This window comes from Aotus nancymaae, unplaced genomic scaffold (genome assembly GCF_030222135.1).
Source record: "Aotus nancymaae isolate 86718 unplaced genomic scaffold, 86718_ANA_hifiasm-v0.15.2.pri h1tg000019l, whole genome shotgun sequence".
NCBI lineage: Eukaryota > Metazoa > Chordata > Mammalia > Primates > Aotidae > Aotus > Aotus nancymaae.
In genome coordinates this window covers 1,528,031-1,672,209 of record NW_026988431.1, presented here as the reverse complement: position 1 = coordinate 1,672,209, position 144,179 = coordinate 1,528,031, and the positions used below count along the sequence as shown (strand labels likewise).

Genomic DNA, 144,179 nt, shown 5'->3' with positions numbered 1-144,179 from the left:
AACAAAGGCACACAATTAATAATTGTAGAACCTAGCTACTTAGCCCTAAAGGAAAAAATAATAATAATAATTGTAGAACCAATAAGTAACACTCAAAAGTGAGAAATCAGGCCAGGTGCGATTGCTCACGCCTATAATCCCAGCACTTTGGGAGGCCAAGGCAGGCGGATCACAAGGTCAGGTGTTCGAGACCAGCCTGACCAACATGGTGAAACCCCGTCTATATTAAAAATACAAAAATTACAGTGGCCCACGCCTGTAATCCCAGCTACTCGGGAAGCTGAGGCAGGAGAATCGTTTGAACCTGGGAGGCAGAAGATCGCACCACTGTACTCCAGCCTGGGAGACAGCGAGACTCCATCTCAAAAAAAAAAAAAAGTGGGTGGGGGCAGAAATCAGAAGTGGCAAAATCCTAGGCTTTTTAAGTCTAATGTGAATTACATTAAACCACCAATAACTAGAAGCTATTGACAGTGTTTGTCACTCTCATTCTAATCTCACTTTCCCTCTCTATCATCCCCTTGGTAGGAAAAAGAGGTGCTTAGAAGCAAAGCAAGTTGGAACAAGGGATACTATCTTTTCATGTTGCTGAGTTTGAAAACATTACTGCTTTGAACAATAAAACTATGCCAGATTACAAAATAGCTATGCTCTTAATATAGGAATGATATTTTCCCATGCTTACCGATGCTTTTACTTTTGTGGTATCAACCATATCATAAATGGGAGTGCAATAAACGATCAGTATGAGGAGACTCAGAAGGAAGGCACTGCAGCTTACAAACTCAAAAAAATAAAGTCCTCCACACAAAGTACATTGTGATACAACTTCTTCACAGATGAAGGCCAGCAGAGACAGCAACTACAAATGAAGAAAAACATTTCACTTAAGGGTTTTTCAGAGAAACTACAGTATTTAGAAAGCTGTTTCTGAATACCATCTGTTTACCCAAATATTTACAACGTGGAGACTATGGCAAACAAGATTAGTCAATAAACCCCATCTACACAGAACTTACAGTTTGGCTGCCTTGAAGGAAATACAGGTACATAAATAATTAATTAACCCATCGTGTACTAATGCCAGAACAGGAGAAATATATATCGTTATAAAAGCACATAGGAAAGACGCTCAACTTCAGGGTCAGGAAAGGCTTCCTGAAGGAGAAAGCTGAGACCTGAACAACAGAGTCACTTTTGGGAATTAAAGATTAAAGAAAGAAATTCCCAGCAGAGAAGAAGTACATAGAAAGGCCCAGAAATGAGAGAGCATGGCATCTGCCCCCATGACCCAACATATAGACACATACCCCGACCTCCAACTGAACTGTCAAAGTGAGTCAAATCAACATGGCTCAAGTATAGTTTGAGGGAAGAGAATGGCAGCATACAAATTATTATATGAGACTAGAGAGGCAAGCTGAGGCCAGATCTAAAAGTCCTCATTAATTAAAGAGTCTGGATCTTAAGGGTTTTAAAGTAAAGGTTGATAATGATCAGGTTTATGCTTTCAATAGTTCTTACTGGCTACAATATGGAGAAAGGACCAGAGGTAAGGCAAACCTTTTGGGGCAGACATCCAACTGGGAAGCTGATGTAGGAAATCAGGGCAAATGATAGTGATTAGCAGCAATGGAGAAGAGTGGCAATCACTGAGAGAGGCAGCAGAAGCTCTTATCAGACAGGATGCAAAAGCTCTTATCAGACAAGATGCCTATAAATAATGTGGAACACGAGAAACACGTGTACCTTAAACACTTTAACTTAAAAAGACACATTTATGACCAGCCTGGCCAACATGGCAAAATCCTGTCTCTACTAAAAATACAAAAATTAGCTAGGCATGATGGCAGGTGCCTATAATCCCAGCTACGCAGGAGGCTGAGGCAGAAGAACTGCTTGAACCTGGGAGGCGGACGTTGCAGTGAGTCAAGTCGCACCACTGCACTCCAGTCTGGATGACAGAGTGAGACTCTGCCTCAAAAAAAAAAAAAAAGGCACATTTATTCTTCATCTTTTGAAGTGAGTCTTTTCTTTACAGATCTACTGACTGGAATTCCACGTTTTCTGCACTAATCACTTTCTCATCTATGGACTACCACTTCAGACTGATGTTATTTGAAGTGAAGTGAGATCTTAAACACTTGAGAAACAGAGTTCAGAATCTTTCTAGAGTCAAACTAGTTTTACCAGCCTTTTTCAGTTGCCTCGCTCTTTCTTAATTCCATGGCAGATAAATATTTTAGTAACTTATCTTTCAGTCTTTCCAAAGCATTCAGTTTAGTTTAAAAAAAAAACTCCTTTTCACACTCAGTTTCAGCTTTGTAATATTTAACAGTTTGGCCATAAAAGTATAGTTAGCATAAAGCAGTATGAGAACACAACTCGACTGATGACAGAAGCAAGAGTTTTGGAGTGCTAATGAGATGGCTACTGGCCATGGCAGGCTGTGGGTGACTGGTATGGGGTCAGGATGCTTGGTGTGGTGAGTGGAGAATGTTAACTCTAGTTAACTTGGCAACCCAATTATATGCAAGTGGTTTTTAACTACTTCCAACTGCTGTATATGTGATACTAACAATACTGGTCCTCATTGAAGAAAGAGTCAGGATTTTTTCTTTTTAAAAGGCAAAGGTGCTGGGGAAAAGAATAAATTCCATTTTAAATGTGCTGTGATTGAGGGGTCTGTGAAAGAGTTAGGTGGAGATGTAGTTGGAAAGCAAATGAACATATGGATCTGGAGTTGAAAGGAGAGGTCTGAGATGCAGATGAAGACGTGTAAGGCGGCAGAGTGGGAGGGTGAGATGACCCAAATGGGTAAAGATAGCCTTATGTGGAAATCTGAAGAACTGAAGATTTATGGGATATGCAGAGGGGAAGAAACCAGCAAATGACAACTAAGAGCAGCAATCAAAAGGGTAGTAAACAAGAAAAAAGTATTTACACACTTACACACACACACGTAATCAAGAATGCTCAGTGCTACTTAGAGGTCAAGTCAGAACAACACTGAAACACATACCTCAGACTGAGCTATCAGAAGGTTGCCAGTGACACCAGCAAGACAAGTTTCAGGGTAGTCAGGTAGAGAAGCTCGATTACAATACCATATATTGGGAAGTAAGGCGAGGGTAAGGCAGAGAAATGAGAGACAGCATAGTCAACAAGTGTGGCTGGGAAGGAATGGCCAGGTAGGGCAGTAGTGGATGAGGTCAAACAGAAGGGAATTTCAATATGGGAGAGAAGTGAGCATGTTTAAATGCTTAGGCAGAAACCAGTAAGATGGGTGGGTCTAAAGACAGAGGTAGAAAAATGACTCTCTAAAGACAGGATTCAGGGCTCAGGTTTGGGGCTAACTCTTCTCTAGAAACAGAAGGAAAGACAGAGAAGAAGAGTGCTCTGCTTGGGCAGTTTGTGTGGGTTTTGAGGAAGCTGAGGGCGTTTCCTTCTGAGGGCCGAAGCCATCAAAATGACTGATGACCCAAGTCAGAGGCTAAAGGGAATTACCTTCTCACCCCAGTCAGGCCAGCAGAAGCAACCAGACAGGTTAATGGCAACAGGATTGCTACCAAAATCAACAGATACATTTCATAGCAACAGTAAACATCTTATCCTACAAAACATTTTCATTCAAAAGAGTCAGTGGTACAGCCATCCTGAAAAACAGTTCAGCAGTTTCTTTCAAAACTAAGCATGTATCTACCATACGACCCAGTAACAGAACGTTTGGGCATCTATCTCAAAGAAATGAAAACTTTATGTTTGTACAAAAACTGGTACATGTTTATTACAATTTTATCCATAATAGCCCCAAACTAGAAACATTCCAGATGCAATGGTTAAAACAAACTGTGATATATCCATACTATGGAATATTAGCAATAAAAAGGAGCAAACTTGATATATGTAATGTCTTAGATGAATCTCCAGAGAATTTTTCAAAGAAAAAAAATCCAATCTCAAAAGGTTACATATTGTATGATTCCATTCACAGCCCATTCTTAGAATAAAAATAATAATGATGGCTAACAAATTAGTCGCAGCCAAGAAAAAGGGGAAGGGTGTGGCTACAAAGGGGTAGCACAGGGAAGCCCTATGCTGACGGCACAGTTCAGTACCTTGATTGTGGTAGTGATTATAGAAAGCAATACATGTGGTAAAATTACACAGAATTACACACACATGCACACACAAATGAGTGCATGGGACCTCCCTGTACACTTTTTTTTTTTTTTTTGCAATTTCCTGTGAATCTATAATTATTTCAAAATAAAAAGTTAAAAAAAAAGTTCAAATCTATACTGCTATCCAAACCTTTAAGGGATTTCCTTTCCCTCCTACTGGCTACACAAAATGTATATATCCCCACAACTGAAAATAATTTATATAAAAGAAAAAACATAGGTACTATCCCTCTGATTTTCTGTAAGTTAGTGAAGCATGAAATAGCCCAGCATGTCCCAAACAACCTCCTTCAGACAGATGTTAGGTAAGGCACTCCCAATCACTACACCACAGAATATAAGGTGACAACACAAAGACAAATCCCAGAAGGCTACTGTGTAAAGGTATTTCCTTGGTCTCCTGCAGTCATAGTTACAGGATGAGTTTTTATATGACTATAGCCTAATAAAATACAAAATATCTAACATTTCACTTGCCCTTTTCTTGCCTCTATGTTATATCTTGTTCAAGTTTTAAAAGTTTCTCTATGAGAAATTTGCAAAATATGCCTCAGGTGTATAAAAGTCAATTAACTGAGAGAAGATACCAGCCTAAAATTCTAGGGTTTGGGAATAAACCATTCATGTTACAATTAGACTATGAGGCACACTCATGTGTGAAGGTTATATGGCAATAAAATATTATCTGTAGGATAGACATAGGCTGCTTGTCTAATCTCAGTTAAAAAGGACAGGATCCAGCTTGTCCAGAAGCAGTCAGTCTCAAGTCATTACAAGTCCTATTCCAAATGTATTAATAGGGGTCATTCTTATTGACCTTCAGCCTCAGAGCAATAGTAAGAGGCAGGTTCTGCCTGGATATCTTAAGAGAATGAAGGAGTAAGTTTGGACATCTGGCAGAGCACAGTGGCTCACACCTGTAATCCCAGCACTTTGGGAGGCCAAGGCGGGCAGATCACTTGAGGCCAGAAGTTCAAGACCAGCCTAGCCAATATGGGAAAACCCCGTCTCTACTAAAAATATATAAATTAGCTGTGCATGGCAGCGCATGCCTGTAATCCCAGCTACTCGGATAGCTGAAGCTTGAGGATTCCTTGAACCCAGGAGGTGGAGGTTACAGTGAGCCAAGATTTCGCTACTGCACTCCAGCGTGGGTGACAGAGCAAGACTATCTCAAAAAAAAAAAAAAGTTTAGACATTTGCTAGTTCCCATCTCAAGTTAAAAGCCAAGAAATTGGCCTGTAATCCCAGCACTTTGGGAGGCTGAGGCGGGAGGATTGCTTGGGCTCAGGAGTTTGAGACCAGCCTAGGCAACATGGTGAAACCCCGTCTCTACCAAAAAAAGAAAAAAAAATTACCTGCCTACCCATCTGTGAGGCTACTAACCTTCCTTTTTAAGTTCCCACAGCATGACACAATTGCTAGTTCAAAGTGTACTTGAGTATACTGTTCTATGTACAGGAAGATGTAATGATGGAGTAATAAGCTCAATGTACAAGAAACAACAATAATAAAATATATTTTATACCACATTAACTGCATTCATTATATACTATAAGTAGGTTAGAAAATCTCAAGAAAATGTTCTGAGGAGCTAGAAAAGGATGAGTGGAAAAGCAGGACTCAAACCAGGCAGAGACACACACAGAACCTGGATAGACAGATGACATTCTATGTGGAGGATGAAAAAGAACACATTCGTAATGGCAAGAATTTGCATAGTAAATCCAAAAATGATAATAAGGCAACTGACCTAACTGGATGGGGATGATGAAAAACATGGTTTAGGAGTTGGGTGAGGTTGTGTGATGATCACGCAAGGGAATAGGATGTCTAGATGAAGGCAGCAGGGAACGCCTGCCCAGTTTAGAAGGTTAGAAAACAGGAGGACAGGCCGGGCGCGGTGGCTCAAGCCTGTAATCCCAGCACTTTGGGAGGCCGAGACGGGTGGATCACGAGGTCAAGAGATCGAGACCATCCTGGTCAACATGGTGAAACCCCGTCTCTACTAATACAAAAAATTAGCTGGGCACGGTGGCGCGTGCCTGTAATCCCAGCTACTCAGGAGGCTGAGGCAGGAGAATTGCCTGAACCCAGGAGGCGGAGGTTGCGGTGAGCCGAGATCGCGCCATTGCACTCCAGCCTGGGTATCAAGAGCGAAACTCCGTCTCAAAAAAAAAAAAAAAAAAAAAAAAAAAAAAAAAAAAAAAAAGAAAACAGGAGGACAGAGGATTGGGTGGAGGCTGAAGGAATTCTACAGTTCAAGAGGAGGAGGGAAAAGAGCAAGTAGCAGAGGACAAGCAAGCCAAAGGAAGTGTTTTTACAAAAAAGAAAACTTCTTAAAAAGCAGCAAGTAAACATACTCCAAACTGTTAAACAGTGACACCTGGCAGCATGAGGGGTGGGAAAGTGGTTTTATTTTAATATTTTCAGTTGATTTTTTTTTTAGTAAGCAGACGTTTTTTTGTAATAAAAGAAAAAAAGTGTAAAAGTTGAAGGAAGAATTTCGAGAAATGAGCAGTCACCAGCATTAAATGCCAAAGTGGTCAAGAATAGGAAGAGAGAAAAATGTCACTGAATTAGGTAAGAAGTTAATGGTAAATGTAACCCATAAGTAAAAAAGCTCGATTACTATTTTTGGGTAAAGTTTTGTTCTCAATAGCATGAAGTCATCATACTAAATACTGCTTACTGAATATTAAGCTAAGTACCTAACAACTGTATACCCAACATAACTCCTTCTAATGACAGAAAATTTTACCCAAATATAATTAAAGGAATGATCAAGCTTTTAATGTCAGAAGGGCCCTTAGAGAGCATATAGTCTCCTGCCCTCATGTTTACAAAGATGGAATTAATCTACTGACAGGTTAAGCCTCAAGTTAGTTTGGCACAGACAACCCAAGTCTCTGACTCCCACTCTGTATTTCCTTCCCCCATGAAACACTGTTAAATTCCTTTTACAACTACGTATGTTTGTGTAGGTATTCCCCGTAAGACTGGGTTTCTGAAGTTAAAACCACAGTTCTGTGTATTTCCCTTAATGTATTAAATCATACATTAAAAACAATTTGCTGACATCAACAGATTCGGGAAGTCTCAGTGACTAAAAGGTGATCTTACTCACAGCTCTGGTGATTTAAACACTGGATAATTACTACCCTGCATCTATCTCTCCATTTCAGTTTCACTACCTTTTCTGAAATTTTAAGTATTCCTTAAAACTGTCACTATATTAAATACGAATTCTCCATTAATTTAATAGCACTACCTATATTTCATAAAAAGAATTTTTAAAGGTTTGCCATTAATTATAAGGCTCCACCTACAAAATTATATGAATTATAAATTAATGAACTTTACTACTAAAAACCTTATAGTTATAAGTAAAATTCAAATTAAACAATCCATTGGTCTAAAGAAACAGGCCACTCCTCCCACGCCTTAGGCAAATATTTGCTCTTACAAAGGTTCAAAGGCGTAATTTGATGACATTATGGATCTTCCTCAAGGTAAAAATGGAACATTTCAATTTATTATACATCAGTTTTCATATATAAATAATGAAAAGAGCAGCAATATGAGAAATTCTAAGTAATTTGTTTCTTGGTACTTATAGAGTAACATTATTTGTAATGTAATAAATTGAAAAATCGCTGGTGAATTCTAAAACTGCTTGCCAGATGAGTGACTAGAATCCCAGCACTGTGCAGCTATCAGGACAGTCAACTGATAGCATGGACACAATGTGGAGCTTGTTGCACAGAAAATTACACATATTTAGGTCACTGCACCAGCGTACCAGCAAGCAATTAGGCTACCAAACATCAATTCTCCCCTTAAAACAAAACTCCCTCAAAAGAACTCACAAAATAAAACATGAACATACGGACAAATCTAAGGATAGTATAAACTGAAAAACTGCATAAAGTTAGGACTCCAGTAACTCCTTGTACTGAATTCTCAACTGAGTATTTCTTCTTAAGCTCTGGAAAGGTGGATGGTAGTTGGGGGTCGCTAAGGTTTTTGACAAAATTCAGGTCATATCTGAATGGCAGACATAGCTATGTAACTTCAAGAGACAGAAAAGCTATGTTTTTTATCTCTAATCTCCTGTGTGTGTACAGGCTCCACTCTCTATCCTTCAATGTTCAGTTCTGTAACAGCAAACCCCATGGAGCCTCAGAGGTTTGAAAAAACAAATCTTAAGAGTGGAAAGAACCTCAGAGGTAATTCAATTCAACCTCCTAAGACTCTAAAATTTAAGAATTTCATAAGTATATACACAGTGTCTAGTTTCTAAGTTTTAGAGCAGGCTTCCTTTGTCTTGTAGGATCTTTGAGACTCTGCTAAGATTTATGGATCCAGAATAATGTACTCAAACACAAAAGTGTACAATATTTTGAACATAATTTCAAAGGGTTTGCAGGTCCCTTGTTAAAACACCTCACCTTATGATTATGAGTTTCTCCCTTACAGTTGTTTCCTTACTGGAGCTTGGCAATTATGTTTAGGTTTTTGAAAAATTAAACATCTAAAGTAAAACAACCAATCTATCAGAGTTTAAGTTAAGGCAAAGACCCTGCCTATAGCCCCAGACTGGAAGACAACTTTTACTGACTTCATATGTAACTCTCTTAGGACTTTCTAGGTAATTCCCATAATACACTGTTCCTGTGAAGAGATAAGACATTATCAAAACAGACAAAGCAAGAACAAAAAGACAACCATCAAAGTGAAAAGCAATAATGAAAAAATACTTTTAAATCTCCATATTAAAGAAGGCATTCTTGAGCGAGGAGGGGAGGCGGGGCAGGCCGGCCCAAGGCCCGAAGCCCACCGAAGCCCACCCACCCGCGCCTGTAGCAGCCGCTCTTGTCCTCTGGGTACAGCGCGCGGGAGTGTTGGTTACCATGGTGAAGCTGGCAGCCAAATGCATCCTGGCAGGAGACCCAGCAGTGGGCAAGACCGCCCTGGCTCAGATCTTCCGCAGTGATGGAGCCCATTTCCAGAAGAGCTATACACTGACAAATTTGGTGGTGAAGACAGTGCCAGTTCCTGACACGGAAGACAGTGTGGAACTCTTCATTTTTGATTCTGCCGGCAAGGAGCTGTTTTCGGAAATGCTAGATAAACTGTGGGAGAGTCCCAACGTCTTATGTCTCGTCTATGATGTGACCAATGAACAGTCCTTCAACAACTGCAGCAAGTGGCTGGAGAAGGCTCGGTCACAGGCTCCAGGGATCTGTCTCCCAGGTGCTTTAGTTGGGAACAAGATAGACCTGGCCGGCAGACGAGCAGTGGACTCCGCTGAGGCCCGGGCGTGGGCGCTGGGCCAGGGCCTGGAATGTTTTGAAACATCCATGAAGGAGATGGAAAACTCTGAAGCCCCTTTCCACTGCCTGGCCAAGCAGTTCCACCAGCTGTACCGGAAGACGACGGAGGTTTTCCGGGCACTGGCGTAAAGACTAGAGCGGATCGTGCCGTGCGACCAGAGAAGATAGAATTACCTCTGCATTGTTAATATATAATGATGGCTTTAAATAAAATTAGAGAAAATGTAAAAAAAAAAAAAAAAAAAAAAAAAAACAAGAAGGCATTCTTGTAACATAAATAAATGGATTTCATAAAGAGATATTCGTTTTTATCCTTTCCCCATTTCTTCTTATGAATGATGGAGAGCAAGTAAGAATAGTCTAACGATCTTTTTTTTTTTTTTTGGAGACGGAGTCTTACTCCGTCGCACAGGCTAGAGTGCAGTAATGCAATCTTCGCTCACTGTAACCTCCGCCTCCTGAGTTGGAGCGATTCTCCCGCCTCAGCCTCCTGTGTAGCTGGGCTTACAGGGGTGCGCCACCACGCCAGGCTAATTTTTGTATTTTTAGTAGAGACAGGGTTTCCATGTTAGCCAGGCTGGTTTTGAACTCCTGATTCAGGTGATACGCCCACCTCAGCCTCTGAAAGTGCTGGGATTATAGGCGTGAGCCACCGCTCCCGGCCTAGTCTAACGATCTTTTAAGGCAAATTCATCTTCTCTGTGTCCAAATATAACATTTACCACAATAATTTCTGGTTGTGTTCCATATTTTCTTCTATAATAGCAATAAGGAAGGAAACTGGTTAAGTTCTATTGCAAAGACATAAAACTACAGTTTACTAAACTATAATAAGGTACTGAGAAATTTTACTTTAGCTTTGCCACTTTTTATTAGAAAGAAAAAACAAACGCAACTGAAAACAGGAGATTTTATGGGCAACAAACGGATACACATGATTTTTTTAAGCAGCAAGAATGCTTCAGATGGGCTGGACACAGTGGCTTACACCTATAATCCTAGCGCTTTGGGAGGTCTGGGGGCGAATCAGCCTGGTCAACATGGCAAAACCCTGTCTCTATAAAAAATACAAAAAAGGCGGGGAGCGGTGGCTCACGCCTGTAATCCCAGCACTTTGGGAGGATGAGGAAGGCAAATCAATAGGTCAGGAGTTCAAGACCAGTCTGGCCAACATAGTGAAACCCCATCTCTACTAAAAATACAAAAAATTAGCCGGGTATGGTGGTGTGCGCCTGTAACCCCAGCTACTTAGGAGGCTGAGGCAGGAGAATTGCGTGAATCCGGGAGGTGGAGGTTGCAGTGAGCCAAGATCGTGCTATTGCACTTCAGCCCTGGCAACAGTGTGAGACTCCGTCTTAAAAAAAAACAAAAAAACCGCACACATACACACAAAATTAGCCAGGCACAGAGGTACCTGCCTGTAGTCCCAACTACTTGGGAGGCGGAGGCAGGAGAATTGTTTAAATCTGGGAGACGGAGGTTGCAGTGAGCCAAGATCACACCACTGCACTCCAGCCTGGCGACAGAGCAAAACTCAAAAAAAAAAAAGCTTCAGATAAATATTCTTTTCTGTTCCAAAGAGTTCTACTATTCATGCAGAAAATTTTAGCTTTACTGAAGAGAAATACAGAAGGAAGACGGTAGAAGGAACAGGTTATGCAAAGGAACAGTGGTAGGAAGGAGCCCCTGATGCCTCGTAATAAATTAAAGGTGGCCGGTGTGGACCCCACTAAAGAGAGAATGGAGAGAAAGATAAGGCCCGATCCTGCTGGGTTCCATAGGCCACATTACCACTTGCTTTCAAACGATTTCCCAGTCATCATCAGATACGATCATTTTGATCACTCAACAGCAGTGCCGATTTTCCGACTTGTTTTTCTATTCAATAAAAGTAGGTCATCTGAGTTCTAAGAATTTAACTTCTAGTCATTTGAGTGGTAAGAATTTAAGTTCTTTCCAAGGAAGCCAATGAGCTACCTTTTACTTAGAATGGCTAAAAAACAAAGCAAAGAAAGACAAAACAAAGCCCATAAACATTCTAATCATTCGGATTTTTCCTACACTGGTTCTACTGCAGAAAATGTTCCTCATCTGTGGCTGAAACAGGACACAGGAGCTCAATACCACTGTAAAGTGAATTATAATTTAAATCTCAAAAGATGCTGTGATTTTTTTCACTAATAGATTTATGGTACTTTAACTGCTTAAAAGAAACTCAATGAAATGGAAAGCTGCATACCATGTCCTAGTTCTGCTACCCGCTCATACAAAAAGCTGCCCTTTGACTTTCCACTTCGAACCCATATTGCTCAATTCTGAAATAATTCTTTTCCAGTCAATATCAAACTTTTAGAAGACAATTTACCGGACACACACACACACAGACACACACACCTCAATGCCATGCTTGGTATCGAGGACTTTGTTCAGCAGGTTAAACTGCCCCCAAGGGTTCTCTACAGGAAAACCGCAAAAGCCAGAAAAGATAAACAGAAAGCGCTTCTCAGTCTAATTACAGGCACTGTGGACGATAATGCAGAGTAGAGCCGGGAGAAGGGAGGAAAGCCGCTACAGAGGCTGAGTGGAAGAGGTTGAAGTGGCTGCCCTGGGTCTCCGACGCATTTCCTGGGCCCGCTTAACAGGCTGGGTGGCCCCAGGTCATGGGATCCCGATGCGGGGAGCCGTGGGGCCGAGGAGCCGCCCGGCGGAAGGGCGGAGGGTAACGCCCCCTTCCCCAGGCGGAGAGGGAAGGAACTAGAGGTGTAGAAACCTCCTCGTACTGAACAACCAAGCCGAAGAGAAGCAGCTCCGCGGCCTCCCAAGCCCGGGCCAGACCCCGCTCCCCAGCCCAGGCTCGCCTCACCCCCGCGGCCAAGGACTCACCAGCTGCAAGCCCTTGAGAACGCGCCGGAGCCAGGGGAGTCGGCCCAGGAAGAAGTAGGCAGCGAGGCCGCTCCGGGGCCCTGTGGCGGGGCCCGGGTCCTCCTCCGTAGTGGGGCTGTACACCGCTCCGTTCTCCATCGCCTAGGGCCGGGAAGCGCGGCAGCCACAGCAACCGCGCCGCCGACTTCGCAGACTCCAGAAGTCCCCGGGAGCGCGGAGGGGCCGTCACTTCCTGGCCCTCCTCCCCGGCTTCCGTCCGACTCCGCCCCGCTCCGCCCCCTCCCTCAGCTGACTGGCCTGTTAGCTCTTGGGCTTCTTCCGACTTTCGTCCAAGAATTGAGTTCATTCTGTGAGCCTTTGATGGATTTCTCACCTCCCTCCGTATTTCATCTCCCTGACATTCATTCATTCATTCACTCAATGTTTTTTAGTACTTTCAGCGTGCAGGGAACCCCGTTCTAGGTGCTAGGGTGACAGTAACGTACCACCCAAAATCACAGGATCCCTAGAAACAGACGATAAACAAGAAAACAGATTAATAACAATTTCAGATATTGATAAGTGACGTGAAAATAGCGTGATGTGAAAATATGACATGAAAATAGTGGATTCAGCACTTCTGGTGGCTTGGTAAATATATTTTTTTAAAAAAAGGAAGAAGAAAGAAAAGGATGGATAGTTGAGTGCTCTACTTAAATGGCCACTACTAGGTATCAGCTGTATTTCTCTGCAGTAAAGCTAAAATTTTCTACATGAATAGAACTCTTTTTTTTTTTTTTTTTTTTTTTTTTAAGACGGGGGTTTCACCATGTTGGTCAGGCTGGTCTTGAACTCCCGACCTCAGGTGATCTGCCCACCTTGGCCTCCAAAGTGCTTGGATTACAGGCATGAGCCACCACGCCCGGCCTGGTAGAACTCTTTAGAACAGAAAAGAATATTCAGGCTGGGCGTGGTGGTTTACACCTGTAATCCCAGCACTTTGGGAGGCCGAGGCGGGTGGATCATCTGAGGTCGGGAGTTCGAGACCAGCCTGACCAAAATGAAGAAACCCTATCTCTATAAAAAATAAAAATAAAAGAATATTCATCTGAAGTATTTTTTTTTTTTTTTTAGTCTTACTCTGTTGCCCAGGCTGGAGTGCAGTGGTCAGGAAAGGCCTCTCTGAGGACCATGATCTTTGAGTTGAATGAGACGCAAAGTAGGAGAAGCCAGGCTTGGAAAGATCTGGGGAGAGCCTTTCATGCAAGTGCAAATGTTCGGAGGACCAAATGAGTTTGGCTGAATCTGAAGCCCAAAGGCTTGTGTGGCTAGGAATAAGTACGGGAGGAAAGGAGATAAGGTTAGAGATGTAGGCAAAGGCCAGATAATGTGGAGGCCTTACAGACAAGGGACGAATTCAGATTTCAATTACAATGAGTTGTCTATAAGGACTTCCAGGATTGCTACCTCCCACGTCTCTCCAAATTCCATTTAGTCTCATTTTTCTGTTGGGTACCAGCCCCAACCCTGTATGTGGGTGCCCTTAGTCCCGGAGGTGATGAGGGATTGAGAAAAGGAAACAAAGACAGAGATACGAGAGTAGAATTTACAGCATTGGTCCGGAGCTCTGGGCTCCAAACACTTTTATTATGTGCATAATCTCATTGATCTTATAGATATGGAAGGGAGGGTAAAGGGGTAGGTAAAATAGTGGGAGAGAGCACTTGTGATCCTTCTAAGACATGCTAAACTAGTGCTCTGAGCATTTAACAGGACTCGAGATCCTTCTAAGACATGCTAAACTAGTACTCTGAGTTTATCACCGATTGCTATTGGGTTGCTGTGGCATCAGAAGTATACCAGATGGGGAGCCACTGGGTCTGACCACACCCAATGCATCAGAGGCTTTTATCTCCCTTGCACTAAGAACATAGAGCAATTAAAATCACTCCATAATCCGAGAACCTGAGACAGAGCCTGAGGCGTTCCGTGATCTCTGCCCTGCAAGGCTTTTCTCCTCCTTGCCAGCTCCCATCTGCAAAGACCCTCCTGGATCTTGTGAGCAGAAGTCGACTCCCTTCTCAGAGATCTTTGCACAAGCCCTCTTTACAAGATGCTCATGCAGTCTCCATGTTGAGAAGGCATTCGTGGGACCAGAGCAGTATTGCCTGCTCTGCAAACACCCCGAGGTGTTCCCCGGTGTTACTGCGCTCTCTGACAGTCTTTACCTTAGGCCTCCTGTTGCTGCTTGATTTCTAATTAACTGCACCAGTAATATAGTTTAGTTCTGTGTATAAACTTCAGTGTACTCTGAGCCAAGCAAGCTTATAATTATTTAGCTAGAATTAACATAGGTCTCCCCCTGGCCATGTTGGCCCACACTTTTCAAAATCATTTTGTCTGTCTCTTTCTTGATCACCAACTGCTACAGTCACATGTTAATTTTGTGTGAACTTGTCAAGGAATTCAATTATATTTTAACAACTGAAGTTGATTGAATCTTCACTTTCAAATGAGACAATTGAGGCCAAGAGGCTGAAATCATATGCAAGGTCAAACAGCCAAGAAAAGCTGGAATGCAGGCCTAGGCAGTCTGACTCGAAACTTAACCCCTAACTACTAACCCAGCCACCGTCAGCCTCTAACTCCTCTCCACTGGAGTCTCAAAACCCATGGAAAGCCGGGCACGGTGGGTCATGCCTGTAATCCCAGCACTTTGGGACGCTGAGGCAGGCAGATCACGAGGTCAAGAGATGGAGACCACTTGGCCAACATGGTGAAACCCTGTCTTTACTAAAAATACAAAAATTAGCAGGGCGTGGTGGTGCGCACCTGTAGTCCCAGCTACTCGGGACGCTGAGGCAGGACAATTGCTTGAATCTGGGAGATGGAGGTTGCAGTGAGCTAAGTTCGCACCACTGTACTCCAGCCTGGTGACAGAGCGAGACTATGTCTCAAAAAAAGAAAAAGAAAAACCCATGGAAGAGAGAAGAGGTTTCTCCTGCCATCAGCTGCCACATTTATCGTATCTTCTCCTTGACCCCAAACCTCCCTTTCTTCTTTCAGTAACAAACAAAAGCTCCCATTCAAATGAACTTGTGTCTACAAGTAGATACTGCCTTGCCGGGGCCATCTACAACCAGCTAGAACCATCCTTCTCTCTTTGATTACATGCATTCTGAATGTCCTCCTGAGGCCAAGATGCCACCAATTCTGTCCAACAAAAGAAGTCCACTGTATTTTCACCAGGGCTACAAGGATTCATTGCCTCATTATTCTTCAAGTCACTATCATCCTAAATTGAACACTACTGATGTCTAAAATTTCCTTTGAAATTCATCCAAAATTAAGATGAGTTGATGATTAGAGAGATGAATAAAAGATTTGTGATGGGCTGGGCGTGGTGGCTCATGCCTGTAATCCCAGCACTTTGGGAGGCTGAGGTGGATGGATCACCTAAGGTCAGGAGTTCGAGACCAGCCTGACCAACAAGGTGAAACCCCGTCTCTACTAAAAATACAAAAATTACCCAGGTGTGGTGGCACGCACCTGTCATCCCAGCTACTCGAGAGGATGAGGCAGGAGAATCGCTTGAATGTGGGAGGTGGAGATTGCAGTGAGCCAAGATCGTGCCACTGCACTCTAGCCTGGGCAACAGAGCAAGACTTCGTCTCAAAAAAAAAAAACAAAAAACATTTGTGATAAAGCAACTGCTGTAACATATTAATGGTGATATCTAGGTGAAGTATATGGGTGTCCACACTGTACAATTATTTCAACATTTCTGTATGTTTGAACATTTTCACAATAAAGTATTGAGGGCAGGTTACAAACAAACAAGGATACTTTGAGACGGGAGAGATGAACAGACTTCGTCAACCCTCTTGGTTTGTTTAGTGCACACTTATGCACTTCTCTAGGGGTCTCTGCTTCTCTTTGCAATTTTAGAAGAAAAGAATTTAACCTGTGATTCATAAACTCCAAGATGGCAAAGAATAATCTGTGAGGTTACTTAAAAAATAAAGATTCGGGCGGGGCGCGGTGGCTCACGCCTGTAATCCCAGCACTTTGGGAGCCCGAGGCGGGCGGATCACGAGGTCAAGAGATTGAGACCATCCTGGCCAACATGGTGAAACCCTATCTCTACTAAAAATACAAAAAAATTATCTGGGTGTGGTGGCGCGTGCCTGTAGTCCCAGCTACTAGGGAGGCTGAGGCAGGAGAATTGCTTGAACCCGGGAGGTGGAGGTTGCAGTGAGCTGAGGTCACGCCACTGCACTCCAGCCTGGCGCCTGGTGACGGAGTGAGACTCTTGTGCTATAGCTGGCCTGGAGCCAGAACCTGAGCAATGCCATTTTATATGACAAAGATGAATCTCCAAAAATGAGTTATAATAACTGCCCCATTCTCTTTGCAATAACTGCTGACTTGGTTTCTGTAAATAAGACTGCTAGTCTGCTCTGGATAATGTCCACCAGGTGAAGTTGTTTACCTTTCTCATCAGTAACTGACAGAATTGCTGGCCTTTGCTCATCAGAATGCGCAGCCCAAGCTAATCTCATCTTGGCCCCTGTGAACTAAGATCTGTAAATTCCACTGCTACCCAGATAATGTGCAAACTAATGTTTGTCTTGACTTTTGTGAATCATTTATGTAGCAATTAGAGTGACAATAAGCCCCCCGAGCCCTCGGAATGTCCGGAGGCCCCCACCCCCGTCCCTGCCCAGGAGATGATTTACAGAACCCACCAGCCCTCGGAATGTCTGGAGCCCACTGATCCCCCTCCCCGCTCCTCAACCCCACTTCCAAGGTGGTCTTTCGGGTATAAAAAGCCTTGACACTCTCCCCTCAGGGCCGCGGGTTAGAGAGACGTGAGTCCTCCGCGGTCGCCGGCAATAAAGACCCTGCAATTTGGCATACTTTTGTCTTGGTGAGTTATTTTAATCTCGCATCCCAATACTACATTATTCTGGGGGCTCGTCCGGGATATTCTCTCATCACCAGACAAAAGCCATCTCAGAATCTCGTCCGGGTGGCCGCTTCCGCCTCGGGGGTCTCTAGGGGAGGCGCCCCCTGAGCTATCTCAGGGCCCCGGAGCGCCACCGAGGAGGCAAAGCGACTGCACGGCCGACATTCACCCAAAATTCCACAGGGTCCTAAAAACCTCCGGAGGTGAGTTTGATCTGGGAACTAGTTCAGAGGAAGGGCCTGAGTCGGGGGACTGACGAGTCATTGCAACTCTGACCTGGCAAGCCTCACCGAGACGTCGCTTGAGGCTTTTGGTGGCTGGCACAGTGGGTGTCAGCCTTCTGGTGGCTGTCATAGTGGGTGGCAGCCGTCTGGTGGCTGGTGCAGGGGGCATCAGCCTTTTGGTAGCTGGCGCAGTGGGCGTCAGCCTTCGTGTGGCTGGTGCAGGGGGCATCAGCCTTTTGGTAGCTGGCGCAGTGGGCGTCAGCCTTCGTGTGGCTGGTGCAGGGGGCATCAGCCTTTTGGTAGCTGGCGCAGTGGGCGTCAGCCTTCGTGTGGCTGGTGCAGGGGGCATCAGCCTTTTGGTAGCTGGCGCAGTGGGCGTCAGCCTTCGTGTAGCTGGTGCAGGGGGTACCAGCCTTCTGGTAGCTGATATAGTGGGTATCAGCATTCGATTGTTTTCCGTAACCTCTGTGTGAGTGAGAGAGTGAGTGTGTATATATGTAGTCCCACGGCTGAAAAGCTACGGGGCTTGTGTGGGCCTTCACCCGCGGTTCCACGGGGGCGTCATATGGCATAACGGTGATTCACCTCAGAGCTGTCCTATCCGGACTTCCATCCTGAGGTGACCTGGCCTGGGGCTTATACAGGTACATCTTTCGCTAAGACGCCCCTGAAATATTCCTCCGGGAACGTGGCCGGGCAGGCATCTGACTGGTCTCCCATCTGGGGGGCACCCACCCTTTGTCTGTCACTCTTGTATGTGGTCCTGTCCTGTTTGTAAGTTTGTCAGTTTTATTAGACTCCTGCTAGCAGACATACACTGGTTCAGGCCATCTTCCCTTGAGGTAGAGGATGTTTTACAGTGGTTGATGGACCTCTGGATGCAGGGAACTTTTATTGATTACACCCCAGCAGAAATTACTCTTTTTTCTTTCCTCCTCATCTTCTTCTTCTATCACTGAGGCCTCACTCTTTCTTCTTTCGCCATGTGGCAGATAGTCTTAACTGTAGTTGTCTTTATTCTCTTCCTTGTTATAATCATTGTGGCCTGTAAATTCTCCCAGCCACCTCCCCCGGGAAAAGAGTATCTTTGCCTGTGCTGAGTCTGATTCCATGTCGGGGAGGCAGTTGTGCCCTCAGCACCTCAGAAGTAGTTTCTTTGGGGCCGTAGGGAACAAAGCCCTAGATCAGAGTCTACGAGTGTTCTTTCTCAGGCTGGGGTGGAAAAACTGGTAACTGCCTATTCTGCCAGAAAAGTGTCCAATGTTGTTATGGGCAGTGCCCAACGGTACATCCCAGAGAGAGAGAGAGAGAGAGGAGAGAGGAGAGGAGAGAAGAAAAGAGACAGAGAGGAGAGAGGGAGAGAGAGAGGAGAGAGGAGAGGAGAGAGACAGGAGACAGAGAGAGAGAGGGAGAGAGAGAGGAGAGGAGAGGAGACAGGAGACAGAGAGGGGGGGAGAGAGAGGAGAGAGGAGAGGAGAGGAGAAAGGAGATAGAGAGGAGAGGAGAGAGACAGAGAGAGAGGAGGGAAAAGAGGGATTTGATGTTTTTTTAGGGTCCCTGTGTGAAGGCGATCAAAAAGCCACAGGGGCGGGAATCTCGCAGCTGGCCTAGCGGCTGCAAGCTCCGTTTTAAACTGACACAAAAAGCATTTTTTTTTTCTCTTTCTCTCCTGTCAGCCAGAAGCCCCCCCCTGGGTGTGAGGCAGGCCACACCGCCTCAGGGTGCAGCATTTGCATCCCGAATCTGGCTTTAAAAAGCTTTCTAACCCTTTATAATGCAAGTGACTTGTTAGTGCAGTTAAAATTGGCTCTCTGCAACAGAACTTTTCCATTTGAGTTGGCTTAAAACAAACAAAGAAAAAAAGAATAGCTAATACAGGTTCCAGGACCCCAAGAGAGAAAAGAAAGAGAAAAACAACAACAACAACAACAACAACTAAATAGGCTCGTCACAGTCCCGACCATGCACCCCCCTCCAGTGCATGATGGCAAATTTTAAAACAGGGTTCTCTGGCCAGTATGGGGTTAAACTAACCCTACAGATGCTTCGGACTCTCTGTGAGTTGGAGTGGCCAGCCTTTGGGGTAGGCTGGCCAGATACCGGGACATATGACCCCAAGATAACTCAGGCTGTCTGGGACATTGTGACAGGGTACCCGGGCCACCCTGATTAATTTCTATACATTAATCAATGGCTAGAATTAGTCCAACACCCTCCTCCTTGGCTTAAAAGAATGTACAAAATGGGCCGGACTTCAGGTTATGTTAGCAAGCCCACAGAAGAGCCCCTCGGCACCGGCTATTCTTCCAGCCCCTGCTGAGAACCAAGAGATGCCTCCACCATATTCTCGACCCTTGGGGACAGGGTCCCGACACCCCTCTCCGGACAGTACTAATGATCGGCTCTTGTCTCCTCTCCACACTTAAAGCGGGGCCCCATACCCGCCAAAACTACTGCCCCTCCGGGAAGCACCTCCCGCAAATGGCAGCAGCTGGGGCAGCCCCTTCTTTGTTCATATCCCTTTTTCCTCTAGTGAGTTGTATAACTGGAAAGTGATAGAAATCAAAGAAAGGGCCAAACACTAAGTGCTGGCACAAGCTTTATTAAGAGTAAGGGAAAAGCTGCCAGGATGCACCCAAAATTGGTGCGCAGCACCTGTGGTGTGGCAAAGGGGATTTTTATGGCCTGCGAGCCAGGAGATGCCTCCAGTGTAAGAGGCTGTGTGGTGGGGGGAGGTGCTGGGGAACTGCTGAGTTTAGTAGTTCCTGGGAAGTGTTCGTGCTGGGGAACTGCTAAGGTGGCAAGAGGAGAAGGGTTAGAAACCTACTCAGATGACATGTTCCCTGGGAGGGGGTCGTGCTAGGAGGCTGGGGAACTTAAGGCGGTGGCAGGGTTTTACAATAGATAAGTTCCGTCAGAAGGCTCAACATTCCCCATTCTCTAAGAAACCCTAGGCTTTAACAGGGCTCTTAGAATCTGTACTCTAGACTCGTCGCCCCACTTAAGATGACTGCCAACAATTATTACTAATTCTGTTCACCACAGAGAAGAGAAGTAAAATTAGACAAGAAGCCCATAAAGCAATACTTGGGACGGGGAAAGGGTCAGTAGAAGACCGCCAGGAGCAAATTAATGAAATTTTCCCTTCCACCAGGCCCGAATGGGACCCAAACACCTCAGCGGGCCTGCAGGCTTTGAACATTTTTCACCGGTACTTACTAGAGGGGGTTGGGGGGCAGCCCAAAAACCTACCAATTTCTCCAGGGTAGGGAATGTGACCCAAGGTCCACCGGAGTCCCCAGTCACTTTCCTAGAGCACCTACAGGATGCCTACTGTACCTACACCCCCATAGACCCTAAGGCCCCAGAAAATCAGCGGGCCATCAACCTGGCTTTTGTTTCCCAATCTGCCCCAGATATAAAAGAAAATTGCAAAAATTAGAGGAGTTACAGGGAAGGAATTTAACTCAGTTGTTAAAGATTGCCCAAAAAGTCTTTAACAATAGAGACACCTTAGAGGCTAAACAAAATAAGGGAGTTACTAAGGCAGTGATAGCAGCACTCCCGGAGACCCGAGTTATCTCACGAGGACCAGGAGACCAGCAGAGAGGCCTCGGGGAACAAAGGCCCAAATTAAGGCACAACCAATGTGCACTCTGCCGGTGAGAGGGACAGTAAAAAACGAATGTACTTAATCCAGTAGCCTCCGGATGGCCAGTGTGCCAGACAGCAGTGGCAGCCACAGCCCTATTAGTCAAAGCTAACTTTGGGACAGGGGTTATACTTAGTGGCACCCCACGCGGTGGAGTCACTACTCCGTGGAGCTCCAGGAAAATGGATGTCAAATGCCCGCGTAGTCCAATACCAAGCCTTACTTTTGGACCAGCCCCGCATAAAATTTTCAAAAACCAGTTTTAACCCCCGCCACATTGCTACCTGACAGCGAGCCAGAGGAGCCCATACATAACTGCCAACAGACAATAGATGTCCTCCACACTGCGCGGCCGGATCTCACCGACGTCCCCCTGCAGAACCCAGAGGAGGTACTGTATACAGATGGCAGCAGTTTCATGGTCGACGGAGTCAGGTACGCCGGGGCAGCTGTGGTCACCCTAGACCGGGTTATTTGGGCTCAGGCTCTTCCACACGGAACCTCAGCTCAAAAGGCAGAACTCATAGCTCTGATAAAGGCCTTGAGCTGGGCAGAGGGAAGAACTGTCAACATATATACAGATAGCTGATATGCCTTTGCTACTGCCCATGTACATGGAGCCATTTGTAGAGAAAGAGGGTTGCTTACCTCAAAAGGAAAAATTATCAAAAACAGAGAAGAAATCCTTGCTCTACTAGAAGCTGTATGGAAGCCCAAAGCAGTGGCAGTAATACACTGCACAGGACATCAGAAAGGAGATTCACCAGAGGCAAGGGGAAATAGGGCAGCGGACCTACAAGCCAGACAGGCAGCCTTGGGACCGGTGAAACCTCTAACTCTTCTCGTGACCCTGCCGGCCCCAACCCTGCCCTCTACCCCTATATACTCACCTGATAAAACTTTGCTAAAGAACAGGGGGGACGACAAGATTCCACAGGATGGTGGATTCTACCGGACTCAAAGATTGTGCTCCCTGAGGCTCTAGGATGGACTCTAGTTAAGGACACACACCAGGCCACTCACTTAGGGCAAACAAAACTAACTGAGCTGCTAAGGGCCAAATACTACATTCCACATTTATACGAGATTGTTAAGGAAACTACTACTCGTTGTGATATATGTGCCCAGGTAAATCCAGGAGGCAGTAGGTTTAGTCAGGCAGGGATAAGGCTTAGGGGAGCTAGCCCAGGGGAACACTGGGAGGTAGATTTCACTGAAATAAAGCCCCCAGCATGTGGCTACAAATACCTCCTTGTGTTCGTAGACACTTTCTTGGGATGGGGCGAGGCTTTTCCCACTAGGTCAGAAACTGCACTGGTAGTAAAAAATTGTTACGGGACCTGGTTCCTCAATTTGGCTTGCCCTTGACACTGGGATCAGATAATGGCCCTGCATTTCCAGCATAGGTTTCTCAGGGTCTGGCCAAGGCCCTGGGCATAACCTGGAAACTACACTGTGCCTATTGCCCCCAGAGTTCAGGGCGGGTTGAAAGGATGAACCGGACCATAAAGGAAACTTTAACAAAATTTATTCTAGAGACCGGTGAGAACTGGGTCAACCTGCTTCCTTTTGTTCTCCTCCGTACCCGATGTACTCCCTATAAAAAAAAGGCTTCACTCTTTTTGTAATTATGTTTGGGAGGTCCCCTCCCTTACTCCCCAAACTTGCGAACGCCATACATGCTGAAGTCCATAACCATAAACTCATTAAGTCCTTGCAGGCACTCCAGTCTGTTCAGTCCCAGGTGCACTCGCTCATCAGGGAGACTCAGCCTACCCCAGCGGACCTCACTGACCAGCCAGTACACCCCTTCCAGCCTGGGGACGAAGTCCTGGTAAAGAGATTCACTGCCTCCAGCCTAACTCCTCGCTGGAAAGGACCCTACACCGTGATCCTGGTCACCCCCACAGCAGTCAAGGTGGACGGACTGACTGCCTGGATTCACCACTCACACGTCAAGACTGCCCCCCCAGATGCAAGATGGGAAGCGGCTCCATCCTCAATGGACCCCCTAAAGCTAAGACTATTGCGCCGTTCTCGGTCATCATCCTAATTTACTCTGTCACACCAAATAGATGACTCTTTGGCTGAAATAGTGTTACAAAATAGGAGGGGATTAGACCTGTTGTTCTTAAAGGAAGGAGGGCTGTGCACAGCTCTCAGTGAGCAATGCTGCTTCTATGCAAACAATTCTGGAATCATTAGAGACAGTCTTGCAATGGTTAAAAAAAATGTAGAAACCAGAAAGCGCCTTAGAGAAACTTCAGAGAGTTGGTACCAAAAACTGTTCTCTTAGTCCCCCTGGCTAACATCCCTGCTCACTGGGTTAGCAGGACCCTTGATCCTAATAGTCCTAGGGTTAACATTTGGGCCATGCCTCTTGAACATTCTCCTCAAGTTTATCCAGGAAAGAATAGATTCGGTAAAGTTAATGGTCCTAAGATCCAACTATGGGCCCTTATGTCAAGAAGAGGAAACCTATTAAAGATTTAATACGTGTTAAAAGAACAGGGGGGAATGTGCTATAGCTGGCCTGGAGCCAGAACCTGAGCAATGCCATTTTATATGACAAAGATGAATCTCCAAAAATGAGTTATAATAACTGCCCCATTCTCTTTGCAATAACTGCTGACTTGGTTTCTGTAAATAAGACTGCTAGTCTGCTCTGGATAATGTCCACCAGGTGAAGTTGTTTACCTTTCTCATCAGTAACTGACAGAATTGCTGGCCTTTGCTCATCAGAATGCGCAGCCCAAGCTAATCTCATCTTGGCCCCTGTGAACTAAGATCTGTAAATTCCACTGCTACCCAGATAATGTGCAAACTAATGTTTGTCTTGACTTTTGTGAATCATTTATGTAGCAATTAGAGTGACAATAAGCCCCCCGAGCCCTCGGAATGTCCGGAGGCCCCCACCCCCGTCCCTGCCCAGGAGATGATTTACAGAACCCACCAGCCCTCGGAATGTCTGGAGCCCACTGATCCCCCTCCCCGCTCCTCAACCCCACTTCCAAGGTGGTCTTTCGGGTATAAAAAGCCTTGACACTCTCCCCTCAGGGCCGCGGGTTAGAGAGACGTGAGTCCTCCGCGGTCGCCGGCAATAAAGACCCTGCAATTTGGCATACTTTTGTCTTGGTGAGTTATTTTAATCTCGCATCCCAATACTACACTCTGTCTCAAAAAAAAAACCAAAAAATAAAAACAATAAAGATTCTTGGAGATCTAGCACCAAAGATTCTGAATGTGGACGGGTTTTGGGAATATTCTTCTGTAACAAGCCCTTCATGTGCATCTGGGAAGAAATCCGTCCACATAGAGAAACACTGTTTTATAGTGTGATAAAAGTGAAAGCCTCTGTAGTAGACAGTAGACATGCCATATTTTCTTTGCTCTGATTGGTTTGGGGTGCCCGGGACTTAGAGACTAATATTTCACCCAGGTAAAGAAGTGGGCATTCCTTATGTTTTCTTCATAAATTGAAAGGCCAAATAAAAATGTTAGTGCTTCATGAGCAAACACTTGTATAGGAAACTCTTTTGATGAGCATATTCACACAGAAAACTGTCACCCTCATTAATGAATAAACAGCTTGGAATAGACAATGTGGGATGATGTTGAAATGAGAAATCTTATTTATGGTGAAAAATACAACAAAAAGAAGAAAGGAAGATACGCTAAATTTAGGTTTTAAAGAATATTCACTGTTCTTTAATATTAGATATTTAATTTTTAAAATATATATTTTATTGCATTTTAGGTTTTAGGGTACGTATGAAGAACATGCAAGATTGTTGCATAGCCACCAATCTTGCATGATCTTCACACGTACCCCAAAACCTAAAATGCAATAAAATAGGGGTGTGTTTTTGCTATTATAATGAGCAAAGGGTCAGTTTGAGGACAGGTAAAATCAAAGTGCTCATGCTTTTTACAGGAGAAATTCCCTGCTGAAGATAGCTTTGCTTGATTGTTCAACCACAATTCAAATGCTGAGGCTTATTGTGTTGACTCTTCAGGTCACCACGGTTGCTGCGTCTTGAGGACACGGCACTTCCTTGACTACCTATCCTGCCTCAGTACTACTTTTTCAGTTGAGAGTTTAATTTTTCAGCAGCTCCTGCTAAAAAATTTTTTACTGGCTCTCTTATTGGTATGAGCACAGTTAGGTAATAATGTGGATACAAAGTTAGATTATGGATGCTGTCCTTCAATGATATCACAGTAATGTCCACAAAGGACTATGTTACAAAATAGAAAGAGTTATACATAAAAAAGATACAAATTAAATATGTTGCTAATTCAGAGCAGAGGGAAATGACTTTCAGTTAAAAGGATCACTACAGTGGAGCTTCAAGTCAGGATTAAATTATACTTGAGTTTGGACACATAGATACAGAGCAGAATGTATTCAGGCAGTAGGACGGTATGAAGGAAGGCAAAGTGTGCAAAGGCACAATGAATGAGGGAGCAGGGAAGGACAGAGCAGTTAAGGAATATAAGCTCAAGATCAAATTTTGGAGGGCTTTAAAAATCAGGGTAACTACCAGGGGCAGTGGCTCATGCCTGAAATCCCAGCACTTTTGGGAGACTGAGGCAGGTGGATCACCTGAGGTCAGGAGTTCGAGACCAGCTTGACCACCATGGAAAAACCCCATCTCTACTAAAAAAAAAATAAAATTCTCCAGGCATGATGGAGCATGCCTGTAATTCCTGCTACTCGAGAGGCTGAGGCAGGAGAATTGCTTGAACCCAGGAGGCAGAGGTTGCAGTGAGCCGAGATCACGCCATTGCACTCCGGCCTAGACAACAACAGTAAAACTCCATCTCAAAAAAAAAAAATCATGCTAAGGAACTGGGCCTTTCCATCATTGTTGGGTAATGAAGAACTCCCAAAGAGTTTTAGAAAGGGGAGTAAAATGATCCCAGCTTTTCCTTGTGGATATTTTTCTAGCAGCCTTGAGCACACTGGTTGCAGCGATCCAGGTAAGGGTTGTTGTGAAAGTTCGGGAGATAGGGAATAGAAGCTTAAACTCTGACAGTAGTCATGGGGATGGCACCAGGAAAACCTTGAAGGTAAAACCAATGATATTTGAAGACTGATTTGTTTAGAGAATAAGAAAGGAATTGGAGCAGGTGCCAATATTTTAAGTCTGGGTAACGAGGCGATTGAGGAAGATAGTAACGGAGAGAGGGAATATAGGAGGCAGTAACTTTTGTTGGTGTCAAAGTGCAAATTTCAAAAAATTAAGAAGATAACTTTTTTGTTTTTTTGAGACAGAGTCTCACTCCATCACTAGGCGCCAGGCTGGTGTGCAGTGGCGTGACCTCAGCTCACTGTGACCTCTGCCTCCCGGGTTCAAGCAATTCTCCTGCCTCAGCCTCCCTAGTAGCTGGGACTACAGGCGGGTGCCACCACACCCAGCTAATTTTTTTGTATTTTTAGTAGAGACGGGGTTTCACCATGTTGGCCAGGATGGTCTCGATCTCTTGACCTCGTGATCCGCCCGCCTCGGCCTCCCAAAGTGCTGGGATTACAGGCGTGAGCCACCGCGCCCGGCCCAAGAAGATAACTTTCATACGAGCATGTAGTAAGAATGCTTCAAAGATTTGTCTAACTAATAGGCCAGGCTCATGCCTGTAACCCCAGCACTTTGCAAGGCCAATGCAGGAGGATTCCTTGTGTCCAGGAGTTTGAGACCAGACTGGACCCCATCTCTAAAAAAAAAAAAATGCAAAATTAGCTGAGTGTGGAGGCCTATGCCTATAATCCCAGCTACTCAGGAGGTTAAGGTAGAAGGATTGCTTGAGCCCAGGAGGCTGAGGCTACAGTGAGCCTTGATTGTGCCATTGTGCCACTGCACTTCAGCCTGAGTGACAGAGTGAGACCATGTCTTTAAAAAAAAAATTGCCTTTCCAACTTGAACCTGGCAGAATGGCTTCTGCAAAGAAGGACGGCGAGAAGAAAAAGGGCCGTTCTGCCATCAACGAGGTGGTGACCTGAGAATACACCATCAGCATTCACAACCGCATCCATGGAGTGGGCTTCAAGAAGTGTGCCCCTTGGCCATTTAAAGAGATTCGGAAATTTGCCATAAAGGAGATGGGAACTCCAGATGTGCGCATTGATACCAGGCTCCACAAAGCTGTCTGGGCCAAAGGAATAAGGAATGTCCCACACCGAATCCGTGTGTAGTTCTTCAGAAAACGTAATGAGGATGAAGATTCACCAAATAAGCTGTATACTTTGGTTACCAATGTACCTGTTACCACTTTCAAAAATCTACAGTCAATGTGGATGAGCTAATCACTGATCGTCAAATTCATCAAATAAAGTTATAAAATTGCAAAAAAAATTTTACCTAACTTATTAGTGATCAGAAGAATGTAAAACTGGTTTAGAGGAGGATATGAGAGACGTGTGTGTGTGTGTGTGTGTGTGTGTGTGTGTGTGTGTTCAGTGAAAGAAAAAAATAATGCTAGAATAAGATTGCTAGGTTAAATTCCAAACTGTTCATGGTCTATGGGACAATAAAATTGTTAACTTTGTGACGAACGCTAACATGGAGAAATCATTTTTATCTTTAACAAAAATCACTTGCAATTTACCAATTTTCTATAATGCAAATTTCTATTAATACCTCAATAACAGAATCTGGGCCCAACTCAATAATAAATAGTAACTCAAAGAAAATTGTCTTTCCCTAGACTATCAGGTGACTCTTAGGAGAGCTTTGTAAATAATGCTCTAGTCTAGGGATTGGCAAACTTTACTTTTTTTTTTTTGAGATGGAGTCTCACTCTGTCGCCCAGGCTGGAGTGTAATGGCGCAACCTCCGCCTCCCGGGTTCAAGCGATTCTCGTGGCTCAGCCTCCCGAGTAGCTGGGATTACAGGCATGTGCCTCCACGCTCAGCTAATTTTTTGTGTTTTTAGTAGATACAGGGTTTCACCATGTTGGCCAGGATGGTCTCAATCTCTTGACCTCGTGATCCACCCGCCTCGGCCTCCCAAAGTGCTGGGATTACAGGCGTGAGACACCGCGCCTGGCCCATAATCGTTCTTTTTTTTTTTTTTTTTTTTTTTTTTTTCCGAAACGGAGTTTCACTCTTCTTACCCAGGCTGGAGTACAATGGCGCGATCTCGGCTCACCGCAACCTCCGCTTTCTGAGTTCAGTCAATTCTCCTGCCTCAGCTTCCTGAGTAGCTGGGATTACAGGCACGCGCCACCATGCCCAGCTAATTTTTTGTATTAGTATAGACGAGGTTTCACCATGTTGACCAGGATGGTCTAGCTCTGTTGACCTCGTGATCCACCTGCCTCGGCCTCCCAAAGTGCTGGGATTACAGGCGTGAGCCACCGCGCCCGGCCCATAATCATTCTTAGGAGAGCGAAAGGCTGTGCGAGCCAGTCGCGCGGCACCGCCTGGAGCGCTAGCGCGTCCGTTGGAGGCAGCGGCGGCAGCTGTTGCCTCGCGATCAGAAGGAGCCAGAGGAGCCAGAGGAGCCGGTGGCGCCGGAGGAGCCGGAGGAGCGGAGCCGGAGGAGCCGGAGGAGCGGAGCCGGAGGAGCCAGAGGTGCGGAGCCGGAGGAGCCGAGCCAGAGGAGCCGGTGGCGCCGGAGGAGCCGGAGGAGCGGAGCCGGAGGAGCCAGAGGTGCGGAGCCGGAGGAGCCGAGCCAGAGGAGCCGGTGACGCCGGAGGAGCCGGAGGCGCCGGCCGGCAGGTCCGCGGCTGCCGGGGGACGATTTGTGCGGGAAGATCTGATCACCTGGAATTATGGTTGGTAGAGAAACAAAATTTTGCAAAAATCTGCCTGCTTGGGGATATCTCCTTCTGAGAAGATGGGATAGACATGGATCAATCAATGTAATCTACTGTATTAAAACATTAACAAGAAAAATCACTTGATTGTGATTTTTCACTGAATAAATTTCGTGGGAAAAACTTTCAGAAAAACAGCAATAGAGGAAAACTTCCTCAAGTTGATAAAGAACACCTACAAAATACCTGCAGCTCATATTATACTTCAGGGATAAGGTAAGGATGTCTACTCTCCCACTGTTTTTCAACAATTGTTAGTTCTGGAAGTTCTAGGCTGTGCACTAAGGATAGAAAAGGAAATAAAAAGCATAGAGAGCAGAAAGGAAAAAATAAAACTTTCTTTGCCTATAGATGACATAATTTTCTATTTATAAAATCCGAGAACCTACCAAAAAATGACTAGAAATCGTAAACTCAGTAAGGTCACAGGATACAAGAGATAAACACACAATAATTGTATTTGCCTATACTAATAATGAAGAGTACCATTAATTGTTTAAGAAAAAAACTAAACTAAACTAAATGCTGTTGGACTTTTTCCTTAGGGTACTTGTCACATAAGCAGGAAAGATTAGAGTTGCAGACACTTTGAAGGATGAGAAAAATGGGATTTATTGGGCAAAAAGGAAAGAAAAGGAAATGAACTCTCAGCAAAGTAAGAATCCTTCTAGTCATTTCCCACCTCACAGACTGAATCCCAGGTACCACCCTGGAACAGGAGAGGCCAGCCTCCTCCCTGCTGCAAAAGGTGCCAACTTCCCGTGACTCCACCCCATTCTCCCAGTCTGCAGGCAGGTCAAATGTTCTCCAGGGACCCTTTGATACTTGCTGTTTCAATACTGAAGTATAACTCTAGCAAAACTTGTATAGAACTTTTATATGAAACTAGCCAACACTGAAGAAAGAAAAACAACATCTAAATAAACAAAGAGGCATACTGTGTTCATGGATTGGAAGACTCAACATGGTAAAGATATCAATTCTCCCCAAATTTATTTGTAGGTTTAATGTGATTTCTACCAAAATTCCAACTGCATTCATTATATAAACAGGATTACTTTAAATTTTAAGTGAAAAATACAAAGAAACACAGATGACTAAAACAATTTTGAAAAAGAAGACTAACATGATATGAGTCACTTTATAGCCACACTAATCAAGGCTATATAGTTTTGGCAGAGTCATCAGCACACGTAGATCATTGTGCTAGAATACCTCATCCACAAATAAAACCATGCAAATATGTCTGACTAATTTTACACACAAGTGTCAAAATAACTCAAAATAATAAAGAGAGCATTTTCAACAAAAGGTCCTGTAAGTATCAGACATACATAGGCCAGAAAAGAACCTTGAACTAAATCTCATACATAACATAAAATTAACTTAAAATGAATCTAAGACTTAAATTATAAAACGTAAAACTATGAAATCATTCCAAAAATAGTAGGAGAAAATCCTTAAGATCTGTGGCTGGGCAAGGAGTTCCTAAAGTTAAAACCGAAAGAATGATCCATAAAAGAAAAAAATTGATAAATTGGAGTTCATCAAAATTAAAAACTGTACTCTGCCATAGATCTTGTTAGAGAGGATGAAAAGCAAGCTACAAGTAGGAGGAAATATTTAAAAACCACATATTCAACCAAAGATTAGTATTTCGAATGCATAAAAACTCTCAAAACTCAAAGGTAAAAAATGCAAACATTACATTTTGGGCAAATGATAAACAGACATTTTACTGAGGAGCATACACAGATGACAAATAAGCCTGCTAAACAAATAGCATCATCACCTATTAAGGAAATTAAAACCACAAAGAAGTGTTATTACATACCTATCAGAATGGCTAAAATAAGATGTAGTGGCAACACCAAATGCTGACAAAGGTGTAGAGAAACTGGATCTTTCACACATTGCTGGTAGGAATGTAAACAAGTCTAGCCACACTGAAAACTAATTTGACATTTTCTTTTAAAACTAAGAATACATTACCATGTGACCCAGAAACTTTACGCCTGGGTGTCTGTCCCAGAGAAATAAAACTTATTGCCACACAAAAACCTGCATATGAATGTTCAAAGCAGTTTTATGTCTTATAGCTCAAAACTGGAAAGAACCCAGATGTCCTTCAATAGGTGAATGATTTAAAAACTGTGAAATATTCATACCATGGAATATTACTCAGCAATAAAAAGAACTATTGATACACATAACAACCTAACTGAATCTCCAGATAATTATGCTGAGTGAGAAAAACCAATCTCAAAATGTTACACATTGTATGATTCCATTTATATATCATCCTAGTAATGACAAACTTATAGAAATGGAGTACATAGTACTGGTTGCCAGGTGTCAAGGACTGGGGACAGGAAGAAAGGTGTGGCTATAAAAGTTTAACATGGTCTAGGCTCTGTGGCTCATGTTTGTAGTCCTTGCACTTTGGGAGGCCAAAGTGGATGGATTACCTGAGGTCAGGAGTTCAAGATCAGCCTGGCCAACATGGCAAAACCCTGTCTCTTCTAAAAATACAAAAAAGTAGACAGGTGTGGTGGTGGACACCTATAATCCCAGCTACTGGGGAGGCTAAGGCAGAAGAATCACTTGAACCCAGGAATGGAGGTTGCAGTGAGCAGAGATTGCACCACTTCACTCCAGCCTGGGTGAAAGAGCAAAACTCTGTCTAAAAAAAAAAAAAAAAAGAAAGAAAGAAAGAAAAGAAAAAGAAAAAGGAAACAAAGAGGTTAACATGAAGGACCCTGTGGTGATGCAAATATTCTGTATTTGACTGTTTCCATGTCAGTATCCTAATTGTGATATTGTACTATTGATTGGCAAGATGTCAGCATTAAAGAAAATTGGTTAAAGAGTATGCAGGATCTCTCTGTAATATTTCTTACAACTGTGCATAAATATACAATTATTTTTAAATATAAAGTTCAATTTGAAAATTCTGTTCCATGAATTTTTATATTGTTATTTGTACACAGGATGATGTTTCTTTCTTTTCTCTTTAATTCCAAATTTGGAGTTTTTCATGCTATTGCATTTTTCTCTTAAGTATGTTAGTGGCTTAGCAGTTTTTCCCTGTACGATTGAGTCTTAAAACTAGTTCTTCCAGTTTCTATTTTTTTATTTATTTTTTCGTATTTCCCTCTTGGAAAGATTTTTTTTCTCCTTTTCTAACTTTGGTTAATTTATTTATTTTGTTTTTTAAGTTTTAGCTCAGAATTTTCATATGCAGAATTTTTACCACCATTGTCTTCTAAATATTCTGCAATTTAATATTTTGTTTCTTCTTTGGCACAAAAATTATTTGGCAGTTTTTTAACGTGCATGGAATTATCGTTATTTTGCTTTTTTTATTATCAATTCTGGATTACTAAATTGTGTACAGGGATTATTGTTTGTATGTTTTTAATGTATTTTGGAATTTAATTTTTTGGTTTTTGTCCCAATATAGGGTACATTTTATGAAAGGTGAAGGAACACTTGAAAATAAAGTGTATTCTCTTTTATCAAGTATGGATTTTATGTGTTTATTATTTTATCCATCTTATTAATTGTGTTATTTGGGTCACTATTACTTTATTTATTTGAGCAAGTCAGTAGTCAACTGACAATGACTTCTTGATCTCTTGTTAATATTGTTATTTTTTTCTACTATTTTTGCCTTATTGATTTTAATGCCATATTGTTTGGTGTATAATGATTTATAGGACCAGGCATACAAATGTTTGTTGTTCCTAAATCCTGCTTTTTGTTTCTTTAACAGTTTTTGAGTTGAATTCAAACTTGTAAAATAAGATTATCAAGATTTCAAGTTATCATCATCTGCACTTCTCTTCTTCCTCCATCTCTATTTTTTCTTTTTCATTTTTATTTTTTTTAGAATTTGTCTGGAATGCTGTTTTACACACTTAGATTCTTCCCACCAGACGAGAAAGAACATCTGGGCTGAAAGGCTCTATTAGAAGATCAATGTGGGATGGTGCTGTGCTGACAGCTGGTGATCCCTGCCCTACATCTTTGAAGAGGACTGGAGCCCAGAGTGGGCCATGGTCAACTTATGTATTGAAGACCTCCTTCTATGTGTGCACGTGCTTATTACAGATATGCCACGATGCTAAGTACCCTAGGACTATGGGAAATTTAAGAATACATGCTGTACCCATGAGGAGGAGGCACACAGCAGCCAGAGTGCCAGCTGTGGAATCGCACAGCCTGGGTTCAAAGCCTGGCTGGGTCATGATCACCTGAATGACCTGAGGAAAGCTCTCAGGCAAATTTGTAAAAAGAAGTGGAGACCCTGCCCACCGGGAAGGGAAGTGGTAAGGGGTGGCAACCAGTCAGGCTGGGGCACGCATCCTCCCCTGAAATCTGCCCGGCGAGGCCAGGACCACAATGGAGAAGGCGGGCCTGGCTCCAGGAGGCAGAGAGGCACTGAGGAGGCCCTAGGGGAACCTGGCAGGATCTGGCTAGTCCTGAGCTCTGCTTCCAGCAGGGTCTGGCCCTGTAACCCAGGGGACAAGGCCAGCCAAGACATGGCCACTGGGTGCCAGCCTGGCATCTGGGCCAGACACCAGGTGGGAAGGGCTCTGGCAGATCAGCCCCACATGCCCCACAGCCCCACAGTGGGGCCCATCCAGGGTCACACACCTGCCCCCAGGAGCAGGACATCCCTGGGGCTAGAGTCCAGCTGGATGGGTGGGGAGCCTCACCCTGTGCCCTTTGACTCCACTTGTAGGTGCCCTTGCTGGGCTCCTGTGCACTGCCCCAAACCCTGCTCTGTCACTAACCCCATTGTGATGTCATAGGAGCCCAGCTGCCCAGTGCCCGCACAGACTAGTGCGGGCACTAGTCTGAGCCACCACAGACTAGTGAGTGACTCTGTATTTGTTGGCGCACAACTTGTGGCTACGGGAAATGTCCTGAGTAAATTGTGTTCCTCGTTTCTCCGCAGGACCCAGCAGCAGCGGCAACCGCAATGGTCTCCTCTTGTCCATGCAGACTTTTCAGCTGGCCGGGTTCACCCCGCAGTTCCTGCGTGTGTGCCTGCCCCAGGAGCCCTATATCCTTGTCGATTCCTGTACCCTCAGTGAGGTATTGGGCCTTGGTTTCTAGTCAGCTGGAATATCCCGAACTCGAGCGCCCAATTGCAGGACCTGCCTCCTCCAGTCTGCAAGCCCGCCTCAAGGAAGAAACCCGTGCTGTCTGTACGCAACTCCATGATGTTCACACGCAGAAGCCCCGTGAGGATCCCTCGTCTAAGACTCAAATTTCCCCTCCAAATTCCTTCCCTACAGGTGCCGGGCCCGACCTTGAGGACAGTGGTGCGGGCAGAAGAAGGCACAACCAATGGAGGTGGACGATCAGGTAGAAACCCAGCGGCAGACCATGATGTTCGCACGCAGAAGCCCCGTGAGGATCCCTCGTCTAAGACTCAAATTTCCCCTCCAAATTCCTTCCCTGCAGGTGCCGGGCCCGACCCCAAAGCCAGTGGTGCGGGCAGAAGAAAAGAAGGCACAAGCAATGGAGGTGGACAATCAGGCAGAAACCCAGCGGCAGAAGGAGAAAGGGGTGCCCAGCGCACACAGCACTGCAGGAGGCGTCCTTCCCTTTGGGAAGCCTGATCCAGCTCCAGCAGTGCTCCCTGGCCCAGTTCCCGGCTGCTCCCATTGGCCAGACAAGGCAGCCTCTCAGGTGCTGAGGAAAGGCCATGTCCGCAGCTCCTCAGGGTCGCCGATGGAGTGGGAGGCGACCCACTGCAAGGATCCTGCAGCTCTTGGAGTAAGCAGCTCTTTCCCACCTGGAGCTGCCAGCCACCATTCCCAACAACAAAAACGGTCAAGGCAACCCCAGCAGCTGCCACTGGTCCCTCCCCAGCAACGGGCATGGGGGAGAGATAACGGTCCCCCAACCACTAAAGGTCCCCGCCTATCCCTGCAAGGATTCACGGACAACACGGGCGGGTTAAGTGGACCACCATCCAAGAGACTGAAAAAGTGACGTGGCTGCAGTGCCAGCCAGCCACGTTTAATTTTTTTCATTAAATATTATATATTTTAATTATATGTAACCTTAAAACTAGATATAAAGAATGTATGCATGTAGATATCTTGCAACAGTAAAACGTGAAGAAAGTTGCAGATTAACAAATGTAAGGACCTCATAAAATTCAAATGAGGATTTTAATATAATGGAACAAAGGCAGAACAATCACTCCCCTCCCTCCACCGTGAGAAAGTGGCGCTCCCTGCCCACGTGCAGATTCTCCTGAGATCCGTGGCGGCATGCTTTGCAGTAACTGGATGCTTCCACCACTCACCCCTAAAGTTACACAGAGGCTCTTTCTACATCCTTTGGCCTTCACCTGGTGAGAACAGCATATTTCATATTAACTCCTTACCTGGCCAGTGCGGTCATGCGTATCTGCAACCTCATCAGCATGATGCTGCTGCTCTGCCACTGGGATGGCTGCCTGCAGTTCCTGGTGCCCATGCTGCAGGACTTCCCACGCAACTGCTGTGTATCCATCAATGGCATGGTGAACCACTCGTGGAGCGAGCTGTACACCTTTGCACTCTTCAAGGCCATGAGCCACATGCTGTGCATCGGATACGGCTGGCAGGCACCCGAGAGCATGACGGACATCTGGCTGACCATGCTCAGCATGATCGTGGGCGCCACCTGCTACGCCGTGTTCATCGCCCACGCCACCGCCTTCATCCAGTCGCTGGACTCTTCATGGCACCAGTACCAGGAGAAGTACAAGCAGGTGGAGCAGTACGTGTCCTTCCACAAGCTGCCGGCCGACTTCTGCCAGAAGATCCACGATTACTACGAGCACCGCTACCAGGGCAAGATGTTCGACGAGGACAGCATCCTGGGCGAGCTCAATGGGCCCCTGCGGGAGGAGATTGTCAACTTCAACTGCCGGAAGCTGGTGGCCTCCATGCCACTGTTCGCCAACGCCAACCCCAACTTTGTCACGGCCATGCTGACCAAACTCAAGTTCGAGGTCTTCTAGCCGGGTGACTACATCATCCGCGAGGCCATCATCAGGAAGAAGATGTACTTCATCTAGCACGGCGTTGTGAGCGTGCTCACCAAGGGCAACAAGGAGATGAAGCTCTCCGACGGCTCCTACTTCTGGGAGATCTGCCTGCTCATGTGGGGCCGGCATCTACTGCCGCCTCTATTCCCTGAGCATGAACAACTTCAACGAGGTGCTGGAGGAGTACCCCATGATGCGGCGTGCCTTCGAGACGGTGGCCATCGACCGCTGGGACCGCATCGGCAAGAACTCCATCCTCCTGCACAAGGTGCAGCATGACCTCAACTCGGGCGTGTTCAACAACCAGGAGAACGCCATCATCCAGGAGATTGTCAAGTACAACCGGGAGATGGTGCAGCAGGCCGAGCTGGGCCAGCATGTGGACCTCTTCCCACTGCCGCCTCTGCCACAGGTCACCTCTGCCATCGCCACCCTGCAGCAGGCCATGGCCATGAGCTTCTGCCCGCATGAAGCTTCATGGGGCATGGCTGGGCTGTTGGTGGGGCCGCTAGCGCTCGGCTCTCCGCGCCTGGTGCGCAGTCCGCCCCCGGGGCCTGCACCTGCCGCCGCCTCGCCGGGGCCCCCGCCCCTCGTCAGCTCCCCAGGCGCGCCTGCCAGCCCCCGGGCACCGCGGACCTCGCCCTACGGCTGTTCACCCGCAGCCCCCCTCGCCGGGCCCGCCCCGCATGCGAGCGGTCTGAGCCTCGCGTTGCGCCCACTGTCGGCCTCGCAGCCCTCGCTGCCCCACGGAGCGCCCGGCCCTGCGGCCTCTGCGCGCCCGGCCAGCAGCTCCACGCCGCGCCTGGGGCCCACGCCCGCCGCCAGGACCGCTGCACCCAGCCCGGACAGCAGGGACTCGGCCTCGCCCTGCCCCGGAGGTGGCCAGGACCCCCAGGACTCCGCGTGCTCGCGCCTCTAGTCCAACTTGTGACCCTTGCCCACCGTCCCGCGCGCCCAGGCGGGCTGGGGGCGGGGCCGTCATCCAGACCAAAGCCATGCCATTGCACTGTCCCGGCCGCCAGCCTGCCCAGAAGCCATAGACAGACGTAGGTAGCCCTAGTCTGAATTGTTTGCTGCCTTGAATTTCACACTCAAAAAAATAAGGAATCAGGTACACTGAGGAAACTTGACTTGCTCAGAGCTGCACAGCTACAAAAGTTGCAGAGCTGAGGCTGCTGTAGCCCGTGCTTCCTGACCTGTGGGCAGCGCACCCACCACTGGGTTTAAACACAGTGATCACACTTCAGACACTATCCTTGGTCTTTAAGTAACTTCTCTCTTCGGTTTGTTCGAAAGAGTACTGACAAAAGAAATGAGGAAGTTTATCATTTGTAGGTGAAAAGTCACTTTTACATCTGGTTGAATTGGCTAGGGAATACCAGCAGAAGGAAGTTGTTCCTCTGGCTACATCCTGTGTCATTTTGGCAGCTGGATGGATGTGATCAGAGGTGAAAATCACTGAGATAAGCCACTCACCTCCATCATGCCGGTCTATCAAAATTAACTTCCCTTCATAGGACACGATAGATAGGGTTGTTATCTACATATTAAAATAATGAATTTTACCTCAATTTAATGTAATATGTATAAAAGTACACCTGATGCTGTTGGAGGGAGGAGCCCAGTGTGTGCAACACGACTCCAGCTAAGCCCACTCCCACCCTTCCCATGCTCAAAGCCTGTAGAAAATCAAGCTCAGATGGAATATTAAGCCACCAAATGTAATCCACAAAAGGGGTAAGAAAGGGTCTGACATGAGGATTAAGGAGCTGCCACACACAAAGGGGCAGAGCAAAGTGAAAGTCTGAAGAAAGCTGCCAAGTGTGGACAAGATAAAATGAATGAACTAGCAGCTAGGCAAACCTTAAAAAAAAGAGCATGCCAAAGTTAAAAATGAAATCCAGTCTGAAAGAATTTTAAGTGCACAGGCTACAAAATTTGATACGAGCATGAATTCACTTTTTTAAAAAACTCAAGAAACAATTGAATAACCAAGAGAAAATAACTAAAAAGAGAGCAATAGAGGGAACCAGAGATAGGGAAATAATTTGAGGACCAATAATTCTACCTGCAGGTAAGTTAGAAATAACAAGAAATGAAGCAGACCCAGCTGAACACGTAATTACTGAAAAAAAAAAAAAAAGAGAAAGGGAGAGAGGGAAAATCACTGTGAACCAGGGAAAAAAATAGATTACTACAATCAGAGAAAAGATAATAAACAGAGATGACAAAAAATTAATATATTTGAAGAGAAGAACCAAACAAATTAAAAGGTATTTATAATCATGCAATAAAATAATATTTGAATGAAGATCTAAATCTACTAATAAAGAGTGCATTATGCTAAGAAATGAAAGATGGCTGGGTGTAATGGCTCCCCTGTAATCCCATCACTTTGGGAGGCCAAGGTGGGAGGATGACCTGAGGTCAGGAGTTCGAGACTACCCTGGCCAACGTGGTGAAACCCTGTATCTACTAAAAACACAAAAAATTAGCTGAGCGTGGAGGCACATGCCTGTAATCCCAGCTACTCGGGAGGCTGAGCCACGAGAATCGCTTGAACCCGGGAGGCGGAGGTTGCGCCATTACACTCCAGCCTGGGCGACAGAGTGAGACTCCATCTCCCAACCTCAGGTGATCCATCTGCCTTGGCCTCCCAAAGTGCTGGGATTACAGGTGTGAGCCACCGTGCCCAGCCGGCAAACTTTTTCTTTAAAGGGCCAGATAGTAACTATTTTAGGCTACGAGAGCCATATGGTCTCTGTCGCAACTACTCAACTCAATTCTGTTGTTGTAAAACAAAAGCAGCTGTGGGATGATACATTAACAAATAGGCGTGGCTGTGTTCCAACACAGCTTTATAAAAGCAGGCGGTAGGCTGGATTTGGCCCACAAACCATGGTTTGCTAACCCCCGCTCTAGTTCAGTAGTTCTCAAACTTAAGCGATCATCAGAATCCCCTGGAAGGCTTGTTAAACCATGGATTGCTGGGTCCGGCCCCCAGAGTTTCAGACTCAATAGATCTTGGGTGGAACCTGAACATTTGCACTCCTAAGAAGTTCCCAGGTGATAGTGATGCCGCTGGTCCAGGGACCACACTTTGAGAACCACTGTGCTAGTATGGCATTGAAAGGGTACTTGGTAATCCTTATTTCCAGGTTTTGGGTCATTTGTTCCAACAAAAGGAAGATGAAAATCTCAGATTAGGGTACACTGAGATTGAGGTGCCAGAGGGCATCAAGAAGAGTTTCTGGTAAATAGTTTCAAATTTGGATCTGGAGGCTGGGCATGGTGGCTCACGCCTGTAATCCCAGCAGTTTGGGAGGCCGAGGAGGGCAGATCATGAGGTAAAGAGATGGAGACCATCCCAGCCAACATGGTGAATCTGTGTCTCTACTAAAAATACAAAAATTAGCTGGGCATGGTGGTGTGTGCCTGTAGTCCCAGCTACTCTGGAGGCTGAGGCAGGAGAATCACTTGAACCCGGGAGGTGGAGGTTGCAGTGAGGCAAGATCGCACTACTGCACTCTAGCCTGGCTACAGAGTGAGACTCCATCTCAAAAAACAAACAAACAAGGTTGGACGTGGTGGCTCACGCCTGTAATCCAAGCACTTTGGAGGCCAAGGTGGGCGGATCACCTGAGGTCGGGAGTTCAAGACCAGCCTGACCAACATGGTGAAACCCCGTCTTTAAAAAATAGAAACAAACAATCAAACAAACAAACAAACAAGGATCTGGAGCATTGGAGGAAATAAAGCATTTGGGAAATACTCATAGAACTGAATACTTAGAGCCCTAAAAGTGTTAAAGGGATGAACTTACAGGAAGAAGAGGATTTAGGCCAGAACTTTGGAGGGAGTAGGAAAGAAGGTGAAGAGAAGCCAAAGAAATAACGCAGTGGTTAAAGAGCAGGAGGAGACAAGAGCCGTGTTGTGAAAGGCAAAGGAAGAGTCTTAAATTTTATCAATATTTCTAAAGTCCACAAAGTGCCCAAGAATGCCAGATAAGCAAGGAGAAGTTTGGATCAGAGATCTCCTAGGAGAGACAGCTTATCAAAGCTCCTCTCCCAACAAAACTAGAGAATAAGCAAATAACATCCTCAACCTCCACATTTTCTTTACACCAGCAGAGGGCTGCAAAGGCAAAGGAACGCAAAGGCTTCCACACTCACCAGTGCAGCGTTAGTTCTTAAGTTTCATTAGGGGGAAAAGAGTGTGTCACTTAGCCTCTTTGCTTCCATCATTATTTGGGTATTTTCGTCCAGGACAGTTTGACCATGTGAGTGAGGAGTGTGATAAAGAAAGGCAGGAGCTTCTGAGTGCCTGGGGAAGGGAAAGGGTGGGGTCCAATTTGGAATTTGGATTGCAGGGAGACCCTGTCGTCCCCAGCCAGCTGTAACACAAAGTCTAACCTCATACTGAGGGCTATTGCAGGTCATAGAATCTACCTTAGATGTTTTTTCTTCATTATTGATTTTTTTTTTTTATTATTGAGATGGAGTCTTGCTCTGTTGCCCAGGCTAGAGTGCAGTGGCACAATCTCGGCTCACTGCAACCTCTGCCTCCTGGGTTCAAGTGATTCTCCTGCCTCAGCCTCCTGAGTAGCTGGGATTATTTTTGTATTTGTCGTAGAGCTGGGGTTTCACCATCTTGGTCAGGCTAGTCTCAAACTCCTGACCTCATGATCCACCTACCTCGGACTCCCAAGGTGCTGGGATTACAGGCATGAGCCACAGCGCCTGCCCATATTGATTAAATTTTATTTTTTGAAAATATGAAACATTGAAAACATTGATAAAGGTTTCAAAAGTAGAAACATACAAAAAGGTTCACTTAGAGAAATGTTGCTCAGTCTCTTTGCCTTTGTTTGATTCTCACCCACTCCTCCACTGTAAGTAACAAACTTTGTTAGTTTCTAGTTATCTTTCCTATGTTTCTTTAGTGGAAAGGGACAGATACAGATACAGATACAGATGTGTATGTATGACACACATACACACACATATATGTGTTTTTTATTTTCATTTATCAATATGTCCTAGAAGTTACTCTATGTCAGTTCATAGAAATCAATTTCATTTGAAAAAAACTGTGGTTAGTCCATTACATGGCTGTGTCAGTTTGTTTAGCTAGTTTCCTATCATACACATTTAGGTTGTTCCCACTATTTTGCAATTACGAATGTGAGCTACCGCACCAGGCCTGTTCATGTCTTTTGCCTTTTTTTGAGACCGGGTTTTGCTTTCTCACCCAGAGCTGGATGGAGTACAGTGGCTGGATCTCAGCTTACTGCAACCTTCACCACCCGGGCTCAGGCTATCTTCCTGCCTCAGCCTCCTAAGTAACAGGCACGCACACCCAGGTATTTTTTGTAGAACACCAGAGGTTCCATACAGAGGTTCTGTAAGGTATAGACTATTTTCAAAAGACGACTAAGAAGGCCAAGAGCAGTGGCTCACGCCTGTAATCCCAGAACTTTGGGAGGCTGAGGCGGGTGGATCATGAGGTCAAGAGATCGAGACCGTCCTGGCCAACATGGTGAAACCCCATCTCTACTAAAAATACAAAAATTAGCTGAGTGTGGTGGCATGCACCTATAGTCTCAGCTACTTGGGAGGCTGAGGCAGGAGAATTGCTTGAACCTAGGAGGCAGAGGTTGCAGTGAGCCAAGATTGCGCCACTGCACTCCAGCCTGGCGCCTGGCAACAGAGCAAGACTCTGTCTCAAAAAACAAAAAAAGATTACTAAGAAGTCATTTGCCTTTTTCACTGTGAAGACATTTGTTTGCACTGCTGGTGGAGTAAAACTGCCAGCACCATAGCACAAAACAAGGCAGTGGCGCCAAACTATATTTGTAGTCATTGTATTCTTCACCACTACATGGGAAAAAATAAAGCCAGTTTCACTTAAAAAGTCCCTTGATGAAGAAGTAAAGGTTAATTCTGTTAAACTGCAGTCATTTTACAATTCTATGTGATATGATAGAAAGTACACATATAGCATTTCTGCTGCAGGCTGAGTGACAATGGCACTCTAGGAAAAGAACCTGTGCTACTGAGTTGTAAGTAAGCAAAACAAGCCACTTTTTTTTTCAACATCTTACTTAAAAGAACAGGTTTCCAGATTTAGGTATTTTGCAGACATTTTCTCAAAAATGAACAAAGTAAACCTGTCAATACAAGGAATACAACTGACAGTATTTGCTGCCATTCATAACATTTGAAGTTTCCAAAAAAAAAATAGCATTCTGGAACATTTGTATGTACCAATGAGCTCACTGCAACCTCCGCCTCCTGGGTTCAATCAATTCTACTGCCTCAGCCTCCTGAGTAGCTGGAATTACAGGTGCCTGCCACCATGCCCGGCTAATTTTTGTATTTTTAGTAGAGACAGGGTTTCACCATGTTGGTCAGGCTGGTCTCGAACTCCTGACCTCCTGATCCACCCACCTTGGCCTCCCAGAGTGTTAGGATTATAGGCATGAGCCACCGCACCTGGCCCCAACACTTAGACTTTTCTAGTGAGATTAGTAGTAATATTAACAAATGTGACTTTTTTTTTTTTTTTTTTTTTTGAGACAGAGTCTTCCTGTGTTGCCCAGGCTGGTCTCAAATTCCTAGGCTCAAGTGGTCCTCACATTTCAGCCTCCTGAGTGGCTGGGACTACAGGTATGCACACTGTGTCAGGCTAGAGTGTGATTTTTTTGATGAAATATCAATACTTGGAAGGTCCTTGAAAGTCAGTAAACTGATATTTTCTAAAAGACCAATAAAATGAAGTTACAAACTGACATAGGGGTAACAATCTATTCAAAGTGTAGGACAGGACCAGGTGCAGTGGCTGATGCCTGTAATCCCAGCACTTTGTGAGGCCAAGGCAGGTGGATCACTTGAGTCCAGGAGTTCAAGACCAGCCTGGGGAACATTGTGAAACCCCATCTCTACAAAATAATAATGATTAAAAAATTAGCTGGATGAGCTGGGTGTGGTGGTTCACGCCTGTAATCCAAGCATTTTGGAGACCAAGGCAGGCAGATCACCTGAGGTCAGGAGTTCAAGACCAGCCTGACCAACATGGTAAAACCCTGTCTTAAAAAATAAATAAATTAATTAAAAAAAAATTAGCTGGATGTGATGATGCACACCTGAAGTCCCAGAAACTCTGGAAGCTGGGGTGGGAGGATCACTTGAGTCCAGGAGGTGGAGGTTGCAGTGAGCTGGATGGAGCCACTGCACTCCAGACCAGGTGACAGAGCTGTCTCAAAAAAAAAAAAAAAAAAAAAGCATAGGATAGACCAGTGGATTCCACACTGCATTTAATCCTTAAAAAACTAACAATTGTCAAGTTTTAGTCTCAAAAAAGAAAATTCACAATCATTTGGAAAAGCTATTAAAATATTCCTATCTTTTTCCTCCTACTTACCTGTGAAGCTGGATTGTCTTCATTGAATTCAACTGAAACAATGTAACACATCAAATTGAATGCAGCAGATACAGAATCCAGCTGTTCTATCACGTAAGACATTAAAGCGATTGACAAAAATATAAAACAATGACACTATTCTCAATACATTGTTTGTCTGGAGAAAGTTATATTCCATTAAAAATGTTATTTATGTTAACTGTAAAAGATTTGTTATTTATAAATGAATTAATATTTAAAATGCTTTAGGTTTTATTCTAATATGGTAAATATAGGTAAATAGTACAAACATTTTCAAAAGCTCTTTGGGGTCATTAATAAGTAGAAGTGCAAAGAAGTCCTGTGACCAAAAAATTTGAGAATTACTGTATTTAAGTTTTAGAAAATATTCCTAACCCAAGATAAGATGGAAAAGAGTTGTTACCAACTAATTCTAAAAAGACTGTGGTAATATAGTGCTACCAAATGTGTATATGTGTTTATAACTCTCCCTCTCTTTCTCTCTCTCTCTCGCTCTCTGTGTGTGTGTGTATATCTCCAATTTCTCAAAGTATTGTGTGTGTGTGTGTGTACGCATCTGCAATTTCCCAAAGTATGACTATTGCCATTTACTCTCCAATTATCTTCAGCTGATTGAGAAATACTTTAAAAAATTTTAAGTCTAGCCAAGTAAAATAGAAATACCTTTAAAAGTATCTTTAAATTCCAAGCACCTCTTCACATTAATAACCACATATTTTAAATTATACACATAAATTACAATTTGGTAAAAGAGTAAAAATAAAAGCGACTGGTGTTCCCCCTCGTGTCCCTGTTACTTAAGAGAATACAATGTCAGCTCTTCCTGACATTTCCTGGATAAGATGCCTAAGAAATTACCAGGCAATGGACATACACTTTTCCATTTTTCTTTTAAACATTGTTACTGACACAAGAGTTGTCCAAATGTTTTAGATAATTCCTCGTATAAGCCAATTTTGCTACCTGTTGGTTTAAACTATGACAAATGAAGCTTCTCAACATAATAGCCATGATTCCCCTCAACCAAACCAAATGCCTATAATCAGTTAAGAATTATACTTCAGGCTGGGTGCAGTGGCTCATGCCTATAATCCCAGCACTTTGGGAGGCCAAGGCAGGTGGATCACAAAGTCAAGAGATCGAGACCATCCTGGTCAACAAGGTGAAACCCCGTCTCTACTAAAAATACAAAAATTAGCTGGGCATGGTGGTGCGCGCCTGTAATCCCAGCTACTCGGGAGGCTGAGGCAGGAGAATTGCTTGAACCCAGGAGGCGGAGGTTGCAGTGAGCCGAGATCGCGCCATTGCACTCCAGCCTGGGTAACAACAGCGAAACTCCGCCTCAAAAAAAAAAAAAAAAAGAATTATACTTCAGATGTTTCCAAATAAGGTATTCATATGTCTCAGCCATTTTCTAGGCCACATAGCTCATGAAAGAACAGGTGACAATTCTAGCAAATTATCCTGTACTATACATAGCTTTAATTTCTCCCTAGGGTTTATTAAAATTTAACCTATTATCATGAAAAATTCACTCATTTTTTCCTATAATTTTGTAAAATGATCGTGATCACAGGATAAGCCTTGTACATTCAGCAAGAATTTCTTGACATCATTGTCTAAAATCCTAGTTCAGCATGGGGAACATCTATTTAGCAAAAACATTAGTAAGTGTTGCATAAAGGAAGAACTCCCATATTCTGGGATTCTGCCAGTTTAAACAGCTAGCAATTTCGATCTAAATGAAAGCCCCCAGATAAGAAAACTATAATGGATATTACCATTTGGTTCATTATTCAGTTCTATGAGGGGCCTTATAAAGTGACATTTGATCATTCTACAGAAACAAATTTTATAGGTACTATACCAATCTTACATGAACTCTTTACAAAGAACACAAACAGGGAATTGTTTTATGAGGTCAACATAATCTTGATATAAAATATTGACAGCTGGGCATAGTGGGTCACGCCTGTAATTGCAGCACTTTAGGAGGCCGAGGGGGTGGATCACCTGAAGTCAGGAGTTGGAGACCAGGCTGGAGCAAAACCCTGTCTCTACTGAAAATTAAAAACAAAACAAAACAAAAAACACTGACAAAAAAATTAGGAGAAATGAAAATTATAGGTTAGGCTTTTTCAGCACCATAATGCAAAATTTTTAAAAAATTTTTTTAATTTTAATTTTTTTTTAATAGAGATGGGGTTTCACTGTGTTGGCCAGAATGGTCTCGATCTCTTGACCTCGTGATCCACCCGCCTTGGCCTCCCGAAGTGCTGGGATTACAGATGTGAGCCACCACGCCCAGCCCATAATGCAAAATTCTAATGAAATGTTAGCAAATCAAATTCAGTGATACAATAAAATATATCAAGATTAGCATAGAGTTTTTTCTAGCAATACAAAGTTGACTTAATTTTTTTTTTTTTTTTTTTTGCAACAGAGTCTTGCTTTGTCTCCCAGGCTGGAGTGCAATGGCGCAATCTTGGCTCACTTCAACCTCTGCCTCCTGGGTTCAAGTGATTCTCCTGCCACAGCCTCCCAAGTAGCTGGGATTACAGGTGCCCGCCACCATGCCCAGCTAATTTTTGTAGAGACGGGGTTTCACCGTGTTAGCCAGGATGGTCTCAAACTCCTGACCTTGTGATCTATCCACCTCGGCCTCCCAAAGTGCTGGGATTACAGGCGTGAGCCACCATGCCTGGCCTGGCTTAATATTTTTACAAGGTAATGTAACTCATACCATTAATAGAAAAAAAGAAAATAACAATCTCTATAGATGAAGACAGCATTTGATAAAATTTATGATAAAACTCATGACAAAGTGACTAGAGAAAAAGGTGCTTCATTGGGGCTTGGTGGCTCATGCCTGTAATCCCAGAACTTTGGGAGGCCGAGGCAGGTGGATCACAAGGTAAGGAGATAGAGACCATCTGGCTAACATGGTGAAAACCTGTCTCTACTAAAAATACAAAAAATTAGCTGGGTGTGGTGGCACGTGCCTGTAGTCCCAGTTACTTGGGAGGCTGAGGCAGGAGAATCGCCTGCATCCAGGAGGCAGAGGTTGCAGTGAGCCAAGATTGTACCACTGCACTCCAGCCTGGGCAACAGAGTGAGACTCCATCTAGGAAGGAAGGAAGGAAGGAAGGAAGAAAGGAAGGAAGGAAGGAAGGAAGGAAGGAAGGAAGGAAGGAGGGAGGGAGGGAGGGAGGGAGGGACGGAGGGAGGGAAGGACTTCTGTGTGTGTGTGTGTGTGTGTGAAGAACACCTGTAGGTAATAATTGGAAGCCTATTCCTGTGCATCGTCTAGAGATGTTGTAAAGGTAACAGTTATTCCCAAGTTGTTATCCTCAATGCAATCCCAATAAAAATGCCAGGATTTCTGTGGCAAATGACTAGTTGGTTCTATAGCCAAGAAATAGATGATGTGTGTACAAATAAACAGTCAATTTATGACCAACATAGCACTGCAGAGTGGTAAAGAAAGGATCGTTTTTTTCTAATAGTGGTATTGGATTAATTGAACATTTGCATGTTAAAAATGAATCTTGTCCCCTATTTCATACTATGCATAGAAACCAATTCCAGGTGGACTGTAGAAAAGTGAAACAATAAAGCTTATAGAAAAATTAAATCATAGAATATCTTTATGACTTTGGGGCCAGCGAAGATTTTTTTTTTTTTTTTTGAGACAGGCTCTCGCTCTGTTGTCCAGGCTGCAGTGCAGTGGTGTGAACATGGCTCACTGCATCCTCTGCTTCCTGGGCTCAAGTGATCCTCCCTGTAGCCTCCAGAATAGCTGGGACTACAGGCTCATGCCACCATGCCCAGTTAATTTTTAAATTTTTGGTAGAGATGAGGTCTCACTGTATTGCCCAGCCTGGTCTCAAACTCCTTGGCTCAAGGGATCCTCCCTCCTTGGCCTCCTAAAGTCCTGGGATTATGGTGCAAGCCACCATGCCAGCTGGCAAAGACTTCCTATAAACAGGTTATGAAAGCAATAACCATAAAGAAATGCTGATCAATTGATCTATATTAAAATCGGTAACTTGTAATTAGGAAAAGACACCACAGAGTGGAAAAAGATATTTGCAATACATATCTGACTGGAACCAGTATTCTGAATATGTAAAGAATGAGACAAGGCCAGGCATGGTGGCTCACGCCTGTAATTGTCCTTTGGGAGGCCAAAGTGGGCAGATCACCTGAGGTCAGGAGTTTGAGACCAGCCTGGCCAACATGATGAAACCCCATTTCTACTAATAACAAAAAATTAGCCGGGTGTGGTGGTGAGTGCCTGCAATCCCAGCTATTAAGGAGGCTGAGGCGTGAGAAGTGGAGGTTGCAGTGAGCCAAGATCATGCCACTGCACTCCAGCCTGGGCGACAAGAGTGAAACTCCATTTCAAAATAAAAATAAAAATAAAATAAAACAAAAAAATAGATATATAATTCACATAAAATTCACCCTTTTGGAGTGTACAAGTCAGCAGTTTTTAGTATATTCACAAGATTGTGCAACCACCATCACCATATAATCCCAGAATATTTTCCTTACCCCCAAAATAAAACCCTATTAGCAGCCACTCCTCATTTCCTCCTCCCCCTACCTTCTAGCAACTCACTAATCTACTTTCTGTCTCCCAGCTACTCGGGAGGCTGAGGCAGGAGAATTGCTTGAATCCGGGAGTCAGATGTTGCACTGAGCCGAGATCGCACCACTGCACTCCAGTGCACTCCACTGCACTCTGCTTGGCGGCAGAGTGAGACTCCACCTCAAAAAACAAGAAGAAAGGAAGAACCATCAGACTGTTTCCCAAAGCAGGTGTTGCACCACTTCACATTCCCATTAGCAATGCATGGGGGTTCCAGTTTCTCCACATCCTCACCAACACTTACTATTTTAGTCATCCTAGTGGTTGTGAAGTGGTATCTTATTGTGGTTTTGATTTGCATATCCCCAATGACTAAATATGTTAAGTATCTTTTCATATGCTTATTTTACATTTGTATATCTTCTTTGGAGAAATGCCTCTTCAAATCCCTTGGCCATCTTTAAATTGGGCTGTCTTATTGAATTTTCAGTTCTTTATAAATTCTGGATATTGGGCCTTTCTCAGATCTATGACTTGCAAATATTTTCTCCCAAGAATGGGAATTCTCAAAACCACTTTGGAAAGACTTCGGCTTTATCTGCTAAGATTGAAAACATATATAACCTATGGACCCAACAATCCACTATTACATATACACCTAACAGAAATGAAAACATGTTTTCCACCAGACACATTCAACAGTGTTTACAACAGCACTATTCGTAATAACAATTGAAAGACTGAAAACCACCCAAACATCCTGTGGTAGGCTGAGTAACAGTGCCCCAAAAGATGTCCACATTCAAATCGCCGGAGCCTGCCAATGTTACCTGACTTGGCGGAAACTTTGCAACTATGACTGAGGATCTTGAAGGGGGTAAATAAGATTTCCAGTCCAGCATGTAAGTTTTTGTTTGTTGGTTTTGTTTTGTTTTTTGCCCACAGTTTTACCAGTTTGTTGTCAAAAGGAGTTTTGAGGTCATCACTTTGTCCTAACAAGGAGAGCTGTCAGAGAAATGGTCACAGGGCAAACCATTGCCTCCCAAATTGGAGATAGACAGGTGACACAGAATCACAGCTTACCAGAGCAGAAACCACTGGGCATACACCTCTGTAGGAACCAGTTCTGGGACAGAGGAATCTGAACTGTAATTGATGAACTGCCCAGAGGCTCAGTGTGAATTAAGTATGTGAGTTCATAATTCTATGGGGATCCAGTCATGAGGGTCCCCACACTTTTCTGAGTTTTACCTCTAGGAGCTCTCCCAGGTTCTCACCATGAAGATCAGAGTGAAGGTCTCACCATGAAGATCTCTCATGCTTCTGGCAGAGGGAGGGAAAGTAACCATTTTAAAATACGCCAGAGCACTCTGTTTTTAACAAAGCCTGTCCTCAAGAGAAACGATTCTACCACAGCCTTACCTATTGGGGTTTTATCAGAGCCAAACCAACCTAACTCCAGTCCCTTCTAGACATCCTGTCTCACCTAAGGAGGGTAGGGGTACTTAAAAACATTTGCGAAATTTACATCCCAGGGGCACAGGCTTGCTAAAACTGATACCTAATCATAGAAATACAGAATGCTTCCTCTCCCCCACACCACTAAAGGCCTACTTACCAGAGTTCCTTTTACTGTACATCATATCCAGCTGTTAACCAAAATGTGTGAAGCATATAAAAAACACAGTTTGAAAACAGAGCAAGCATCAGAACCAGACTCGGATACAGCAGGGATGTTGGAATTATCAGACCATTAATTTAAAACAACTATGACTAATATGCTAAGGACTCTAATGGAAAAAGTAGACAACATCCTAGAACAGATGGATAATGTAAGCAGAGAGGTGAACATTCTAAGAGCGTATCAAAAATAAATGCTAGAGATTAAGAAAAAACAAAGAATGCCTTTGATAGGCTCACTAGTAGACTGGACTGAGAGAATTGCTGAGCTGAGGAAAGAATTGTTCAGCTGGAGGACATGTCAACATCAACTTTCAAAACTGAAAAGCAAAGAGAAAACAGACACACGTGCACACAAAGGAACAAAATATCCAAGAACTGTGGGGCCACTACAAACGGTGTAACATATAGATAACAGGCATACCAAGAGAAGAAAGGAACAAAATAAATATTTGAAGCAATGACTGAGAATTTCCCCATATTAATGTGACACCAAACTACAGATCCATGAGGTTCAGGAAGCATTAAGAAAGATAAATGGGCCAGGTGTGGTGGCTCACACCTGTAATCCCAACACTTTGGGAGGTGGAGGCAGGAGGATTGCTTGAGCCCAGGAGTTTGAGACCATCCTGGGCAATATAATGAAATCCTGTCTCTAGAAACAATACAAAAATTAGCTGGGCATGGTGACGCGTGCCTGTAGCCCCAGCTACTAGGGAGGCTGAGTTGGGAGGATTGCTTGAGCCTGGGAAGCAGAGGTTGCAGTGAGCTCTGATTGAGTCACTGCACTCCAGCCTGAGCAACAGAGTGGGACCCTGTCTCAAAAAATAAAAGGAAAGGTAAATGAAAACAAACCTATACCTAGGCATATCATATTCAAATTGTAGAAAATTAAAGTCTTTAAATAAGCCAGAGGAAAAAAGCCCCTCTAGAGAGCAAAGATAAGAATTTCATCTGATTCCTTTTCAGAAACAATGCAAGCAAGAGAGTGCAGTGAAATATTTAAAGGGTTGTTAAAGGAGAGTATAGTGAATTATTCAGGGGGGCCCAATTTAATCTCTTCAGTCCTTATAAGAGGGAGGCAGAGCCAGGTGCGGTGGCTCACGCCTGTAATCCTTTGGGAGGCCAAGGCGGGTGGATCTCGAGGTCAAGAGATTGAGATCATCCTAGCCAACATGGTGAAACCTCATCTCTACTGAAAAATACAAAAATTAACTGGGCGTGATGGCATGCGCCTGTAGTCCCAGCTACTAGGGAGGCTGAGGCAGGAGAATTGCTTGAACCCAGGAGGCAGAGATTGCAGTGAGCGGATATTGCGCCACTGCACTCCAGCCTGGCGCCTGGCGACAGAGCAAGACTGTCTCAAAAAAAAAAAAAAGAAAAGAGGAAGGCAGGAAGGTCAGAATGAAAGCGATGTGATGGATGCAGAGTTGAAGATGCTAGGCTGCTGGCTTTGGAGAAAGGGCCAAGAGCCAAGGAATGCAGGCAGCTTCTTGATGCCAGAAAGGAAGACAACAGATACTTCTCCTCCAGAGCCTCAAAAAAAAAAAAAAGCCAGCTCTGCTGACACTTAACTTTAGCCCAGTGAGACTTTATTTTGGACTTCTAACCTCCAGCATGGTAAAATAATAAATTTGTATGGTGTTAAGCCACCAATTTGTGGTAATTTCCTGCAGTAACAGGAAACGAATACATATCCATCTATAGCATTATGAATACTATTGCATATTTGTGTAATAATATGCTACAATAACTATTAATACATGCAACAAAATGGATGAACCACAAACCTGATATTGAAAGATGCCTGGCAGTAAAATATTAACTCTGTAAGATTCAATTTATATAAAGCTTAAAAACAAGCCAAACTTATCTGTGTATTTGTAAGTTAGGCAGTGGTTACTTGGTGGGTGGGGATACTGACTGAGGGGCACACTGGAAGCTTCTGTGGGTGCTGGGTGATTTTCTGTTGCTTATTTTGGTGCTGGTTATATGTGGTCACTCTGTGATACTTCAAACCATACACTTGTACACTTTTCTGTATTGTATACTTCAATTAAAAATTTGCTTAAAAACAAAAAGTTTAAAACAACTTTCCTTGCAAAAAATTGGTTTAAGGTTTAAACAAAAATAGGTTTAATCATGGTCTATGGCAAGTCTTAAGATTGGATAAAACTAAATCCCAGAGTGAACAATTACAGTTAAAGTAACAACTCAATTCCAAGGATTTTCTAGTACATGTACAATGTCACACAGAGTTGGCTTATGCATGCAAATAAGATAGCAGATATATCCAAGTATACACATATTGTCTGCAGTTTTATTTAGTTCTTCTTATTTCATCATGTACTAATTTAGAAAGAATCTACACCACCCTTTCTGCAGAACCCTTTCTGGACTAAAGATTTTATCAGTGGCATTATCTCAAATATTTTATCAGACAAAACATTTTCATAAATTTTTGTATGCCCATGAATACCGTTTTTCCCACATGGAAACCAATTATCCTCTCATATACATACACATATGGGTGTGTGTGTGTGTGTGTGTGTGTGTGTGTGTGTGTGTATTTTTTAAGACAGGGATTCCCCTATCATCCAAACTGCAGTGCAGTGGCACAATCACAGCTTACTGAAGACTCGACTTTCTGGGCTCAAGTGATCCTCCCACCTCAGCCTCCCAAGTAGCTGGGACTACAGGCATGTGCCACCACACCCTGCTAATTTTTTGTAAAGATGGGGTCTCATGTTGCTCAGACTGGTCTCAAACTCCTGGGCTCAAGCGATCCTCCCACCTCAGCCTCTCAAAGTGCTGGGATTTTACGTATGAACCATCCACGCCCAGCGCCTCATGTATTTTTAACATTTATATTAAATATAAGGTGTCAAATATTATTGTAAGACTAAATGGATTTTAAAGTTTTAATGAAGTGATTGTGCGAGATGATTGAGGTATTGACTTCAAACACTTTGTTCAAAAAAACCTTCAGATTACAAAGGAAGACATACATGAGGCCAACAAAATATGAAAAAATGCTCACCATCACTGGTCATTAGAGAAATGCAAATCAAACCACATTGAGATACCATCTCACGCCAGTTAGAATGGCGATCATTAAAAAATCTGGAGACAACAGATGCTGGAGAGGATGTGGAGAAATAGGAACACTTTTACACTGTTGGTAAGAGTGTAAATTAGTTCAACCATTGTGGAAGACAGTGTGGCGATTCCTCAAGGACCTAGAAATAGAAATTCCATTTGACCCAGCAATCCCATTACTGGGTATATATCCAAAGGATAATAAATCGTTCTACTATAAGGACACATGCACACGAATGTTCATTGCAGCACAGTTTACAATAGCAAAGACCTGGAACCAACCTAAATGCCCATCGATGATAGACTAGACAGGGAAAATGTGGCACATATACACCATGGAATACTATGCAGCCATCAAAAACGATGAGTTCGTGTCTTTTGTAGGGACATGGATGAACCTGGAAACCATCATTCTCAGCAAACTGACACAGGAACACAAAATCAAACACTGCATGTTCTCACTCATTGGCAGGTGTTGAACAATGAGAACACATGGACACAGGGAGGGGAGCACTACACACTAGGGTCTTTTGGGGGGCAATAGGGGAGGGACAGCGGTGGGTGGGGAGTTGGGGAGAGAGAGCACAGGGAGAAATGCCAAATATAGGTGAAGGGGAGGAAGGCAGCAAATCACACTGCCATGTGTGTACCTATGCAACAATCTTGCATGTTCTTCACATGTACCCCGAAACCTAAAATGCAATAAAAAAAAATAAAAAATAAAAACAAAACAAAACAAAAAACAAAAAAACCTTCAGAATATCTATTTCAAAGTAGTAACAAAGACCAATTTAAAGGGCAGTAACCATTTTTCCCCCAACTATCTAAATGACTCAGGTCAAACATAGATGTGTTCTTTAGCTGAACTTCAATAAAAAGGTTCATTTGTTCTTAAGTTTCTAAAACAGTCACTGAAAACAGTATTGAAAAGGTGAAATCAGTAACAGGTGTTCTCACCTGTAAGGGAGTGGCTATGTGTTAGGGTACCTGCCAAGCTTTTAAAACTTCTTCCTGTTAAATGATAGAAGGCTATGATTTTTATCTACTAGATGTGCTGACATAAGATTCCACAGTTTGAGGCATGCCCGTTGACCAAGGCAAACTCCCAAATTAAGGAAATTTACAGGATAGGGAATCAAATGTATTCATTTATCTCTCAAAAGGTCAGAATGCTTTTTTATTAATTAGGTCAAACATTTTAAATTAGCCCTCTGTATCCATGGGTTCCAGATCCATGGATTGAACCAATGACAGAAGGAAAATACTTGGAAAAAAAAATTGCATCTAAACAGGCAGATTTTATCTTCCTTTGAACAATACAGTACAAGTATATACATAGCATTTACAATGAATTAGGTATTACCATGTAGAGATGACTTAAAGTATATAGGAGGATGTGAATACTATATGCAAATACTATACCATTTTATATCTCCGACTTAGGCATCTGTGGATTTTGGAACCTGAGGCAGGTCCTGGAACCAATCTGCCTCATGGATACCAAGGGATGACTATACTAATGACTCTCATTTATTAGCTGACACATGTAAATTTAAACATAAGAAAATGCAACAAGTGATTTGAACCTGAATGCAGAGAATAAATACTTTATTAACTGATTACAGTTCAAAGTCACAAACAAAAAAGGGGTATATTAAGGCAAAGCCAAATATATATATATGTATAGACAAATCCAAAGATTGTTACCTCTTTACATTTTAATAACCTCTGCATTTTTCTTTTACACATTTAGGCAGTGTGCTTTCTTTTCTTCTCAGTTAAAGAAACACCTTGACCAATATTTCTAAATCATATTGTGATGACAACTTACAGATAAGTGATTGAGACAATGACTAGTGTATCAAACGCTATCTGATGGTTCTCTCAGCATTTCCGTGTGGTGGTATATTTATGTTGGTGTGCTAAATCTGACGATTTTTTTCCCGTCAGCAAAACTGACAAATTTTTTTAAATGATTTAAATAAGTTATAACTAAAATAAGCTTAGACTTACAAGTCAGTCAAATGCCCAAATTGCATGTTTTCTGCCCTTCTCCTAAACTCTTTTACGTTTTAAATAGCCTTTAGAATATGATCAATCACATGGTTGTATTTCAGATCTGAAAGTTTTGAGATTTTCAAAATCAAAAATTACTTCCTTATGCAAAATGGCAATGCAAATAGCAATCCTACATAATGTAGAATAATTTTTCTTCTATATAGCTCCTTCTAAAAAACGGGCAACCACACACACACACAAGACATACATTTAGTCCATCTGAAGCAGCACTCCAGCTTTCTAATTCCATTTTTGAAGGAAAAGGCAGAGGCATGTTTACATTATCCCAGAAAACTGAATAAATGGCTTTATTTGGTATCTTCAAGAAGCTTCTCCTTCCGTAGGAGATGTAGGTGTTGTGGGAGAAACTGTAACTGGTTTTCGTGTGATTCTGTCTAGTTCTGCATGAACATCTAAGACAGGCTTCTGGCCTACATTGAAGAGAAAGAAAATAAACAAGATTTACATATAAGTGAAAGTATTGTTTTTACCAATATCTCTTCATTTAAAAATTGCTAACACTTTCATTAACTTTAGCACACCAAGTTATATAAATGACCCTTAATTTTAAAATTTTAAGCCAGGCACAGTGGCTCATGCCTATAATCTCAGGACTTTGGGAGGCCGAGGTGGGAGGATCATTTGAAGTCAGGAATTCGAGACCAGCCGGGCCAACAGAGTGAAACCCTGTCTCTACTAAAAATACAAAAATTAGCCGAGTGTGGTGGTGCACACCTGTAATCCCAGCTACTTGGGAGTCTGGGGCAGGAGAACTGCTTGACCCCAGAGGTGGTGGTTACAGTGAGCTGAGATCACACCACTGCATCCCAGCCTAGGCAACAGAGACTCTAAAAAATAAATAAAAATAATTAAAATTTCAAGAAAAAACAAATTTCTTCATTTTAAATTACAGATCTGTTACCAAATGGAGGTAAAACTGGCACCTATCATTTAACCTCACAAAGTTTTTTGTTTTTTTTTTTAAGGCATGGGACAATAAGAACAGTGAAATAGAAAATAGCAACAAAAATTTAGCATTTGGAGAGGTGAATGAGTGGTAACAACAGATGACAACAAAAATGTGGCAAGGATATGGAGAAACTGGAAATCTCCTAACCTGCCAGTGACAATTTAAAATGATACATACAGCATTTGGGAAAACACTTCAGTAGTTCTTCAAAACCTTTGTTTAAACAGAGGTACTACATGACCCAGTAATTCCACTTAGGTATTTACCGAAGAGAATTACAAACTTGTATCCACACAAAATTGGATGTTCAAAGCAGCACTATATTAATAATAGTCAAAAAGTAGACGAAACTCAGATGTCTATCATCGAGTGAATGGATAAATGAAATGTGGTATAGCCATATAATAAAATATTTTTCAGCAATTAAGGAATGTAGGCCGGGCACGGTGGCTCATGCCTGTAGTCCTAGCACTTTGGGAGGCTGCGGTGGGTGGATCACTTGAGGCCAGGAGTTCAAGACCAGCCTGGCCAACATGGTTGAAACACTGTCTCCACTAAAATTACAAAAATTGGCCAGGCATGGTAATGGGTACCTGTAATCCCAGCTACTTGGGAGGCTGAGGCAGGAGACTCACTTGAACCCTGGAGGCGGAGGCTACAGTGGGCTGAGATCACACCACTGCACTCCAGCCTGAGCAACAGAGCCAGACTCTGTCTCAAAATAAATAAATAAATAAAGTATTGATACATATTACAACATGTATGACCCTCAAAAACATTTGTTAAAAGACATACATTGAGCTGGGGATGGTGGCTCACACCTGTAATCCCAGCACTTTGGGAGGCTGAGGCAGGCAGATCACTTGAGGTTGGGAGTTTGAGACCACCCTGACCAACATGGAGAAATCCCGTCATAAAAAAAAAAAAAAAAAAAAAAAAAAAGGCCATACATTGTATAACTCCATTTCCATGAAACGTCCGCTAGGCAAATCTGTAGAGGAAAAAGATAAGGTTCAAGGTTTCTTTTGGGGAGATAAAAATGTTCTAAAATCAGATTATGGTGATGGTCTACCCAACTTTGTAAAGATACTAAAATCACAGAATTATACACTTTACATGAGTGAACTTCATTATATCTCAATAAAACTGTTATTTTTAAAGAGCGACTTGCTCCCGTTAAGTATACCTGACTTTTTGGCGGATGGTGGTAAACCACTGCTTCCACCTCCAGCCGCACCTGCAGGGCTACCACCACTCACACCAGGGCCTCCTGGAGAGCCAGTCTTTTTACTCAATAAACTGTTGAAGAAATTTGCCAGGACACCTTCACTTGTAGCTCCAGCTATAAAAAACAAAAAACAAAATGCTTTAGTCAAAACATAAGACTTTCCCATAAATTATTATTAGAGTAATCACACATAGAAAATGAATAAACTTAAAATTTAAGAGTTTTATATTCCAAATTCAAGTCTAGTTTGATCTTTTGATGCTGAGTAATTTCTCTAATCTACTTATATATAAAACAAAATGAGTAAACTTTAAGAGTGTAAAATATTTAAAAATTAGAATGTTAATTTTAAAAGGCCAGAGGTATTTTAAACAAAAAGATGTTATATACTATTATCTCCCATTTGAAAAGGATTCTTCAAAAATAGAATTGTTGAGAAATTGCCTCAAATATTATGAAGTTACAGAATCCTATGTGAAAACCAGAAGTTCCCAGAAATAAATGGGCAAAAGATAGCAATAAACAACTCACAGAAAAGAAACACAAATAGAAGGAAAATACTAGGGAAAATAACTCTTATTAGGTAGTATTTAAAGCGTATTAATTAGGTTATAGCAAAACTCTAACACTCAATGTTGATGACATGCAAAGTTGAATAATCCATTTGAAAAAAATATTATCAAAGGCATAAAAACATAAACTCTTTGACCTACTAATCCTACTTATGGCAATTATTCCTACAGAAATAACTATTATGCATATAGTTTTTTATGTTAATTGCAGATTACCTATTATAGTAGAAATATGAGTTTCCTCAATGATCTACCAGGAAAGTGATTAAATATAACAAAACTTTTTTCATGGAAATGATAATACATCACAAATACACTGTAAAATGGTTTACAATCTGGTTAACTATGAGATTACATATCCACAGAGACAGAGCCTAGAAGGTATTGCACAAGAATGAAAATAGTTATGGTAAAAGGTGGAATTTTAGATAGATTCTTTCTACTGTAAAATGTATTGTCTGGTTATCTCCTAGAAAGAGATGTACCTTTCATGTTTGGATCAATTTTTTTTGACCCAGCAGGGATGGGTGACACGCTGGCAACATTGGATGACACAGATCTATTTGGTGTTCGAGGGGAGCCTCCTGGGACTCTTGGTGAGGCATCCTATGTAAAAATAGGAAAAGGCAATTATAAAAACCTGAAATTTTCACTGTTCTACTGGTACTTTTACACTGCAAGCCATTGACAAAACTGTTAGCAATCCTGTCCTCATTATTAGAGAATGCCAGACAGAGGCCTATCACATTTTAGAATACTAATTTTTCCTTTCATAGAAAATAAAGAACATATTGAGTGATGATGTACAGTTGTGAGTATAAGCTTGGGAGTCAGATTTAGTTTCCAATCTGGACTTGTGTTCTACTAGCTTTATAATCTCAGGCAAGCCACAATGTCCTCCCTAAGACTCCCATTTCCTCATTTGCAAAATGGGGCTAGTAACAGTCCTGCTTCATAAGACGGTTGTGAGGATTTGTAAAACGACACATAAATGCCTGAGTACTGACACACAACAAACGTTACAAATAGATCTTTACACTTAAAATCTCACAAATTAGAGAAGAATTCTGAATTCAAGTTTATACCAAAGCACACTCATATGAGATATGTATATAATTAAGAAAAAAGAACTAGAACAGTATGTACTGCATTTTAACAATTTTGTTAAAATTTGTAATACTGACCACAGGCCTTCCAGCTGCAGTTGGTGGTTGCTTTGCTAAAAGGGACTGAAAAAAAACCAAAAGAATCCTAGTTTAGACATTCACAGCATATACCAGTGTATTTTAAAAGAAAATGTACATGAGAACAGTTTACTCATTAACCATACTAAGTCTGCTTCTGATATAATTTCATACCTGTAGCTTCATAAGAAACACTTGATCATCTTCTGCCATAATTTCTTTCTCATGTACAAACTGAAATGAGCAATGCATAAGTTTAATATATTATGCTAATGCCACTAATAACTTATTCTCTAGATTAGACTAATTAAAAAACAGTTCAAGAATTTGAACATTTCCTATACTGTATTTATATGCACATGAGTGAGCTGCCCTACCCAAGGCCTCCGGCAGAGCTGTTCAGTAACTAGCTACAATTCTTGAAATGTTCTGTATCTGTGCTGTTCAATACGACAGTCACTAGCCACCAGTGGCTACTGAGTTCTTAAAATGTGGCTAGTGTAACAGAGGAACTGAATTTTTACTTTTATTTAATTTTACATTTAAAAACCACAAAAGGTAAGTGGCTACTGTATTGAACAGCACAATCCTAGAGCCACAAGCGTATTAATCATGCTTATAAATTTGCTAAACAGCAGTTAGGGTGTTTTAAAAGGACCAGTAATATCCTAGTTAAGTGAAATGCAACTTGTCCCTTGCTTCTCTGAAATAAAAATATAATGGCTCTTCTCTAAGCTGAGTAACTAGGAAAAAGAACTGCAAAAGTCTCCTGCTTCTATTCTTGCTGTAAAATACATACCCAATCTATTTTTTCCCCAGGAGCCAGAGTGATTCTTTTAAAAGGTTAAGTCAGATTATATCACTCCTCTGCTCAAACTCTCAATTGCTTTCCATCTAACTCAGAATGAAACCAAAAGTCCTTACTGTAGCCTAATGATAAGAACCCACAATAATTGAACTCTGCCTCTCATCTCCCAGCACTCTATCCTTCCTCACAGCTCTTTCCTGCCTGTCTTCCTCATACATTTCTATCTCAGGGCATGTGCTATACTTTTAGTTCCTTCTGCCTTCAGCATTCTCCCCTCTTATATCAAAGACCTTCCCACATCGTTCATAAACAGCATTCCTCACAGCCCAGTCCTCTCGCTCACTCTCCCTACACCCTGTTTTATTTCTGTAGCACTTATCACTACTTGACAGATGATCTATGTATTGGTTTATTATACATATCACCTCCTTCCCATTTAGCACTTAGAACCTAAATAGGGCCTAAAGTGATGCTCAATAAATATTTGTGGAATAAGTAAAAGAAAAAGACAACTTAAAGAAGCATATCTGTTGGTAAAAGAATGGGAAATATTTTTGTTATTTTATTTTTATGTATGCATTTCTTTTAATAGACATCTAGACCAAATATCACACCAACTGATTTTTCATTTGACCTTTTCTTATTACCAACAGTAACTCACAAACAGAAGATGGATGCTTTATGTTATGAATGTTTAGATTCTTAAAAGTCTTATATGTTAAATCAAAATTATTTTTTCTTGATATATATATCAAGATTAAAGTCAGTCAGTAAGAAGTACTACAGGTTAGGTATCCTTCATCCAAAATACTTGGGACCAGAAGTGCAAGTATTTCAGATTGCTGAATATTTATATTAATACCTATCAGTTCAGCATCCTTAATCTGAAAATCCAAAATGTTTCAATAAGCATTTCCTTCTGAGAGTCATGATGGTGCTCAAAGTGTTTCAGATTTTTGACCATTTTGGATTTTCAAATTAGGGATATTCAATTTATTTATGCAAATACTCATTTTTTTTTTTTTTTTTTTTTTTTTTTGAGACGGAGTTTCGCTCTTGATACCCAGGCTGGAGTGCAATGGCGCGATCTCGGCTCACCGCAACCTCCGCCTCCTGGGTTCAGGCAATTCTCCTGCCTCAGCCTCCTGAGTAGCTGGGATTACAGGCACGTGCCACCGTGCCCAGCTAATTTTTTGTATTAGTAGAGACGGGGTTTCACCATGTTGACCAGGATGGTCTCGATCTCTTGACCTCGTGATCCACCTGCCTCGGCCTCCCAAAGTGCTGGGATTACAGGCTTGAGCCACCGCTCCCGGCCCCGCAAATACTCATTTTTATAGAGCTCTTCAGAAACATCTCTATCTACAGAACACTATACACTGCTTAACATGAAATCAAGATATAGGAAAGCAGTGTATCTACTGGGACCTGATTTAATAGTTTGATATGTTATAGTCAAGACTAAAGCTGAATATAGAAAATTGGAAGTTCCTGGATAGCTGTGAGCTAAAGTGGGTAACTAACTGCAGAGAAGATCCAAGATCTACCCCAATAGATAGAACCATGAGAATTATTCTAGCAATGTTTTTTTGGCTCTCAACCAAGTTCTAGGTTGGAAAGTTCACAGCTTCTACCTATTCAAACTCTCTAAGAGCCACATATTCACTCATGCCAATCCATGATTTCCAAGGCACTATGTACTAACAAGTGCTATTATTAATATGCCAAGGGCTAAGATTTAATTAGCTGAATAGTTGATTTATATTTTGCTAAAACAAATCCTTATGTAAACTGTACATTAGAAACACACCCAAATTATACTTAGAAAATCTCCAGATGGCAAAGGACATCCTTGCCTTCATACCTTCAATCTGAAAGTATAGACTTCCCCTCAGTTTAGTCTAAAGTCTATCTATTGAGATTATTTACTAAAATGGTTACCTTTCGAACAGGTGGTTTAGTTATGATGTCTTCAAAATTATCTTCTGCTTTTAATGTTTGAAAATTTTCATGTAATATTCCTATTTTCTTATCATTATCCCACCCTGCTGGACTAGAAAGGAATACATATGATAAATTCTCAAGCATTTGTACAGCCATTTGTTCGTTCAGTCCAAGATCATGTAAAAGGTACATTTTTATGAAGTCAATCTGAACAATTATGGAAAACTAATTAGCTTTTTATTATGATGTCACGTTTTACTAATTTCTACTTAAAATGAAAGCCTGGGCAACACGACAAAACTCCATCTCTACAAAAAATATAAAAGAAAAAAATTTAGCTGGGTGTGCATGGTGGCGTGCACCCGCAGTCCCAGCTACTTGGGAGGCTGAGACAGGAGAATTGCTTGAGCCTGGGAGGTGGAGGCTAAAGTGAGCTGAGATCAAGTCACTGCGCTGTAGGATGGGTGATGGAAGTGAGACCCTGTCTCAAAAAAAATTACCAATATTCTTATCTTAAAAATGTCATTAGTGTTAACTTGTGAGGCGGGGGGCAGTAACTATTATCTCCCAATTTTATGTAGGTATTTTTTTTTTTTGAGACAGAGTCTTGCTCTGTTGCCCAGGTTGGAGTACAGTGGCTCAACCATGGCTCGTTGCAGCCTTGGTCTCCGGGCTCAAGTGATCCTCCCACCTCAGCCTCCCAAGTAGCTGGAACCACAGGTCCATACCACCATACCTGGCTGATTTTTAAATTTTTGGTAGAGATGAAGTCTCATGATGTTGCTCAGGCTAGTCTTGGGCTCTTGAGCTCAAGCAATCCTTCCACCTCAGCCTCCTAAAGTGCTGGGATTTTAGGCATGAGCCACTGCACGTGGACTATTCAGGTAACTTTTTTTTTTTCTTTTGAAAACAGTGTCTCATTCTGTCACCTAGGCTGGAGTGCAGTGGCGCAATTTCGGCTCACCGCAACCTCTGCCTCCCAGGTTCAAGTAATTCTCGTGCCTCAGCCTCCAGAGTAGCTGGGACCACAGGCGTGCACCACTACACCCAGCTAATTTTTGTATTTTTTAGTAAAGAGGGGGTTTTGCCATGTTGGCCAGGCTGACCTCGAGTTCTTGACCTCAGGTGATCCACTCGCCTTGGCTTCCCAAAATGCTAGGATTACAAGCGTGAGCCACAGTGCCTGGCCAGGCAACTTTTTAAAATCATGTCCAGATCAGAAATTTGGTCATTTATGTATCATAATCAATTAAAGAATAAGTAGATACAATGCACTAATATATGCACCCAGTAGACAGTTTAGCTATAATAGCAAAAACCTTTGAAAAGGGCTCAGGCCAGCAGTAAATCTAAAAGACAATAATAGATAAATCAAGACAGGTTATACATAAAAAACAATCTAGGAACAGATAGATGCTCACTTATTCATCATGGAAAAGTTTATTGTTCCTATCTCAAAACCGAAAATAATGATTCACCATCAAATAGTAGCAATAATACATGATAAAATTATATATTTAAGAGTCCACTTACATAAATACTGCATCCTTTTCCACAACAACAGCAGGAATCTTATAGGGAAATCCATATAGTTTCTGAACGATGTATTTATATACTAAGTCTATATTTTTGTTTTCTTTTACTGAAGTGTAAATAAGTGCTGCACCATCTGAACAATATGGTTAAAGAAAATTCTGGACAAATGTGATGGACAAATATAAAATTCTGATTTCAGCTTAACATTTATATCTATGTGCATTTTACTTTCAGAAATAACTCCAAAGGTATGTTATATGGTAATCAAAAACTTCAAAAGTTACAAGTACCTACCTTTATATAGGCTACAATGAAATAATTTTTACATAATCAATTTAACTTAGGAAGGTAGAAGTCTTATTAAGCCAAGAAGTAAAGGTAAACCTAGAAATACTGACACCACTACTACTTCTACATTTAAAGCACATGAAAGGACAATTTTTATGAGTTTAACTTTCCTAATATTCATGGAGGGGATATTATTTATCAACAACTGTTTTGTTTGCCTTTTCAACAAAAATGGTGTGTAACAGTGTCTCTCTGTAGTTTTTACTAAACCCAGGAATTAAAACTTCAGGGATAAAGCTCAGGAGACTCACTGAAGAGGGCAAAAAAGACCCATTGTTGAGAGATGAGTCTGCAGGTACCAATCAGGAGGCTTTCAGGAATAACCTAAGGCAAAAAAGCACATTTCACGACAAAACTTGAAATAACACAATCTCACATGAAGATGTATTAAAGCAGAGCCTAACACTGATCTTTCATCCAAAAGACACAGTGGAAGAAAATATTAAGACATCCATAGACAATGTAACCACTGACAGATGATGTGTTCAGAGTGGCTATCAGAAATTCTATGACCACCCACATTCTAGCACTGGCCACTGTGTCTCCATGGGAGATGGTGACTTAGGCCAAGGGGAAATGCTGGGAGTATGCCTAACTTCTTAACTGGGATACTCATAGTTTTTGGGACATGACTGAGGTTTATGAACCTAAAAGCAGTATTGCTAAATAAAACACCTTGATATGAAACCTTAACATGGTAAAGACAAACATAAACTTAGGCAAAAGACAAACATAAACTTAAGCAAAAGTTTAACTTTATGAACTCTGCATTAATGATCTTCCCTACAATGCAAATCAAATTATGATAATCTGGAAGATTTCTATAACTGAAAAACTTATATTGCAATTAAAAATTTAATAAAATAAAGGCTGGACACAGTGGCTCACCTGAGGTCAGGAATTCGAGACCAGCCTGGCCAACATGGCAAAACCCCATCTCTACTAAAAATACAAAAACTAGCCAGGCTGCCAGGCACGGTGGCTCACATCTATAATCCGAGTACTTTGGGAGACCAAGACCGGCGGATCACCTGAAATCTGGAGTTCGAGACCAGCTTGACCAACGTGGAGAAACCCTGTCTCTACTAAAAATACAAAAAGAAAAATTAACCTAGCATGGTGGCACATGCCTGTAATCCCAGCAACTCGAGAGGCTGAGACAGAAGAATCACTTGAACCTGGGAGGCAGAGGTTGCGGTGAGCCAAGATCGTGCCACCGCACTCCAGCCTGGGCAACAAGAACAAAACTCTGTCTCAAAAACAACAACAACAAAAACCAAAATGAACTAGCCAGGTGTGGTGGCAGGCACCTGTAATTCCAGCTACTCACTCGGGAGGCTAAGACATGAGAATAGCTTGAACTCGGGAGGCGGAGGTTGCAGTGAGCCAAGATCACGCCATTGCACTCCAGCCTGGGTGACAGAGCGAGACTACTTTTCAAAAACAAAACACAAACAAAAAAAATTTAATAAAATAAAGATGATTTTGAACTCACTGTCGGTCACTGATAAATACATACCTCATTATCTTGAGATAACTTCTCCCATTTTGTATTCTTTTAAAATTAACTGGCTCTAATGGACTCTAATTATTTTAGTAGAAAGCTTCCTTTCTGATTACATTTCTGTATTTACATTTTTAAGTAGATTAAATAAATGATTAAAGAGACTTTTTATTCTCAAATTTTCTAATCTCCAAAGATAACAAAAAAAGGCTACAGATACCTACACTACAATTACTCCCACTTTTTCTTTTTGAAGACATATGTAGACAAGTGCCCTTTAACTCAAACAACTCAGCCATTTGTTGATGTGAGAAGAGAAAGGCCCATAAAAAGAGCTTAAGGAAAAAGGGGAAAGGGAAACTCTCAGTGTCATCTTATTCAGGCTTTCTATAAGTGGTCCTTAAATTAAATGCCCACTAATGAAAACGATTTATAAACTGTAGACATTATAAACATGTGTGTATTACTTATTACTATCTATTCCTAATATCATTTCATTACTTTCCAGACTCAAAAGCTTTGGCTGGATAATGCAGCTGCAAAATATCTGATCCAAGAGGGCTGATAGTTTATGCTTCAGAGTATTCAAGGTGTAACCAAGTTCTCAACAGTAAAGTTTCTAAAAAGCATTCACTTATAACCTTCATTTTCTCCTCTTTTAGCTGTAATTTTTACTCACTGGCTCACCTAATCCTTGCAATCTAGATTAACAAGACTTTCTATGATAGATTTCCCAGGAAGGTTTCTACAGTATAGATTCTCCAGCTTCATTTGGAACATTCTAATCCACTAAGTCTTAGATAGGCAGAGTCAGATTTTGAAACTACTGTTAGGCTGTACGTGGGGAAGATAATACACTAAACAAATTAAACATGAAAACACAAAAACCAAAATACTGATCTTGCCCTACCATCCACAACCAATAAATACAGTTTTTAAATCAGATATGTTCATAACCACAGCTGACTAGACTTTTTGACATATAATTGATAATTATTTTTCTTAAGCATACTTTAAACACAGCAAATCAAAGTAATATACTTCAATATTTGCTTTTCTATCTCAAAACATCCAAATATAAATAACTTGGGAACTAAAATGAAATTTTCAACCAGAGGCAGAAGAAGAAATGTTTACAGAATTTCAAGTCCATCAATTCAATTAACTTTAAAAAAAACCAAAAACAGGTAAGGTTGTACACTGAATCAATAAATGTATTTAAAAGGATACACTGTAAACAAAACTTCCGGATATGTGACTGAATAAAATCAAAATGTTCATCTCTGTAGTCATGTTCTTTCTCCAATACACTAATAGCATCACACTGTTAAGTTAAAATAATTAAAAACAACATATTTAAGATAATCAAAATGAAATATAATAATCTGAACAGTTCAATTTTGGATAGGGGAACATCACAAAAGTACCACTCTGGGAGGGGCGGGGAGGGGCGGAAAAAAAAAAAGTACCACTTTGATAGGGTGAATGAACAGTAGGACCAAGAATATCAAGTATTCTATGAACTTTTAATCGGAAAGACTAACAGATAATTTTATCTTATTAAAAAGCATTAACTTCTATGTTAACATTAAATCTGGTCAGAACACCAAAGAGAAAGTTTTAGTACATAATAGAAGGAAGAACAACAAGCCTAGCTTGTACTAAGAAATCTTACTTACTAACTCAACTACTTATAGCCTAGAACAAAGTTTTTAAAGATATAACATCTATTCTAGTTTTATAAAACACTCCTGCATATCCAGGGAGGCTCTACTTTTCACCATTTCTTTAGTTCTTGTGTTTATCTGGTAATTCAGAAATGACCTTAGTTTTTTTTTCTGGTGCTTTTATTCACTCTTATACAATCTCACCAATTACACAATAAGGAAATTATATACAAGTGATTTTTGAAATGCTGCCTGTACAATCAATGAGACAATTCTAAATTCTGCTTGCTACAGAAAAATGTTAAGAAAAATACAAAGAAGGCATGTTCAAACATCATGACATCCAAATAATTTCACCAAAACCCTTCTGAGTTGCAGGTGTAAAATACAAAAATAAACATTTAATAATGGTCATTACACTCATTACACCTAATATCAGTTTGGGGTCAAATCTGCTATGTAATTTTTTTGTTACATATGTATGTATATATATGTAACATAGGGATTTATATACACACACATATACATATATATCATACACACACACACACACACACACACACACACACACACACATACTTATGGGCAAAAAAAACTTAACAGGGTGCAGTGGTATGCGCCTGTACTACTTTGGAGGGTGAGGCAGGAGGACTGAGCCTAGGAGTTCAAGGCTAGCTGGGCAATATATATACAGAACAGAGTCTCATTGTATAATTATGATGAGCATTTCATCGTCCATTTCATTAAATACTGACAGTAGTTTCAAATGATTAAAAATAATTATTATACTTTGACCTAATGAAACTTTTGGCAAAGCATGGTGGTTTAGTATTAAATAAAAATACTTTAACTGAAATCAAAGGACTTAAGAAAATTAAGTCTCTCTGAAATCTCCATTTCCAGAGTCTTTAAATTGATGCCGTTAAACCACCATACTTCTCTCCCTTGGGAGACACACATTTCCCCATCTCCCTACACATTTTCCAAGTTCATAAACTGAAATATATCTGATGGTGTCTTAGATTTTGTAAAATACAGTAGATGATATCTTCTGGTTTGAAAATGCTATGACTCTATGACTCATTTGATAATGATTCTGGACCCTTTAAGCTTAACATTTTTCTTTTGGAAAATAAGACTGCTTTTCATAACACAAGTAGTGTTTTTATAAAACGGAACCAACTTCCAATAAACAGCTCTTTATCAACCAAAACAAAATAAAAACAAATCACACAGAAGGATTTCAGTGTGAGATTTTAAGATAACGTTTTACAGAAAAGGTGTATGTAACAATGAACTATAACAGAACCACCATTTGAAAGCAGATGGCAGACTGTAACTTAACTTAAATGCTGTCACTCCATTCCTTTGTTATGAATAATTTTTGTAGTAAAGTAAAACCTAAGCTAGGTTTTAAATTTTTTCATCAACTTTACTCCAACAATGAATAAATTCTTTACCCTCCTCTAATTATTATATGTGCAAGTTTTACCGATTATTAAAAAGCATTAGTAATTTCAGGTCTCAAAAGGACTTACATGCTATCATTCTCTTAACTATTCCATGACTTACAAATGGTAAAAACACACTACTTAGGACCAAGTGGGGAGAAGATGAACTTGATCGATTAATTATTTTTAAAGGAAACAATTTTATTGCAAAACATATTCAGTGAAATAATCAATAATATAATTTTGATAATAGTGATCCTACCAGAACCTCTTTAAAAAACAGAAACCCTAAGGCCAGGCACGGTGGCTCAGCCTATAATCCCAGCACTTTGGGAGGCCAAGGCAGGTGGATCACAAGGTCAGGTGTTCGAGACCAGCCTGGCCAATATGGTGAAACCCCATCTCTATTAAAACCACAAAAATTAGCTGGGCTTGGTGGTGGGCGCCTCCCAGCTACTCGGGAGATTGAGGCAAGAGAATCACTTGAACCTGGGAGGCGGAGGTTGAAGTAAGTGGAGATCACGCCACTACACTCCTGCCTCGGCAACAGATCGAGACTCCATCTCAAAACAAAACAAAACAAAACAAAAACCCCACAAAACAAAAAAACAGAAACCCTTGATAACTGCATGTCAACAATGAGTGCTGCTACGTGTTTAAAAGTCTATTTTAAGTACATAATTCTCTGATATTAGAGAGAGTAGAGTAACTATAGAGTTTGTAGAGAGTATACAAAATTGTAACGTTGAGGCTGGGCACTGTGGCTCACGCCTGTAATCCCAGCACTTTGGGAGGCCAAGGCAGGTGGATCACCTGAGGTCAAGAGTTCAAGACCAACCTCGCCAACATGGTAAAACCCCGTCTCTACTAAAAATACAAAAAATTACTCAAGAGCAGTGGTGGGAGCCTGTAATCCCAGCTACTGGGGAGGCTGAGGCAGGAGAATTGCGTGAACCTGGGAGGCAGAGGTTGCAGTGAGCAGAGATGGTGCCATTGCCCAGCCTCAGCAACAAGAGCAAAACTCTACCTCAAAAAAAAATTTAATGTTGAAAAATAATTTTATATAACTCGATCAAGACAGAAAAAAAGAATAATTTTACAAAAACCAATAAACTATCATTTTACCTGTAATTATTTCTACTCAACTGATTAATCACACAATGAAGTTCAACTGGAATCATGAAAATGAAATTCAATCCCAAGTATTTGAAATTACATTTTCTTTCAAAGAAACTATAAGTAACACCACAAAAACAACATGTTAATATCATTCAATACTTTAAATTATTATTTGTTCATTAAAAATTATCTAGGAGAACTAATGTGTTAACTCCAAAAAACCTGGAAAACAAAACAGTTGTTCAACCTCAGTGAACATAAGTAGCAGAATCTCTAGGAAGCAAACTAACCTTTGTGCAAACTACTAGTACTGGAATGCCCAAGTTATGTGTAAGTGTATCTGCACCCAGAGGTAAAACTACACTGTCATCTTTGTCTTCTTGTGATGTAGTATTTCTTCTCTGGGGAGAAGCCGGGAAGTCTTCTCCTGGCTCTACATATTCTTGGAAGTCTCTAATCACTGAAAATCAAAGTAAACACAGATTAGAAATTACTTTATTTCAGCAGGCAACTTTTCTTGCCATAATCTAAAGATAAAATTTACTTGAATTTATAGTTAGTCTTGTATAAGAGAAGGAACAAAAAGGGTTTGAGAAACCTATTTCAAAGAAAATATACAAACACTGGACCCACATTAATAATTAGGAGCAGAATACTACTACTGCAAGGGATGGCTCTACAAAGTAGGATTCTATCTAGACCTGGCTCAATTTATGAAATATATTTTGGTCAAGTCACAATTAGTTTTGTCTCTCTACCTTCTCTAATACACAAATGCTACTGTATGGATAAAAGAAAAATAAATGTGGGAGAAAAAAAAGCCCACAACTTATAAGATAGTCTAGATGATTTTCTAATACCAACTTCCTCTCACTAAACCCTTTACTCAGGTCTCTCCTTTTTTACCTAGGCTCAATCTTGGGCCATACTCATTCAATCTGTAACCCTGGCACAACTTAATGAAATATTACTAATGGTGATTAGTTTCTAGGAGTTTTTGCAAGGTTGTCAAAACTGTCCCTAAAAAATATAAAGTAAATGTGAATGTATCAAGAGATTTGAAAATGTATGCTTTGATTCAGTAATTACTCTCCTAGGAATTCTCAAGGGCACAATCAGTGATGCACACACATAGGGATTTCCATATAACTCTTTTCTTCATGTTTAAAAGCAAAACAAATCTGGAAACAAAAAACTGTCCATAGCACAGGATTAAAATAGTATATGAGGGAAAATTATACACAACCATAAAATGTTAAGTTTTCAAAGAATATTTAATGTTGTAGGAAATAGTAACATTAAAAGAGATATAAATAAAATAAGGCCAAAGCATGATTCCAGCTTAGAAATAAAAAATACTGGGAAAAATACACAAAAGTAGTCTTTCTTTTTTTTGAGACACGGTCTTGCTCTGTCATCCATGCTGGAGTGCAGTGGTGCAATCATGGCTCACTGTAGCCTTGACCTAAGTGATCTCGCTCAGCTTCCTGAGTAGCTACAGGTATGTGTCAACACATCTGGATAATTTTTTATTTTATTTTTGTAGAGATGATGTCTCACTATGTGGCCCAGGTCGGTCTCAAATTCTGGACTCAAGCAATCCTCCCACCTCAGCATCCAAAAGTGTTGGAATTACAGGGGTGAGCCACTGTGACTGGCTATTTTCAAGTTTTTTGTTTTCTGTTTTTGAGACGGAGTCTCACTCTGTCACCCAGGCTGGAATACAGTGGCACAATCTCGGCTCACTGCAACCTCCACCTCCTGGGTTCAAGCGATTCTTCTGCCTCAGCCTGCTGAGTAGCTGGGACTACAGGCGCCCGCCACCATGCCCAGCTAATTTTTGTACTTTTAGTAGAGATGGGGTTTCACCATATTGGTCAGGCTCGTCTTGAACTCCTGACCTTGTGATCTGCCCACCTTGGTCTCCCAAAGTGCTGGGATTACAGGTGTGAGCCACCACACCCAGCCTATTTTCAATTCTTAAAAACAAAGAATGTACATTTATTACTTACTTAGAAGAAAATGGGTGTTTTCTCTTAAAGTAACTATAAGCCAGATCTCTGGATCATGAAGACTAACTCATATGGAGGAAAAGTATTCTAAATATACATGGGGTCAAGGAACAGGGAATCCTGAACAGTTGGGCACAGTTCCTCCAGAAACACAGGGGCCTGTGTGTACACTTAGCAGCCCTGGCGACTACAACCCTTAAGATCAGAGGCTATAATCTAACAGTGCCTTTAAAATTTTATCATGCACCAGAATCACCCAGAGGCTTGTTACATCACAGATTACTGTTTCCACCCTCAAGGGTTTCTAATTCAGTAGTCTGGGATAGGGAGTGAAAACTGTATTTTTGACATGTTCCTGGCTATACTGACACTGGTACTGCTAGTCCAGGGAACCACAGTGAGAACTACTACTCTAGGATAAATCTGGACTTAGGGAAAGAACAACAACAAAAAACTCCACAGGCAATAGTAAACAGAAAAAAAAATTAAAGGCATTTAGATGTCTTTTTCAATAATTTAGTGCATACATTTTAAGTTTTTACTGTTTTCTTACATATAAATTCCAGGAAGCTGTCAATTTCTCTTTAAAAGTTACTGTCAGTGAATAATAACAAAGCAACTGACTATGTATTTTCTTATGCAAAGCATAATACTGGCAAATGAAGAACTCTAAGTGACATTAAAAAATGTTACAGGCAGTCAGGCATGGTGGCTCATGCGTATGTAATCTCAGCATTTTGGGAGGCTGAGGCAGGCAGCTGGCTTGAGCTCAGGAGTTCAAGACCAGCCTGGACAACATGGCAAAACTCCATCTCTACAAAAAATTAAAAAATCAGCCAGGCATGGTGGTGCATGCCTGTAGCCCCAGCTACTCGAGAGGCTGAGGTGGGAGGATGGCTTGAGCCTGGGAGGCAGAGGTTGCAGCGAGCCAAGATTGTGCCACTGCACTTCAGCCTGGGCAACAGTGTGGGACCCTAACTCAAAAATAAAAAAAATTTTTTGAAAAATGTTATTGGCTTACAACCTGTTAGAAATGACCCATATCATTTTCATAATTCCCATTAAAAAATCTCCAATTCACATGGGCATGTACAAAATATGTACTTTGCAAATCATAAAACCATCTTAATATCTTTATATGTATACTGTCAACATATTTCTAGGCACATTTCATTTTGACAAGGTCAGTAATGTTACTAATTAAAAAATGAAACTGCTGAAAATGAGCAGCTGAAGAAAGATTCCATTTTTTCACCCTGCAAAGCTACTTTCCGAAATGAACACACACAGCCTTTTGGCAAGGATAAAAGATATCTCTACTAAACAGTTTACCATTATGTCTTATGTTTCTAATTTGAAACTATATTAAAACCTAGCACACCATCTAAACTGAATTTTTAAAAACAGTGGTTACAGGCTGGGCGCAGTGGTTCACACCTGTAATCCCAGCACTTTGGGAGGCTGAGACGGGTGGATCACTTGAGGTGAGGCGTGCAAGACCAGCCTGGCCAACCAACATGGTGAAACCTGATCCCTACTAAAAATACAAAAATTAGCTGGGCATGGTGGCAAGTACCTGTAATACTAGCTACTCAGGAGGCTGAGGCAGGAGAATCACTTGAACCTGAGAGGCAGAGGTTACAGTGAGCCAAGATCACACCACTACACTCCAGCCTGGGCAACAGAGTAAGACTCTGTCTCAAAAAAAAAAAAAAAGTAGTTATAGTATGCTTGCTTCATTAAACCTTTTTTCATAGAAAAAAATTCCTAAAGATTAAAGTTAGCTAAGACATTTTGTATTTGAAACCTACATTACTACTTCTAGACTACTTACACTTTTGTTCCATTTGTTTCATTTCTTCAGGAGGAATTTTCAGTTTGTCAACATGTTCTCTAACAACACTTGCCCATTTTTGTAAAGAATCCAAAGCAGTCCAAGGCTTTGACATGTCAACAACCAGCATAAGTAGAGTATCCTTCAGAGATATGGCATCCAGCGAAAATTTAAGGAGGCCTTTGTGATATAGGTCTCCATCTAAGATCCATACATTACATCTTGTTTGATCTACAACAGACAAAGGAAAGTAACCAAGGCAACGAGATTAAGTCATTTCATCATCCAACTAACAGTATACTTGGTATTTTAGTGCATCTCCACAGGAGATGTGCTACTGGCTTTTACAAAGGTCAACTATTTAGGCCATCTACTAATTTATCTAAAGGCCTAAAATGACTTAATTATAGCATCCTCTGCTTCATATTTCTTAATCTAAAACTAGAGGATGTATAACATGTTTATATTTTTACCATGAGCAGAGAAATGCATATTCAAGATATTATATACAAAAATGAGAAGGCAAGTGATCTATAGAAGAAAAAATAGCTGATAGATAAAAAGGCTGAGTAGATAATATTTTTATCAGAAAATTAGAAGATGAAAAAGGAGTCAGCAAAATAATCGCTATCTAAGGGAGGATGAGTTGAAAAACTGAGATTCTTCAAGTATGACAGGAAAGAAGTATCTGCCCATCAGGATACCTTAAGATGCTTAAAAGCATCACATATGAATCCTAATCCCAAATTAATAAAAGTATGCCTAAACATAGCTATTTCTTGACCAGCATCACATCATAGAACTTCTAGTAAAAAAAGACACACTAAAAAATCAAAGACCAATGTGAATAGCAGTGTACCTCAGAATACACTTCAGATATTTATGTTACAAATGACACTCACCATCTCTGTCTTCGTCATGAACATTTAAGTACAAATATTCCAATCCTCTTCCTTTCTTATACTCCTCTATTCCCTGAATTTTTCTTATTAAGCTTGTTTTTCCAGCTCCATCTTCACCTAGATATATAGAAAAAAGGATAAATCTTATAAATTATAATACAGATTATTTAAGGACGACTTCTGATACCAAGTGAAAAACCCAACTGGTACTAGCTTCAACCAAAAGGCAATTTGATGAAATACAATGGAGCAGCTACAGTATCAAAGATGCAGACTTGGCCAGGCGTGGTGGCTCACACCTTTTATCTCTGCACTTTGGGAGGCCAAGACAGGCTGATCATTTGAGGTGAAGCGTTTGAGACCAGACTGGTCAACATGGTGAAACCCTGTCTCTACAAAAAAACACAAAAATTAGTCAGGCATGGTAGTGGCATGCCTATAACGCCAGCTGCTGGGGAAGCTGATGCAGACTCCATCATGACCAGGATTCTCTCTCCCAGTCTTGTTAAATCTTGTCCTATCCACAAGGAAAATGTGGCACATATACACCATGGAATACTACACAGCCATAAAAAACAATGAGTTTGTGTCCTTTGTAGGGACATGTTTGACTCTGGAAATCATCGTTCTCAGCAAACTACACAAGAACAGAAAATCAAACACTGCATATTCTCACTCATGGGTGGGTGCTGAACAATGAGAACACATGGACACAGGGAGGGGAGCGTCACACACTGGGGTCTGTTGGGGGGGAATAGGGGAGGGAAAGCAGTGGGCACAGAGGTTGGGGAGGTTTAACACGGGGAGATATGCCAGATATAGGTGACGGGGGACGGAGGCAGCAAACCACATTGCCATGTATGTACCTATGCAAGAATCCTACATGTTCTGTACATGTACCCCAGAACCTAAAGTGCAATAAAATATATATTAAAAAAAAATTCTTGTCCTATCCTAATAACAAATGGGTTCCTCTATGGATAATTTTCAGGAGATGAGAAGGTAAAGCAGAACACCTTAGGTTTCAGGAATTTGCACTCTCATGTCATCCCAATTCAATCTACAAGGAACAAAAGACTCTTACTCTTGGCTTTCAGTCTCAAGAATCTCAGGTAAAGACTCTTAATTGGCCCAGTTTCAGTCATATGTCCACCAGGGGCCAATCAAGGGGGATGGATAGTACATCACTCAGTTCCCTGTACATCAGGACGGGGAACTGTGACCCTTACCAGAACCATGAAGCCATAATAAATATGTAGCAGGAGAGATGGGGAGAAAAGGGGGACAAATTGGGCAAGAAAAAGTGTAGGGAGTATGTGCAACAGACAAAAATTAAAAATAGACTTAAAAGTATTAATGGTGGCCAGGTTCGGTGGCTCACACCTATAATCCCAGCACTTTGGAAGGCCAAGGCGGGCAGATCACGGGATCAAGAGATTGAGACCATCTGGCCAACATAGTGAAACCCTGTCTCTACTAAAATACAAAAATTAGCTGGGTGTGGTGGCGTACCCCTGTAGTCCCAGCTACTAGGGAGGCTGAAGCAGGAGAAGTGCTGGAATCCAGGAGGCGGAGGTTGCAGTGAGCCAAGATCATGCCACTGCATTCCAGCCTGGAGCCCGGCAACAGAGTAAGACTCTGTCTTAAAAAAAAAACAAAAGTATTAATGGCAGAAAATCATGTGATTTAAACTAAACACTAGTATTTTTTAAAAAGGCTTAAAAGTCTAGCTGTTCAATGTTTTGGTGAGGGCTTTTTTATATTGTATTTAAATGATACTTATATGTTACTATTCATGGACTTATTAGAATCTTATTCGTAGTATCTATAGAGGTGGGGTGAGGTGACTCACACTCGTAATCCTAGCACTTTGGGAGGCCAAGGTGGGCAGGTCACGAGGTCAGGAGTTCAAGATCAGCCTAGCCAACATAGTGAAATCCTGTCTCTACTTAAAAAAATACAAAAATTTGCTGGGCATAATGGCGCACGCCTGTAGTCCCAGCTACTCGAGAGGCTGAGGCAGGAGAATCGCTTGAACCTGGGAGGCAGAGGTTGCACTGAGACAAGATCGCACCACTACACTCCAGCTTGGACGACAGAGCAAGACTTGATAAAAAAAAAAAAAAAAAAAGTTTGGCCAGGCGCAGTGGCTCATGCCTGTAATCCCAGCATTTTGGGAGGCCGAGGCGGGCGGATCATGAGGTCACGAGATCAAGACCATCCTGGCCAACATGGCGAAACCCCATCTCTACTTAAAAATACAAAAATTAGCTGGGCGTGGTGGCACGCACCTGTGGTCCCAGCTACTCGGGAGGCTGAGGCAGGAGAATTGCTTGAACCCGGGAGGCAGAGATTGCAGTGAGCTGAGATTGCGCCATTGCACTCCAGCCTGGTGCCTGGCGACACAGCAAGACTCTGCCTCAAAAAAAAAAAAGTATTTATAGACATAAAAGTGGAGTTGCTTGGATCTAGGGACTTATTCCTGGATACCTGTAAGTTCTCTGGGAACTTAAAAATCGTTTTCATTTTCATGTTAAACTAAAAATAAATGTCTCAGGTCTTTTTCGCCCAGGCTGAGGTGCAGTGGCACCTTCTCAGCTCACTGTAACCTCCGCCTTCCGGGGTCAAGCGATTCTTCTGCCTCAGCCTCCTGAGTAGCTGGGACTACAGGTGTGTGCCACCATGCCCAGCTAATTTTTGTATTTTTAGTAGAGACAGACTTTCACCATGCTGAGGATGGTCTCAAACTCCTGACTTCATGATTTGCCCACCTCAGCCTCCCAAAGTGCTAGGATTACAAGTGTGAGCCACCGTGCCCAGCTATGTCTTAGGTCTTTACATCTGAATGCTGCCACAAGATTGCTCTCCCTACCTCTGCAATGGTGTTTATAATCCTACTAGGGCAAGGTGAAGCCAAGCGATGCAGGCAGAACAGAAAAGAGAGTCAACATACAGGCATGCCAAATTCAAAGTATCCCAGAGCAGTCAATTCCATGTTCAACTGTACTGGGCAGACTGGCTCTTTTTATGAAGTATTTTCTAATACTTCATAGCAATAAATGTAACCTTAAATAGTCAATAAAGAAGGTAACAGTAAGATATCCAAAGGAAGTAAATATATTAAAGAGATATCTGCACTCTCATGTTGATTGCAGCATTATTCACAATAGCCAAGATATGGTATCAACCTAATTGTCCATCAACAAATGGATAAGGAAAATGTGATGTATGTGTGTGTGTGTATGTACATATGCACACACATACACACATATATATTATATACATACATACACACAATGCAATACTATTTAGCCTCAAAAAAAGAAGGAATTCCTGTCATATTCAACAATATGGATGAAACTGGAGGGTTCATCATTATGTTAAATCGGGGGTCCTCAACCCCCTGGGCTGCAGACCGGTACCAGTCTGTGGCCTGTTAGGAACCAGGCCACACAGCAGGAGATGAGCCGACAGCAAGTGAGCATTACAGCTGAGCTCTGCCTCCTGTCAGATCAGCAGTGCTGGCATTAGATTCTCATAGGAGCCCAAACCCTAGTGTGAACTGCGCATGCCAGGGGATCTCGGCTGCGTGCTCCTTAGGAGAATCTAACTAATGCCTATGATCTGCGGTGTAAGAGTTTCATCCTGAAATGTCCCCACCCAGTCCACGGAAAAATTGTCTTCCATGAAATCAGTCTCTGGTACCAAAAAGACTGGGGACTACTGTGTTAAGTGAAATAAGCCAGGCACAGAAAAACAAATACTGCACGATCTCACTCACACATGCAACCTTAAAAAGTTGATCTTACAGAAGTTGAGAACAGAGTGGTAGTTACCAGGAACTGGAGCCATTGTGGGGAAGGGAGTTGGGGAGATGATGGTCAAAGGTTATGAAATTTCAGACAGGAGGATACCTTCAAGAGATCAATTGTACAACAGGGTGACTACAGTTATTAACAATCTCTTGTATTGAAAAATGCCAAGATAGTAGCTTTTAAGTGTTCTCACAACAATGACAATTATGTGAGGTAATACATATGTTAACTAGCTTGATTTAGCCATTCCATAACACATACATGTATTCTAAAACTTCATGTACTGTAAATATATACAATTTTATCTAATTTTTAAAAAAGAATTTGACATTAAATATTTTTCAGTACTGTTTTTACAATGTACCATTAAACTGGCCCATCAAAAAAAGAGATTAGGTTTAAAAACAGTAATATCTCACCGGGCGCGGTGGCTTGTGCCTGTAATCCTAGCAGTTTGGGAGGCCAAAGTGGGTAGTTTGCCTGAGCTAAGGAGTTTGAGACCAGCCTGGGCAATATGGTAAAACCCCGTCTCTACTAAAAATAAAAAAAATTAGCTGGGTGTAGCGGCATGCACCTGTAGTCCCAGCTACTTGGGAGGCTGAGGCAGAAGAATTGCTAGAACCTGGGAGGCAGAGGTTGCAGTGAGCCGAGATTGTGTCACTGAACTCCAGCCTCGGGGACAGAGTTCTATAGTTTCTATGACATTTATCAAGTTCTATAGTTTCTATGACATTTAATTTATAATTTTGGGGTTTGGAGTTGTTTGGGAACTATAAACAAAAAAATAAGTATATATAGTTGCCTCAGCAGACACAAGCATTAGACTTTATATAATAAAAATAATTTAAATCACCATGTGAGGAGATCTGTGAAACCTTTTTTCAAAAGGAGTCTGAGCCTGTTCTAGAACTGAAAACAAAACAAAACAAAAAAACCAAGATTTTTTTGAAGTTTTTTTTTTTGAGATGGAGTCTCGCTCTGTTGCCCAGGCTGGAGTGCAGCGGTGTGATTTCAGCTCACTGCAACCTCTGCCTCCCGGGTTCCAGCGATTCTCCTGCCTCAGCCTCCTGAGTAACTGGGATTATAGGAGCGCACCACCACGCTCAGCTAATTTTTGTATTTTTTTAGTAGAGTTGGGGGTTTCACCATGTTGGTCAGGTTGGTCTCAAACTCCTGACCTTGTGATCTGCTCACCCTGGCCTCCCAAAGTGCTGGGATTACAGGTGTGAGCCAGCACACCCAACCTAAAGCTTTTTACTCTTATAACAGGCTATTTTCTGAAAGAAATCCTTTAAGTTAAAATGATATCAATTTAATTTGGATTATCCCACAAAAACAATGTTTTGCACTATATAAAAACCTAGTGCCCAGCCTGTAACAGAAGCTTATTGAACAACACATTGTTCACTATTTTGTAAAGCACAGATCCATAAAAATAAGCAGTAGTTAAGTAAAACTATATTTAATATGACCCAGGATTTATCTTATTTCTTTAATTCCCACTTTAAATGTTAAGAAAATGAAAAAACACTAGCTTGATTGAGCCATTCCACAATGTACATATATTTCAAAACATACTGTACACAATTTTGTCAGTTTTGAAAAAGTGAAAAGACATCTTCATAAGGGTAGAAACGTCAGATGAGTTTGTTTCAACTTATTTCTTAAAATATTAATATTTCAAATTACTTAAATATAAAGGTTTCAAAAAATATATATAGCTGCAGAAAATCTCAAACATAAGCAAAAGAATAGAAACCATAATATTACCTAGAAATAATCATTGATAATTTGGTTATCTCTGGTGGCGATCTTATGGGTAATTTTTAAAATAACAAGCTTGTGTCTTCCTTTTAATCTCTAAACTAATTAGAGATTAGTTAGTAGATTCAGAGCAGATTTTGAGCCTGAGTTCATGATACCAAAAATACTGTCAATCATATGCTCACTATTTTAAATTCTTGCAGCCATCACTAGTGCATGGCTGTTTCCTTTTTCTAAAGACTGGAAACAAGTGGAAGGGTTCTCCTTCACTTATCATGAGATCAGAGTTTATTCCTCTCTGTGAATGTTGTCAATCATTCATTTCACTGGACTAATTAATAGTTTTCTAACTATTAGAACTATCAGAATCACCTGTAAGACTTGTTATACGGTATCAGAATCACCTGAGAAGTTTGTTAAAACAAAGATTACTGGGCCCCACCCCCTTAATTTCTAATCCAGTAAATAGGGAGTCAGGCCTAAGAATCTGCATGTCTAACAAGTTTCCAGAGATGCTGACACTGCTAGTACAGAGGCCACACCCATCTCTATTTGTTTTTTAAATTTTTTCTTTTTTTTTTTTTCTTTTTATTTTTTTAAAGACGGGGTTTCACCATATTGGTCAGGCTGGTCTCGAACTTCTGACCTCAGGTGATCCGCCAGTCTCAGCCTCCCAAAGTGCTGGGATTACAGGCGTGAGCCACCGCGCCCAGCTTGTTTTTTAAATTTTTAAAAAATTCTAACAGTAAATTTAAAAAAAAAAAAAAGAAAGAAAACCACTGCATTAGACATTTATTACACTAAGCCAAACACCAGGAATATGAAGATCCTTATATCAAAATTGTTGTCCTCTAAGAGCTTATAAATTGGCGGGGATAACAAATAGGAAACAGTTTCAAGACACTGTCATTAGGACTACACCAGAGATATGCAACAAATCAGGAGGTCAGCCTAGAGGCAAGAGCCTGGTTTTGCTTGGAAGTCAGAAGTCTTTGCAGAAAAGGTAACACTTTAGCCAAATCTTGTACAGTTAATGAACCATAAAGAGTCTGTCATTCCAGGAAGTAAACACATGAGAAAAGCACATACAGAGACCCAGAGGCAAAGAAGCGTCCTTCTAGGAAGGACAAATAATTTGAATGCATGAAATTCAGGATGTGAAGGGAAAAGGAAGCAAAAGGTGAAAACAAACAGAGGAGGCCAGATCATGAAGGGCATTTTATGCCAGGCTGAGAAGGCCCGACTATTCTGAAGATGAGGAACCACTGGCAGAGTTCAGGTACTTTAGAAAGACTGCCATGGAAACATGTGGAAGAATAACTGACAAGAGTAAGTTTAGGAGTAAAGAGAACAGACAATAGTCTATTACTGGAGTCCTAGCAAAAAAAAAAAAAAAAAAAAAAAAAAAAAAGAGGTAGGTCTGAACTAAGGTATGGAGGCAGAGACAACTATACTCAAAGGTTGTTTTGGTTGGGAGTTGGCAGAGAGAAGAGGAAGACATAGAAGTCAGAGAAGACTGCCTGGCTATAACTTCAGAAACACCATCCTCTTTCACCAGCTATCTATGATAAGTTCCCATTTGGCAGGTAGGCTACTGAGGCTCAGTTAAGTACCTTATTCAAGTTCACACAGGTGGGAAATAACAGAGGAATTTAATGCCAAGGCACACTCTAACACTCACCAGTGCTGCTGTCTTTAGAGATCATTAAAACAAGACTGTTTATTATTTTTTGCATCATGACTCAATGAAGAAAAAAGTTATCTCCACTTCCAAGAGTCACTGCTATTTTCAGAAGAGAAAGAAAAATGAGTTAATGCATTCTTCTTTGTGGACTTCCTCTGAGTGACAGGTGGGCATGTTCCCAGCCTTCTGATTCTAATTTGAAGTACCAGAAGTATGTTTTACTATGCTGATAATTTTAAATAAATGCTGGAATTTTAAATAATGATAGCTATTCCTCTTAACATTCAGTACTTGGTAGATCTGTTTTAAGATAAACCTTACAACCTAAAATTTGAAAAAGGAAAGAGCATATGGTCAAATAAATGTAATGCTAAACATGGTAGTCTGAGATTATTTCCCTACCCTGTGATTTCAAAACTTCTCACTTCTTGTAACAAATCAGAAATGGTCACATTGAGGATAAATAACATTTCATAAACACAGCATTTTGGGGCTATAAAGAACTATAATGAAATCTCTTCTTACAAATGAGGAAACTGAGGCCAAGGCTACAGTCACAAAGATTGGTAGTAGCATGGAATAATCCATGCCTCCTAAGGGAATCCAAGTCAACCTCTGCAAGGGTACAACTCCCCTTAACTCTTAGGGTAAATAGAAGAATGAGGCAAAAACAAAAGCTTATTCCCAAGAATATTCTGACCACCTTACACAGTGCTTGGCAGAGAGAAGGTTCTTAAAACATTTCAGGAAGCATTGTTTATTGAAACAATCTTTCTGGGAGCAAAATTTCTATCAACCACTCTTCCTCCTCTCTCATTTATCAACTTTAATAACATTTGGTAATTGAACTTTTCTTTTTTTTGTGAGATGGAGAGATGGAGTCTCACTCTGTCACCCAGGCTCGAGTGCAGTGGCATGATCTCAGCTCACTGCAACCTTCGCCTCCCGGGTTTAAGTGAGTCTCCTGCCTCAGCCTCCTGAGTAGCTGGGATTACAGGCACACGCCACCATGCCTGGCTAATTTTTGTATTTTTAGTAGAGAAGGGGTTTCACCATGTTGGTCAGGCTGGTCTCAAACTCCTGACCTTGTGATCGGCCCGCCTCGGCCTCCCGAAGTGCTGGGATTATAAGCGTGAGCCACCGCATCCGGCTTTTTATTTTGGTCACCCAGGCTGGAGTGCAATTGTGCAATCTTGGCTCACTGCAACCTCTGCTTCCCAGGTTTAAGTGATTCCCCTGCCTCAGACTTTCAAGTAGCCAGGACTACAGGTGTACGCCACCATGCCTGGCTAATTTTTGGATTTTTAGTAGACGCAGGGTTTCACCAAGTTGCCCAGGCTGGTCTTGAACTCCTGGCCTCAAGTGATCTGCCCTTGTTGGCCTCCCAAAGTGCTAGGATAATGGCTTGACCCACCTCATCAGGCCCTAGTAATTGAAAATTGAACATTCATATTCTATAAACATTTTAAACCCATCTCTTCTTTTCTTTTCATATATCTTAAGCTTCAATTCAAAATCCTCATAAGACCCCTCAAGGGATTATGTAGCTTTCACTTTCTTTACACCTAAATGCAATGTGACATGATATATCTTGATGGCAAATGTGGACATTTGAAAACAGATCTATTTCATAAAAAATCTAAAAAGCTAATGACAAAGATTCTGTAAACAAAATCCCATTTTTAAAATCTCCTATTTCCAGGAATCTGATCTGAGGTATCTGCAAAGATGCAGTCTTGTTCTAGGGTTATACACATCTTCCAATCATATTATTGTTTGTTTGTTTTTTTACTTTTTTTTCTTTCTCTTTTTCCCAGCCATATTATTTGTCAGACTGTTTTTCTCTTTTTTTGTGTCTTTAAGCACAAAGCTTGTTAACACATGGCCTTCTCCCAGTTCTCTTCTCCTCACTCTATTAACATACCACTTAAAAGTGAGCCTTCATTAAGTGTATACCACCCTCCAATCCATTTCCATTCTGCAGCTGAGTGATCTTCCTGAACCAATCTCATTATGCCACTCTCCCTCTTAAGACCCTTCAGGGCATTCTAGTTAATGCTATGCATGCTGAAGTATTCAGAGGAAAGTGTACCGCTATCTGCAACTTACTTTGAAATGCATTTTTTAAAAAATGGGTAATAGAGTAGGACACGTGATAAAGCAAATATAATTAAATGTTAATGGTAAAATCTAGGTTGAGATACATGAGTATTAACTGTAAAATTCCTTCAACTTTTCTCTATGTTTGGAATTTTCATAAGATGTGAGAAGAAACCCGTCAGGGTCTTCCTGCTGTTCTTATAAAAGGGCAAAGTGTAAAGGCCAACATTCGAGAGAAGATGGCCGCCCTAGCAGTGTCCGGGCTCTCCCGGCAGGTGTGATACTTCAGTACATCTGTGGTCAGACCATTTGCCAAGCTTGTGAGCCCTCCTGTTCAGGTATATGGTGTTGAAGGTCACTGTGCCACGGCTCTTTATTCCACTGCATCAAAACAGAAAAAGCTGGAGCAAGTAGAAAAGGAGTTGTTGAGAGTAGCACAAATCCTGAAGGAACCCAAATTGACTGCTTCTGTTTTGAATCCCTATGTGAAGCATTCTGTTAAAGTGAAAAGCCTAAGTGACATCACAGCAAAAGAGAGGTTCTCTCCCCTCACGACCAACCTGATCAATTTGCTTGCTGAAAATGGTCGCTTAAGCAATACCCAAGGAGTTGTTCCTGCCTTTTCTACCATGATGAGTGTCCACCGCAGAGAGGTTCCTTGCACAGTGACCACTGCATCTCCTTTAGAAGAAGCTACACTCTCTGAATTAAAAACAGTCCTGAATAGCTTCCTAAGTCAAGGCCAGATATTGAAAGTGGAGGTTAAAACTGATCCATCAAACATGGGTGGAATGATTGTGCGTATTAGAGAGAAACACGTTGACACGTCTGCCAAGACCAAGATTCAGAAGCTGAGCATGGCTATGCGGGAGGTTATCTGAAAGTGTTGTTCTTCTGCCATCAGTGAAAATTCTTAAACTTGGAGCAACAATAAAAAGCTTCCAGAACAACAACAACAACAACAACAACAACAACAACAAAAAAGGCCAACATTCTTACCTGTCCTGCCCATCTCTCACAATGTCCCCCACCAACATGCTAGGCTCTAGACACATAGTATCTTTCAGCAACTTCTAGTCAGAGGCCTCGTTCTCTCCCAACTCTACACCTTCACATGTGCCATCACTTCTCTCCCTTCCCCTCACCTGGGAGAACCCTATCTCCTCCTTGTCTCTAGGAAGCTTTCTCTGACTACACAAGTTTGGTTAAGTGCCCTCTCTGTGCTCTGAATAGCACACTGTATTGCAAGGGGTCATCTTATATGTGAGTTTCCTCCAGCAGTCTGTAAGTGTGTCAAGTCTGTCTCCCTCATTCAACAAATAGACTTCAGGCAGGTTCTCCTAATAGTCAGCAAGGTATAAAGTCTTTGCTTTCTTTAAGGAGATTGATTGCTCACCAAAAACAGAAATCATGTCTTATGTATAGATCTTTCACCAACCTTCATATTCTTTTCGCTGTTTTGTCGGGTTTGTTTGTTTTGTTTTAAGACAGGGTCTCACTCTGTCACCCAGGCTGGACTACAGTGGTGCAATTATGGCTCACTGCAGCCTCAACCTCCTAGGCTCAAGCAATCCCCCCACCTCAGCTTAGGGAATCAGGACTACAGGTGTGTGACACCATGCCTGGCTAATTTTTTCACTTTTTTGTAGACATGGGGTCTCCCTATGTTGACCAGGCTGGTCTTGAACTCAAGCAATCCTCTCATTTCAGTCTCCCAAAGTGTTGTGATTACAATCATGAGCCAGGACATCTAGTCCAAACCTTCATATTTCTTAATTTCAACCACAGTCTCTATTTTCATAACATACTTCATCTGTAACTGCTTGTCCTGGCCCTTTACCACACTCTATTAAAATCATTCATACTCGTATCTATAAAACTCAAGTGGCCGCCTCTCATCGATAACAGATCAGTTAATAGTGTAAGTTCATAGTACATTCCTCCTTAACTAAACTTAGGAAAACTCTTTCTTTCTTTCTTTTTCCTTTTTTTTTTGAGACGGAGTTTTGCTCTTGTTACCCAGGCTGGAGTGCAATGGTGTGATCTCGGCTCACTGCAAACTCCGCCTCCTGGGTTCAAGCAATTCTCCTGCCTCGGCCTCCCGAGTAGTAGGACTACAGGCGTGCGCCACCATGCCCGGCTAATTTTTTTGTATTTTTAGTACAGACAGGGTTTCACCATGTTGACCAGTATGGTCTCGATCTCTTGACCTCATGATCCACCCGCCTCAGCCTCCCAAAGTGCTGGGATTATAGGCGTGAGCCACTGCACCCCACCGGAAAACTCTTTCTAGCCATTGGACCGAGTGTTGGTCCCTAGCTGCCTTGCCACAACCAAGCTGGACAATGTTTGAAGATGCTAAAAAGTCCATCAAGCCCTCTTCTCTTTGTTCACCTATACAATTAGAAGGATAAAAAAATGTTAAAATTCAGGATGCCTGTCCTTTGACATTGATATATTTAAAAATCATTATTAATGGCAAACAATGCAAAAAATTAAGTCACTAAATTATAAGTTATTGTTTGGAAAATACAACACACCTAAGAGTTCCAGTAAAATAAAACAAAAAAAAAAAATGCCTTATTCTGCACAATTAATATACTTTTTTTTTTTTGAGACAGAGTTTCGCTCTCGTTACCCAGGCTGGAGTGCAACCGCGCGATCTGGGCTCACAGCCACCTCCACCTTCTGGGATCAGGCAATTCTCCTGCCTCAGCCTCCTGAGTAGCTGGGATTACAGGCAAGCGCCACCATGCCCAGCTAATTTTTTTTTTTGTATTTTTAGTAGAGATGGGTTTCACCATGTTGACCAGGATGGTCTAGATCTCTTGACCTCGTGATCCACCCGCCTCGGCCTCCCAAAGTGTTGGGATTACAGGCGTGAGCCACTGCGCCCGGCACAATTAATATACCTTTAAAGTGGCAAGTACAGAAAAGGGGCTTCAAACAATGCTTGAAAGAATCCATCTACCTATCTTCAGTTCTTTGGCCTTCAGCTGGCAGTGAAACAGAAACACCAGCTTTAAGACTGCCAGCCAAACAGTTAACGATCTGTAAACACACAATTATACAAGTAGAGCATTCCCATTCAAACAGATTGGATGAAAACTTCATAAAGAACCCTTTAGGTGATGCTAAAATTATTTTCTAAATATTTGAACTAAATTTGCATTTTTATGTACTAGATTTTCTTAAAGAGGGGACATATAAAAAAGCAAACCATTTCATTATAGCCTGAGCAACACGGCAAAACCCCATCTCTACAAAAAATAAATAAAAAAATTGCCAGGGATGGTGGCACACGCCTGTAGCCCCAGCTACTCAGGAGGCTGAGGTGGGAGAATCACCTGAGCCCAGGAAGTTGAGCTGTAGTGAGTTGTGATTGCACCACTGCTCTCCAGCCTGGGCAACAGAGCAAGACACTGTCTCAAATAACAACAAAAATTTCATAAAAGCAATACTATTATAACAAAGCTATTTTCATGTTTACATGCAGGTGCTGGAAAACTTTTTCTGTAAAGGGGTAGATGGTAAATATTTTAAGCTTCTCAGGCCACACAGGTCTCTGTCACACATTTTTGTTTTTATTCCTCCAACTCTTTAAAAATGTAAAAACAAGAAAATCTCCTCAAATTCTACAAATGGTCACCAAAACAGTACAGGGATAAAGCTGTACTCATGATACTATTCTATCTCCCTGACGGATCTCTAACTCAACAATAGAATGTAATCTCCATCAACTTTATATTAACAACAGATCAGAAATGTGAAGACTTAGAAATGTGATTTCTAACTGCAACACTGTCATTATTGGTTGTGTAAACCTGGTCATAAATTCCAGCTTCTAAATGGAGGAGAGTAGTATCAGACCACCTCTATAGTGATAGATTTACAATGCTATTACTATTATCATCCTTTACTACTGCTTCTTCTTCCTCTTTTTTTTAAAGACAGGGTCTCGCTATGTTGCCTAGGCTAGTCTTGAACTTCTGGGCTCCAGCAATCCCCTCACCTGAATTTCCCAAGTAACTGGCACTACAGATGCGTGCCACTGTGCCCAGATTCATCCATTACTTCTTGATCAGTAATACACTAGAAATAAAACTCCATTACATCTTTTTTTTTTTTTTTTTTGAGACAGGTTCTCACTCTCTTGCCCAGGCTAGAGTACAGTGGCAAGATTTCAGCTCACTGCAGCCTCAATCTCCCAGTCTCAGGTGATCCTCCCACATCAGCCTCCTGAGTAGCTGAGACTACAGGTACAACCAATATGCCTGGTTGATTTTTATATTTTTTGTAGAGTGGGATTTCACCATGCTGCCCAGGCTGGTCTCAAAGTCCTGAGTTCAAGTGATCCGCCCACCCTGGCCTCCCAAAATGCTGGGATTGTACCACCATGCCCGGCCCAACTCTTTTATATCTTATATCAGCAGTTTTAAAAACATAACATAAAAACAGAAATCATGAAAAACGAGTAGTCAAACCAAAACCGTTAAGTACACATAATACATTAATGATAATAGCTATCGTGAACACTTCTCAACTATGCATGCCACTGTTTGACATGGTCCCCAGCATCATGATCATCAGGAGACAGAGAATTCTAAACTGCCATATCCCTTCTTTATCCAGCTGAGCTTATCAACATTGTAAAGCTGACATTTTTTATTTGGCCTTATATGACATAAATTATCCTATTTTATCTGAAAGCTCTGGTGACAAGAGCCATGAGGTTCTTCAGTGAACTACTTGTGGCGTAGATCTTCTGCACGGCCTTCCTTCCACAGGTTATCTGGAGGACCCAGGTAGGGTGAAGGGCTTTTGGTCTGCTCCCCATCTCCCAGAGAGCATCTTCCTCCCTCACACTGGTAGACAATAGTAGGGAGAGACTATTAACCACACATAGGACACAGACACAGTAACTATAAGTAACATTTACGCATGCCTATTGATTACTATATCCCTCCAACATGTCAAGGAATGCCTGTAGATCAGAAAGACAAACCCGATGTTCAATTCCAGCTCAAGGCCGGGTGCAGGGGCTCACGCCTGTAATCCCAGCACTTTGGGAGGCTGAGGCAGGCGGATCACCCAAGGTCAGGAGTTCAAGACCAGCCTGGCCAACATGACAAAACCCTGTCTCTACTAAAAATACAAAAATTAGCCAAGCATGGTGGCACATGCCTGTAGTCTCAGCTACTCTGGAGGCTGAGGCAGGAGAATCTCTTTAACCAGAGAGGCAGAGGTTGCAGTGAGCCGAGATCACACCATCGCACTTCGGCCTGGGCAACAGAGCAAGACTCTGTCTCAAAAAATAAATGAAATGAATTCCAGATCAGTTGTGTAATCTGGGGCTCAAAACCCTTTCCTGTAAAACAGTAAACATGCTACATAATACGGCACCTAGCAGAACACTCAACACAAGTAACAGATACAATACATGATAGTTCCCATCCCCGCAGCTGGCCAAAGCCTTATATTTGGATTCATCATTCAGCAATTCACATATCATTAAAACAACAGAACTTATCCTTAATCATTTTCCTTACACCATAGGCTGTCGGGATATGAATTAAAAATCAGTAAGTTTAATCCAATAAATATTTACCAAGACCAATAAATGTTAATCACAGTGTTTGATCACAATGGTTATTAATAGTTCCCATGCCCTAGGAGGTCAAAGTCACTCTAAAGCAATGGTTCTTAATCAACAAATATGGTATGTATTCTACAATTTAATTATTTTTACATTAAGATGCAAATTTTTAACCTACCAGATAGCCAAAGATGAAAACGAATAATAGTGTTGGCAATAGTGCTAGACAAACAAGTACTCTCACATACTGATGGCAGAAATGTAAAACAGTACAACTTTCCTAGATGACTGACAACGCTAATGTAGAAAGATTAAAAGACCTAACAATTCCACTTCTAGGAACTTATCCCAAAGAAAATACTGGGCAAGTGGAAAACGAGGTATAACAATAATAATCTATCTACCAATCCATTATAATTATTGTACAGCTAACTAAATATACTATTCAATCAATAAAAGAGATAAAGCCATATCTGTTAACATGAAAAAAATAAACAACCCGTGTTACATGAAGTGGACCATTGTACATGAAGTTCAAAATCAGATTACAAAAGAGTAATATAAAGCATGAGTTTATTTTAGTTTAAGAAAAAAATATACACATAGAGAAAATGAACACAGCCTGGTGTGTTAACAGATGCTCATATATATAACCCTAGCACTTTGAGGCCAAGACCAGAGGATCACTTGAGCACAGGAGTTTGAGACCAGCCTGGGTAACATAGTAAGCTTCCCATCTCTCCAAAAAATAGTTAGCCAGGTATAGTGGTGTTTGCCTGTATTTCCAGCTACTCGGGAGGCTGAGGCAGGAAAATCACCTGAGTCCAGGAATTGGAGGCTACAGTGAGCTGTGATCACACTATCATACTCCAGCCTGGGCAACAGAGCAAGACTTTGTCTCTAAAATTAAAAAATAAATAAATAAGAAAAAATGAACACTTACCTCTAGGTGGTAGGATCATGCATTATTTTTATTTTCTTTCTTTCTTTTGGGACACGGTCCCACTCTGTCACCCAGGCTGGAGTGGAGTGGTGTGATCACAGCTCAATACAACCTTGAACTCCTGGGTTCAAATGAACCTTCCACCTCAGCCTCCTAAGTAGCTGGGACAACAGACATGTGCCACCACACTAGCTTTTTTTTTTTTTTTATTGTTTCTGTACAGGCAGAGTATTGCTGTATTACCCAGGCTGGTCTCAAGCCATGGCCCCACCTCAGCCTAATAAAGTGCTGAGATTGCAGGCGTGAGCCACTGGGCATGGCTATTTTCACTTTCTTATCTTCTTACTTTTTTTTTCCTCTGGCAAGAAACATGCATTACTTTCGTAATTTAAAAGAGTAATTTCCAATCTTGAGAGGAAGGTGTTTTACACATAGTTTCTTTTGGTTCTTTTAATCCCATGAAGTATGAAATAATCTCAGTTTACAGGTCAGGAGGTTCTAATTTGTCCACAACTCCACAGCTTCAAAGGATAGGGACTCTAAGATCTTGTGGCTTTCTTCAGGACTCCTTCTACCATACCTCAACTGCCTTGGCCCTTTTCTCTGGGTTTTAGGTCCTTTTCACAGGTTGTTCTCCTCCCCACTCTACTTAGCAAAATTGTACTCAGATACCACCTTTTCCACAAAATCTTTCATGACCTATTTAGCAATTATTTCATACTGACATACTTGGTCTTTACTACTTTGAGTCTTTTCCCCACAGGAGTTTATAAACTCCTGGAGAGCAGAAACTGAGTCTTAGTCATTCTGTTAACCCCAGATGACTCAGCAAAGCATTTTATAAATGACATGTCTCTAATAAATGTTTGGTGAAAAAAAGAATAAAATGGTAATCTGTGGGATCTAATAGCCACTCTCCTGATTTTACAAATAATGCAAAGAAGGCCCAGAAAGGTTAGTCCATGGTCATTTACTTTTTTTGGGGGGGATCGAGTCTTGCGCTGTCACCCAGGCTGGAGTGCAGTGGCGCGATCTAGGCTCACTGCAACCTCTACCTCCTGGGTTCAAACAATTCTCCCTGCTTCAGCCTCTCGAGTAGCTAGGATTACTACAGGCGCCCACCACCACACCTGGCTAATTTTTCTATTTGTAGTAGAAACAGGGTTTCACCATGCTGGCTAGGCCAGTCTCAAACTCCTGACCTCAAGTGATCTGCCTGTCTCAGCCTCCCAAAGTGCCGGAATTATAGGCCTGAGCCACCACGCCTGGCTATGGCAGAGTCCCAAGCTGAATTTTGGACTTTTCTTTTCCTATTTCAAGACTCCTTTCTATTTTATATTTTTTAAGTGCTTTTGCTGACATTCTCTCTCACACAGATTTCACACCAGCTGAATTACTGCTCTACCAGTCTATATCTGTGATTTTCCAGTTCTGTTTTCTGCTTTTGAGAGTAGCACTGGGGGAAATACTATATGAAGTCCTCTTAACAATTCTTAAACCTATGCTCAAACTATACCTAACTGGAATAACAATGCTACTTTAAGGCTGTTCATCATTTGTTCAACACATATTCACTAGGCACCTATTATGTGCCAAACACCATATCCCATTAACCAGAAACCTCTATTAACTGGCATCTGTGCTTACTGATAAAACTGATGCCAATAATCACCTAACACAACCACTGTGGGTCACACCTATAATCCCAGTGATTCTGGAGACTGAGGTGGGAGGGTCACCTTAGCCCAGGAGTTCAAGACCAGCCTGGGCAACACGGTAAAACCCTGTCTCCAGAAAAATATAACAATTTTTTTTCTTTTGAGACAGAGTCTTGCTCTGTTGCCCAGGCTGGAGTGCAGTGGCATGATCTCGGCTCGCTGTAACCTCCCACTCCCGGGCTCAAGTGATTCTCCTGCCTCAACTTCTCGAGTAGCTGGGACTACAGGCGTGTGCCACCACACTTGGCTGATTTTGTGTATTTTTAGTAGAGAATGGGTTTCACCGTGTTAGTCAGGATGGTCTCAATCTCCTGACCTCGTGATCCACCCATCTCAGCCTCCCAAGTGCTGGGATTACAGGCGTGAGCCACGGCACCCAACAAAATATAGCAAATTTTTTAAATTACCCGTCGTGGTGGTACATGCCTGGATTCCTAGTTACTGAGGAGGCTGAGGCAGGGGATCACTTGAGCCCAAGAGCTCAAGGCTGCAGTGAGTTATGATCATGCCAGTGTACTACAGCCTAGGTGACAAAGCGAGACCCCAATTTCTAAAAAAATAAAATAAAATAAATAACCTAAAACAGAGGTTCACAAACTTCAGGCCACAGGCCAAAAGTGACCCACTGCCTGCTTTTGTAAATAAAGTTTTATTGAAACAAGGTAGTATCCAGTCATTTACATATTATCTATGGCTGTTTTGGAACCATAAGAGCAGAAATGAGTAGTTACAGAGACCAAATGACTTACAAAGCCTAAACTATTTATAATCTGGCCCGTGACAGAAGAGTGTGCAGATCCTATTATAACATGCCAATATGCCATCTTAGTCTCAAAATACTTTATATTTGGTATATTTTTAGTAGGAGTAACATATAATAAACAAGTAATAAATAATTTCATGTTAATTATTTGAAAATCATCAAAAAGTCATGGAACCTTGATGATCTTTAATCCCAGCTCCTCACAAAATCGTTTTAGACTGAATATTCTCATTATTTTTAAAACCAATCCTCACATAGAAAACCAAACACTCCGTTGCCAGTTACAAGTTACATTTCTGAACAGATCTCTGAATTCCACTGTGTATATCTTAAGGTTTCCTACTTGCAATAACTGAAGCCTAATAGTGTTTTATTCCTGAAGGGGAAAAAAAGACTTTCACATATACTTACTAATGATGTTCGGCATTTGCGGGACTTTTTTGGCTACATATTACCATGAACTAATACCTTCAAGGAACAAGATAGCAACTTTACATTTCTTTCCCGGGTGCAATTAAATGACCCACATCTAAATAAACCCAACTTCAATATGCCTTAAAATATTTCTTTAAAAATATTTAATAACTCACAAGATTAAAATAAGAAAATTTATAAAATGTCAGAACAGACAAGGCTTTGGAGATCACCAAATTCAAATAGCCTAATTTACAGATGAGAAAGATGAGGTTTAAATGACTTGACAAAGGACCCGCTACTTTTTATTAACTCACACTGACTGCAAATCAAAACTGAAGTCCTAACTATAAAACCAGGCACTGTGCTCGGGTCCAGGATTACATATACTTAGGTCCATATCATCATTCCTGTTCTGGTTGTTTCCGAAAACGTAAAGCTTTGTCATAGTCTCAGATTTGGTTTTTATTGTATTTATTTATTATTTGAGACAGGGTCTCACTCTGTCACCCAGGCTGGAGTGCAATGGCATGATCTCAGCTCACTGCAACCTCTGCCTCCAGGGCTCAAGCTGTCCCCCCACCTCAGCCTCCCAAGTAGCTGAGACTACAGGCATGAACTATTATACTCAGCTAATATTTTTATTTTTTGTAGAGACAGAGTTTCAACATATTGCCTAGGCTGGTCTCCAACTCCTGAGCTCAAGCTATCCATCCACCCCTCAGCCTCCCAAAGTGCTGGGATTACAGGCGTGGGCCACTGTGCCTGGCCTCAGATTTGGTTTTTTAAATAAGAGACTCCAGAGACCAATTTCATTCATGAATGATATATCAAGGCCAAGCATCCTCCTGCCTGGCACCTTCAAACTCCTAACAAAGACGATCACAATCCCTATTTGTTTATTTCTTTCCTCCACCAGCACAGAGTGAATGTTGCCATATGCGATGGTAAAATGTCTTTAAGAAATCTTCAGGGGTATTTTAGAAAGTTAACTCTATATAATCAGTATACAAATCAGTTATTAGCTTCTTCCACAGCTGAAAAGGACTCTGATGAAAATCCCAATAGTACTGAAAGAAAAATATTAAATTTCAAGCTCACATTACCTGATACTAGATGTAACTTTATGAACTATTAAGCTCATAAAAAAGGAAATTTAATCTATTCTAAATATGGAGGAATGAAGGAGGCTGGGACCTCTAAGAACACTCAGTCCCAAGCACTGACCCAGTGTTAAAAGAGTTTAAAAAAAAAAAAAAAAAAAGGCACAATCTCAGTGCAAATTAAGTATACCAAAAAATGAACAAAACTGCCACTCTTGTTTTACCACAAACAGAATCATCTATGCAATATCTAATGTGCAGAAATAACTGGAGGAAATGTATAAAATGAGAACAAAACTACTGATTCTCACCTTTACCATGGTAGTGTTTGAAGATAAGTCTTAAAGTAATTAAAATAGAATGTTTCAATGAGGTCATATGATCTTAAATCCATTTTAGCTTAGTAATTAGTAGTAATTTGTTTAAATTAGTAAATTAAAAACATATCATGTAATTTTTTTTTTGCTTTTGAACTGTAATTTATTTTTGCCCTACTAATATCACTTATATAGGCACTAATGCAATTTTTAAGAAGTTCTAATCACAAATATTTTCTAACTCAGTTTAAGATAAGTCCATGACAAACTATCACTTGCAAACATTATCAGTATACAAACATTATCTCATCTGATCCCCCTCACAACCCTAGAGGCAGGCATGTATTATTATTTCTATAACATCCATTTTAAAGATGAACAAACTGAGGTTTATAGATGTCAAGCAACTTGCTTAAAATCATAAGGCTTGTATGCGATAAGGTGTTGACTCAATCCAGGCTAATTTGCAGTAGGTGCTTTCAATCACATTAAAAACCAGGGTAAAAACTAATTTGTCAACTAGTTCCATGTAACTTTAAAGAAAATCAATAATCATATATTTTAGCTTGACAGCAGTCCATCAAAAAAAGTAATTATTTCTATGTAAACTTCATATGTAACCATGCAGCCTATCAAGTAGCATTTGACTTCGTTTCCTTTCCTGTTTTTAGATGTACGTAATGTTTAAAAAAAAAAAAAAAAAAAAAACCTGCTATTGAGTCAATACCAAATCCCAAAGTTTTTAAACTTAATCATTGTATAAGCCAAACTTCAGTTATCTCGCATGTAAGAAAATGGAAGAAATTCTTCCTATAAATGATTCAGGAGCTAAGTCTGCAAAAATGTGAACCTGCGAATTGTTCTCCCCCAGTCCTCTCTCCCCACTACTAGAGTCACTAAAGAAACAGAATACACACCTTGCAGAGAGAACCGAGGAGATACAGATCAGGAGAACTGACACACTGGACCATTTCTCCTTATTGCATCCATTTAGCTGAAGAGGCTTAACTAAAAAGGTGTGTTCTACTGCCCTTTACAAATTTCAGAATTATATGTGACAGTTAAGGCAGCTGCAACACGAGCACATTGTACTCGAGAACGCTGAATCAAGAACATTTATCGCCAGGTCTCAGTTCTAGCTTCTCAGTCAATTATACAAAGAGTCAGCTATTAAATATTAATGGCATGCCATTTGCACTGGAGCTTTTGCAAAGAGCCTCCTGCTACCAATTTTTGTGATGAAAGAAAAACTGTCATTTTCGAGATAAACCCTAGGCCACCAGAATCTCTCAGATGAGCGATCGAATTCTGTTCTTCCCAGGGGAGGCTGACAGGGCCACCCCATATCCGGGGACGAGGAGGAGGAAACTGGGGGAAGGCGGGTCCCCGCAGGTCCCAACTCTTGGGTCTCCGGTTCCCCTTCTCCCCCAGCCGTCCACGACTGGTCGGGAGGCGGGGCGGGGCCGGCTGTCCGCACAAAGAGAGCCAGCGAGGTAGCCGGCGGACAAGGCACCCCGGGCCGCTGGGGGCCGGGCGGGGCGGGGCGAGGCGAGGCGGGGAACACTTACCCAGCAGCAGCACGTTCTTCCCCGCAGGGAGCTTGGAGCGCGAGCGGGTGGAGACCTCGCTGAGGATGCAGGACCTAACGGGGAGCAAGGCGCACGGTGAGGCCGGGGCTGGAGGCCGGAGCCACAGCGCGGGAGGGACGGACCCGGTCTCGGCGCGCCGGGGATGGGGCCGCTGGGAACGCAGTGGCTGGGCCTGGCGCCGAGCTCCAGCGGGCACGGAATCCCGAGGCGTCCGCGCGAGGCCGGGAGAGCCAGAGGGGGCTGAGGGAGGGGTGGGGTCGTTACCAAAGGTTCTGCCCGTCCTCGTCGTCGCCTGCCGCGGCGCCACCGTTGCCCGACGCTATCTCGTTGGCCAAGGGGCCGCCAGTGTAAGTCGAGCCTAATCCTGGCGGAGAAGAACCAAAGGAGCCGACTCGTCCCACGGCCGCCATCTTGGTCGGGAATCACACCACTCCCGGCAAGACTAAATGTGCGAAGCGACTGAGGCGGCAGCGGTGGAGGCGGCGGGAACCCGGATATGGGGCGTTCAGCGCACGGGAGCGGGGCGGGGCCTGCGGGGGCGGGGCCCCGGGCTGGGCCGGGACTGATGGAGCGAGCGAGGACGGACTGCGCGTGCGCGGCTGTCTGGCCAGCGCGGAGGGTCTACGCGTGCGCGGGCGGAGGGGTGGGCTGCTCTGCTATCTTAAGTCGGCTGCTCTGCTATCTTAAGTCCACTGCTCTCACCGTTTTGAAGCGGTTTTCTTCCGCTCACCCGCAGCTGGGCTGCAGCAGCGGGGTTGGGTGTGTCAGGTAAACAGTGCCCCCTCCCACCCTTCAGACAGGTCTCCAAACCCCGCAGCCGGCGCGGAATTGCTGCACTGTCATTGCTGGCCCACCCACTGTTCTGGCTGCGAGCGGTCCCCCGCCCACACCGGCGCTTCGTCGGCGCCCAGATAGAAATGGGTCGCCCGGCTGGTAAAGAGGCTGCTTTGCAACCCTGGGCTGGAGTATTGCTGTGGTCCTGGATTTCTGGACTTTTGCGTTCTCAAGTGGCGACGTGCTCCTCAACCTGGACCCACATCAGAAGCAGGGTCTCCCAGCCCCTAAGCAGCGGCGTGACAAAGTAATTGTTTACCCTGGAAATAGACTGTTACTTTAAAAAATTCTTGTCAGGGCTTGTTTTAATTGTTCTTGATGTTTTTGTATGAGATCCTCCATGTGAGATTTGAAAAGACCCACTACTCGGATCCTCTAACAGATCACCAGACATTTATTCCACACGTACTACGTCGAGCACAGTTGGCACCGGGGAATACATGGATGGACCTATCCTACCCTTAAAAGAACTCCTTTTCTATGAGAACTTTACTGGGTAAACGTATTTGAATATCTGAACTCCACGTTAAAAAGAGTCAGTGGTTTTAAGGCTCTATCCTAGTACACCTGGAAAAACATTTGCTTAAAATTGCCTGGCCTTTGTACATTATCACTTCATATTTGAAAAATTACTTGCTAATATATGGCCTGATCAATGCCGCTATGCTAGTGAGAAAATTCACAGCTAAAGACTATTTGCTGTGTATTAGCATTACAGTTAGAAGTCTGGAAGGCTTTGGAGGCTGGCAAATCTGAGTTCAGGTCTAGCTCTACCAGTTTACTGGCTATGTAATCTTAGGCAATTTACTTAGCCTCCGTGAGTCTTAGTTTCCTTATCTGTCAAATGAGGGTAAAAGGACCTAGAGTTTGAAGATTAAACGGGATGATTCACGTAAAATGGCTTAAAATAAACGATTGGCAAATCTTAAGTGCTCACCAGATGTTAATTGTTATCAATGACTTTCTTTACCTTTCAAACCATTAGTATTTGACCAACCTCTAGAAGTGATGGGCCTAAAGAACTCTAGCAGCTAAAATGCTTTATTTATCGCCCGTAATGCCAGCACTTTGGGAGGTCGAGGCGGGCAGATTGCTTAAGCCCAGGAGTTCGAGATCAGCCTGGGCAACATGGTGAAACCTCAGCTCTACAAAAAAAATACAAAAAATGAGCCAGGCATTGTGGTGTGTTCCTATAGTTCCAGCTACTTGGGAGGCTGAGGTGGGAGGATCACCTGAGCCCAGGAGGTCAAGGCTGCAGTGAACTGCGATCACGCCACTGCAATCTAGCCTGGGTGACAGAGCAAGACCCTGTCACTAAATAAATAAGTAAATAAATAAATAAAATAAAACTTTTGATTTTGTTGTTTATATAGTTAGGAAAGGAACCAGAACCCTCCCCAGTGGTGCTACACGTTCCGTGGCACCAAGCAGGATGGAGACCCCCCAGGAGAAGCTGAGTCTTTATGTCACCATTCTAAAGGAGAGCTGTATACTGCTTGGCCCTTCTGAAAGCCAGTTTACTCTGTACTTTATTCTTTCAGTCATCTTCTTCCTCAGAGCATTTTCCCCTCGATTTTGTTTATTTACAGAGTTGTCAGCTCCGTATCATAATCATACTTGCTTAGTCTGAGAAGTGTTTACTTTTATAATAGTGTCAGGCTTCTAACACCTCATGACTTCCAGATGATCAACTACCCACCTAAGTTGAGGTCAAAGTTGTATTCCTTGTGGTTTTATAATATCCCTATCCAGCATTCCTTCCATTAAGGTGGCCTACAAAATTGGTCATTTATGAATGCGTACCGTGTACCAGGCACTCTGCGTGTTGTGATTTGCAATCCTCATACTTTGTAAGGGTCAGCAAAATCAAGTAACCTACCCCAGGTCACACAGATCAGAAGTTTATAGATAAGCTGAGATTTTTACTATCTAGTCTGTAAAATGACCTAGGTCAAATCATGTTAAAATAAATGTCCTAGTAATTTCAGGTGCTGTTCTGGTATATACCTTCTGTGAAAACCTCTACATTACAAAAATAGGGAAGTTATATATTATGAGGAAGTCTATAAAAGGAAATAATTCAGCAGTCCCTTGGAATTTTTGTTGCATAAATGCTGTTTTATAATTGAGCTATTTTCTATACTATGATTGCTTTTTCTTTATTGCTCAATTTTTCTTACATCTAAAAGTAACCATCTTATTTTTCATTTGCTTAGATTTCCATGTCTTTAATTCAGTTTCAAATTCCTGTCCCAGCTGTGTAAAACTCCTTGTTAGGTATTCTAACAATTTTACCTTCTTACAGACACCTTGAAGAACCCTCTGGCCTGCTCCAATCTGAGTTGGTTATTCTGAAACTGAATACACTGCTACCACCCTGTGATCTTTCACTATTGTTCAGGGGTTTGCCTCAATCTCATGTCTTCTTCTTGTTTTAGTGGAGAACTTTCTCCAATAGTTTTATGAAAAAAAGGTACGTGGGTAAGTCTTTGGAGACCTGTGTATCCAGTCAAGGTCAACCAGAGGAAAAATGGCATTCTTAAGGGGCTGTTGGAAGAAAGCTTAATGAAGGGACTGTTTACAAAGGTGTGAACAGTGTGAAGGGATAGGACTAGCAACAGCACGAAGCCTTAGGCCTGAAAGGGAGAGAGGAAGGACTGTTTACTAGAACCCGGAGAGAGATGCAGCTTATAGGAAAGGGTTGCCCACCAAGATCTATAGTCTTCAGCAAAGGAACACAGTATCCATCTTTCTTTCTGCTCTGGGTCTCCTACCAATGTTGCTCTTTGACCAAAGCCAAGCAGAACCAGAGGGCAGGAGACCCAAGTGAAGCAATCCGTGCAGGTCTACCTCCCTGAGCACAGGTGGGAATAGAGAAGGATCTCAAGAGGCAAACAAGATATCTGGCACACCTCCTGTGTTTGAAAATGCATTTAATCCACCCTCACTTAATAATAGTTTGGCTAAGTGTAGAATTCTTGGGTTACAAGCTATCTTCCTTTAGGATTTTAAGGCCTTGGCCCCCTGGTCTGCTAGACTCTAGTGTTGCCATTGAGAAATCCAAAGCCATTCTGATTTCTAAACCTTTGTTATGTGTTCCTTTTTCTTTTTTTTTTTTCCTTATTGGAATCCCTTGCAACTTCCACAGATTCCCACTAACACATCTGTCCCCCTTCAGGTATTTGCACTTTCACACTCTTCCCTCCTGCTAAGTATTGGAAGAATAATCCATACTGTTTTTACTAAAGCATTCTCTATGCACTAAAACCCATCTCCTATCCTCAACTCAAGGACATTATTCCAATAATTCTTCCCTCTTTCTCGATATAATAATTTTTGATGGTCACTAAATTATTGCCATTAACATACAAACATACTGGCCTGACGCGGTGGCTCACACCTATAATCCCAGCACTTTGGGAGGCTGAGGCGGGCGGATCACGAGGTCAAGAGATCGAGACCATCCTGGTCAACATGGTGAAACCCCGTCTCTACTAAAAATACAAAAATTAGCTGGGCATGGTGGCGCGTGCCTGTAATCCCAGCTACTCAGGAGGCTGAGGCAGGAGAATTGCTTGAACCCAGGAGGCGGAGGTTGCGGTGAGCCGAGATCGCGCCATTGCACTCTAGCCTGGGTAACAAGAGTGAAACTCTGTCTGAAAAAAAGAAAAAAAAAAAAACATACAAACATACTATTGATCCTCTAATTTGAAAAAAGAATTTCTCTGAACCCCAGTCCTTCACCAGCTACTATTACATTTCTTTCCTTTTCTTTGAGACAGAATCTTCCTCTGTCACCCAAGCTGGAGTGCAGTGGTGCAATCTCGGCTCACTGCAACCTCTACCTTCCGGGTTCAAGCAATTCTTCTGTCTCAACCTTCTGAGTAGCTTGGATTACAGGTGCACACCACCACACCTGGCTAATTTTCGTGTTAGAGACGGGGTTTCACCATGGTGGCCAGGCAGGTCTAGGACTCTTGACCACAAGTGATCTGCCCTCCTTGGCCTCCCAAAGTACTGAGATTACAAGCGTGAGCTACCACACCGGGTCCGTTTCCTTTCTTTAACAGCAAAACTCTTTAAAAGAATTGTCTCTCTAGGCTATCTTAAATTCCCCCCTGCCCTTATGGCTCAATTCAATCAGGCTTTTACCCCCATAACTCTATAGAAACTGCTCTTGCCCTTGTCAGTGACCCCCGTGTTGCTTAGTACAGTGGTGCACTCTTTAGCCTTGTCTTTCTTGGCCTATCAGCTACACAGGATACAGTTGCTCGTTCCTTCTGGATATCCTTCATGTGGCTGCAAGGTCACCATGTTCTCTTTGTGTTTTTCCTCCCTTGATAGCTGTTCTTTCCCAGCCTCGTTTTCTTGTTACTCATTTTTCTGACTGCTGATGTTGAAGGACCCCGGGACTCAGTCTTTGTTCCTCTTCCCTCTCTATACTCACTCTCTTGGTGATGTCATCCAGTCTGGCTACTTTAAATTCCATCTATATGATAAAGACTTCTAAATTTATTGCTCCAGCCCAGAGCTCCATCTGGAACTCCAAGTTGATATAGCCAACAGCCTATTCCACATCTCCACTTCAATGTCTGATAGATAGCTCAAACTCAATATGCCCCAAACTGAACTTCTGTTCTGTAGGAACAACATGTCTTCTCCCTATGGCCTTCCCCATTAGGTAGCCACTGCTTGTTGCCTTGTTGCTTAGGCCCAAAATCTGAGTCATTCTTGACCTTTCTGTTTCTCTCACACCACACATTGAAACCATGAGAAATCCTGTTGTCTCTACCTTCAAAATATACCCACAATCCAACTTATTACTGCACTTCCTCTGACACCCTTTGATTTGAGCTATCATTTCTTGCCTGAAGGACTGTAAAACGCTTTTCAGCATGACATCTAGAGTGATCCTTTAGGAATATAGGAGCGAGTGAGGGGGAGTGCGGTGACTCACGCCTGTAATCCCAGCACTTTGGGAGGCCGAGGCAGGCAGATTATGAGGTCAAGAGATTGAGACCATCCTGGCCAACATGGTGAAACCCGTCTCTACTAAAAATACGAAAATTAGTTGGGCATGGTGACGCGAGCCTGTAGTCCCAGCTACTGAAGCAGGAGAATCGCTTGAACCCAAGAGGCGAAGGTTGCAGCGAGCCGAGATTGTGCCACGGCACTACAGCCTGGCGACAGAGAGAGACTCCGTCTCAAAAAAAAAGAAAAAAAAAAGAATATAAGTGAGACCACGTCACTTCTATGCTCAAAACCCAACAATGGCTCCTAATTTTACTCGGAGGAAAAGCCAAAGACCTTACAATGACCCATAAGGCCATGCAGGATCTGGCCCCACTGTCTCTCTGACCTTCTCTGTTCCACTCTTCCCTTCAGTTTCCCCCTTTCAGCCACATGAGCCCCGCTGCTATTTCTTGAATATGTTGTGTGTTCCTTTGCTTTGAGGCCTTTGTTCTAGCTGTTCTTTCTGCTTTGAAGGAAGTGAGGAGCTATCCATGCCAGTGTCTTCCCCCAGGTAGCCCGTTGGCCAACTCCCTCTTCTCCTGCGGTGAATGTGCTCCGTTCTGAGCCTCTCAGTGAGGTCTATCGTGACTACTCCGTTTAACATTGCAGCCTGGCCCTTCACCTCTGAAATGCCAGAGTCTCCTTACCTTGCTCACCTTTTTGTTTTCCCTAGCACTTATTACCGTCTAACATAGCATAGGATTTACTTGTTCATTAGAACTCAAGCTCTGTGAGGGCAAGGATCTTTATGTTCTTTAGTAATGTACCCCAAGCACTTAGCACCTGGAACATAGCAGGCCTTCTGTAAAGATTTGCTGAAGGTATGAATAAATGAATGAATCTGCTCCTTGTTACCAGTGTTTCAAAATTTCAGAATGGGGGTGTGTGTGTGTGTGTGTGGGCGTGTGTGCACGTGCCTGTGTGTGTGTGTGTGTGTTTAAGAGAAGAGGATAAAAATTCTTCATTCCAACACTTGAAAGCAGGAGCTCTCTTTTATGATAGTTTAACCATTGACTTAATTTATTTAGAGACATGGTTTTGCTCTGTTGCTCAGGCTGGAGTAAAGTGGGACAATCAGGGCTCACTGTAACTTCGAGCCCCTGGGCTTAAGTGAAACCTCCTGCCTCAGCCTCGTGAGTAGCTAGGACTATACCTGTGTGCCACCATGTTCCAGCTAATTTTTTTTTTTTTTTTTTGAGACAAGGTCTCACTCTATCATCCAGGCTGGAATGTGGTAAGCTGATCTCAGCTCACTGCAACCTCGACCTCCTGGACTCAAGTGATCCTCCCACCTCAGCCTCCTGAGTAACTGGGACTACAGGTGCATGCCACCATGCCCATCTGATTTTCAAATTTTTTATAGAGACAAGGTTTTGCTTTGTTACCCAGGCTGATGTTTTAAATTTTTGGTAGAGGCAAGGTCTCACTATGTTGCCGAGTCCAGTCTCAAACTCCTGGGCTCAAGCCAACTTTCTGCCTTAGCCTCTCAAAGCACTGGGATTATAGACATGAGCCATCACACCCAGCCTTAACCATTTTAAAAATATAAATCATTTAAAAGAATATTACACACCCCACTCCTTTCCTATTTTACCAAGTTATATAAATAGAAATTTATGTTTCCCAGAAGGCCCTTGGCTTCCTTAGGCTCATCAATAATACTACCATGTTATATCTGGGAAGTGCTCAGGTCCTACTGGGATTCCCTGGGTATATCCCAGATGGCTCTGCCTTTTGGTTTGGTTTCTAATTCAGCTGAGCTTCAGGGCCTGTAAATGGGAAATGGAACACTAGCCAAAAGAGAGACAGCTCCTCCTCTCTCCTCGCTTCACTTACCTCCTCTCTCTCTGTCGACCAGCGTCCTCTGCAAACTCATCAGCTTTCTCAAGGTCCCACTGGGTATTTCTCTATCTAAAGAAAAGTGATCACTGGATAGACACAAGAGCTCTGCAGAAAACTAGTTTGACTGGGCAGGGAGCTTTCTGTAGGTCTTGAGGTGGGGGCTACAGTACCACTTCTTTCTTTTGGGGTTGCCTCCTTCTGTGTTTGGGAACCAGAACAAGGCGGCTACCACGTGGGCTGCTTCCTATTGTATCAGTTCCACAGGCTGCCAGCAGCAGGTTTTCAGATAAAACCTGCTTCACCCGTGGTGCCAAATGCTGGCAGTCACAGCTGATACAAATGCTGGCTAAAAAGCCAAAATCAAAAGGAAAAGGAAGTAAGCAAGATGAGTGGGCTCTTAAAGTTTGACTCTATAAACAACACAAATGATAGTATTGAAAAGGACTAAGGACTTCAGAGTTTAAATAGGCCCATCCTCTCCACAATATATGAATCTTTTTTTTTTTTTGTAACATTCCTGACATTTGAGACAAACTGGTGATGCTAGAATTGGCAGAGTCCTTGCTTGCCATCTCTCCCGGCAGACCCAGCCAGGGATCCAGCTGGACAGAGCCGACACCCACAGTTGCTTACATTTGCTTTCCTTTGAGTCATGTTTATCTCATTCTAAGTACCTCCTTAGAATGAATGAAATGATGGGTATCTAATTCATTTTGTAATCACCAGCCCCTCTAATTACAGACCTAACTTTTCTCTTGCTTCTCACATAGGTATTTTTATCAAGTGAAACTTCACAGAACGTCATATCTTAGCACAAACAAAGAGATGGAGAAATACCTAAGAGAAAGTAGAGATAAGCTCTCTTGGTGGGTTTTTTTTTTTTTTTCCATAGAAAACCCCAGAAAGGGCCAGGCACAGTGGCTTTCACCTAGCACTTTGGGAGGCAGAGGAGGGCAGTTCACTTGTGGCCAAGAGTTCAAGACCAGCCTGGCCAACATTGTGAACCCCCCCATCTCTACAAACAATACAAAAATTAGCCATACGTGGTGGTGCACACCTGTAATCCTGGCTACTTGGGAGGCTGAGGCAGGAGAATCGCTTGAGTCCGGGAGGTGGAGGCTGCAGTGAGCCAAGATCAAACCGCTGCACTCCAGCCTGGGCGACAAAGCAAGACTCCACCTCAAAAACAAACAAAACTCTTTTGTTTTTACATCTAATGTGAAATCCCTGCTTTCTTAAAAAAAAAAAAGTATTGTGTGTGTGCACACTCGTGCACATGTGTGCATGCGCAAGTAAACTTTAGGACTAAATTTTACAAAGGAATTTTTTGTTTGTTTGTTTTAAGATGGAGTGTCACTCTTGTCATCTAGGCTGGAGTGCAATGGCTCAATCTCAGCTCACTGCAACCTCCGCCTCCCAAGTTCAGGTGATTCTCCTGCCTCAGCCTCCCGAGTAACTGGGATTACAGGCATGCATCACCATACCCGGCTAATTTTTTTCTGTTTTTAGTAGAGACAGGGTTTTGCCATGTTAACCAGGTTGGTCTTGAGCTCCTGATCTCAGGCGATACACCCACCTCAGCCTCCCAAAGTGCTGGGATTACAGGTGTGAGGCACCATACCTGGGCAATAAATTGTTTTTCATGGCTTAGAAATGTATCATTGAGAAATAACCCTCTCTGAATTTTTTTTTTTTAATTCCAGGATAAGTTAATAGTGGAATTGCCTTTCATTTCAGACTGAGCTCCTCACCACAATATCATATTCATTCTTGGAAAGTGGGTGATGAATGGAAGGACAGTAACCTATAAAATCAACTCATATTCACAGCAGCTTGAGTGGACAATAAGTGAGATGCACAGGGAAAACAGAAACTTATCTTTTAGGCTGGAGGCATTCTTCATCGAAGTGTTTCAATTATCTACTTACACATTTTTCAATACTGAACAGTTAGGATTTTTAGGGTGCTTAGTTGTCATTATTTAATCTATTCTTTGTCAATGAAAAGAGGAAAGAAAAAGGTCCACTGACTAATGTATTGTTTTATTTGGAGGATCTAATTTTCTTGTAATCAAATACTCTGAAGTTCAAGTCCATTACCTTTATTTGAGACAGTGATTTTGATGCCAGTTAGTTCTTAGATTTCCAGTGTTACACTCTACCACTCTCTTTGCTTCCTAAAGGAGAAGGTATTTAATAACTAATGTTATAGATTGAGATCTGTCAACACTAGATCACAAAGGTAATTAAGTTTTTCTTCTTTGGAGGCTCTGCATTAGGCAAAATGGGAAAAAATTATAATTCTGTGGTATTTTTAGAAATGTGCTCTTTTGTAGCTGTAGGTGATTTCATATTCATACCAATTTAGTCTACTTTAGTCTAGAGCTAATTATGACTTCTTGTTGCTCTTACTAAAAGTAAGCCTTGAATTATAGTCTATGATATTCTCCACCAAGCAAAACATTACGCATGTTTCTTTTTTCCTCACATGGGAAAGAGGATGAAAGAGTTTCGCAGTGGGAATTTTTTTGTAAGCAAAGTGAATCCATTCTTTTACACCATACTATATTAAAAAGTTGTTTATTTGAAGATATTGAAGGAGATTCTAAGGATCCTAGACTTTTTACTACTGGAAACAAAAAGTTAAAGTTGCCTAGTATTGTGAAAGTGGAATCCAGAAGCACTTTGTGTTTTCTGATCCTTCCTTAATAAATCCAGGATTGTTTTGAGGGGTCTACTTCATCCTATGTTCAGTTCACCTATTGGTAAATAAGGAATATCCAGATAAACTACTAGAATTTATATATATATATATATATATATTTTTTTTTTTTTAGATGGAGTTTCGTTCTCATTGCCCGAGCTGTGGTGCTATCTCAGCTCACTGTAACCTCCACCTTCCAGGTTCAAGCGATTCTCCTGCCTCAGCCTGCCAAGTAGCTGGGATTATAGGCGCCCGCCACCATGCCCAGCTAATTTTTGTATTTTTAGTAGAGACAGGGTTTCATCATGTTGGCCAGGCTGGTCTTGAACTCCTGGCCTCATGTGACATGCCCATCTCTGCCTCCCAAAGTGCTGGGATTACAGGTGTGAGCGACCATGCCCAGCTCACGCTCTGTGTGTGTGTGTGTGTGTGTGTGTGTGTGTGTTCGTGTATGTATTTTTTTAAATATATATTTTAGGCCGGACACAGTGGCTCATGCCTGTAATCCCAGCACTTTGGGAGGCAGAGACTGGCACATCACATGAGGCCAGTAGTTCAAGACCAGCCTGGCCAACATAGTGAAACCCTGTCTTTAGTAAAAATACAAAAATTAGCTGGGCATGGTGGCGTGCATCTGTGGTCCCAGCTACTCAGGAGACGGAGGCATGAGGATCACTTGAACCTGGGAGGCCGTGAGCTGAGATCAGGCAGTGGTACAATCATGGCTCATCACAGCCTCAACCTTCCTAGTTCAAACAATCCTCCCACTTCAGCCTCCGCAGTTGCTGGGAATACGGGCGTGCCCCACCACATCCCACTAATTTTTGTATTTTTAGTAGAGAGGGTTTCACCTTGTTGCCCAGACTGGTCTTGAACTCCTGGGCTCAAGTAATCTGCCTGCTTTGGCCTCTTAAAGTGCCCAGATTACAGGCATGAGCCGCCATGCCAGCCTTGATGTATTCTTATTTGGATACACTGGCTCTAGTTTAAGAAACATTGGCGGTATGAACTCATGGTTTAAAGGTTCGTCTAAAGTAGCAGCAATATTATATTGAGTTGGACTGTACTCCTCATCAAAGGTAAGTCTTGAATCAAATTATGTTAACATTAAATTGAGGAACATGGCAGTTAATTTGCATTATTTAGATGAAACAAAATGTTTGGATTTAATGTTTGTAATAAGGGTAATGGGTTATACAGTCCATGCTCCAGAATCAGACAAAGGTGAGTTAAGATTTAGATTCTTTCCACTTATTAGCTCTGTGTCATTGGAGTTGCTTAAATGCTAAAGCCAGTTTCCAACTCTAATAGGGTTCTTCTGAGGAATAAACAAACAGCCACACAAATCTGACACATAGTGGGAACTCAATAAATGTTAGCAGAAATGTTTATTGTTATTTTTGAGATAAATTTATAAGGCTACTTTGTAGTGCACAGTTTCTCAGTTTTAAATGGTTTAAATGTGTACACAGATACCTGGGAACCTCATTAAAATGCAGATTCTGGTCGGGTGCGGTGGCTCATGCCTGTAATCCCAGCCCTTTGGGAGGCTGAGGTGGCTGGATCACTTGAGGCTAGGAGTTCAAGACCAGCCTGGCCAACATAGCAAAATCCCATCTCTACTAAAATACAAAAATTAGCCCAGCATGGTGGCACACACCTGTAGTCACAGCTACTCAGGAGGCTGAGGCAGAAAAATTGCTTGAACCTGGGAGGTGGAGATTGCTTGCAGTGAGCCAAGGTCCTGCCACTGCACCCAGCTTTTTTAAGACAGAGCAAGACTCTGTCTTTTAAAAAAAAAAAAATGCAAATTCTGATTCAGCTGGACTGGGGTGGGGCCTGAGGTTCTTCATCTCTAACAAGCCTCCAGGTGGACATTCATATTACTGAATGCAGAACACAATTACACAATAGAAAGAACATGAGCTTTGGATTTATCCTTCTGTGAACTTCCTCCTCTCTGAGAGTGAGATAATAATATCTATTTCTTTTTCTTTTTTTTTTTTTTTTTGAGGCGGAGTTTCGCTCGTTACCCAGGCTGGAGTGCAATGGCGCGATCTCGGCTCACCGCAACCTCCGCCTCCTGGGTTCAGGCAATTCTCCTGCCTCAGCCTCCTGAGTAGCTGGGATTACAGGCACGCGCCACCATGCCCAGCTAATTTTTTGTATTAGTAGAGACGGGGTTTCACCATGTTGACCAGGATGGTCTCGATCTCTTGACCTCGTGATCCACCCGCGTCGGCCTCCCAAAGTGCTGGGATTACAGGCTTGAGCCACCGCGCCCGGCCAATAATATCTATTTCTAATTAATTCAAGTTTTATTAGATAAAAAATAGTATACTAAAATAGTACCTGGCATACTGTAGATGCTTAACAAACGTAAGTTCAGGCCAGGTATGGTGGTGGCTCATACCTGTGATCCCAGCAGGTTGGGAGGCTGAGGCAGGTGGATCATCTGAGGTCAGGAATTCAAGACCAGGCTGGCCAACATGGTGAAGCCCCATCTCTACTAAAAATACAAAAAAATTAACTGGCCGTGGTGGTATGCACTTGTAATCCCAACCACTAAGGAGGCTGAGGCAGGAGAACTGCTTGAACCTGGGAGGCGGTGGTTGCAGTGAGCCGAGATAGCACCACTGCACTCCGGCCTGAGAGACAGATGGAGACTACGTCTCAAAAAAAAAAAAATAGATAAGATATTCAGTTTTTCTATAAGAAATGCTTTATTGGTCTATCTAGTATGGGGGCTGTGATAATTTCCATTCCTAAAAAAATATAAAATTCCAATTTCCTCTGAAAACTTCTTAGAATTCTATCTTGAAGAAATCAGCGTCAACCTTGGTTTAAAAGTTTGTCATTGTATAGCAAGCAAATCAATTCATACCAGATGGCATGCAAACAGATTGGGGAAATGCCCCAGGCAAGCAGTGGGACTTGGAGTCAGAGTGGGTAGGATTTCTGCAGGCATGGATTACTGAGAAAAGAAGCTAATTTTGAAGCATTTCATTTTACTATTATTTTCTTCTACCTTTTTTATTATGGAAAATTTCAAACATAAAAGTACAGAGGGTGATATAATGAACCCCACATACCCATCATTCAGCTTTGGTAGTTATCAGCACATGGCAAATCTTTAGTTTGCCTTCCTCTGTCTTCCTCCATCTCTGAATTATTTTAAAGCAAATTCCAGACATATTATTTCATCTATAAATATTGCAATGCATATCTTTAAAAAATAAGGACTCTGGCTGGGCACAGTGGCTCACGCCTGTAATCCCAGCACTTTGGGAGGGCGAGGCGGGTAGATCACAGGGTCAGGAGATTGAGACCAGCCTGGCCAATATGGTAAAACCCCATCTCTATTAAAAATACAAAAAATTAGCCTGGCATGGTGGCACACGCCTGTAGTCCCAGCTACTTGGGAGGCTGAGACAGGAGAATTGCTTGAACCTGGGAGGTGGAGGTTGCAGTGAGCCTAGATTGCACCACTGCACTTTAGCCTGGGTGACAAAGCGAGACAATGTCTCAAAAACAAAAACAAAAAGGACTCTTTTCCTTTAAAAAAATAACAGTAATAACATTATAATAATTCATTCAAAAATGTAACATTGAATTTATAGTATATATTTTAATTATCATCCAATTTTACTAGGCAATGAGATAAATATTAAAGTAAAATTCAAAATAGCCCAACACTTAAGAACAAGGTACATACACTTGTTCCCTGAACATTGCTGTTATCAAGGAGGGCACAACAGTCATTGTCTTATCAGCAGCAGTGTCTTATCAGCAGCAATGACTTTCATGGCATCCCTCCTCACTGCTCCAGCTGATTCCTAATTGGTCTGCCAACTCTAGATCTCTATTACCTCCTTAAAATTGTCCCCTGCATTCTGAGCCCTCTCAGCTTAATTATCTCTGACAGAAATAAACTGCCTTTAACTTTTGCCAGGAGCAGGGCACCCCTGGCAAGCTGATCTAAGTTCTGGGCTCTCACAAAGTGCTTAGAGTTCTAGGATCTCATAAAACACTAGAGCTGGATGGGACTTATTAGTTCAGCTACTAGAAAAAAGGGGCAAGAGTGTTAAATAGCTTGCTCTGCCTCATAATTACCTTAAAACTTCTCAAAATAAAGGCAAATTATTATGTGTCTAACCTGACCTTTCTGTGTGGTAAAATTTCAACCAAGGAGTGGAGTTTCTTATTTTATATTTGGTTATCCTTTCTTGAGTTATCTCATTGAAATCCTTCTTGAACCCATATGAAATTTCCATTCCAATTTTTATTTTATGTATTTGTTTTTTGAGACAGGGTCTTCTTGTTCTTGCCCAGGCCAGAGTGCTGTGATGCAATCTTGGCTCACTACGACCTCTACCTCCTGAGCTCAAGCATCCTCCCGCCTCAGCCTCTCGAGTAGCTGGGACTATAGGCAGGCACCCACCATGCCCGGCCAATTTATGCATTTTTAGTATAGACAGGGTTTTACCATGTTGCCCAGGCTGGTCTAGAACTCCTGAGCTCAAGCTGTCCACCCCTTGGCCTCCCAAAGTGCTGGGATTATAGTTGTGAGCCACTGAATCCCGCCTCAATTTTTAATTATAAAATATTTCACATATACAAATACTAAAAATAAGGTAATATATACCTATTAATATATTAATGTACACATTATACAAAGTAAATGTAATATCACCATAGAAAATTTTTCCTCTTAGTTTTTTTTTTAATTGAGGGTACTAGTCTGCCACCTCTTAAAGACTGAGCTTTAAAGAAAGTTCACTCTTCTCTCATTCTTTTCCAATCCCTTCTTCCTTGGAGATAATCTTTATCTTAAAAATAGATGAATTTCATTCTCATGCAGATATAGCTTTATACATTCAATTGTTTTGCATGTTTTTAATTTTTACATGTACAACACACTGTATATGCATTTTTTAAATTGCCTTTTTCACTCTATGTTTTCAAGACTGAGCCATATGGATATATAGGTGAATCATAAATCATTCATTTTAATTGCTATCTAGAATTCTACTGTATGAATAAACCGCAGTTTATTTAAACTACTTTCCTCCTATAGGAATAATTAGGTTGTTCTATTGGGCAATTCTGTTAGACTTATCACTAGGTATTCTGTACGTTTTGCACCTAGGCTAAATGGCATCTTTGCAAATATCACATACTTACACTTGTTGATTGCTGGTGCAACCAACATGCTATTGATGTTTGTATATTGATCTTATATCTGTTGATTTTGCTCAACTATTTTATTCATTCCAAAATCTTATCTCTAAGTAGATTTTCTTATGGGGGAATGGTGATCAACTTACTGAGTTCACCATTTTAATATTTTTTACTAAAACAAGATAGAGAAATTCGGATGCATTCTAGAATTCCAGGAGAAGGGATGACTTGAAAGCTAGAGTAACAGAGAGGCTGGTGGGACTATTCCTTTTGAAAGAAGCAGCCAGAGCTGGGGGACTGCTCACTGAAAGCTTCGTGTACAGAGAACATAAGGGCTTTTGAAATGGAGTAACATGAAGAACTAGCTCGGGGCCCCATGAGATGGCAGATGGCTGCATATTCTGTAATGTGACCCTCTGTGTCTTAATGGTTTTAGTAAAAATGGAAAATGGTCACATGCTTGGTCTCAATTAGTTTTTTTCAGGAACTATAAGGAGACGTAGCTCTGTATATAACGTACATGACGCAAGGATCATAGAACTGCAGTCGCCTTGTGACCACCAGGGCCAGGATCCAAACAAGCCTAAGAAAGTGGATTCCAATATCCTGAATAGGGACTGGAACTGCTCAGGCTTGGGAAGTGGGATTCAAACCAAGTTTCCTAAACTTTAAGGGCAGGAAATCTCCCAAATGATATTTGGGTTTCCATCAACAGCCATCTGATTTGTATGCTTCCTTTTTTTTTTTTTTTTTTTTTTCAGACAGAGTCTTGCTCTGTTGCCCAGGCTGGAGTGCAGTGGCATGATTTCAGCTCACTGCAAACTCTGCCTCTATTCTCCTGCCTTAGCCCCCTGAATAGCTGGGACTACAGGCATATGCCATCACGCCCTGCTAATTTTTGTATTATTAGTAGAGATGGGGTCTTACCGTATTGACCAGGCTGGTCTTGAACTCCTGACCTCATGATCCACCCTCCTTGGCCTCCCAAACTGCTGGGATTACAGGCGTGAGACACCACGCCTGGCCTGATTTATATGCTTCCTATGTGGAGTATACAATGTAAAAGGACAAGGTTCTGTTTTGTTTTGTTTTTGGAGACAGAGTCTTGCTGGAGACTCTGCTGGAGTGCAGCGTCACAATCATAGCTTCCTGTAGCCTCCAAATCCTGGGCCCAAGCAATTCTCCCACCTCAGCTTTCCAAGTAGCCAGTATTACAGGCCACACCACCACATCTGGCTCTTTTTTTTTTTTTTTTTTTTTTGTAGAGACAGGATCTCGCTTTGTTGCCCAGCTGGTCTTGAACTCCTGGCTTCAAGTCCTTCTTGTACCTCAGCCTCCCAAAGTGTTGGGATTACAGGTGTGAGCCACTGCACCTACCCTTCACTATTTTTAAAAAATATATTGTTTCAAATTTTAACTTTGCTAATTCTTTGGTGTTCCATGAAATTTTACAGTGTTTGTAAACAAAGAGGCATGAAAAGAAATATCATCTTCAAATTGCCTCCTCTTTGGTTTGTCATAAGGCAAAATGTTGTGACTAGATTCATATCCTGTGGGCCTGCTACACATTTAATGAATTATAGCCATGTGTTATCTAAATGAATAATAAACTAATATAAGTACCAGATAATAAATTAACGACAGTATAGATACATTTGTCCATACCCATTGCTATGAAGGAGCGGAAAGTAGGGGAACAGCCTGGAGTCTAGGGGCCACCTACCTGAGTTAAATCTGCACTCCACTACTTTCTAATTCTATGTGCTTTGAGGCCATGACTGGACTTTTGTATGCCTCAATTTCTTATCTATAAAATGGAAACACTAATGGTAAGGTATTCACCACATGGGGAAGCTATGAAGATAAATGAGTAAAACTTTGTCAAGTCCTTAGAACAGTGCCTGCCATGTAAAAAGTCTTATTTATTTATTTTTTTAGAGATGAGGTCTCACTCTGTCACCCAGGCTGGAATGCAGTGGCGCGATCATAGCTCACTGCAGCCTGGAACTCTTGTGCTCAAGTGATCTTCCCACCTCAGCCTCCTAAGTAGCTGGGATTACAGGCATGAGCCACTATGCCTAGAATAATTGTTATTTACCATTAACCTTAATTATTAATAACATTAAAGAGAAAGCAAAATCCTAAAGGAATGCCCAAAGGACAGCTCATTTTGAGGGAATAATGAGATAGGGAAAAGCTTCACACAGTATATGGCTGAAACCAAACAGTGGAGGCAGTGGAGGGAAGGCACATCCAGAGTAAGAATGGGGCTTAAAAGAGGAAGGCCGGGCATGGTGGCTCACATCTGTAATTCTAGCACTTTGGGAGGCCTAGGCAGGTAGATCACTTAAGGTCAGGAGTTCAAGACCAGCCTGGCCAACATGGTGAAACCCTGTCTCTACTAAAAATACAAAAATTAGCCGGGTATGGTGGTGCACACTCATAATTCCAGCTACTCAGGAGACTGAGGCACGTGAATCACTTGAACCTGGGAGGCAGAAGTTGCGGTGAGCCAAGATCGCGCCACTGCACTCCAGCCTGGGTGATGGAGTGAGACTCTGTCTCAAAAAAAAAAAAAGAGGTGGCAGATACAAATGTTTTCTCCTTTGAAGTTTTGCGTAGAACAATGTCTACGTGCCTAGTCCTGGCATTTGGGAAATTAAAGTTCTTTATCATGTTGAGAGAAGCTCTTCATGCAGCTTCTATAGCACTTGCTGCAATAGTGCTGCATAACAAGGCATCCCAAAACTTGGTGGCATACAACACGGAGCATATCTTTATTGCTGTGCATCTGCAGGTCAGCTGGAATGGACTCCAGACTATGGATCTGGGCCATGAGATTTGTTCTGTGGTCCAAGCTGAGGGCCAATGACTGCCTGGGACATGTTTTTCTCCTAGTGGAGGTCAGAAGCTCCCAGAGGCCTGGGTGCAGAACTGACACACTGTCAACTCCATCCACCTACCATTGGCCACAGTAGGCCACGTGGCCAAGCCCAACATCCGTGGGAGAAGGAAGTACTATTTTCCCATGGAAGTCAAGTAGGAAAGAGAGGGTATATACTAAACAAAAAGCTCACTTTCTACGCTTTCTGTCTATGACTTTATAATTTTGATCATGTTTCCTTTACTTTTTTAGAAGGAAAAATTCTAATCCCTTTCTTCTCCCCATTTCTGCTTGGCTTTTGTCTCTGGTCTCCTCACCATGTTAGATGTGACCCCTTTCGTTGGCCTTCTTGCTTATACGTCTGTATTAAACTGCTCCACTTCAGGGAAAAGTTGGAAATAGGTTCCAGTATCCTTTTCCGGGACCAAGATGAATAAATGAAGTGAAAGGAAAACAACATTTTTGGAGTTAGTTACATGCCAAGCATCATGCCAGGTATTCTTTATACCATGTTAGACATTCTTCATGCACAGTCTCTTTCCATCCTGATAAACTCAAATGCCTCTAGGAACTAGGTAGGCAAATGAGTGAGTGAATGGGATATGATTTTCTCACCTCATACATCACTGCATTTCACCACAGTACCACTTATTCCCAATCGAAAGGAACCCTCACTGAAATGTAAGCCCCATTTTTCAGTTAATAATTTTTTCAGCAGGCTTCTTTTCTTTATCACAGCTCTTTGTATGGACCACTTCAGAATAGCATGTTACATTGTCTTTTTTGATATAGACTTATTTTGCTAGTTAAACATTTAGAAATATTCTTTTCCAAGAAGAAAAAAAAAAAAGAAATATTCTTTTCCAGATGGCGCGATGGCTCACACCCGTAATCCCAGCACTTTGGGAGGCTGAGGCAGGTGGATTGCCTGAGGTCGGGAGTTCAAGACCAGCCTGGCCAACATAGTGAAACCCCATCTCTACTAAAAATACAAAAAATTAGCTGGGCGTGGTGGTAGGCGCCTGTAATCCCAGCTACTCAGAAGGCTGAGGCAGGAGAATCGTTTGAACCCAGAAGGCAGAGGTTGCAGTGAGCTAAGATCGTGCCATTGCACTCCAGCCTGGGCAACAAGAGCGAAACTCAGTCTGGGAAAAAAAAAAAGAGGGAAATATTCTTTTCCATAAAGAACACTGCTTTCGCATAATTTTCTTTAGGTACATATCCCTCGTTTTTTATATTTAAATTTCCCACTTTTGTTAGAGATACGCATAAAGAGATAGTTCACTTTCCTCTTGATTATAAGAAAACAGCTACACAGGAGTGATGACAAATGGCACCTGATTGTATTGTTGGGGGTTTATCCTGGGAATGGTGGGCACCATGGTGAAGTAGAGAATGCATATCCACCCTAGATGGGGAAGCATCACTCAGCTCCAGACAGTTATGGCCAGTTAGGAATTCAAGCCCAGCATTGCTAGATCTTCTCTTTCTCAAGACAAGTCAGGAATCCAGGTTTTTTTTTCATGTAAAATTTCCTAATTTTTAAGTATCACCAATATATATATTTTTTTTTTATGGAACACTTCACGAATTTGCATGTCATCCTTGTGCAGGGGCCATGCTAATCTTCTCTGTATCGTTCCAATTTTAGTATATGTGCTGCCAAAGCGAGCACGTATCACCAACATTTAAATGTCAGGACAGACTAGGCTCTGTTGTGTAACATATCATTGGTTCTGCACATGATGCAAAGCATGATGCAGGTCAGTAACACTGTTCCAATGGGCAACTCAGGAAACCAGAATTCCTTTATTATGTGATGCTGCAGTCTCAACTCGTGGTTTCCAAGGTCATCACCACAGAGGAAGAAAGAGGGGGAAGATGCACACCAGCTCTTAAGTGCTTTGGCCCGGAAATGACACATCATTTAAACTCACAGTCTATTGATCAGGTGGAGTTGCTTGATTCCAAAGAATGCAGGGAAATGAACAGGAGCAGTTGGACATTTGATGACCACTAACTGCTACTACCATAGCAATTACTTTAAAGTAAACAAGCAAACAGACAAACCAGCAAAACCTCTGAGCAGACCAAACAAAATACAAGTAGTCTAGACCCAATTCAGGTGGTGTCATACTAGAGTAATTATTTTATAATTGAAAAAAAATTGAAGCTCAAAGAGATTAAGTACCTTGCCCAAGCTACACAGCTAATGAATGGCACACTAAGACCATATTCTTTTTCCACATCATGCTAATAATGGGTACTTTTTTTTTTTTTGAGACGGAGTTTCTCTCTTGTTGCCCAGGCTGGAGTGCAATTGTGGGTCTTGGCTCAGTGTAACCTCCACCTTCCGGGTTCAAGAGGAGATTCTCCTGCCTTAGCCTCCCAGGCAGCTGGGATGACAGGCATGTGCTACCGTACCCAGCTAATTTTGTATTTTTAGTAGAAACGGGGTTTCTCCATGTTAGTCAGGCTGGTCTCGGACTCCTGACCTCAGGTGATCCACCCACCTTGGCCTTACAAAGTGCTGGGATTATAGGTGTGAGCCACAGAGCCCGGCCTAATAGTGGGTACTTTTTAACTAACTGAATGATATAGATGGACACCCATGCTCCTAAGCACCCCCTTAGAACTATTTTGTGCCTGATATTAAGTAAAATCTCACAATTGAACAAGAACTCAATTAACTAATATTTGGTCTATAGACTTTGGTGTAGTCCAGTGGTTCTTCAACTTGAATGAGCATCAGAAACAACTGGAGGGTTTGTTCCAACACAGATCGTTGAGTCCCTCCCGCCCCCAGAGTTTCTAATTCGTTAGGTCTGGGGCGAGTGGGTGGGTAAGATTTTGCATTTCTAATGAATTCGTATGTGATGCTGATGCTGCTGGTCTGAGTGGGCACCCTTTAAGAGCCACTGGACTAGTGTTAGATCCTGAATCCTAGACTTAGCCCAGACAACAAACTGGTGTGAATGGGCCACTTAACCTCTGAGTTTCCATTGCCTCATCAGTACAATAAGCATTTTGGACCAGTTCTACTATTATATGAGTCTATGATTAAGAACTGTCTTCAAACAAATATTAAAATACCTTGGCAAGGGGCATATATTGGCTGGGGAGGGGCTTGAGGAGGAGACTTCTGGAATGGAAATGTTCTAGTTCTTGATCTGGATGGTTGTTGTATATATGTACCTAGGTAAAAATGTATTGAGCTGTGCATTTAAGATTAATGTACATTATATAATTTAATATATGTATGTGAACTTCAATTAAAAGATTAAAAAAAGCTTCTTGCCAAAAATTGAATTAAAATGTTTGTATATTCTAATTTTTATTTTTAGTGGGACACAGCTAATATAATTTTTTTATTGCTTGCATAAATAATGGTCACTCTAAGTAATGGGAAAAATAAGGCTTTAGCATCCATACATTTGTACAGCTAGGGGATAGTAAAACTGCAGCCATCATGAACTTAGCTCTTTATTCTGCTTACCTGGAGAGACCAAGGCAGTAAGGAATCTGGAAGCATTGCAGAGGTGGAAATGGGAGAGCATATTCTTCTGTGTTTCATAAATTCAACCTGGATGTCACAAAAACAGTTGGTTCCCAAGTGAGCTGGGTGAATATTGTTGCATCTTCATTAAGATACAATGAATTTTGCCTGTTCCCAGATAAGGGAGAGAAGAATCACATGTGCAATTCATTTGCATTGACTTAATTGAATGTATTGGTCCAAAAAATAAAACCCAAAAAAAGAACAAAAAGAATATTAAATAGTACAGTCTTATATTCTGGACCAGAAGCATATGTCCTGGAACGAGAGAGATGTGGGAGATATGAATCTACAGATCCCTAAGTCAATCTCAGTCCTGGACTTTCAGTAAAGTGCTGGAGCTAAAGAGTGCATCTCTTCCCAATTCTGTGTTCACTTACATTATGTTGGGAGCTTCAATCTGGCCATAGGGGAAATTTACACCGTGGATATCAGCAAATGCTACAAATCAGGATGCCTTATTTCAGGGAGGCAGCCTACCAGCACATTACTGCTCACCTACTTCTTGTGGTGGAGACATGTTGATCATATTGAATATGCCGTTAGCATATAAAGGTATGGATTTTTTTCATACAACATGAAGTCTAACTGTAACTATAACAGGCATTTCTGCTGCAGCTACCAAATTATAATCACAAGGTGGCTGAATGAGCAAAGAGTTAGATATGTGATTTAAATACCACATTGTAAGGCTGAGCTTCTCAAACTTCAGACACAGTTTGGCTCAAACAGTTAAGGCTGACCTTCTCAAACTTCAGTGTGCACATGAATCACCAGGGACCATGTAAAAATGCGGATAATGGTTCAGAATATCAGAGGTCAGGACTACTCTGCATTTCTAAGAAGTTCCCAGATGGTAGTGCTGGTCTGTGGATCACATTTTGAGTAGAAGGACCTACGACATCATTCCTAACATTATTGGTATTTTCTGTAACAATCAGAGGAAAACAGCTAATGCAGCCAGAGTACCGCATGGGGATCTATGGGCTAGGGGTGCTTTGGGTGCCTGGATTTGGAGTAAGTGGACACTAGCTAAAATTCAATGCTACAATTTGCTCTAACTGAGCCTCAAGCCCCTGAGCTTGAGATTGAGAGCCAAGCTAAAGGGGAAACCCCTTATAAAACCATCAGATCTCGTGAGATTTATTTATTACCATGAGAACAGTATGAGGGAACCACCCCCATCATTCAATTATCTCCCACCAGGTCCCTCCCACAATGTGTGGGAATTATGGGAGCTACAATTTAAGATGAGATTTGGATGGGGAGACAGCAAAACCATATCATGTTGTAATGATACGAGTCCTAGGCTGATTGCATGTATACAAATGGCTTAATTTGTAAACAGCAGATGCCCTGGACATGCAGTCTAGAACAGCACTTCTCACACTTAAATGTACGCACAAATCACCAAGGGATCTTGGGAAACATGCAGATTTTGATTCCGTAGATTCTTGGGAGAAGCAATATACCATGGACCTTCAATGCCCCTACATGTTCTTACTCTGTATGACAAGAATGCAAGGCTCTGGCTGCTTATTACCAGGACCAATTCTTAAGGTTGTTTTTGCAGAGAACAACATTGTGGAAAGAAGTAATTTCCCTCCCCAGCACTCCCCACCCTAAACAAAAAACAAAGAGCAGGCTTGCTTACTGCTCACTATAAAAACAGTGAATTCCCTAATCTCAGTGTGTCTCAGCTGTGACAAACCCAGCATCACCTGGGCCTCTCTACATCTCCCCTATGAGACTTGGGGGCTATGGGAAACTGATGAAAAACAACATTATGCTCATGACGCCAGCTGTGATGTGAGTAATAAAATCCTTTATCTCTGACCCAGTACTTGTGTGCTCTGTCAGCATCCATGAAACAGTAACAGGCTAACTTAATCGCCTGCAAGTGGGATAAAATATCAGATCCTTCATAGACACTGACATAGTTCTTGGGGTGGGACCTGATATACCACCTTTCTAACCACCAGGTTCTTCTGGTACTACTCATCCACGGACTACATTTTGAGTAGTAATAGTTTTGAAATATTAAGCCCTGGATTTGCCACTAACGATATGGCCTTGAGCAAGCTCCTTCACATTTCTGAGACTGAGTTTCCATACCTACAAACAGATGAGTTTGAAGGTCTCTTCCCAAATTAACTCTATGATTCCAGGTCACTATTACCATCAACAAGTAGTGCCTCTTCCCATTCTTTCATTCCTTCAACCAACACTTTATATACCCATCATTTGCAAGACACCAGGAATAGGTTGAGTGACAGCTGGATGTGGTCAGAGTTGGGCAAACAATGAGCAGTGAAAGCTGCCCCATAGGGAGACATACAGACAGTGCTAAGTAAGTCAATTGCCTCCTTAAACTGGTTGAGTGGCCATATAATTTGTTCCAAACCAAGGCACTTTTGCCAGTGAAAGAGGAGGTTATTAATAGCTACACCAGGATGACAGGGATAAACTGGGACAATCCTGGAGGCCCTATTCTTAGGGCCCCACAAAGCCCTAGTTCCTTCCAGATTTTTTTTCCTCTTTTTTTTTAATTTTTATTTTCAGTTTGAGGGTACCTGTGAAGGTTTGTTACATAGGTAAACGTGTCATGCGGGTTTGTTGTGCACATCATTTTGTCATTCAGGCATTAAGCCCAGTACCCAACAGTTATCTTTTCTGCTCCTCTCCCTCCACCCACTCTCCCCCCAGCGTGTTTCCTTTGTTGTGTTCATACATTACCATTTAACTCGCATTCTCTCTTTTCTTTTCTTTTCTTTTTTATTTTATTTTATTTTGAGACAGAGTTTCACTTTCGTTAACCAGGCTGGAGTGCAGTAGCGCAATCTTGACTCACTGCAACCTCCGCCTCCCAGGGGGGGTTCAAGCGATTCTCCTGCCTCAGCCTCGCGAGTAGCTGGGACTACAGGTACGCGCCACCACACCCGGCTAATTTTTGTATTTTTAGTAGAGGCGGGGTTTCATCATGTTGGCCAGGATGGTCTCGATCTCTTGACCTTGTGATCCGTCCGCCTCGGCCTCCCAAAGTGCTGGGATTATAGGCGTGAGCCACTACCCGGCCCTATTTTATTTTTTGATCAAAGACTTTAATTCTGGTCCTCATCATTCAGTAAGCCACTTAAGCAGAACACTTTCTTCACCTCTGCTCCAAGCAGCAGCGGCTGCATCCAGGCTTGACTGGAAGACGGACACCCGTTGTGGAAGATCTTGTAGGGAAAAGCCAAAGGTTGAGATCGCGGCTTATCCCGGCGTAGGTGAGGGTAGAACAGGAAGAGTATGTATGTATGCAAGTGCCAAGCCGCTGTTCTTCGATGCTGAGGCCTGCGGAGAGGGGCGGGCTGGAGGATGCAGATGAAGGCTCAGAACCTGCACCGCTGAGCAATCGACCCCAGGTACCTTCCAGAAAAGCAGATCCAGCCACAGCTTCTATCGCATTATCCACATCTCTCCTCTGGAGGGTTTTCCTCCTTCCCTGTTGAGTGCAGCCGTAGGCATCTTTTGCAATGGTCTCCAAACGCAGTTTCCCGGCTCAGGCCAGAATGACGGCGTCACCTTGGGGTCTGCCTTCACCAAGGCCTTTGCTTGCGCCCACGCCTGAGGCAGCCTCCAGGGACGAGCCCCCGGGCACTCTTGTCGGGGCTTGGGGCTGCGGGGCGCTGCCTCCCCACCAGGTCGTCCCTCTGTAACCGGGTGACAGGAGCGGGGCTGCGGGGGTGTCCCAACGACACTCACTGTTCCCTGATCGGATGTGTTTTCCCAGGTCCTTGGGCCTCACCCAAGAATGAGGAGGAGGACCCTGGCAGCGCGGCGATATCGTTCAAGTAAATATTGGACCCAAAGAGCTTAGCAGAAAAGTATTTTATTAGGCAGAGTGAAAGAGCTTTTGACCTTTTTTAAAAAAAAAACAAAAGAAGCTTACCTGGGCTGTTGACCTTTCCGGCGCTGGAAAGGTAGACACAGAACTCTAGGCTCCCGGGTGGGGAGGTGGATGGAGGAATGGCGCTGGGAAGCTCTTGCCTTTGAAACCACAGTCCTGAGAACCCGGGAAGAGTTAACAGAGTCCCTCACCTCCATTGCTTCCAGGCGCCCCCGCCCTCCAGGCCTTGAGCACAGATGCCCAGCCGCCTATTGTGTTTAGGGAAAAAAAGTTACCATATTATCAGTTTATCCATTTGTGTGTGTGTTTGTTTGTTTTTGTTTTGTTTTATAGACAGAGTCTCTCTCTGTGGCCTAGGCTGGAGTGCAGTGACACAATCTCGAGTCACGGTAACCTCTGCCTCCCGGGTTCAAGTGGTTCTCCCACCTCAGCTTCCTTGAATAGCTGGGGCCACAAGTGTGTGCCACCACTGCCGGCTAATTTCTTTTTTCTTTTTATAGAGACGGGGGTCTCTCTGTGTTGCCCAGGCTGGTCTTGAACTTCTGGCTTCAAGCGATCCGCCTGCCTCAGCCTCTCAAAGTGCTGGGGTTACAGACTTAATCCCACTGCACCCAGCCTGAATTAATTTTACTGTATGTATTCAAAGTTTACAGCATGATGTTATGTGATACATATTAATATGTATTATAAATAATACATATTAATAGATAGTAAAATGGTTACTTCAGTGAAACAGATTAACGTATCTATTATCTCACAGATACTTCTGTTTCGTAACAAAAGCTGCCAAAATCTATTTATTTAACAAAAATCCCTAATACAACACAATCTTATTAACTGTATCCTCACATTATACATTAGACCTCTAGACTTGTTCATCTTACATCTTTCCAGACCTTCTAATCCTCTGTCTTTCCCACTCTTCACCTGTTTTCTTCCCTCCTGACATAGGTCTTAAAATGTCCTACTGCATTACCTCAAAAGCTAGTCACAGGAGAACAATGCTTTGCTTTGGCAAGGCGAAGACTGTACCAAGTCTTGCATAATCTCCTCTCACATTCGGAGTTCCTGAGCAGCTGCTCTGGAGGTGGATGAAAATAACCCACCATTTCAGTTTTTATAACCCATTCAGGTGTGACAATGCTATTTTTAGGGCACAATAATTTAAAAGCTCTTGCCGGCCTGGGGGGAAATACCTTCAACCCTTTAGAGAAATGAAGTGGGTTCTTGTCTTTTCTTTTCCGGCCAGCGTCCAGAAGGAGTTTTGTCTTTGTAGTAACATGAAATGATTTGCTGCTTACTTTGATTGAGGGTTTAAAAAACTGGTGCTAAAAATACCCAACTTAGAAAGTTTCAGATCATTGGAATTTAGGACACCTTCCAGCTTCATGGTCTTTGTTTATCGAAAGGAACTTAATGTCCCCTAATTACACGTTGATTTTTTGGAGACAAAAGTGATACCCTTTGAGTACTTCTCTTAGTTTGTATTTCCCCAAAGCAGACCTTGAAGCAAGGATTTTGGGGCAAAGTTTATTCAGGACCAAAGCGAGAGAGTGGGTAAGGGAGGCAAGAAAGGGAGAAAAGCTAATAAGGCACGTGATAATAAGAATACTTCTGTTGTAGGCAAATGGTTGTGTTTTTTTTTGTTTTTGCTTTTTTGAGATGGAGTCTTGCTCTGTCACCCAGGCTGGAGTGCAGTGGCACAATCTCAGCTTACTGCAACCTCCGCCTCCTGAGTTCAAGCAATTCTTTCACCTCAGCCTCCTGAGTACCTAAGATTACAGGTGCATGCCACCATGCCCAGCTAATGTTTGAATTTTAGTACAGGTGGTGTTTCGCCATGTTGGTCAGGCTGGTCTCGAACTCCTGACCTCAAGTGATCTGCCCACCTAGGCTTTCCAAAGTGCTGAGATTACAGGCATGAGCCACCTTGCCCAGCTGGCATATGGGTTTTAACCCTGCTGAGAGTCTGTTGGAACGTGCCTCAAAACTCTCCCACTGTGGGGTGACAGAGTTGAGGTATTTATACTCCCATGCCCATCCCTCAGTGATTGAGGGCTGCTCCTGGGCCATTAACTACCTGACACTTCTGAACCACTCTGAAGGGTACTGAACAACTCCTAACTCCAACGACAGAGAATGTGCCAAGAGACATAGGAAGTCCTCCAAGTAGGCAAAGGACATATGGGTGGGGCACTGACCGTATCTGCTACAAGGGTCAAAGTTGAGTATATAAATGAACTGTGTATTCCTCACTTAAGATACACAGTATGGTCATTTAGAAAACCACGTTTGCGTCGCAAGGTCTGTTTGCCTTTAATAAAGTAGCAGAAAATCCAGCAGTATCTACTAGCTGTGGAGCAAGCACGATGTGGAATTGAAGGCCTCATCATTTGCAGTTCCCATCCCCCAACTCCAACGGCTTAGAGTAAATGAGGTCACCCTCTCTCTGTAGTGTCAGCACAAGTCTGGGCAGAAGATGACACCGTTGCCACTCGAAAACTGAGACAGCAGCATTTGCAAGGTACAGGAAAGAACAGGGGCTCAGACTCCATCATTATATCTAGACAATGCAAGTAGCAATGCTAATTACCTACGACAGCCATGACAATTACATCCAAAGAGTAAAAGATGTCCAGAATAGTGCCTGGTGCCCACATTAGAACTCTTGCAGACAAATAAGAAGGCCCAAATATGTACTGTTTTAATTATTCTGAAAAGAAAAAACACTTTTGTTTTCTTCTTGTTTATAAAAATAATACATATTTCTGGTATTTGTAGAAAATGTAGAAAATACAGAAAAAGAAAAGGGGAAAACTAGAATTCCATTTTGTGATCTTTGATAAACAAAATATATAAAATTTTAAATATATAAATTTTAGATCTTTTATAATATAATTTTATATTGGAACCAGTGGATCTTTCTATATACAGCGTGTGGTTTTATATCCTGCTTTTTTTTTTTTTGAGATGGAGTTTTGCTTTTGTCACCCAGGCTGGAGTGCAGTGACATGATCCTGGCTCACTGCAATCTCTGCCTCCTGAGTTCAAGCAATTCTGCCTCAGCCCCCCGAGTAGCTGGGATTATAGGCACACACCACTGCACCCCACTAATTTTTATATTTTTAGTAGAGACGGGGTTTCACGTTAGCCAGGTTGGTCTTGAACTCCTGACCTCAGGTGTTCCACCCACCTCAGCCTCCCAAAGTGCTGGGATTACAGGCATGAGCCACCATGCCCGGCCTTATATTCTGTTTTTCATATGGTGTATAATAGGCTGTATGATTCTATATGCCATTGAACATTCTTTGAAATATTTCTATTGTCCAAAACATATTTCATCAGCTGGATATTCCATAAACTGTTCGGTGAATCTTCTGTGAATTTCCATTTACAGTAACTGTGGTGAACACTTTCATGCTGAACACTTGACATCTGAATATTTCATTGGGATGTACTCTTAGACGTGAGATTACAGAGTCGAAAGGTAAGAAGGTCAAAAGTCTGGAACTGAGCTGTAAGGACCATCTCCTTCCTACCAGTGGTATTTGGTGGAAATCTGTGACATAGAAAGATGACTCCCCTTGGCTGTGGAGTCACAGACCAGATCTGCCACCATTCGGAATCAGAGTCCTCAAGCTTGTAGAAACCCTGGAGAGTATCTCCCCCGCACACCCTCTTTGTTTTTCTGATAAAGGAACTGAATTTCAAAGAGGTTAAGTTATTTGCAATTTTTGGCTATTATCTACCATTTCTTTTGGGCACACATGTAAGCCCTTGACAAGTCTCTCTAAGAAAGCACAAATGGACCAGACTTGGCCAGGCCATCAGACTCTGGACTTGGGTTGTTTTTAGAAATTAAATTACATCATGACACAGAAGATAGAATGGCCAGACAGCTGGCTTCCCAGCCAGAAGGGAGGAAATGCTCTTCTGGTTCTCAGGATCCTGAAAGGGTACCTCCTTCGTCAGCTGACAACACATAGTAAGATAAACTATCTCTTCCTACATTTGGAAGAGCCACGAGGTTTGGTGGACTGCCTAGGAGCAAAAATAAACCTTCAGAAGAAGCAGTCCACTGGGTCATACTGAGTCAATAAACCCACACTGGAAGAGCAAAGCACTTTCACGAGATTGGCCAGTTTTTTCCTTATTTGTTAAATGGAGACTTGGACTCTCAGATATGGGATGTATTTCGCAGACTTTGTCACAGCCGTACTCATGTTTCCAAAAACATCGACCACTTCCTACTGCAAGCATCTGAGAAGTTTTATCTAAGAGCTTTCTCTGGCTTTAGGAGTCTTGCCCATCAGGCTCTCCTCTACCAATTCTTTCTGGCGTCGGCCCCAACCGAAATCCTTGTGTCAAGGTCTGCTTCTTGGGAAACCCAACCAAAGACAATATAGCCCTTTGAGAGTAGTTGCAAGAAACCCTGGTATAAGAAACCAGATAGTGTAGCAGACATCAACTGATACAGATGTTAGAATCAGGAGACAAGCTACTCTAACTGTTTTCCATGTGTTTGGAAAACTAGAGGGAAGATTGACCATGTGAAGAAGAGACATGGAAGATATTTTAAAAGCCCAGTGGAATTTCTTCAGATGAAACAGAGAAAAGGGAGCAACTCAGGAAAAATGCAGCTGATGGCTGCAGTGGAGAAGGATCCCAGGCTGACAGGCAGAAGCCCAATTACAATCGTTACAATTAGGGTCAGGTACATAAAACAGGGAGAAAAATTAGCAGTAGCTTAAACAAGAGAGGTTATTCCTCTCTCATGTAAAAGAAATTTGGAGGTTGAGAGTGCAACGCTGAAGGGGAGGGTAAGAAACAATAAAGGAACAGAAAAGATCATCAATAAAGGAACAAGATTTATACCAGCATCACATTTATCATCATTCGTGAGAAGTCTTAGAAATTTTGTCTCCTCCTTCTGCAGAAGAGATATGTAGTATATCAGAAACAGTGGAACTTCCCAAGGAGAGCTATGAAACATGAATCTAAGATATCAGCTATTTAAGCAGACTCAACACATCCAGTTCACATTAGATCAAAACCTCAGTGAGCTCCCAAAGAATGCTTTCAAGAAGCATGGAATAAATTTTGAACAATAGAAAATAATACACATTGGGAGGCCAAGGTGGGAGGATTGCTTGAGCCTAGGAGTTCAAGACCAGCCTGGGCAACATGGCAAAACCCCATCTCTACAAAAAATACAAAAATTAGCGCTGTGTAGTGGCATACACCTGTAGTCTCAGCCATTAGGGAGGCTGAGGTGGGAGGATCGCTTGAGCCCAGGAGGGCAAGGCTGTAATGAGCAGTGTTTGTGCCACTGCACTCCGGCCTGTGTGACAGAGCAAGACTTGTCTGTAAAAAAAGAGAAAAAAATAAGAATACAATGATATTAGTCATGTAGGGAAGAAAGCATATATTTCTTCTCTCAGCAGTGGAAAAAAAAAAAAAAACACTGGGAAATAAATGTATAAGAAGTATAAAGCAGGTCAGGCGTGGTGGCTCACATCTGTAATCCCAGCATTTTCAAAGACCAAGATGGTGGATCACCTGAGGTCAGGAGTTCAAGACCAGCCTGACCAACATGGTGAAACCCATCTCTACCAAAAATACAAAACTTAGCCAGTCATGGTGGCAAGCACCTTTAGTCCCAGCTACTCAGGAAGCTGAGGCAAAAGAATCTCTTGAACCCAGGAAGTGGAGGTTGCAGTGAGCCAAGATCAGGCCACTGCACTCCAGACTGGGTGATGGAGTGAGACTATGTCTCAAACAAACAAACAAACGAACAGAAGTATAAAGCAAAGAAGAATGTGGCATGATTTTGAGGAACTGATAGTGTAGATGGATTGCGTTACTGGCCCAATTAACAGCTGCCCTGTGTCCACACCCTTTAGTAGTCTCCCTGCCAATGTGTTAACTCTGGACTTGGCCATGAGACTTGATTAAGCCAATAGTACAATAGCAAACTTGTTGCAAGAGGGAAACATGACAAAGTGCTTACATATTTCTGCTTTCTCTCTTGAAGCTCTGCCACCACCACCATGAGAAGAAACATAGGTTTCTTCTTTCCTACTGGAAAGATATGGGAAATATATGGAGGAAAACTAAGCCAAGACAATCCTAGACTAATCAGCCTTTCAGCTGAATCCAGCAGTCAACCATAGACGTGGGAATGAGTCCATCAGAGATCAGCCAAGCCCAATCGAATCCACGGAACTGCTTAGCTGACCTATAGACTCATCATCGTTATTTCAAAACACTAAATTTAAGAGAGATTTGTTATATTGTAATGCTAACTGATACAGAAATAAAAGAGAATTTGACTTGGAGGCTAAAAAAATTCAAGTGATGGCCAGGTGTGGTGGCTCACACCTATAATCCCAGCACTTTGGGAGGTCTAGACGGGTAGACTACTTGAGCCCAAGAGTTAGAGAACAGCCTGGCCAACATAGTGAAACCCCGTCTCTTCCAAAAATACAAAAAATTAGTGGGGCGTGGTGGTGCATGCTGTAATCCCAGCTACTCGGGAGTCTGAAGTAGAAGAATCACTTGAACCCAGAAAGCGGAGGCCCATGCCACCACGTGCAGCTAATTTTTTATATCTTTTGTAGAGCTGGGGTCTTGCCACACTTGTAGAGCTGGGGTCTTTCCATGTTGCCCAGGCTGGTCTTGAACTCCTGGACTCAAAGTGATCCGCCTGCCTTGACCTCCCAAAGTGCTGGGATTACAGGCATGAGCCACTGTGCCTGGCCCAGATTACAATTTTTAAAATCCATGTACTTATATTTTTTTGATACTGAAAATGTACTACCTGCACTTGCTGTGGTCCCACCCTCCACAGGCCTGGAAACCTGGCTGCAGCCTGGGAAGGCTGGAGAGGCAGATGGCGGTACCCACCGGCCCCTCTCCCCGTCTCACCTCTTCCCAGGGGAACCAGACTGTACCTGTGTGGTGGTGGGTGGGTGACTGTCAAGACATGTGTCATGTACATTTGTATCAAAAATAAAGAAGCGACCGTGAAAAAACAAACAACATTTGAAAAAAAAAATAAATTTTAAAAAAGGTGATTGTAGAAAATGTGGAAAAACTAGAAGATAATTAAAAGGTATAAAGTATTATTTGTAATCCTGCCACCTAGAGAGAGCCACTGTAAACAGTTTGGTCTATTGTCTTCCCGTCGAAATTAAAATAGACAGTTCTGTGTCTTGCCTTTTCCTTTTCCATTCATTAACTCTCTTTTTTTCTTTTTGATCCGGTGCTAAGAGTCGTACTCATTAATTCTGTTATGAGGATTTGCACTGGGCCAGAAATGCTGCCTGACAAAGGTATTTGACCTAAAGTTAAAAACATCCCGTTAGTTCTTGTTTCTCCTGCTAGAGGACTGCATAATTATACGCTTTTTCTTTTCCTCTCTCCACCCTTGCAGTCTACCCTCACAATCCTGCTTCACCCACTCTTAACCCTGCTCTCTCCCGCTTGTTCAGGGACGGCATGAGCTCATCATTATCTCGTTCTCCTCGGCCACAGGACAGCAGTGTGTGTCTTTTTAAGCTATGGCTACATAACAAACTACCCAAAACGCGGTGGTTTAAAACAAGCATTGTATTATTTTTCACAATTCTATGGATCAGGAATTTGAACAGCGCACAGTTCCATCATATCTATTCCATGTGCCGTCTGCTCCGCACATCTGAGGTGTCAACTAGGATCACTGGAAAGGCCAAGGACAAATGGGACTCCTTAAATTGGGGTCATGTGTCCGGGGCTTTGCTCACGCTGTCATCTGAGTGCTGGGAGCCCTGAGCTGCTTTGTAAGAAGGCAGACTACCCACAGGCCTTGGAACTGTGATGGCATTCCATTAGCTAAAGCAAGTCACAGGCCCAGCCCAGAGTCCAGAGGAAGGGAGCACACAGGGTACAAATACAAGAAGGTGTGGGATGCTGAGGCCACCAATGTAGCTGACACTACACATCAGATGAACTGGAATTCAGATCCTGTCTCCTCGGTTTATGGGCTTTATTGCCTTGGCTTGATTTCTTCACTTCTCTGAGCCACCATTTCCTTTCTTATCTGTAAAATAATTAGGATATCAGCAGGGCGAGTTCGCTGACCCCTGTAATCCCAGCACTTTGGGAGGCTGAGGCAGGTGGATCACTTGAGGTCAGGGGTTCGAGACCAGCCTGGTCAACATGGTGAAACCCCCTCTCTACTAAAAATACAAAAATTAGCCAGGTGTGGTGGCGGGCGCCTATAATCCCAGCTACTTGGGAGGCTGATGCAGGAGAATTGCTTGAACCTGGGAGGCAGAGATTGCACCATTGTACTCCAGCCTAGGCTACAAGAGTAAGACTCCATCTAAAAAAAGAAAAAATGAGGATATCATTTCTCCCAGGCAGAATCATTGTGTGCATTAAATTGTGCGTTGTGCCTGGAACCTTCACTGAATGAGATTTCACAGAAGAGACTCAAGCATTAGAAAGGCATGTAGACTGTAAACCTGATTGGGACCATGAGAACATAAGCTCCTGGCAACCTGGAAAAAATCTTGGGGAGAGCTTTAGAGTTCCAAGAAATCAGAAGTTGGAGGCTACAGTGTTTAAATCTCAAAACAAAAAAATGATTCCAGTGAAAAAAATAGATAATATTGTATGGTTGCAGGAGAGCAGAAGTTTTTCTTCTTTTTTTCCTCCATCTTGATGTTGTTCTTCTCTTTAGTAATCTCTTGCCTCTATTTTAAGTTTACTCTTTTTCTTCTTATCTCTTATGAAATAATTTTCTCTGCCAAGTAATCTCTTGTTCTAGCCCAAAACCTGCAGGCTCAAGAAGCCCTTCCCGTGTTCATCCACATTCTTCTCTGGAAGAGTCCCCGTAACTGGTCCCCACCGAGGCTGGAAGGAAGCAGAGCTCACACCCCGCAGGAGGTCACCAGAACTGTGCCTGGGCCCGGGCCCTTCCTCCTGGCCTTCTGCCTTGCCATGTTCACTCTGAGGCCCCTCCCCCCACACTGTTTGAGGCTCCCTCAAACTGAAGGGATGTGTAAGCAAGTGGCCTTTAACCCAATTAGAATCCTCCTGCAATCTGTGCTAATCGTCTTAGGTGTTAATATTTAGCATTACCTTGTGCTACCCAGGTGCCAGTCAGGGCAGCTGGCTGAAACCTTATCAGCAAACCCTTGAGAAACGCTTCCCTGCTTTTCTTCCCCCTGCTTTTTTGATGGGGATTCCGGGGCTGGAAAGGGGTGGATAGAAATGACTGTCCTTTGAAAGTCAAAGATTTAATGACGGGCACAGGGACTGTTCCTTGGAGTTGCTATCTGCCGCAGGATAATTAGCACTTTTTTAAAGGCCTGTATTAAATGTAACAGTGAGGAAGGTGATTGGTGCTTCTCAAGCTTGAAAGAACGGATCTGTTCCAGTAGGTCTGGGGCAGGGCCTGAGTTTCCGGATGTCTAAGAAGCTTTCAGGAGACTGCTGCTGGTGGAGGTGGGTTGGGAACCACATTTAGTGTACTTACTAGTCAGGCTTCTCCAGAGAAACAGAAGCAATGGGATACATGCCTTTATACCATATACACACACAGATGGACGCACACATGGAAAGTCCTCGCTTAATGCCATCAATAGGTTTTAAGTGAAACGATGTATAACAAAACCAGTTCTACCATAGGCTAGATGATTAAGCAGGACTTAAATTTCTAGGGCATATTTCTGGTCATGTGTCTGGGGCGTCGCTCACGCTGTCATCTGAGTGCTGGTGTGGTCTCTCCAGCGGGGTAGTCTGCCTTCTTACAAGGCAGCTTGGGGCTCCCAAAAACATCAGCGAACTTCTTTTTTTTTTTTTTTTTTTGAGACAGAGTCCTGCCCTGTCACCCAGGCTGGAGTGCAATGGTGCAATCTTGGCTCACTGCAACCTCCGAGTCCTGGGTTTTAAGCAATTCTGTTGCCTCAGCCTCCTGAGTAGCTGGGATTACAGGCAACCACTACAACACCCAGCTTTTTTTCCTTTTCTTTTCTTTTTTGTATTTTTAGTAGAGACAGGATTTCTCCATGTTGGCCAGGCTGGTCTCAAACTGCTGACCTCAGGTGATCCACCTGTCTCAGCCTCCCAAAGTGCTGAGATTTCAGGTGTGAGCCACCACGCCCGGCCAACATCAGCGAACTTCTACATAAACACTTCTAATATTAAGCAGTGAAAGAAATGTGAGCTATTGATATACTTAAGAAAAATTAATAAAAACAAGTAAGGTCATCATTTACCCAGTTTTTGGGGAATCAGTGAGTGATGGTGATCATAGTGGCTGTAGAATAAATAGAGAAATCAATATTTGCAAAGTGAAAATTGTAAGGAGCGCCTCCTGCGCCCATAGGGCTCATAAACACACACAGGGAGGGCTCATAAACACACACAGGGAGGGCTCATAAACACACACAGGGAGGGCTCACCAAGGGCTTTTTGTCCCACGTTGTTTATTGCGGTGCGTTTGTATGATCAGCAGATACTCCACAGATTTTTATTTTGTAACAACTTATATTTACTCATTCATTCATTTTCCAGCCTGCTTATTCAAATTCAGGGTTGCAGTGGCAGGAGTTTATCCCAGCAGTTCAGGGCAAGGCAGGGACCGGCCCTGGACAAGGCCCATTCCATCGCCGGGCACGCTCATACGCATACCCACACTCACCAGACTGGGACCATTGAGATACTCCAATTCACTTAATGGGCGCATCTTTGGGATTCAGGAGGAACTCAGAGTACTAGGGGGAAACCCATGCAGACATGGGGAAAATGTGTGAACTCCACACAGACGGCGCCCTGGCCAGGAATTGTTTTTTTTTTTCTTGTCGACATTATAATGAAATGACATTGAAGGAAACGGTGTTATTGGCTGGGTGTGGTGGCTCCCACCTGTAATCCCAGCACTTTGGGAGGCTGAGGCAGGAGAATCACTTGAGGCCAGGAGTTTGAGACCGACCTGAGTAACATAGCAAGACCCTGTCTCTACAAAAAAAAAAAAAAAATTAACAGATGGGTGTGATAGATTGTGTTTGTAGTTCTAGCTACTTGGGAGGCTGAGAAGAGAGAGGGAAGGAAGGAAGGAAAGAAGGGAGGAAGGTAGGGAGGGAGGGAAGGAGAAAGGAAGGAAGGAGAGAAGGGAGGGAGGGAAGGAGGAAGGAAGGAAGGAGAGAAGGGAGGGAGGGAAGGAGGAAGGAAGGGAAGGAGGAAGGAAGGAAGGGAAGGAGGAAGGAAGGAGAGAAGGGAGGAAGGAAGGGAGGGAGGGAAGGAGGAAGGAAGGAAGGAAGAGAGGCAGAGAGGGAGGGAGGGTTGACACTGCCTAGAAGTAAGACTTCCTCTGGAAGGAGCACCTTTGGTTCGATGAAAGATTTTTTTTTTTTTTTTGAGACAGAGTTTCCCTCTTGTTGCCCAGGCTAGAGAACGCAATGGCACCATCTCGGCTCACTGCAACCTCCACCTTCTGGGTTCAAGCAATTCTCCTGCCTCAGCCTCCCAAGTATCTGGGATTACAGGCACCTGCCACCACACTCGGCTAATTTTATTTATTTTTAGTAGAGGTGGGGTTTCTCCACGTTGGCCAGGCTGGTCTCATGTAATCCCACAGCGCTGGGGTTACAGGCGTGAGCCACCGCGTCCAGCCTCAATGAAAGATTCTTGTTTAACCTCACCAGTTACATTTTTCCTGGGTAAAGCCCCAGTGATGGCACTTGCTTGCATCAATAGCACACTTCTATCTCCCTGTCTCAGCCTAGGCACTTGGTTCCAAGCTGAAACTACCTGCTATATCTCTATAGCCTAGAGATAAAAGAAGTTTAATTTTTCCTTTGGATAAAGGCAAAATGCAGCCTCAATTACCAGGTGAACTTAGGATGAACTACGTGTAGGAAACAGTGCTACCAAGTCAAATAAAGTGGGTAGCTCCAGGTGTTATAAATCAAAAGAGTGGTCAACCCTTTGCAGCAAGCGGTTTCCCATAATACAGAGGTCAGGGTCCTTCTTTCCAGGATCACAGACTCAGGTAAAATTCAAACTTGTCAACATACAATTAGTCATTATGTTGTGAATTCCTGACAAATAAAACTGATAATTTAATTCCTAGTTAAAAGAAAAAGACAGAATGAAGGAAGGAAGGGAGGGAGGGAGGGAAAAGAAAGGAAGGAGAAAGAAGAAAAGGGCCAGGCGCGGTGGCTCACGCCTGTAATCCCAGCACTTTGGAAGGTCGAGGCGGTGGATCACCTGAGGTCAGGAGTTTGAGATCAGCCTGGCCAACAGGGTGAAACCCCATCTGTACTAAAAATTAGCTGGGTGTGGTGGCACGCACCTATAGTCCCAGCCACTCGAGAGGCTGAGGCAGGAGAATTGCTTGAATCCAGGAGGTGGAGATCTTTTTTTTTTTTTTTTTTTTTGCAATTTAGTAATGGGTATTGAAAACCTCTTTTATACTGATAATTATACTTAATGATGTAGTCAGGAAGGAATAAGGGAAGAAGATAACAAACAGCCAACCAATATTTAATTTAAACCTGTGAAATGCTATGCGATTACTGAGGAGTGATTTACTTCCAATTATATAGTCACCTTTGGAATAGGTGTGAGGTGGTAATGTATGTTTTGTGTATTTGAAGTGGAGAGTTCTATAAATGTTTATTAAGTTTACTTGTTCCGGGTCTGAGTTCAAGTTCTGAATATCCTTGTTAATTTTCTATCTCGTTGATCTATAGAATCGTTAGCTCTTCTTGTTGCATTGATCCTTTTGCCATTATGTAATGTCATTCCTCGCCTCTTTTGATCTTTGTTGCTTTAAAGTCTACTTTATCAGAGGCGAGAATTGCACCTCCTGCTTTTTGTTTATTAGTTTATTTTTACTCTCTGTTTGATGGGTAAATCTTCCTCCTTCTCTCTGAGTCTTTGTGTATTGTTTCATGTAAGATGGGCCCGGATGCAGCATACCGATGGGTTTTGGCTTTTTATCCAATTAAAATATATATAAGTTTAATACCGGCGTTTGATGCTAGCTGGCTGTTTTGCCCATTAGTTGATGTAAATTTTTTATTGTGTTAAAGTTCTTTGCTTTTTGATATATTTTTGGAAAGGCTGATATTGGTTGTTCCTTTATATGTATAGTGCTTCTTTCAGAAGCTCTTGTAAAGCAGGCCTGGTGGTGAACTCTCTAAGTACTTGTTTGTTCGCAAAAGATTTAATTTTTCCTTCGCTCATAAAGCTTAGTTTGGCTGGATAGGAAATTCTGGGTTGAAAGTTCTTTTCTTTAAGGATGTTAAATATTGGTCCCCACTCTTTTCTGGCTTGTAGGGTTTCTGCTGAGAGATCTGCTGTAAGTCTGATAGGTTTCCCTTTATGGGTAACCTGACCTTTCTCTCTGGCTGCCCTTAGTATTTTCTCCTTCATTTCAACCCTAATAAATCTGGCGATTATGTGCCTTGGGGTTGGTCTTCTTGAAGAATATCTTTGTGGTGTTCTCTGTATTACCTGGAGTTGAATATTACCCTGCCTTGCCAGGTTGGGAAAGTTTTCCTCAATGATATCCTGAAGAGTATTTTCCAACTTGGATTCATTCTCTTCATCACATTCAGGTACACCTATCAAACGTAAATTAGGTCTTTTCACATAGTCCCATATTTCCTGGAGACTTTGCTCATTCCTTTTCATCCTTTTTTCTGCATTCTTGTCTTCTCGTTTCATTTCACTGAGCTGGTCCTCGACTTCTGATATCCTTCCTTCTGCTTGATCAATTCGACTGTTTAAACTTGTGCATGCTTCACGAAGTTCTCGTGTTGTGTTTTTCAGCTCCATCAATTCACTTATATTCTTCTCTAAATTGTCCATTCTCATTAGCATTTCGTCAAACCTTTTTTCAAGGTTCTTAGTTTCTTTGCATTGGGTTAGAACAAGTTCTTTTAATTCACAGAAGTTTCTTATCACCCACGTTTTGAAACCTGCTTCTGTTATTGGAACACACGTGTAATCTATTAAGCCTTGTTCCGTTACTGATGAGGAATTGCAATCCCCTGTAGAGGGAGAGGCATTCTGATTTTGAGTATTCTCTACCTTTTTACGCTGGTTTCTTCCCTTCATTATATATTTGTCCGTCTGTCGTCTTTATAATTACCGACTTTCTAACTGGGTCTCTGACGTCCAAATTGTTGATTCCCTGCGCCGAAATCTGAGCAATCCACTGAGCCGGCCAAAACAGCGGTGTTAAGATTGATGGTGCTTTTCTGCCCGGGAATCTCCGGACTCTGCACCAAGAACTGGCGTGCTAAGGCACCAGCAAAACCGCCACGCCGGTCACAAGAGTCGCCCTGGCGACCCATGGAGCTCCTCCACTGGGAATCTCCTGGTCCGTGAGCAACTAATATTCGTCTGAAAGTGTGGCGTCCTCTCGTTCTTTGCACTTTCACTGGAAGGTACGTGCCCGAGCTGCTAATCATCAGCCATCTTGGATCTCTCTGAGGTGGAGATCTTGCCACTGCACTCCAGCCTGGGCGACAGAGTGAGACTCCAACTCAAAAAAAAAAAAAAAAAAAAAGTGAAGAAGAAAGGAAAGGAAAGGAAGGGAAAAAAAACCAATATTATTCAAGGACCTGCTGTATACTGCTGTGTGGATATATATATGTGTACATACACACACATACACACACGCTTAGCAAGGAAATGCTGCTCAGGAGTAAGGAAGGGAAGGGAGGGGCTATGGACATCTTTCTGCAGCTCTGAGAAGCAGCAGACAACTCGCCATTTTGCCAGACATCTCCTAGCAGCAAAGAGCCTGGGATTTTGAGTCAGACGAGGCTGTCTTCTACTCTGCTTTCTACTCCCTGTGGTCTTGGGCAAGTCCTTTGAGCTCTTTGAGAGTGCGTTTCCTCTTGTAAAAAATGGGTGGGGATAATATCCATCTCACTGAATTGTTGAGGAGATGTTATGCCACAGTGAGTATGATGGCCTAGCAATGCCTGGCATACGACGGGCTCCACAAACGGTGCCATGTCTTGCTATTGCAAGGATGGAATGAAGAGACCTAAGCAAGCGTTCAGTGCCTTCAGCTTTTCCAGATTCAGAGTGAGCATGTGGCTTTGTTTTCACAGGTCCAGAGTTAATTAACAGCAGTGTTAGTGGGTGTACCCCCATGTTCAGATGGTTCTCTGCTTTGATGGGTACACTTCAGCCACCCGAGGGCAAAATGAGGTCATGCTTTGGAATTGTGAAGAGAAGGCCTCTTTCTCATTAGCTGTCACACCCTCGAATAGACTTTGTTTTCCATTATTAAGCGACAGCCTTAATAGCAGACATCCTTGTCATGGATCCTTCTCAAATGGCAGAAAAGGAGAACATGTCACAGTTCTTGTGAGTTCAAGTCTATTTTTTTCTCCTTCACTCACGAAAGCATTTTCTTTGCCTCCATGTGTTTTATTCCTAAGCTTCTGTCTTTCCCAGACATCCTACCTAAGCTGCCATACCTGCAAATCCTTTAAAGGACTTACTCTGTTTGTCTGAACTTTCAAATTACTTCAAAATACAGACTGTTCTGCTGATAAGCAGAAGATAAGACCAATTTACTTCTCTGGGTTTCTCCTGTTTTGACTCTTGCCATTTACTCTGACATGTTGTTTAAATTTGACTGATGATTCAACAGAAGCTGCCACTAGCAGGACCAGTTGTTTTGTGCCTGGGAACACCCTTCTGCTGGCCTAATTGTCTGTGATGATGACAAAAACCTGATTTATTTGACGTTCTCTCTCAAGATGCTTGGGAAGAGTTATAGCAACAGCTTGTATGATTAGTTCATTAACATATCTCCAAATTTCTTTTTCCTTACTTATAGGACTGGTTTATTATAGCAGGTTTTTTTTTTTTTTTTTTTTTTTTTTTTTTTGAGACAGAGTCTTGCTCTGTCGCCAGGCGCCAGGCTGGAGTGCAGTGGCACAATCTCGGCTCACTGCAACCTCTGCTTCCTGGGTTCAAGCAATTCTCCTGCCTCAGCCTCCCGAGTAGCTGGTACTACAGGCATGCACCACCACACCCAGCTAATTTTTGTATTTTAGTAGAGACGGGGTTTCACCATGTTGGTCAGGATGGTCTCGATCTCTTGACCTTGTGATCTGCCCGCCTCGACCCCTCAGAGTGCTGGGATTACAGGCGTGAGCCACCGCACCTGGCCTCTCATAGCAGTTTTTAAAAGACTGTATCTTGAGCACAGTCATCGTCTCTTCATTTAGCAAAATGAAGCAAAATTTAGCAAAATTCCTAAACTGCAATTGCTACGATTTCTAAATTAACAAAACGAAATTGGGCAATAGGAGGTGAAGAGTACAGAGTTGTTAAGAAAGGAAGGAAGTAAATGGAGTGAGGCCGAACGGTGCGACTCGGGGAAGTCAAAGATGGCGCCCAAATGGTTTCCCTCACTAGCTGTGAACGCATATTAGCCAACCCGATGTGCATTTCAGAGACCTACTAGATTCCAGTTAAGGTTGTGTTTTTTTAAGCCTTAAAGCAATTTAGCACTAATTAGTATATTAAATGTTTTACCTTTAAGAAACAAAGATAGATTGTGAGATAGGCTAATTAATCGGGAGGAAACTTTGATGAGGAAAAAATATAAACACAAGCAAGAGGAGTATAAATTTGTTTTTCCTCCAGAGACCACATACTCAAGCAATGTTGATGAAATTCGACACAGCAGGAGAAGAAGTACTTTCACTGGATTCTTGGAGGCCCTGACTCAGGATTGAATGCTCCCAGGTGGTCCTTCAACTTTTTATTTTTAGTGATCCCTTGGTATTAACTTGTTAAAAGGTTTAAGAGTTAATTGCTAATGTCTAATTATTTAACTTGTTTTCTTTAAGTTTTAAGTGTTTACACAAGTATCTGGCTAGGATTTTAGGAAGAAGTTTCTGAACTGAGACAGCATTTAGACTAGAATGATGACCCCCAAGTTTTCTCCCAACGTCTAGATTCAACAAAATCCTTGGTTCTAGAACAGTCTAGAGATTTTCTTCTCCCCTAGCCCTTGGCATTCAGAGTACAGACCTGGAATTTGTTGGGGTGTTCTCAGGTCTTTTATTTTGCTGCCTCTAACCAAAGCTACTGGTCTTAGGCCAGAGGGGTGCTTTGACAGTAATAATTCCTTTTCATGTAAGGAAGTGCCCACATTTCAACCCTGTTATTAAGTGTAAGTTCTAAATCCTTCCCTGCTGTTCCTTGGAACTGTGATTTAACATGACTGGTAGCACCAGAATGCAGTAAAACATGCTTCTACTTGCAAGATTATTCTGTAAATTACGCAGTTTCATTATTGTCTTTCGGTGCCATCCTTCATGAACTAGTATCTTGTGAACTGCTTTTCAAAGGGTTCAATAGAGAAAAATGTTAGCACAGTTGTAATTAAATTAATTCTTTTTTACTTTAACTTTTATGATTATTAGTGTGTTTATTACAGAGTAATTAGAAAGTGTAGTAGGCCGGGCACGCTGGCTCATGCTTGTAATCCTAGCACTTTGGGAGGCCAAGGCAGGTGGATCACCTGAAGTTGGGAGTTCAAGACCAGCCTGGCCAACATGGAGAAACCCCATCTCTACTAAAAATACAAAATTAACCAGGCATGATAGTGCATGCCTGTAATCCTATCTACTCAGGAGACTGAGACAGGAGAATCGCTTGAACCCAGGAGGCAGAGGTTGCAGTGAGCCGAGATTGCGCCATTGCACTCCAGCCTAGGCAACAAGAGTGAAACTCCATCTCAAAAAAAAAAAAAAAAAGAAAGTAAAGAAAAAAGTAACAGTAGCACTTTATGTGGAAGCCTGTTTCTGTTGTCCTACGAGCAGAATTTGCGTTTCATGGGTCCAGGGCTGGGGGTGGCATCCTTTAACATTTTTCTCTAGGTGGGATTCCTTCTTTTTGAAGGATCTTATCCCTAGAAAAGTTTCTGTTTTATTGAGGAGGATTTCCCTGAAAATTATACCTATTCTAGGCTTTTTTAAACAGACAATTCCAGGCCGGGCGCGGTGGCTCAAGCCTGTAATCCCAGCACTTTGGGAGGCCGAGGTGGGTGGATCACGAGGTCGAGAGATCGAGACCATCCTGGTCAACATTGTGAAACCCTGTCTCTACTAATACAAAAAAATTAGCTGGGCATGGTGGCGCGTGCCTGTAATCCCAGCTACTCAGGAGGCTGAGGCAGGAGAATTGCCTGAACCCAAGAGGCGGAGGTTGCGGTGAGCCGAGATGGCGCCATTGCACTCCAGCCTGGGTAACGAGAGAGAAACTCCGTCTCAAAAAAAAAAAAAAAAAAAAAAAAAAAAGACAATTCCAATAAGTAAACTAGAAATTAATAGGTTTTTGAAATTCAACTTCTGAAGGTTTCAAAGTCCCTAATTCTGGTCCTGAAATTGACTCACTCTGGGAAAATACTCCTCCACTCCAATTCTATTACACACTTTTTTTTTTTTTTGAGACAGAGTCACACTCTGTCTGTCACCCAGGCTGGAGTGCAGTGGTACAATCTCAGCTCACTGCAACCTCTGCCTCCCAGGTTCAAGCGATTCTTGTGCCTCAGCCTCCCAAGGAGCCGGGACTACAGGCATGCACCACCACACCAAGCTAATTTTTGTATTTTTAGTGGAGTCAGGGTTTCACCATGTTGCCCAGGCTGGTCTTAAACTCTTGGCCTCAGGTGAACCACCCACCATGGCCTCCCAAAGCGTTGGGACTACAGGCGTGAGCCACTGTGCCCAGCCTCTATTACACATTTTAAGATTAAAATACATGCACATTAATTATTAAAAAGTTCAGAAAGGTATAAAATGAAACATAAGAGCCTTCCTTCCCCTTCACTTCCAGTTTTTCCCCCTAAATGGACTTGAGTTTTTTTCTCTATACTTCCAAAATATGGGGAGCAGGATCAGACGATGTTTCTAACCTCTTGGAACCTACACCCTTGTGGAGGAGCCCATTTTTTTTTTTTTTTTTTTTTTTGAGATGGATTCTTGCTCTGTCATCCAGGCTGGAGTACAGTGGCACAATCTTGGCTTGCTGAAGCCTCCGCCTCCCGTGTTCAAGCTATTTTCCTTCCTCAGCCTCCGGAGTAGCTGGGACTACAGGCCCCCGCCACCACGCCCAGCTGATTTTTTGTATTTTTAGTAGAGATGGGATTTCACTGTGTTAGCCAGGATGATCTTGATCTCCTGACCTCGTGATTCACCCGCCTTGGCCTCCCAAAATGCTGGGATTACACACGTGAGCCACCACGCCCAGCCGGAGGAGCCAATTATTAATGAAATGATCGGACAATTACAACATCATTGCAATTGTAGCAAGTGCCTACCAAGGAAAGCTGTTAGGTGCCGTGAGAGCTTGTAGCTGGGGTACGTGGCCAGGAGATGGGAAGGCTGCAGAGGTTTCCAGAATGAAGTGACACTTGAGTTGAAAGGAGAGATAGGAATGAACTAGGTCAAGAGGAGCCGGTGGAGATGAAGAGTATTTCAGGAAGAAACACAGCATGTGCAAAGCCCAGCAGTGGGAGGATGGCTCACATGAAAGACTGAAAGGCAGAGAGTGAGCAGCACAAAGGGAGCGCGGTAGAGATCAGGCCAAGAGGGAGATAAAGGCTAGCCCATGAAAAGCCTTACAAACCACATGAAGAATGGTTTCCATCCTAAGAGTAATAATATGACAGATCGGTGCCCATCCATTCTGCCCTTTGGTGTGACTGCCGAGGCTGGAAAGCTAAAAACTACTTTCACAAACACCTTGCAACTAGGGCACTGGAGGCATCTAGATTCAGCCAATCAGATTCACTCACATGAGGTCTGGAGGGTGGAGAAGAGGCAAGTCCACACTTCACTGCAGTTTCTGCTGGTGAGCATGGTCAGGAGCATAGTTAGGAAGTGCTCTGGGGTCAAGGGCTCCAGTGTTCTTAGAGCACGTGGGGGCTTTTACATTTACTTATTTCTTCATTTGGCCATTGCAGATCTAGGAGAGGCAGCATTACTCTGGAGCCAAGTGTAGCAGGAGCAGTGCCCTCATCCCTGGATAAGGTCGTGTGCTGTAGAGCCCACAGTTCCAGTGGCAGCTCCCAGTTTCCCCATTTGGGAGGAAGATAGCAGCTCCCTTAATAGTCCAGTTCTATCATATTCTGAAAGTCATTCCTGGGCACCCAACCTAGAACCCACTCCCCTTAGCCCTCGACAACAGTTTCAGAAACACTTAATTTCCTGTATCAAACTCCTTTTTGCTGGAAAGAGTCATGGGTAAATTTTCTGCAAATGAACCCTCACAGATAAATATCTAAGCTATTAAATCTTTTGAGGCAGGGGAGGGCTAAGATCAGATGACCGCAATACAGAAGATTAGCTGGAGGGCATTAGGGGGGATATGTGAAGGCCAATTAGAAAGCTATTTGTCCAAGGCTGGATGCAGTGCCTCACACCTGTAATCCCAGCATTTTGGGAGCCCAAGACGGGTAGATTACTTGAGGTCAGGAGTTTGAGACCAGCCTGGCCAACATGGTGAAACCCTGTCTCTTCCAAAATACAAAAATTAGCTGGGCACAGTGGGAGGTGCCTGTAATCCCAGTTACTCGGGAGGCTGAGGCAGGAGAATTGCTTGAACCCGTGAGGCAGAGGTTGCAGTGAGCTGAGATTGCACCACTGCACTCCAGCCTGGGCGACAGAGTAAGACTCCATCTTAAAAAAAAAAAGAAAGAAAGAAAAGAAAAGAAAAGAAAGCTATTGGTCCAGAATGGGATTGGTGTCCAGCAGCAGGGATGCTGTGGGATGCAGTCTTCTGTGGATGTGCCTGAGAAGGGCTGAGACTACACACTGCTCTGAGAAGTTCCAGCCACAGGTCTACCCACCAATGATCAGAGGCCATTTAACTCTCTAGTGGGATAAGTGACAGGAGGGCCAGTCAGTGAGCTAGTCCTAGGCAGAAGCTTCAGAACCAGGGGGTAGTACGAGTAAGAGAGAGAGAGAGAGAGAGAAAGGAAATCTTTTTTTGAGGCAGAGTTTCACTCTTGTTGCTTGAGGGGCTGGAGTGCAATGGTGCGATCTCGGCTCACAGCAACCTCCGCCTGCCGGGTTCAAGCAATTCTTTTACCTCAGCCTCCCAAGTAGCGGAGATTACAGGCATATGCCACCACCCCCAACTAATTTTTGTATTTTTGGTAGAAACGGGGTTTTACCATGTTGGCCAGACTTGTCTTGAACTCCTGACTTCAGGTGATCTGGCCTTCTCAGCCTCCAAAAGTATTGGGATTACAGGTGTGAACCACCGTGCCCAGACTAGAAAATCTATAAAAATGAAAAAAATGAAAACTGATTCTTCCCCAAGGTAGAAAGGTTTTTTAAAAAAATTATTATAATTTACATATTGTAAATTTCACCCATTTTCAGTGTACAATTCGATGATTTTTGGTAAAATTATTGAGTTGTATAACCATCACCACAATCCAATTTTAGAACATTCCTATCACCCCAGTAAGATCCCTCTCAGAAGACAGTCTTTTTTTAGGGGGCAGGGGAAGACAGTCTTTTAATTTTTATTTATTTATTCATTTATTTATTTATTTATTTTGAGACAGAGTCTCACTCCGTCACCAGGCGCCAGGCTGGAGTGCAGTGGCGCGACCTCGGCTCACTGCAACCTCCACCTCCGAGGTTCAAGCAATTCTCCTGCCTCAGCCTCCCAAGTAGCTAGGACTACAGGCGCGAGTCACCACGCCCAGCTAATTTTTTTGTATTTTTAAGGGAGACGGGGTTTCACCGTGTTGGCCAGGATGGTCTCCATCTCTTGACCTCGTGATCTGCCTGCCTCAGCCTCCCAAAGTGCTGGGATTACAGGCATGAGCCACCGCGCCTGGCCAATTTTTAATTTTTAACTTTTATTTTGAAATTATTTCACTTGTAGAAAATTGAAAGAATAGTACAGAGAACTGCTATACACCTTTCATCTCTGTGCACCAATTATTATCATTTTGCTTACTTGTTTTCTCTCTGTATATTTATATTTTTTTATATACAGAATTTATATGTATATACAGAATATTTATTGATTATTATTACCACTACAAGTAGTAGTTTTGATAAAGTATTTGAGAGTAAGTTGCAGACATCCTACAGCTTTATGCCTAAATACTTCAGTACGTAGTTGCCAAGAACAAAGAAATTCTCTCACACAACCCCAGTACAGTAATCAAATTCCATAAATGTAACATTGAAGCAATGCTATTATCTAATACACAGTGCATATTCTGACTTCTCAAATCACTGCAACAGTTTTCCAGCTTTTTCTTTTTTAAAACTTTTTTGACCTTTACACTTTTGAAAATTACAGGCCAGTTGTTTTGTTCATTGTCAAAAAGAAGATGATGTTAATCTACTG

At 42.3% G+C, this 144,179-nt stretch overlaps 3 protein-coding genes, 1 long non-coding RNA gene, 1 other non-coding gene and 3 pseudogenes across 5 annotated transcripts in view; 5 read left to right on the top strand and 3 right to left on the bottom strand.

Annotated features, from left to right (window-relative positions):
• The window catches only part of CMTM6 (CKLF like MARVEL transmembrane domain containing 6), a 23,801-nt gene extending 11,192 nt beyond the window's left edge, over positions 1-12,609 (bottom strand). The window contains exons 1-2 of the mRNA XM_012435466.3: positions 12,404-12,609; positions 686-862 (exon numbers count right to left, since the gene is read on the bottom strand). Coding sequence (XP_012290889.3) covers positions 686-862; positions 12,404-12,541 — 315 coding nt within the window. The 5' untranslated portion in view covers positions 12,542-12,609. The remainder of the gene's footprint in view (positions 1-685; positions 863-12,403) is intronic.
• On the top strand, positions 8,998-9,746 carry LOC105705604 (intraflagellar transport protein 27 homolog). Its single transcript, XM_064378583.1, has one exon. The coding sequence runs from the start codon at positions 9,098-9,100 to the stop codon at positions 9,647-9,649; it is 552 nt and encodes a 183-aa protein (XP_064234653.1). The 5' UTR covers positions 8,998-9,097; the 3' UTR covers positions 9,650-9,746.
• A 14,421-nt stretch (positions 12,610-27,030) lies between the features above and the next one.
• On the top strand, positions 27,031-31,002 carry LOC135275908 (large ribosomal subunit protein eL31-like; annotated as a pseudogene).
• A 2,659-nt stretch (positions 31,003-33,661) lies between these two features.
• On the top strand, positions 33,662-37,033 carry LOC105707326 (potassium/sodium hyperpolarization-activated cyclic nucleotide-gated channel 2-like; annotated as a pseudogene).
• Positions 37,034-54,509: 17,476 nt separating this feature from the next.
• On the bottom strand, positions 54,510-96,359 carry DYNC1LI1 (dynein cytoplasmic 1 light intermediate chain 1). The gene is made up of 13 exons (XM_012435570.2): positions 96,126-96,359; positions 95,841-95,914; positions 74,056-74,172; positions 73,154-73,384; positions 69,598-69,767; positions 66,301-66,394; positions 63,216-63,351; positions 61,680-61,791; positions 59,105-59,164; positions 58,931-58,975; positions 58,232-58,352; positions 57,133-57,288; positions 54,510-55,407 (listed from the first exon to the last, which is right to left on the bottom strand). The coding sequence occupies exons 1-13, from the start codon at positions 96,269-96,271 to the stop codon at positions 55,298-55,300; spliced, it is 1,572 nt and encodes a 523-aa protein (XP_012290993.2). The 5' UTR covers positions 96,272-96,359; the 3' UTR covers positions 54,510-55,297.
• On the top strand, positions 83,658-84,368 carry LOC105705641 (ATP synthase subunit O, mitochondrial-like; annotated as a pseudogene).
• LOC135275866 (uncharacterized) lies at positions 95,842-97,624 on the top strand. Its single transcript, XR_010343431.1, has 2 exons — positions 95,842-95,936; positions 96,658-97,624. It is a non-coding gene; the product is annotated as an uncharacterized LOC135275866 (long non-coding RNA).
• Positions 97,625-115,886: 18,262 nt separating this feature from the next.
• On the bottom strand, positions 115,887-115,993 carry LOC135275915 (U6 spliceosomal RNA). Its single transcript, XR_010343505.1, has one exon. It is a non-coding gene; the product is annotated as a U6 spliceosomal RNA (small nuclear RNA).
• Positions 115,994-144,179: the final 28,186 nt, after the last annotated feature.

Coding starts and splice junctions, on each gene's coding strand:
- DYNC1LI1 (XM_012435570.2), bottom strand. CDS start 96,271: ATGGCGGCCGTGGGACGAGTCGGCTCCTTTGGTTCTTCTCCGCCAGGA. Junction 63,352..66,300: donor CCGGAAGTTTTGTTTACAGT/GTATCCTTTTAA, acceptor CATATTGTTCAG/ATGGTGCAGCACTTATTTAC. Junction 58,976..59,104: donor TGTTTCTTATGAAGCTACAG/GTATGAAATTAT, acceptor GTTTTTTTTCAG/TCCCTTTTAGCAAAGCAACC.
- LOC105705604 (XM_064378583.1), top strand. CDS start 9,098: ATGGTGAAGCTGGCAGCCAAATGCATCCTGGCAGGAGACCCAGCAGTG.